The 144,179-nt window shown below is 42.5% G+C and overlaps 4 long non-coding RNA genes and 1 other non-coding gene across 8 annotated transcripts in view; 3 read left to right on the forward strand and 2 right to left on the reverse strand.

Moving 5' to 3' along the window:
- Nucleotides 1-502: 502 nt before the first annotated feature.
- Gm5486 lies at nucleotides 503-44,771 on the reverse strand. Of its 4 annotated transcripts, XR_001781910.2 has the most exons (5): nucleotides 44,391-44,771; nucleotides 33,601-33,722; nucleotides 29,459-31,332; nucleotides 3,890-4,094; nucleotides 503-1,642 (listed from the first exon to the last, which is right to left on the reverse strand). It is a non-coding gene; the product is annotated as a predicted gene 5486 (transcript). The 4 variants fall into 4 exon arrangements; XR_003951931.1 differs by lacking the exon at nucleotides 29,459-31,332; XR_003951933.1 differs by lacking the exons at nucleotides 29,459-31,332; nucleotides 33,601-33,722; nucleotides 44,391-44,771 and adding exons at nucleotides 9,435-9,511; nucleotides 22,737-23,224.
- Gm19723 (predicted gene, 19723) lies at nucleotides 30,412-33,494 on the forward strand. Its single transcript, NR_153658.1, has 2 exons — nucleotides 30,412-30,528; nucleotides 33,102-33,494. It is a non-coding gene; the product is annotated as a predicted gene, 19723 (long non-coding RNA).
- A 10,270-nt stretch (nucleotides 44,772-55,041) lies between the features above and the next one.
- On the forward strand, nucleotides 55,042-72,057 carry Gm6936 (predicted gene 6936). The gene is made up of 4 exons (NR_045001.1): nucleotides 55,042-55,287; nucleotides 64,945-65,100; nucleotides 70,188-70,320; nucleotides 71,161-72,057. It is a non-coding gene; the product is annotated as a predicted gene 6936 (long non-coding RNA).
- Nucleotides 72,058-94,239: 22,182 nt separating this feature from the next.
- Gm4827 (predicted gene 4827) overlaps nucleotides 94,240-144,179 on the reverse strand; it is a 53,195-nt gene continuing 3,255 nt past the window's right edge. Inside the window, exons 2-4 of the long non-coding RNA NR_045935.1 lie at nucleotides 120,348-120,622; nucleotides 101,773-101,819; nucleotides 94,240-94,575 (exon numbers count right to left, since the gene is read on the reverse strand). This is a non-coding gene — a long non-coding RNA (predicted gene 4827). The remainder of the gene's footprint in view (nucleotides 94,576-101,772; nucleotides 101,820-120,347; nucleotides 120,623-144,179) is intronic.
- Gm32101 lies at nucleotides 124,212-126,240 on the forward strand. The gene is made up of 3 exons (XR_001781999.1): nucleotides 124,212-124,328; nucleotides 125,876-125,999; nucleotides 126,053-126,240. It is a non-coding gene; the product is annotated as a predicted gene, 32101 (long non-coding RNA).

Here is a 144,179-nt window from a genome sequence, read left to right on the forward strand (position 1 = left end):
GCCCCTTCACCCAGCCTGCTTTAGCCCAGAGCCATCACCTAAGGAAACCAGGCCTAAGTAAAATTCAAAAGCTTGCTGTCCTGATCACGTAGGAGCAGCTTAAGGGGGCCCAGAGTAGCTTCAGAAAAAAAATGTTAGCAAAGACCCTTCAATGTTCAGAAAGCTGTGTACAAGATGACATGCAAATGGGTTGCAGGCAGGCATGGCTTGATTGTTTGTTTGTTTGTTTTAAATCCTGTATTAAAAGAAGTGAAATGAAAAAAAAAAAACAGCAAAGATCCTGCATTTAAAAAAAACAAACAAACAAACCTAATTTCCAGCTTCTATGAAAAAGAAGGAGAGAGAGAGAGAGAGAGAGAGAGAGAGAGAGAGAGAGAGAGAGAGAGAGAGAGAGAGAGGAAGGAAGGAAGGAAGGAAGGAAGGAAGGAAGGAAGGAAGGAAGGAAGGAAGAAGGAAGGAAAGAAAGAAAGGAAGGAAGGAAGGAAGGGAGAGAGACAGAGACAGAGAGAAGGCAGAAGATGCGGAAGGAGGAGGAAGAGGAGGAGGAAGAGGAGAAGGAGGAGGCAGCAGCTGTACTGGGAACAGCACAGCTGGGGCTGCACAACCTAGGCTCTTTGCTAGGCAAAGCAAAGAGGATCTCCAATTCACAGCTCCTTCCACCATTGCTATTAGAGCATGCATTTCAGTGTTGTGCTTATCGTGCACAGAAGTGTTTCTCTGTGCCTCTGAATCTACGGAATTTGAGAAAACAAAACACATACCCACAGGGGCTTTCCCAGCAAGTGGAAAACGCATCTTTTTGGAAGCAAGGAATAATGTTGATGCTTTCCGCACAAACCCCTAGCACCCCAGGCTCATTTGCATTACCCACTTGGATCTCACTGGTTTTGTTACCACTCTCTGGGAAAGTTGAGGAGTGGCAATGAGCAGACAGTCTGCAACTGTTCATCCAAACCCTTCATAGTTGTTGCTGTTGTAGGCATCGTCCTCCTCTTCTTCCTCCTCCTCTCACTCCTCCTCCTCCAACCCCTCCTCCTCCAGTCATGGGATTACTTTAGTACTAGTGTGGCAGGAGTTCTATAGTCTTCAGCCCTTGCTTGTTTCCTTGCCTGTAGCAAACTTAGCAAATCTCATCCATCAGTCTTCAAAGGGGGTAGGATTTGGGAAGCTAACCTTTAGCTTGTTTGCTTCGAATGTTAAGAGCATGAGTTTCTATTTCTGTCTCTTCTGCCTTTCATAGGCATTAGGAAATACAGGCTCAGACAGGCAAACAACTTGCCCAAAGGGTGGGAATGGGACATCTTGCCCTTGCTACATTTCCTGGGAAGGACAAGGGGATCGTCCCTTGGTTCCCTTCCCTCTTTGACCAGGATGCCTTGTGATATGTGTGCATGAGAGCCCTCCAGTTCTAAGCCCACTAGCTGTTCGCAGGCTTCTCCTTGTCACCCCATCTAGTGGGTGGAGCACGGCAGAGAGAAAGGTCAGGTGTCTGCAGCCTGATGGGATGTCTTCTGTCAACAGGGCATGACCATGAAAGCCAGGTCCTGAAGTCCTGAGGTCACCAGCTGCTTAGGAACAAGGACAGCTAGAAGCTGCCTCTGCTTCTGGCTCCACAATGCCGCCTGGATCTCAGCAGGAAGGTCTAGGGAAGGAAATAAATACCTGTTCTAGAGCTGCAGTGTGACATGGACCCCTTTAGTAAGGTATGACTAGCATGACACATGGAGGGTACACAGTAGCCCCTGTTCACTGTCATCTGAGGTCTCACCTTCCATGATGTTTACTGGTAACTGTAGTTTGAAAATGCTACATGGAAAACTCCAGAGATAACTAAAAATCAAAGGCTTGAAATCCCACTCTTCTGAGTAGCACAATGAAATCTTGCAGCATCCTGCCCATGGTGTGAACGACCCCTTTGTCCAGTGTTTCAAAGAGTTGCCCCATTAGCTGCTATGGTACTGCAGTGTTTTGTTCAATTAACTTTTACGTGGGTGATCTCATTTATGTATGACATTCCCCTCTCCTCATCCTCTCATGTAAGCATTGTAACACATCATCACAAAAGGTGTTATTACTCTATAAGGTATTCAAGAATAATTGCATGACTTTTCTTGTATGTCATAGTTGGTTTATTATTACTTATTAGTCTCTTACTATGCCTGGTTTATAAACTTTATCATAGGTAAGTTTCAATAAAAAGGATACCCATATATGATTTTGTACTATCTATGATTTAGAGCATCTTATGGGGATAAGAATGTAATAGTGTATAAACATCCTCAGAAAAGAGAAAACCTATACAATTGCTATTAGTAGTATAGGCCAAGCCTTGAATTCTGAGATTCTTCTTATCAGTTGCTGTCACTGGGTCTACACGATGAGTGCATACTGTGTATCATGTTCTTAGACAAATGCAGTACTCCTTTCATCCCTATCGATGAATGACTACTATGTATTAGATTCTTAGACAAATGGAGCACTTCTACCATCCCTGTCTATGAGTACCTACTGTGTGTCAGGTTCTCAGATGAATGCAACATCCCTACCATTTATGACAACGTTGGCTACAGAGATGATTCTTTGCTGTGTATGAATCCTATCAGAAGAAAATCCCCAGGAAGTCCTGAGACTTCTGTACCTATAGCTGTAAGTCAGGGTGGAAACAGCCTACTATCAACTGAATGTTTGTGTTCCTCCCCCAAATTCAGATTGAAAGTATAACCACTGCTGTGGTGATGCTGGGTACGTGATCTTTGGGCTATATAATTAGATTGGGTTCATAAGGGTGAAGCCTTTCTGACAGCTGTCAGGAAGAGGAGATAGTCAGAAACAGGAGCTGGTGGACCTGTGTCTTTCCAACATCCAGAACTGTGAGAAATAACTGATCTTCAAGCTACCTCATCTACAGGACACTGATGCAGCAGACCAAGTTAAGCTATGACCCACGGACATTCTTTGGTTACAAACTCACCAATTATACTTCTATAGAATGACCAGTAATCAAAAGTGCCCTTCAGAAATTTGGGACAAAAGTTCTGTCTAGAATATAGATTGATGGATGCTTGCTTCAGGTTCCAGGAAGTAGTCAGTAATAACAACTCAAGCTTCTAAGAACTCCTAGTCCTTTATTAAGCACTTTGAACTTGTTATCATTTCTTTAAATCACACAACACCGGGTGGAAGGTTCTTTTGACACGTTTTATCCATGAAGCAGGTAAGGTTTGGAGAAAAATAAATGTTACCCAAGGTCACCCTGTTGATAGAAGACACTGGCAGGTTTCAAAGCCTCAGTGTTCCCGCACAGTGCCAAGGAGGGCTGCTTGAATTTCAGACCACTGGATCTGTGGGCTTCTGGGTAGCAGTTTATACCAGCTGCAAACATGGTTTCTACAGCTGTCTTCCTGAAGAACATACCAGAGTGAACTTCCTGCAGCCATATCTTCCGGATGACTGACAGGCCTGGTGGCAGTAAGACCAGGTTGACCTATTTCAGTTTGACAGCTACATTCTGACACATTTAAAAGTGAGTACATAAACAGTGAATTTTACTACAGAACCAAACAGAGGAAAGCTGAATCACCATTCTTTCTTGTTTCTAAGGTTCATAGCATCAATATTCTAAACCCAAGATGTACCTTAAAAATCAGTGCATAGGCTTAAATGTGGTAGGTTCTCTCTCTCTCTCTTTCTCTCTCTCTCTCTCTCTCTCTCCTCAAGAAAAGTTATGGATCTTTCAAGTCAGGAGAATTAAAAAGCTGCAATTAAAATAATTGTATATCCTAAAGATCAATGGCATCTTACAAAGAGAGGCTGAAGCAGTGTTTGACCAGAACATCAATACCTAGTAAGCAATATGATTTCAAAATACGCTTGTTAGAAAAACCAATACCTCCGTTAAAAAGATACTGAAGTGTTTCATTAGGAAAACTGTCAGGCAGGTTGTGAAGAACTGAATGGATGCTTTCTGCAGCGCCAGGATCTTCAACACATGAGCTGTCTTGTTTCCTCTTTCCCACACCTTCTCTGACTCAGGGAAATTATGAGGCAAATCCCCTCTGCCGGGGCTTCTCACCAGTAAACGTTTGGTGCTGTGTCTGTTAAAAGACAAGAAACACTTTTTAACAAACATTACAACATTAACACACCACCCTAAAGTCATCACAGTTCCCTAAAATCAATATTAATAAAGTCCTCAATTGCATCATTGATGTATTTTCATTTCCGTTATTCCTTTATTAATAACCTTTACTCGTTTTTTAAAAAATGATTTATTTATTTTATGTCTGTGAGTATGCTGTAGCTATCTTCAGACACACACCAGAAGAGTGCATGTGATCCCATTACAGATGGTTGTGAGCCACCATGTGGTTGCTGGGAATTGAACTCAGGACCTCTGGAAGAGCAGTCAGTGCTCTTAACTGCTGAGCCAGCTCTCCAACCGACCTTTACTCTTTTTAACCTCTTGAAGTTATTTTTCTCAAGATCCAAATAAGTTCCACATCCTTTTTTTTCTGTTTGTTGTTGCTAAGGAAACCAAGTCAAGTCTCAGGGTGTGAGTCGCACACTGTGGCTTCACTTCAGGGATGGGATCGGTACAACACAGTTTCCTCTGTATCCTTTTCTCCCACCATACCTTTACATGGGTATCGGCTGCTGTAAGGACATGCACTCCTGATTTTGCTTTTGGTATGTCTGTAAGGAGGTATGAGATGTTTGGTTGTCTCTAGTTATTATTAGCTATTGATAATGGCTTAGCTTTCAGCATAATCAGCACTTTTAATATCTCTGTCCCACATTCTAAAATCATGCCTCCCCTCCACTCCCCAATCCTTAAAAATGGTGAGTCTGAGATGCTGTGCCTTCTGCTCTGCATTCGGAGCCTTTTATTTTGAGGAAGAATCATGCTTTCTGTTCACCCCTCAGTGTGTTCTGCAGTGACCTAAGCATAGTGGGTAACCGGAAATGAATGGGCAATAGAGACTGCAAGAACTTCTTTTACTTGTTTTGGCTAATATCCACTTATTAGTGAGTACATGCCATGCATGTCCTTTTGGGTCTGAGTTACCTCACTCAGGATGATATTTTCTAGTTCCATCCATTTGCCTGCAAAACTCAAGATGTTCTTGTACTTAATAGATGAGTAGTATTCAACTGTGTAAATGAACTGCATTTTCTGTGTCCATTCTTGTCGTGGGACATCTAGATTGTTTCCAGCTTCTGGCTATCACAAATAAGGCCATTATGAACATAGTAGAATGCCCCTGTGGCATGGTAGGTCATCTATTCCCAAGGGTGGTAGAGCTTTATCTTCAGGTAGATCTATTTCCAATTTTCTGAGGAACCTCCAGATTAATTTCCAGAGTAGTTGTACCAGTTTGCAATCCCACCAGCAATGGAGGCGTGCTTCTCTATACAGTCCACAAGACTCAAAAATCTCAACAAGATGAGTGATGAGTGAGGATGCCTCAATCCCACTTGGGAGAGAGAAGAAAGCAATCACAAGTGGGGAGGGACCTGGGAGGGAAAGTGGATGGAGTTGGGAGGAGGAGTGGGAGGGTGGGGGAAAGGTGTGTGTGGGGGGGGGGGGGGCGGAACCTGACCTGGTATTGGGTGAGGGAAGAAGTCTGAAGCCCTGAGGGCCAGCAGAAAGAATGTAAACAGGAAACCTCCAGAAATAGGAGGTTGGGGGGACCTCCAGAATGTACCAGAGAACTGAGAGATGAGAGACTCCCAGGACTCCCAGGGAGGTACCTTAGATGAAATGCCTGGCAATAGGGAGAGGGTACTTGTAGAGCCCACCTCCGTCAGGAAGACAGGACATCAAGTTGGCATGGGTTGCCATCCCACACTCAAATCTCTGACCGATAATTGTTCCTGTCTGAAAGAATTACAGGGATGGAAATGGAGAGGAGCCTGAGGAAAAGAATGTCCAGTGACAGGCCCAAAGTGGGATCCAGCTCAAGGGGAGGTCTTAAGGCCTGACACTATTACTGGGGCTATGGAGTGCTCACAAAAAGGGATCTATCATGATTTCCCTCCAAAAGACCCAACAAACAACTGAACAAGTCAGATGCACCCAACCATATTTGCACCCAACCAATGGACAGAAGCAGCTGACCCCTGTTGTTGAATTATGGAAGCTGAAAGAAGCTGAGGAGAAGGGCAACCCTGTAGGAGAACAGGTTAATCTGGACCCCCCCCCCAAGATCTTTCAAACACTGGACCATCAAACAGTCAGCATATACAAGCTGATATGAGGCCCCCAACACACATACAGTAGAGGCCTTCCAGGTCTGTGTTCATTCAGAGATGAAGCACCTAACCCTCAAGAGACTGGAGGCCCCAGGGAGTTTAGAGGTCAGGTAGGTTGGGGGGTGGGGGATCCACGTGGAGACCAGGTGGGGTGGGGAAGAGGTGTGGGATGAGGAGCAGTTGCGGGGTTGGATGGGGGGCGGTGTCGGAGAATGGAATATGGAGTGTAAAAAATGAATTAAAAATTAAATTAAATTAAACTAAGCAAATTTCTATTGCAAAACCCTCACTTGCAGTTCTGAGTGTGTCAGACAAACACCTGGACCCATAAAACAAATAAGCAGCACTGGACCGCAAGGAGCGCCCGTTCAGCAGTGGTCCACGAGGCTGTCACTTACATAGCGCATCATCTCCCAGGGTTCCGTTGTCTTTAGCATGATGAAGGACCTGTGGTACAGAAGCACCAGGCTCTCCCAGGCTTTCCTTCTTCCCTGCACCACCTACTTCTGCGTTCACTTTAAGAGACTCCATAGTTGACTAACTACATCCCATTCGATGTATGAAAACTCAAACATCCCATATACATGGAGAGCAAATCGTGTGAACGGCTTCTTCTAGGCATTCAGGGAGAGAGCCATGTCTGTGGGCAGATATAGAAACCTCGGCAGGGTCAGAGGCAGCTATAGAGGCCAGGTTCTATGAGTGTGTTTCTAGATGTCCTCATTTAATCGGTACCCATTGTTTCCTCCCCAGTTTTAGACTAGTTTCATCACATTTGGTTCGTATAGTCCTGCAGGAGATATAGCAGGGCTATGCACACATATGGCAGGGGCTTTCTGATGTTTGCCGCACTGCTAGTTAGTTTTTATTATGTAGATGCAACCTATAAGTGTGTACTTGAATGTATATAAGGGAGCATAGTTAGAAAGGAACACACATATTTTCTTTGCAACTTAGGTTTTAAACACTGTCATTACTAATAGGTGTGACATATTCTGGCACTTTCTTTTCTGTTCTACTTCTTTGTACAAAAAAAACTAAAATAAAAATGCTGGTTGTGACCCACTAAATGTATTTTAAAATGTACAGGTGGGTCGTAACTTTCATCTTGAAAGGCACATCCCACAGTGAAGGCAGAGACTGAAGACATAAAAGCAACGTTCTTGGGTACCAGACGGATTCCAGCTGCAAGTTATTCGCCTAGAAAGAAATGAGCATCGTGCACTGTGGGTGGGGTCAGAAACTGGAACAACACTGTATTTCCCAGATGACAGGACACCCCTGTCTGACCCAGATGATCTGAGAAGCACTTTGTGTATAATTTGTGATCAGGTGATTCTGAGAAGTAAATTAAGATCCCACAGACATCCATCAAGGAGAGAGGAGCCCGCTGGCCCATGGCAATCTGTCTGAAGCCTGTCTTTCCTATTGTGGCCTTGATAGATCTGCACTTCCAAACAATAACTGTTCATCACACCAACCCAGTTCTATTTGTCCAGCTCGGCAGAGCACACTGTGCTCTCTGAAGCCACAAAGGGGAGGAAATATTCCCTCCCACACTCCTGGATGATGAATTTTCCACCTCTACATAAAACTCCCTGTATAGGGCATGGCTTCTGGCTTTTTGACTCCCTACTATATGACAAAAGAACTGGGTTGAAGACCAATAATAATATTGCTGCCACAGTCAACTCCGAATACCAAATATTTTTTCGCCTCTTCACTTATAAAGAGTTTCCAGTTCTAGAGAAGGGGGGAGGGGAGACAAAAAAACAAAAATAAGGGGAAACGAAAATCCACACAATATCAGTAAGTTTACCCTTGGGATCAAGTCACTTTCTCAGATGATGTTTTCACAGCATAAATTTTTTATGCGTTATGCTCAGATTTTAAGTTGTTTGGGCAGAAATAAAAACTTCCCTCCAGCTTTTATTCGGCTCCCACAGAGAGCTTTTCTCTCAACACACACACACACACACACACACACACACATACACACACACACACACACACACACAAGTATCAATACAACTAAAAAGTTGATGTCTCTTACAATTAGGCTCCCATACCAAGACCAGACAACCTCAAGATGCTCATGTTTGAATTTGCTAATATTCTGGGTAACTGTTAGGAACTAATAATCCATGAGTCATGAAAAAATTAAAAAGATTATTCTGATGTTTGTTTATTGTGAGTTAGATTTGCAGGGAAATAAAATCACTCTGGCAGCAAAAACTGCACACACTCACATTCCCTTGTATGAATTAATTATACTTAACTACTTTCTAATGTCCTGATTAATTATTTCCTGTTCCAGTCAGTTGATTGTGCATTTTGATATGAAACCTGCATTGTGATGAGAGTCTTAGACCTATTTTTCATCTTGCTTCAGGCCCCCCACAGAGCTGAACTGAGCAAGTAACTTCAAAGGAAGCCATATCTTCAACAGTACTCCAGGAGGGCTATATCACACACAGGTGGACACACCACATTTTTGGTCCAGGGCATGGAAGTCACCACTTATACACAGGCAACAGTGAACAGGGGATTTAATGCTTTTGCACTATTTGTGACAAATAAGACTCTGTCCAGTAAAAACACTGAGGACTTATCACCCACCAACACAACCTTGGATGTGTACAGTAATCAGTCCTAGAAGTTAGAGTAGACAAAGCTGTGCAGGTCTTGGAAACTAACCGAGAGAGGCTAACAGTAGCTATTTTCCTCCAGTGCAGTCGTAGCATCCCTAAACATGCTATGAGGCAATACAAACACATTACCTGACAGTTCTGTGTTCGGTGTTCTAAAATCAAGATGTCAACTGAGTTGTGTTTTTTTTCCGTAGGCTCCGGTACAGAATCTGTTTTCTTGTCTTTTCCAGCTTCTAAAGGATGTCACACTCCCCGACCCTTTTATGCATCTTCAGAGCCAGCAAACTAGCATCTTTAAATCTTCAACTCATGATCCATACCCTCATCTCTTCCTATTATTGCCTCCTTTCCTTATATGGACTATTGTGATTACACTGGGCCCAGGTAATCCACTCCCCTATTCAAAATCTCTTAACTCAATCACATCCACAAGATGTCTTTATAACATAAGATCACATTTGCAGGTTATAGAGATTAGAATGTGTATGTTTTTGGCTGGTGTGATGGCTTGAATGTCTCCTCCAAACTCACCGTCTTGAAATGTGATGGCCATTGTGATGGTATAGCCTTTGGAGGGACTAGTTGATTATTCAAGGGTAGGTTGGTTCCTGTGATTAAAGAGGTGGGGGATGCATTAGTTCTTTTTCTTGTTGTTAGTTAAAAAAAAATCAGACAAGGGCTGGAGAGAGGTTCAGCAGTTAAGAACACTGACTGATCTTCTAGAGGTCCTGAGTTCAATTCTCAGCAACCACATGGTAGCTCACAGCCATCTGTAATGGGGTGTGATACCTTTCTGGTGTGTCTGAAGACAGTGACAATGTACTCACATACATAAAATAAATATTTTAAAAGAAACCAGACAAAAGCAACTAAAACAAAGAAGAGTTGACTTGGGGTCGTGGTTTGAGGATAGAGTCCATCACTGCAGAAAAGGCATGGTGACAGGAGCATGGGGCAGCTAGCCATATTGCATCCACAGACAGGAAGCAGAGAATGGTGGATCCCAGTGTCCAGATCACTTCATATTTCTGTTGTTGTTGTTGTTCATCTGGGGACTCCAACCCATGGAATGGTTGTGATCACACAAAGGATGAGTCTTCCTACCTCAATTAACCTAATCTAGAAACTCTCTCACAGACACCCCCAAGGTTGTCTCCTAGTGGATTCTAGATCCAATCAAGTTGGGAATCAATATCAATTATCAAAGGAACTGGGTGCTCTTCACCATGTGTATTCTGTCACTATGAGATGCTGTTTGTCACAGCATCAAGGATGTAGCAAGAAAAGTGACAGTGCCAGATATGGCCTCTAGCTCCTGGACTTCTCAACGTCCAGAACAGCAGCTCTCAACCTGTGCATTGTGACCCTTTTGGGTGGGGTTGTCAAACAAATCTCTCATGGGGGGGGTCACATATCATATATCTGGCTTATCAGATATTTACAATATGATTCATACCAGGAGTAAATTTACATTTGTAAAGGAGTAGCAAAAATAATGGTATGGTTGCAGGTCACCACAACATGAGGAACTGTATTTAAGGGTCACAGCACTAGGAAGGTTGAGAACCACTGCTTTGGAGCCATAAAATGAGCACAGTGTTTAAAATTTATCTAGTCTGTGATTTATGTCATAGCAACACAAAATGGACTAAGACTTCATGCTACCACACACTAAGTATGAGACCAAACAGGACTGAGTAAACAGAAGGCCTAGGCGTATGTAGCCAGGTCTATGCAGGTCCTACCAGAGAGGAGCAGGAAGTCTGAAGGTGTGAATTGCTATGTGAAGATGACGATGACGTCAATGATACCCCAGGGTGACTCTTGCCTTTTTCCTGGTTACTGTGGATTTATATTCAGCTTCCCTTATAGTCACTGACAATCCAGGATCTTAGCCTGTTTTGCATTGTTGTAACAAAACATCTGAGAATGGGTAATTTATGAAGAGAGATTTACTTCTTAGAGCTCTAAAGGCTAGAAGCCCGAGGTAGAGGAACCACACCTACTGAGAATCCTCTTGTGACATATGCTGTTAGAACACAGAGGATGAGCTGTCCCCTATGCACGAAGAGGGAAAGTACCCAGACTTGTTCTTTTACTGAGAATCCGCTCTGGCCCCAGCCACCCAACTCCTGCTCGGATAACATTCTTTTATTCCTGAGGGCCGAGCCGTCATGACTTTGCCAGTTCAGTTTAAGTCTCCCCTCTCAACATTGTGCTAGAGACTAAAAGCCCGTGAGTTTTGGGGAACCCCGTCACTAAGGTTTAAAATTAGCTAATACATATGGGGAGGCCTAAAGACAGCAGGAAAGCCACCTGAGAGTGTGAGCAATAGGACTAAACTACTAAATTAACACACTGTTGATTTTATCAAGTCATGTAGTAAACACATTACGCTTGGGGAAAGGAGTGAAGAATCAGGCCAGTTAATGAGCTCAGGAGCATAGAATTGGGGCGTCACCCTGTGCTCCGACGCTGCTCCTTCTCTTGACAAGCCCACTGAGCCTGTCCCCACGAGAGACAAGTACATCTGACACAGAGGCTGAAGTCCATAAGTCTGCGGTCATGTAACTATTTGTTCTTGACTCTGGTTCCAGGCTCACTATGAAGCACTGGGATAATTAAGCTTCCCAGTGAGCCCTCTATACAGAGAGAGGGCAGGCTGTCAATCTCAGGTCTGCTTGACAGACAGACTCTGCTTCTCATAGAAAAAAAATTAGCAAGCCGGCATGCTGGCTTGCATATATTTATGCCTTGGGAATTTACTTAGCATGAGTCAGCACCTCTAGGCTGTCAATCTTTGATCTTCGTGACAGATACTCTAATTTTGCATGAAAATTAACAAACAGATAAGTGGGTTTATATTTATTAATGCCTTATGAGCTCAGTTAGAAGGAGGTAGAATCAATTCTGACCAGCTCACACGTTTCTGCAAGACCTGACTGCAATGAAAATTATACCTTTAGGTTCTCCAGGCTTCGAGTTGTGCAGCTAAAAATCCTGCCCTCCCTTCTCATGGATACCACCCTTATTTGTCATTTATCTGCTCTACCACATATAGTCATCACATTTGCTGTGTTCACTCTTGCACACCGAGCCCTAACACTGTGCCTGGCACAACAATGCTGCCTGCTAAATCTCTGGTGAACAACTGAATGTGTGGCCTTGACCTTCCTCCTGCTACAAGAGAGTATAAAATGGATACTACGATAATGAAAGATTCCAGAGGAGATATTATAAATTAAGGGAAAGGTCACATTCAAGATTAGACAGAGGAGGCTTTGGTGGAGTTAACAGGAAGCTGTCTCCCCAGGAGACAGCCTGTTAGACCAGCCTGTGACAGGACAAAGCTGCAGCCGTGACAGCACGGCCAGGAAGCATCACTAACAAACAGCTGGGCATTTCTATTTGAATTTTGAGACATTATGGCAGGTCAACATGTCCCAAAGCAAGCTCAGCTTGAAAAAAAATCTGTACTCTTAAATATCTCCCAGGATCTTCAGTTTGGCACGATTTCGGATTTCTCTCCCTTTAACGTTCACCCCAGTTAATAAATGAACTACCCACAGGGGATTCTGACATCATTGGTACCTCAGTTCTAAGTCCTGACCTGGAAAACCCCTGGGTATTCACCTGCAGCAGCTTTCCAAGCTGGTTTCCCCGTTGTTCTTTCACTTTTGCTTCCTATCCACCTCTCTCTCTCTCTCTCTCTCTCTCTCTCTCTCTCTCTCTCTCTCCCTTCTTCCCACCTTCCTCCCTCCTTCCGTCCTTGTTTGTTTTTGGATTGGTTTTGTTTGTTGTTTTTCAAGACAACAGGGTGTATCAGTGTGGCCCTGGGCTGTCCTAGATCTCACTCAGCAGACTGGCTAGCCTCAAACTCACTTTCCTCTGCCTCTCAAGCGCTGAGCGTGCACCAGCACCTCCCGTTTTCCTCTTTTACCTTTTCTTATCGTTTTTTGAACAAGTTCCATAAGAGCAATTCAGCTTTTGTTTTGCTTTCCTGTTTTGTGTTTATTTCCTATGTTTTCCTATGGGTCAAACCCAGGACCTTGGCAAAGTCAGGAAAATGTTCTACCAGAAGACACACTCCTCCCAATCCTTAAAAAAGAAAAAGAATGATAATTTAAAAGTTCAGCTCCTCCCTCTCTGACCCCTCTTTTGGAAGTCTTTCCAGGTTCTGCCTTCAACTGGCTGCAGAGAAACCTCTCTAACAGCTGAGGGTACAAACATCCATTCACACACACCCTACTGTTTTATACCAAAGATCCTGCTATCTTCCATTGCAAAGGCAATTCCTCCTCTTCTATGTAGGGAAGCCCACTCCCTTTTCATGTAGATGCCTAGTCTCTTCTGCCCCCTAGTTTGTCAGGCTAGTGAACTGCCTTTCCTTTTCCTGTCTCTGTTGAAGGTCCTTCTCGCTCTATAACCCCATGGGGGTCAAGGTAGGCATGGAATTTTTCTTTGTGGGTGGAACCTAGACATGGAGGTTTGTAGAGAAGAAACTGGTGTTGAAAATTTTTAGACATCAAAGGACATTCTGACGCTAGAGCTTTGGAAACTGAGCCCGAGACAGCCTGACCTTACTCCCTTTCTAAAGCCCTTACTTTTCTTTATTGCTCAACCTGGTAAGTAATCATGGCGTTCCTATCCTGAAGCCCAGGAGAAGCAGGAAGTCTATTTGATGCTTCCACAAGCAACTTCAGCCTCTCTGGTGAGAGACATAAAGGACCTTAGAAAATTTACACAGAGGGAAACTCCAAGAAAGTGAGTCATGCGAGCATAATGAAGAGAAAATAAAGAGAATATAGTTGACCATGGGTATTCCCAGTCACTTCGCAGAGACAGGGTGACTAACTCTCAGTGACTCACCCTAATAGCCTCCAGATGGTCCAGACTAATGTGAAATTTCTGTAGAACTGATAACTCGGGTATCCCTACAACTGGAAAGTGTATTGGCATCAGGAGTATTCTTTGTCAGAAACATAGACACATTTGTGTCTTTAACATAAATATCAGAGATTCCTGAATAGCAATAAATTCACAAATTGTGCTGGTTTCGCAGGTTTCAACTTACCAGGTAATCAATTACTCTAACCCTTGACAGTGTGGCTATCCACAATCATACTTTCTTCTTTTTCAATCTTAATTCCTAACATCAACGCTAAGATCATGTATTCCACCTTGCACACACTATAGAATGGCAGTGCCTTACTGGCTTGGAGAAGTTGGAGAATCAAACCAAATCAGCAGAGACCAAAGGCTGAGGTCTGTGATGGAGACAAAGAACCATTAGTGTAGGCACATGTCCAGGTCTAAGAAGGAGGTCTGATGGATAGATGTTAGAGTGAACTAAGTCAGGCAGTGGGAACTACTAAACTCAAGCAGCAGAGGCAGGAATTCTCTGCCTGTCAGTTCTTTGACCACATACATCACATAGGGTGGTCACATGACAGATTGTTGGTTCCATCTTTATTACAGTTTTATTGCTTTGCTTTCTATTGCTGTGACGAACAGCATGACAAAAAGCAGTTTGGAAAGGAAAGGGTTTATTTCAGCTTGCAGTTTATAGTCAGTTGCTGGTAGAAGCATGGCAGGAACTAGACATGTGGGCCATGGAGGAGCATTGCTGTATTCATTACTTTTCTATTTCTATAAAATATCATGGCCAGGCAATTTATAAAAGAAAGTGTTCAGATGAACTTACAGTTCTAGGGGATTAGAGTTCATGTTGGTACGGTGAGTATATGGCAGTAGAATCAGTGGAGAGGTAGATCTATCTGCAAGCCCTTCCCCATGACACACCTCCTCGAACAAAGCCACACCTCCCAATCCTTCCCATACAGTTCCACCAAACGGAGATGAAGCATTTAAATTTACAAGCCTATGGAGGCATTCTTATTCAAACCATCACAACTTCTTACTGGCTTGACCCTCATGGCTTGCTCAGCCTGCTTTATTATATAACCCAGTACCATCTACCTTGGGTGACATTGCCCACCATGCCTTCCTACATAAATCATTAGTTAAGACAATATTCTGTAGACTTTCCTACAGTCCAATTTTATAGAAGTGTTTTCATAATTAAGATCCCTTCCCCAGATATGTGTAGGTGTGTAAGCAGATGGCAAAACCAACCAGCCCAGCTGTGTGTGCTGGATGTCTTTTCTTTCATGGACTCTTCTTAAGGTTGTTGACCTCTTTGTTGGTCTGGTGTGTTTGGTAAGTTCACATGATTATCTCATGTGGTTTTAATATGTCCATGTATCCATGTGTTTCTGATGTACTTTGTTAAGCTTATAGGCAGTATCCTTTTATTTGCAGGAAGAAGTTATCAGTTATTAGTTCCTTATGGTTGCTGCTGGACAGATGGTGTCCACATGCACAAATGAGATGCACAGTCATTCTCTCTCAACATGAAGCCAAACTCTACTTAATAAGATGGAGTCACTGAGGGCAAGGCACAGTGTTATAGTCATAGTCTCAAACACCTTAGAGAAAGACAGTAACTTGGAGCAGGGCACAGCCTGGTCTGCACAGTTGGGTAGTGACCCTCTCAAAATATACCCTCTTCTAATAGTTGGGACTTGAGGCTATGATAGTTTTTTTGTTTTTGTTTGTTTATTGTTGTTGTTTTGGTTTGTTTGTTTTTTTTTAAAAAAAGGATTGTTGAAGATGTAATTAAGCTAAAACCGTTTGAGGCAAGTATAGAAAACGGCATAGAACACACCTCTCTTATAACAATACCTATAACAACCTGCTGGCAACCTGGTACCTGTACCAGGTTGCACATACCTGCTTTTAAAAATGGAAGTAAGCTATTTCCCTTAGTGATCCCTGGATAGTGCCCATTTCTACACAAACACATCTGGAAACACATCTGGAACCTATAAGCAAGGGGTCAATTCAGACCACTTTTGGATGAATACCAGTAAAGCAAACTGTGTCCTCTGAGTGAACCTTTAGAAAGAATACCTACTTATAATTAGGCATGCATATGATTAAAACCAGATGCATTATTGTTAGCTAATGAAAGAGACAGAGACAGTTCTCTCTAAGGATGTAGCCCCTAGTAAGTTGACCACTCTCTATCTGAAAGCCACACATCTAGGAATATTTGAGCAGCATCAATTGGTGTTGAAGGCTTAAAAATAGATGACACCAGTTTGGGTGAGTAAGGAAGAGCAAACCCATCTGGGAAGAGTTTGGAGGGAGGGGTGAATGTGAGCAAAACACATTCCATGAGACTCTCAAAGAGAAAAAAAAAATAAAGATCTGTTCCCAAAGTGGGGGACAGGGGGAGGACAAGCAGATGCATTATGGGTAGGTCCATGCACAGTAAGCCAAAGTTTACATAATCCAAACATATCAACCAAAACAGAGAACCATTTGTGCTAGTATAATAACCCTTAAAAAAAAAAAAAACAAGCTCTCAGATTTGAATAAGAATGGCTCTTGTAGACTTATATATTTGAATACCTGGCTCCCAAATAGGTGTACCTGTTTGGGAAGAGTTAGGAGCTGTGACCTTGTTGGACAAGGTATGCCATTGGGGGCTGCTTTGATGTCAAAACCCATGCCACCTGCCCATTACACTCTCTGCCTCTTATCTGTGGTTTGAGATGTGAACTCGAAACTGCTGCTTCAGCCACCTGCTGCATGCTTTTTCTGATCCACTGTCCTGCATGGACTATTATCCCTGTGGAATTGTAAGTTCAGAATGAACCTTTCATTTTATAAGTTGCCCTGGTCTTGATTTGAATGGTTTCCTTGGTACTTTGCAATCTTTATGAGTCTTTAGGTCAACTCTTTAGATATGAACCTGGGAATACCAAACTCAGACTCTGACCAAGGGTAATATCTTGAAATGAGATTATCCTCAATTGACCAGAGGTCCCTAAATCCAATGACAAAGATACTTGTAAGGATAGAAAAGATATCAAAGAAGCAAAGATTAGTATCAAGCAACCACTAGCCAAGAGACCTCTGGAGTCATCAGAAGCTGAAAGACACAAAGGAGGATCCTCCCATAGAGCCGTCAGCAGGAGAACAGCCCCGTTGAAACCCTGATTTTGAAGTTCAGACCTCCATAATGGTTCTGAAATTCACTTCAGTTTTTATACTTTGTTATACCAGCTATAGAAAACTAATATAGACACCAAAGTATCCCTTGAAATAAGGTCTAGAATATATATCTGCCCCAGAAATACTGGTAGAGCTACCAAGCAAAAGCAGGTCACTGTCACCCGGTAGGTGTAGCGTTGTGAGTGTTGCTGTGCTGTTGAATGTGCCCAGAGAGACACTTGACCAATCATTACTGGTTCGGAAAGGGAGAAGGAAGACACTCAGAGAAAGAGAATAGAAGAAGAAAATGAAGGAAGGCTGTTGGAAGATGACCCTGAATGGATTCTTGAAGAATGAAGGGTCATTTGGATGAGGAAGACAGAGGTGATGTCTGACTAGCTGGACAGTTCACTGTTAGCCGTAACCAAATGGGAGGTATCGGTGTTAGAGGGTCGGGTGTCCAGGCAGGGGTCAGGTGTGAAAATTGTTGGAGTCTAATGGAAGGACTGATTTCTTTCTTAGAGCAAACTATTAACTGGGTAGAAGTGTAGAGACCCTTTAAGTAAGACAGGTGAAAAGGTCCCCTAGCTAGTCCTGGTAACTTGTCTTTTCTGCTCAGAATCCCAAAGTGTTACACAGAACCATGCCATTTTATAAACCTCCATTTTGGTTGAAATGTGACAGTTACTAGATTCTTACCCACCCACCCATCCCCGCCCTCATAGCTGATTATGCACTACTGTATACTCTACTGTGAGCATGCACTAAAACCTGTTGCATAGAATACCCCTTCTACTGATACCTGTATCAGGAAGGACCCCACACTGTCCACAGAGCCCTCATAATGCCACTGTCTGCTTGTCTGTCTATGGCACTGACAACTCTTCTAATAAATCTCCAATCTAAATGGACTGTCCACCTTAGTATCTCCCTTGAGCCCCCAAACCCAAACTTTTCCATGGCATTTCCATTTCTTCTGTTAGGATCATGAGATACCCCTATTAGTTTTTGTTTGACCAGAGAAATCCATCACAGTTGCACTTCAATTTAGAGGGGGAATCCCCTGTTCTCTTTTTATTTTTTAAGAACTACTAGCAGCTCATGAGAGGCCCCATAAATTTGAACGGCTCATGCTTGATTTTCAGTTACATAGCTTTATATAGAATTCATGAAGACAGGGAACAAATCGCTTGGGTGACCATTGAATCATTAGTAGTCAGCACACTACCATACTACATACAGTAGGCACTCAGGAAGCATTTGATCTTTAAACAGTAGCAGCTTTCACTCCAGTGAAGGAGGGAGATGGGCGTTAGATACCTCACTGCAGCAGGCACTCCCCCGGTGCTCTTTGGAGAAGTCTGCCAATGAGGAGAACAGGTAGCCTGAGAGGCTAGCTGGTGAGATTAGTCTGTTCTGGGAGCAAAAGAAAAGTTGAAAGATCCTTTTGATCTGAACACCAAGTAGCTTTTAGAGCAGGAAGCAGGAAAAGCAGAAGCAATGGTGATTATGTGTCATGATATGAGGTAAGAAGAATGATGTAAGTAGGAGGTTGGAAAAGAAGCATTAGACATTGGGCTCAGCCAACATCAATGTTCAGGACAGGAGGGTTTGCACTCTGAGGTCTGAGGTCTTTAGTGCTCAACACTGCCTTCCCAGTCTGTGGTAGAAATACCGTGAGTGAAATGAAAAGAGCTAAGAATGACCATGGCTCTTCTAGATAAAGAGAGAGCAGATAACATGTTTAACAAAGGCTTGCTGTGATAGACTATGGGGGCTATTGAGCTACAGCACCCATAGAATCATGTGTTTGAATGCTCGACCCATAGGGAGCAGCACTATTAGGAGGCAGAGCCTTGTTGGAAGAAGTTCATCACTGTGGGGGCAGGCTTTGAGGTCTCCTATGCTCAAGCTACACCCAGTGTGTCACCCAGTCCCCTGCTGCTGCTTTCAAATTAAGATGTAGAATTCTCAGATCCTTCTCTAACACCATGTCTGCCTGGATGCTGCATGCTTCCACCATGATGATAATGGACAGAACCTCTGAAACTGTAAGCCAGCCCCAATTAAATGTTTCCCTTTATAAGAGTTGGTGTGGTCGTAGTGTCTCTTCACAGCAATAAAACCCTAACTAAGACACTTAGAAATTCAGGCATAAAAGAGGCAGACAATTTGTGGTAGAAGACATTAAGTCCAATCATTTACTGAGCCAGGAATAGATGACCCCCCATTTTATCTCACAAAACTCTGTGACATTGGAACCTCATAACTAATTTTATAAATGAAAAGGTTCAGGCCCCAAGAGATGAGAAAGCATGCCTTAGACGCAGTAACAGGAGGTAGACCAGGAGACAATCTGGGCAAGGTGACTATCCGTCCTGAACCAGGAGGGGAAGAGCTGGACCTGTGAAGATTTTCTTCTTTTGAAAGATTTATTTATTTTCTATTTTCTGTGTATGAGTCTTTTGCCTAAACGTACGCCACGCATACTATCTTCCTGTGTGCCAGAGGTCAGAAAAGGGTGCCAGGTTCCCTGAGACTGAAATTATAGGTAGCTGTGTGCCACCCACCATTTAAGTACTAGGAAACAAGCCTAGGTCTTCCAAAACAGCAAGAAGCACTCACTTTAAATGTCTGAGCCACCTCTTCAGCCTCCTCTGTTGTTTTTCTTACTCTTTTTAGTTCTAGAGCCCAGACAGAGACAGGCAGATTTCTGAGTTCGAGGCCAGCCTGGTCTACAGAGGGAGTTCCAGGACAGCCAGGGCTGCACAGAGAAACCCTGTCTTGAAAAACAACACACACACATACACACACACACGCACACGCACACACACACACACACACACACACACACTCCAGTACAGCCTATTACACAATTATGCCTGCCCTTTACAGCCCTCCCACCCCCATCTGCCATATGATGCTCATAGCCTGGCCAGCAGTGGATGGATATGCTGAGGTCAGCCTATGACTTTGAGATTAATTACTGCTCGTATTCATTTAACAAAAAGCAGTCCCTGTTGGATGCTATCTATTTGAGTTTTTCAGACTCTCTCTCGTGTGGGGGCTGAGCATGAATTATTGAGACACACTCACCAGTAAGACAGTGACATTCAGAAATGTAGTAAGGAGACAACGAGGCAGCAAAGGGCACAGTAAAGTCAGCGAGTGTAGAATGGGGGTTGAAACAGGGAATGGCTGATATGGCAGGCTTCGTGAGCTCTGGGCTCAAACAAGCTGCAACCGGGATAATTTTTATCTTTGAATTATTAAGAGAGACTGGATTATCGCTTTGTACCAGGCTCTTTGAATCAGAAAGACAAAAGTGACCACTGTGACAATGATTATGACTAAAATAAGAAATACCAAAACTTGATGTTGGGTGTTTGACAGGTTCTATTGCTGTAGAATCTCCAGCTACATCCAGCAAAGAGTCCTGTTCACAGCACTCCCAGACCATTTTACTTCCATTTGTGACTTCTAGCAGCTCCCACTGTCCTTAGGCCAAGGCCCTGTGTGGCCATGAACTGACCTTTTAAATATATCTCTCCTTGTCTCAGAGATGAACGACAGGTTTGCATCCATTCCAGTGAAGAACCTTCCAGAACAGTATTTGCCAACCTTCCTGATGCTAAGACCCTTTAGTTCCTCATGCTGTGGTGACCCACAACCATAAAATTATTTTCATTGCCACTTCGTAACTATGATTTTGCTAGTTATGTGTGATGATGTAAATATCTGATATGCAGGATATCTGATATGCAGGATATCTGATATGCAAGATATCTGATATGTGACCTCCCCTCCAAGGGGTTGTGACCCACAGATTGAGAACCACTGTTCTAGAAGCGCCATCTAAATGTAGTTTGTTGCCAAATGGTTAGAGAGAAGCAACTCTGCTCTGAGATCACCACATGCATTTGGAAAGCTTAAGGCACTTGGAAGTGGGTGAAAGACCAGCCCCTCAGGGGATGTGGTGTCAGAAAGAGTTAGGCATGAGGAAATCAGTGGAGGAAGGAACATGGAAGCTTTCCTGACTACAGTAAAGGAGTTGTCTTTACCGTAGGCCCTTGGCCTTGAGAAATCAACATGATGCTTGAGACCAAGCTGAAGCTGGGCTGTGGAACACAAGGACAGGGCCTTCCTTCTGCCCTTTTATATGGTGGATCTCAGACACCTATTTAAACAAATGCTGAATAAATATTTAAAGGATGATATTCTAAAGGTTACTGAACTGTAGGGCTAGGCAGCATTCAAGTCTAGACTTACTTCCATGGGTTTTTTTTGTTTGCTTGTTTGTTTGGTTGGTTGTTTTGTTTGTTTGTTGTTTCTTTGTTTTTTGGGTTTTTTCTTTTGGAGGCATAATAACAACAGGAACCAGAAAAGTGATTTCCTTTGCCTAGGAGGTATTTTCTTTCTCTCGGTATTTGTGGTCCAGTCAGCTGTAGCCACACTATTAGGATCAGAGGGACAAGAGAGGATTAGAGGAACAGCGGGTACAGTGCACAATAGACTTCACTCTAGGAGGAGTTTCTGTGATTTGAGGAAGGATGAGAAAGAGAAAGTGAGTTCCTTGTACTCCCATGGATCAAGCTTCTCCGAGAAAAGGAAAATCTTCACACTCCTCTCTCCCTCCTCCATTCCCACCAACTGGGCCTGACCTGCATTGCCCAAGGCTGGGGAAGCAGCTCTCTTTATGAGTCCTTCCTATGTGTTGGTTTCTACACACTTTAAGAATTATTATATATATATTTATATAAGTACACTGTTGCTGTTCCTCGGACACACCAGAAGAGGGCATTGGATCCCATTGCAGATGGTTGTAAGCCCCCATGTGGTTGCTGGGAAATGAACTCAGGGTTCTTAAGTGCTGAGTCATCTCTCCAGCCTCTTGCACACACTTTACATTGATTTCTGTGTCTGGTAAAACTAGTGTTATCAACTTCAGAGGAGACAGGATCAAGTGAGACGATTTAGTACCTGACACCACACTTGCATAACACATTTTAATTATTAACATGGTAGTTATCTGACGTTTGACATTATTTTGAGCTGCTCAGACAACTAAACCCTTCATGGAGGTCCCTTATGCTCTTAATCGCCTGCTGAGCATCCCCCACCTGTGTATAACCTCATGCCATCCTTGCCACGACTCCCAATATGCAACCCAGATAAAAACCAGGAGAGCCTTTCAAATTCTGCATCCCAGGCCCCATCAAATATTTTGCATTGCAAACAGACACAGAGTACCTAGTGATAGAATATTCTATTATACTTTCCTGAAAGGCTATTTTAAAATATTCATCTACCCTACTTAGTAAAAGGGAACCAGTTTGTAAAGCAGGTGAACAAGGCTATGAAGCTCTCTCTTGAGCCACAGAGGAGGGTCGGCCTGTGGAAATTTATTGTGCGAAGTTCATGGGGCCGCGAGATCTTGGTGATGGCGGTTAAACATTAGTGAGGACTGTGCTGAAAGCGAAGCTGATGCATGTAGGAATGAGTGAGCCCCTGTATTGTCTTTCTGCTTTTTTCAGAAAAGATCATAGCATATTAATGGGACGTACCTTTGATTCTTCTTAGGTGGCTACCAACTGAGTTTGAACACACTATCCTTCACTCCTCCACACTGGTCTATGTGGCTGGAGTGCAGTGAATTTTAACAGGACCTTTCCCTCCATCCTTCCTTCCCTCTCTCCCTTACTTCCCCCTTTGATTTATTAATTCACTTGAGAATGTTTGTGCTTTTCCACAACAGGTCAGGCTGGTACTTACTTGTGTGAATTTTCTAAGCAGGGAGGACACTGGATGATGGTAAATTAGAAGTCGCCACAGCAGTGAGAAGAGACTAGCCCTTGCCTTGTCTGTGAGGGGCAAAGGCTCCTAAAGGAAGAAATCTTCCCCTAAGAGCCAAATGACTGCTCCAGTCTGCAAGAACTGGACAGGGACAGTGATGTGTGTTTGTCAGGGGCTGTGGAAAGAGTGTGTGAAGCTCTTCTGAGTTAGTGGCAGGCAGGAGGGCCCCATAACCTTCACTATAGCTAGCTGCCTTGTGCCCTTCTGGCAAGGCGTGTCTATCGCATCTGTGCTGAGAATGGCCTGCTCATAGGTAATATCACACTGGCCACCTCCTGTCATGATCAGAGGAGACTTTGTGATGTCATCTGACCTTGATTCTAACCAGTCACCTCCCGTCTGCACAAATAGAGGTCTCAGTTCTGAGAAGCAGAGCAGCTTGACCTAAACTCAGTGCTCTGAAGGGTGGAGTTGGAAGCAAAACCTGGGACTTTCCTTTTCTAAAACACATACTCTTTGTATAATACACAAAAGGTGGCCTTTGGTTCATCATCGGGTCTGAAAATGTGACCATCAAGCAGGTGCCAGAAATTCCTCTAGGGGATAAAGATTCACCTTAGAAAAGGGTGTGATTCTTTTCCTTTGTTTCCACTCTGAGAACAGACATGGGCAAGGTCTGGAATACTGAAAACGCTTAAGACAAAAGCAAGGGAGGGGCAAGACCAACTGCTTCATAAAGTTGTTTTTACTGTTTACATTATGAATACTCTCATATTGTAAGTTCTTAGATTTCCTAAGCAAATATACTGTAAAGAAATACTTTTTTTTTTTTTAAAGTAAAGCTAAGACTCCTTGGAAGGGACAACCTTACTTTGTCAATAACACAAGAATATTTTATTAAAATATTTACTTTCCTTTTAAATTGTTTGTACATGTACATTTCTGGATGGGAGTGTGTGCATATAATACAGGTGTCTATGGAGGCCAGAAGTATTGGATATCATAGAGCTGGAGTTATAAAGGGCTGTGAGTTGCCAGAGTAGATGCTGGAAATCGAACAACGCAGCTCTTTTGGAATAGCCATCTGTGCACTACCCACTAAGCCATCTCTCTAGCCCTTTGTAGGATACTTGTGCTCTGACAAGAGAAACAAAGGAAGTGACCCAAGTCAATGAAGTTAAACATGGAGAGGCAGACACTGAAGCTCAAAATCGACAGCCTTACTTCAGGTTCTCAGAATGGACTGAGTTCACTGTAAAGAGCTACAAGTCTACATTCTTTGAGCCCGACTCACATTTTTGCTGGACACTTGTTCAGAGTTGTGGATTTTTTTTCCTACCCTCTATGACATGCCTTCATGCCCACTGAAGTGAGTTTCACCTCCTTCAAGAAACGTTTGAAATTCCCTTCAGCAGAAAGCACCCAGTCTCTCCTTCTCAGACCTCGTGGTGAGATCTCTGTAAGTAATTACTCATGTCAATCTTGTCCTTTGGGTAATTAGTCTTTCATCTCTTTCTCCTTCAACATCCCCCTCACCCAGCAAATCACAACTTCTCAAGAATTCTAGCTCAGTATGTCGTCTCTCCAGTGGGACCCAGTCTAGTACTCTGTACATAGTAGGAAATTAATAAATGATTAAATGACTAGTATGAAAATGTGTTTTTCCTGACTTAGGAAAATCTTTAGTGGAATTTCACCATAAATAGCCACCATAAGGAGTTCTCTTACTTCAAACTGAGCCTTTGAAGGACTGCTGTGGGCTTGATGAGTTTTCTTTGATAGGAAAAGAAATGTAACCCAAATACTCTCTCCTGCACTGGGAGGCATCGTTTCAAGAGACTGAGTCGTTCGCAGACAAACATTTGAAATTCTGTACTATGTGCTAAGCCAATTAGAGGCAATTGGATTTATGAATTTTTTATTTTTCTGATTGATTTTCTATTTAGTTTTACTGAATAAGTACTTAAATATCTTCCTATAACATTCACCCCCTTTTCTTGATTTCTAGTCCTAGAGAACCAACCGTTCAGCAATTTATGGGCCCTTCATGCATCTTTTCCCCCTTCCACTTCTTTTAAAGTAGTTTATTGAAATACTCTTCAGATAAAAACCTTGAAATCATTAAGCAGATCACTGTTCAGAATCACATTAATTCTTCTATTTTTCTCCTTAAAAAGAGATGACTGGTGGACAGCTTAGAATAGCAATGAGGTAGGGTATTTATCTATAATACCTCTTTCGTGATGAATAGCTAATTTATTCAAAAATCCCATTACTTGGAACATTTCAATCATCGTGAAATGAGGGCTGATCTGGTCCTCCTTCCCTGGGGACATCCAGTGCTGAGGTGTCCAGCTGGTCATGTTTCCTGAGTGTAAGCCCCACAAAGCTAAAAGTGTGAGCAATCACTTTTTAATTCCTAGACTAAAATAGCCTGCAGGAGCTCAGGCCTCAGCCATCATCATTTTTTTTCCCAGAGAGTTCAGCACCTGTAGAACTTCCTTTTCCTACTTAAATACTGATACAGCAGTTTTGGTTGGCTTCCCCCTGGCATTGGTTTATGGCTTTGTGCCACACCATCTTTGCTAGAAGCATATCAGAGATACAGATTCATACTCCACTCCAGAACTACTGGTTCTGGGTTTGCATTTTCATAATACTATGTGTATGGTCTGGCTGTGGTTTGAATATGTTCAACATGGGTTTTTGTGCTCTGATTTTAGCCCAGATGCCATCATGTTGGGAGGTAGTAGAGCCTAATGAGAGGAAACTAGGTGTCCAAGATTGATGGGTATAAAAGGAATGGAAGGAACTAACACTGTTCCATGAACACTGAGTCAGTTCTTGGAAGAGGTTGATGTAACAAAGCAATACTTGCCTCTCCTTGCCCTCTGGCTTTCTGTCTTGCCATGCCATCTCTCCCTCTCTCTATGATACAATGTAGCCAGGAGCTTTCTCACCAGAACTAGTGCAATATTATTTGAACTCCCAGCTATCCACACTGTGAGTTAGAGCAACCTCTCTTTTTTACAAATTACTAAGATTCAGGTGTTTTGTTATCAGAAAAAGGACTAAGTATAGCAGATTCATATACACATTACAGTTGTGAAACACTGCCACAGATTTTAGAGATGGAGAAACTGTCGCAGATCCCTCTGAGTTCACAAGTAGATGAGGCAAGAGAGAAAAAAGAAATCCTTCTTGGGAAACTTGGATAGAGATCAAGAGAAAAGTGATTAAGAGTGATGCTGAGAATGTTAGAAGGGAAGAAAAACTTCATATATTGCACTTTTGCCAAAAAATCGCTCTGGGCACCAGCCTTTCTACTTGGAGCCAAGAGAAACATCATCCAACTGTGTAATTTGAAATAGGAACTGCTGTGTTTTTTCCAACTCTACTGGGGTGGAGGGGTTGAGATCAGGAAGGCCAACCCAGCAAGGCAGGACCTCTATTTCCCTGTTCCTGACACATTGCAGTCCCACACACTCTGTTTTCTATTCAAGAGCTGGCTTGAGGAAGAATAAGCCATTTTCGCTGCTATTTTTCCCTTGATAAAATCAGTGAGTACTGGAATGGCAGCAATCAAGATATGGTGTGTGTGTGTGTGTGTGTGTGTGTGTGTGTGTGTGTGTGTGTGGTGTATTTCAGCTTTGATAGGTCAATGAGTTGGTTTCTGTTGTTGTTTGTTGTTGTTATTTTCTGTTTAATCCTCCTGACCTAACACTAGAGGCATCTGGACATCTGCAGAAGGGGAGTTGGTAAGTATGGTGCTTAGCAAAAGGCTACTGTTTCATTTTCAGAAGATGTGTCATCAGTAACCACAAGATCTGAAAATGAGACTAGACTCTGGCTTGACACGGCTCTTAACACTGTACAGCATGCGGTGCTCCTGATGGATTGCTCATCACAAAAGCTCCAGACAATGACATTGCAGTAGCAGGGACGAAACATACACAGGCGTGACTCTGCTGTGCCTTCTCTGACCCACACTTTGTCCTGAGATGCAATCAGTCAAGTGCGGACATGTAGTTGTACACACATCCTGAGCTCAAACTCTACTCTGGATAAATGCCAGTGCCCAGAGAATATATCTTTGTGATCCAGGAAATCCAGGGACCACAGCCGGACACTGTGCTGAGGTGGCGGAGCTTCCGCTTGGCCAAGCAACTGAAAAAGACAGGGCAGAATTAGAAGGGGAGTCAGGGCACAGCATGTCACTTGCCACTCCCATAGCTCTAGAGACAAGCTGCTATTAATCACTCTGACCACATCTATCAGGCTTCTCTCATTTGGTCACAGCTCACAGTCACAGCAGCACAGCCAGGGTCTCCTAATAAATCATATACAGCAGTTCTATGGTGAGGATGATGCAGGAATGAGTGTGTACCATCTTAGCTATGAATCCCTGCTGTTAAAAATGGAGCAAAGAAATATCTGCTGGTTGCCAACCAGGTTGCAGAGTTTTAATTATGCACATGTGGTCTTCCTAAATTCTCTTTTCCCCCATCTCTCTTCACATTTTCATCTAACACATACCATGGTCCTACATGGAAATTAATAATATTCCTCTTCTCAGACCAAAAGACTGAAACTCAGAGATGCTAGGACATGTACCAAAGACTATACAGGTAATGGTGAAGCTAGTATATTTTGGTTCAGAGAGGACAGAGGAAGATAGATGGTAGAAATTGGGTTAAGGTGGGAGCAAAGATGAAAAAAGAAAGACAAAACTATCACCACCACCAGCAGCAACAACAGCAAAAAAAAGGGGGGGGATGGGATGTATTGATTAGCTTTGGTCAACATCACATAAACTGGAGTCACCTGGGAAACAGGAATATGGATTGAAGAATGATTCCCATCAAAGATATGTCTGTGGCTGTTTCCTTAATTGCTAATTCGTGTGGAAGGACCCAGCCCACTATGGGTGGTGCCATCCCTAGGAAGACTGATCTGAACTGTATATGAAAAGTATCCGTGTAAGCCTTGGATAACAAACCAGTAAGCAGCATTCCTCCAGGGTTTCTGCATCAGTTGGAATCCCTCAATGACAGACTATAACCTGTAAGCTGAAATAAACCTTTCCTTCTGCAAATTTATTTTGGTTAGTACTTGTCACCCCAATGGAGAAGAAACCAAGAGTATGAGGAATAGTCCAAGCATAGAAAGCAAATTACCTTCACGGCTGAGATTCTTATGTTACAACTTTGCCACATTCAGGCTGGTGACTCCATTCCAATCATCTAACCATGGATTCTCAATTTGCAAAGCGAAGGTAGTGATCTCCAGCCAACTGCTTCATGCTTTTCAGTATGAAATGAAAACGGATGCATACAATCTCCGAAGCTGAAGATGCACAAAAAGGAGCTATTCCTAGGAGCAGATCTGGCCAGAGTGGCCAGTGGATGGACAAAGTCACAAAGTCCCTAGGTGTGTCCCTAAGTGGGACAGAAGGCTGAACAGTGAAAACCTATGAGTCTTGTGGAACTAACCACTGAAATATAGGTAACCAGGTATTTCTCAGCGTGGAGACATGAAGCCATCTTTGCGCTGAGATTCCAGAGAGCAGAAATCACTTCTGTCATATCCTGTGTAAAATAGCAACCAGTCATTTTCTACCCCTTCTGGGAGGATATTATCAACTTCAGTGCTGTACCTTAACTTCATATTAATGACTGTCTGGGAAGGAGTGAGGATCACAAATGTGCTGAATAGTCCCATGTTGAGCGGGAGGAAACAGGAGTTTGGCTCAGAATGATCACTGGAGAGATTAACAGTGAGGTAATTCAGAAACAAGGCAATCTGAGGAAATGCTGTTGTGAAATCAACTCCAGGAAGAAAAAAGCCAGAATGGAATGTGGTGTATTTGTGACAAAAGGAAATAGAGCCCATCCGGATGGTTCCTATAAGGGGCGGGGACTGAGCAGGAGTGTTGACAGATTGAGTGTCTGGAAATGAGGTTGGACTGAGCTTAATTTTGTGTAGCTGAGCAGGAAAACAACACTGCCTTTGTAAACACCAAACTTCCTAGTGTGTGCCTAAAAAGAGCTGATTTTCTTTCCCCAGTGATTGTCTACAAAATTGAGAAAATAAATAGATAGGCCCATATCCAAAGACCATCATCACTCTGGTGAGAAGGAAGCAGCCAGCCTTTCTTCTTAGGTTCCCTGGGATGGAAGACTAAAAGGCATCCCAGAAGGCATAACCACATGGAAAGCTCAGGAATTTGTGAGAAGGGTCTTTGCAAGGTGGTTCAAGTTAAAGATCTTGAGAAGAGATGATTCTGGATCAGGCAGGTAAGGCCAGAAACCACCAGAAGTAGCCTTAACAGACAAACAGGAAATTAGATGCATAGAAGATGACGCCAGGTGAAGGAGAAATGCCTAGAGCCACCAGAAAACAGAACATCACCCTCACGTATTGTTGATGATAGCTGGATTACAGACTCCCATTCTCTAGAATTTGAAGAGCAGATAGTTCTGTTTGCAATGCTACCAAATTGAAGGCTATTCACAACAGCAGAAACTGTAAACAGATACAGGTGATAATGATAAAGTCACTTGGTAGCAGAAGTCATGAGAAGTCTCCGATTACTCTCTTTGTATACAGAAAGTGCATTCCTAAGAACCAAGGCGGCAGGGCTTTTGACCTGCATCTACTCTCTAGAGGAAGGTACAGTTTCAGAACCAAAGAGGACTTACAGGACTTGTTCTTGACACAGGAGCCTGGTGAAAATAAGAAGCACTACTGAAGGTTTCAGAGAGGGGACAACCAGAGGTTTCAGTTGTATTCCCGCTGTTGACTTCATCAAGTTCCAGTGGATACTTCCAAATGGTTCCATCGTCACACAGATGACCTCGGTCAGGTTCAGTGGGTCACAAAACAAAGCAAAAAAGACATCAGTATGGATGTGCGACAGAGACACGTGAGGAGAGGTGGGGAAGCGCAGGAGAAAGAGGAGAAGAGAGATGTGAGAGGCAGAATGCTCTATATCCGTTGAGTCAATCGAGTTATCAAAGGACAAATTTAACAAAAGTTACAAAAAAGAAAGAAGAGGAAAAAAAAGTAAGGGAACAGGAGCCAGTGTAGAAGAGTGAACGCGGTATTCCTGAAGATGAAGAACTAAACACAAAAGTGTAGGTGGGCGTCCAGGATCATACTAAAACTCCAGTAGCCCTGGGAATTAAAAATCTGAGCACAGAAGATTAAGATGTGACAGGAGTCCACCAGGCTTGGATTTGGACAGTAGTCCCGCCGATCAGTTGCTCTGTCACTTGTCCAACCTAATGTTTAAAATGCAAATTACAAACCTCCCCTCATGGGCTGGCTGGTGTAAGGTCTAAGGAGCATCACAAAGCATGTGTGTCTTCCTGGGAGGAGCTGGGGAAATGGCTTCTGCTGCTGTTGCCCAAGGACACAAGGATCATAAGACAAGCCTGTGTGAGCTGGGGAGCCAGGCTCCTTCTAGAGGAGAACCTATCTCACCTATGCAAAGCAAAGCACTCATTCTAATTGCTGTTTGAGATTGGGTCTCTGCAGGAAATTGCCTGCTGTGTAGCGGCTACCTTTCTGTGTGTTCTGTGTGGAATCACAAGGGCTAGAAAATTCCATCTCCCAGACTCCTCTGCTACTGGTTCTAGAATAGATCATGCCCAAGGGCTGCCCTCATGGGAAAAGAGTGGGTAATCTACAGCTGGGTAGCAAAAGATCAGATGTTAACTCTGAGGAGCAAATGGACTGATCGTGCCACCAAACAGAAGAACTGGTCAAGGTGAGGAAGCCGAGACCCTGTGAAATGCAGAATTGAGTGCTGGGTGTGGGCCCAGCTCCCTACCAAACTCCACCTACTCTGTAACTATGGGCACCTCACTGAGAGGACCATGACAATCAAAAACTTAGCATAAAAGCCTGGAGTTCTCCTTGCTAATGAGGTATCTAGGTACACCCCCCCCACACACACACACACACACAAGTGTTCAGCCATTGGGCTTCCCTTCCTGGTCATTCCTTCCTACAAAAGGTATTTAATCCCTGGTTCACTCTGAGTAACGTGTGTATTTACATTGGCCATCAAATAAAACAATAAAGCAGTTTGGACAAATGAGGACCATCTGTTAATCAATGATGGTGTTGGGGACTGGGGAAGGTTAGTCATAAAGAGTCATGCCTAAATCTCCCAGACAAGGCCTTCTCTCTCCCAGCCCCTCAGTACTCTCTGCACTCACTTGGAAAGAAACCAAGTTCCACCCCAGTCCCTGGATCTGCCTTCCCCTTCCTGACTGGCATGTGGACGCCATAAGAGGAAACACAATACTGTGGACCCCATTCCCAATTTCCAGCTAGTGGTACCTCAGCAGTGCAGAGTTGACTGGGAATCACAACAATCGTTTCAGATCCCGATGTTTTCCACCTGTGGAAACACAATCTGGAGACCTCCTTTATAGACTGCCCTCTGCCTCTCCTGAGGTCCATAGGTGGTGCTCCAGACACCACAGCGGCACAGACTGGCATAATTCCACAGAGATGGCAATGATAGTCCAGGGCCACGGCCTATGACTGATGGCTTGTGTAACATCTGAGGCAGCAAGGATCAAGAGTCAGAGGCAAGAAGGCTTCTGGAGGGGAAGACTTCAGTACCAGGTGTCCGAGGTGATGGTTGCCCCTACACCTCACATCTAAATTAAATTTTTCTTTATTTAAAATACCTAGAATGACTTTTGCATGACATCAGCTCTTTGAGAAGGCATGGGGAGTCTAGGGGCATAGTTTTAGGGGCTCAAGAAGACCTTCTTCATTAGGAGATTCAGCCTCACATTTAAAATTACAGATAAGCCTCAATGGAAACACAGGGAAGTCCAGAGTGTTGGTTTGTGTAACTACTGAGGATGATCAGTGATTGCAACACAGCTCGGGGTTAGAGGGAGTGCTACAAGGAGAAAGAAGGGAAGGAAAGCATCAGTGGCCAAAGGTCACGTTTACTCAGTGTTCTGGTTAGTTTTTTGTCAACTTCACACAAGCTGTCTGTCATCTGAGAGCAGGCAACCTCAATTGAGAAAATGCCTCTATGAGATCAGGCTGTTATCAAGCCCTAGAACATTTTCTTGATTAGTGATGGGTGGGGAAGGGCCCAGCCCATTGTGGATGGTACCTTCCTGGGAGGATGCTCCTCCGTTCTATAAAAACAGGTCATGAGGAGCAAGCAAGTAAGCAGCACTCCTCCATGGCCTCTGAATCAGCTCTTGCCTCCAGGTTCCCTCCTAGTTTGAATTCCAGCCTTGGCTTCTCCCAGTGGACACAGGGCATGTAAGCCAAAGAAACCCTTTCCTCCACAAGTTATTTTAGGTCGAGATGTTTCATCACAACAATAGCAACTATAACTCAGCAAGTCTTAACTATATCATTTTTTACTGAATTTTTAAAATAGTAGTAAAGGGTACTTAGAGTGAAATGTATGTCAGCATTGGGTGCCGTTCTTCAGGCTCTATTCAGCATGCTTAATGACATAGTCTCTCACTCATCTGAAACTCTTGGACTCAGCTAGGCTGGGTAGCCAGGAAGCCCCGTCCGTATCTGCCTCCCAAGCACTGGAATTGCAGATGCCCATAGCCATTCTTGGCTTTTTTTTTTTTTTACTAGAAAAACAACCTCAGGTCCTCATACATGTATGTATTTCTGGCTGACCTCAATCACATAGTTCTCTTGCCTTAACTCTCCTGGTGCGCCTAACCTCAGAACTTTGTACATTTTTCCAAACTGAAACTTTTTTTTTTACAAGTACATGATAACTAATTGCTCATGGCCTCCTATTCCTAGACCCTGACCACCTCTATCTTGCTCCTTGTCTCTATGAATCTGACCAGACTAAGAACCTAGTATATAGAATTATGCAGTGATTTTCCTTTTGGGTCAAAAATAGTTTCATCTGGAATGATGTTTATCCACGTTGCAACATATGTCAGAATTCATTTAAAGTTGAGGTTTTGAGATGGATGTATCACATTTTACTGATCACTCATCTCTCATCGGGCTTTTGGGCGACTTCCACTTTGTACTACCATGAACAGTGCTACTGGAGCATTAGTGTAAAGGGAGCTGACGCTCAGGGTAACTCTAGGTTTAACTTAGGGGGATCTACCCCACTGTTTTCTACAGCAATGGGTTCCCTCATTTTTCACCCAGCACTGTACAAGAGCTCTGATTTCTCCACATCCTCCCTGCACTTGCTGTTGTCTGGGGTTTCTCACAGAGCTGCCCTAATGAGTGGGGACTGATACCTCATTGTGAGTTTGATTTGCATTTCCCTACTAACCAATGATGCCACACATCCCTTTCAAATGCTTACAGGCTATGTATGTATCTTCTCTGGAGTATGGAGCTCAACTTTGAAAATGAATGAGAAGGAAAACCAAGACACTCAAGTAACTAAAGAGGAAAAAGAAAGTGACGTCTTACCCTAATATGAGTTTATGAAGAAGGAAACTCTTTTCTCATAAAGAAGGTGTGAGACCACATGTCCTATTCATACTGCGTGCAAATGAATGAAGAATGATCTCCCACCCATACATACTGAGTGCAAATGAATGAAGAATACTGGTGCTCTCCCAGTCAACTAAACTCCATCCAGACGCATACACCAATGCAATTTCAAACAAGTTGCCAAATAAGATGCATATAGCGCTCAATGTCTATTGAATGGATGCATAAAACCCTATGAGAATAAAACTTCCCTTATCCTTCAAGTTGTGGCTGAATGATGTGTGCATTTAGGCTCCTGGAGCAGGAAAGAGAGACTGGTGTGAAAGGGAGAGAAAAATCAATGAACTGAATAGAGAGAGCTACTTACTGCTTCTTCTCCACATCACACGGATGCCCACGCAGGGAAACTCAGTAGTGTGCAGGAGAAAGGTCTCTTGCAGGCAGGAGGGACACAGATCACCTGAGATGGGAGCACAGGAAGGAGTCTACCTGGAAACCCAGACACAGGAGTGATCTTCTCAGCTTTCATAGTTCTTCCCCCCCCCCCTCCAACCCCCGCCCTCTGCTTTTCCTGTTTGTAGTTTCAAGTGTATGCAAATTACCGGAGCATCTGAGACCTGACTCATAGTCACTCTCTGCAGCTTCTATTGAGCTGTGTGCCATTCACAAAAGAATAGTAATGAAGTTAATGAATGGCCAAGTTATCTAAAATCTATATTGAATATCATTGCTAGCTAACAAAAAGGGAAAGAGAACAATGTTCTAATGGTAAGCACCAGCGGAGTGACATGCAACAGATGCCTAACATGTATGAATGAACGATGGGTGACCAACTGAAAATCCAAGTGCCCACCATTGTTCTCTCTGAGTCCCTATAGTTGCCCTATAGTTGATGTCCTTACAGCTGGTATACTTGCTGGCTTTCAGGCCATATAATTCTGCCACCTTTGCTTGCTCCTGGCTCGCTCTCCATCTTCCATCCATCTCTAAGGACTATCCTATTGCCTTCCACTGACATCCACACCACTTCTGCTCACTGTCAAGTTCTATTCCATGGTTTAGTTTGCCATCTGTATCCTAACTCTTCTCTTTCCCATACTCTATCTACACTCTTGTAAATCCACTAAAATTCCAACACAGTGACCTTTCTTCCTTATTGAATGGAATAACACCAGGAATACTATATCTAGATGCCTGTGTAAAACATATACCTGAATAATGCAGGTATAAGGTATTAAAAAAATCTGCCTATACAATAATGAAAAATACACAATCTGTCTAGGAAGTGAAATATAATAAAACCATGGGTGAGGATTAGAGAGACATGTATGATGTGACATGGTCTATGATTGGTTTTGCTGCTATACCCTAGAAGGTCTGCATCCCTGGTCCAAGTTACTGACATCATGGTTTACACCTTAGAATAACAGCAGAGAACTTGAAATGGAGGCGTGTCCTCATCATCCCTACCAGATAGAGTGGCACATTATGCCTACTTCTATGAATAATACCGGTTTTTATGTTGGCCATCTGCTTTCCTTCTGGGAGTCTAAAATTTTGATATGTACCAGTCATAGCGAGACTGTCCATGCCATCAACTCCCAATTCAGATACTGAACACTGAGTCTCCAAAGTGTTTTCCCCTGATAGATGACATTCCCCAGGTTATCTTGGAGAATTCAAATGCAGCAGTACCACTGGAAGCTCTACTTGGCTTCTTTTAGGATTTGTGCCATGAACCTATTGTCTTGATGAATCTTGCTCTTATATTTTCATTATAATAAATTGTAGCTGTGAATAAAACTAAATATGGAAGTCCTAGAAATCTGTAGAACCCTGGGAGTGCACATATAAGCTATGTTTACACATGCATGGGAAAAGCCTAGAACTATAAAAACTCTTAATTCTTACAAATAGGTTAATCTTGTCACTTTATTATTGTGTTACATGATAATATTTGTGGGCATATGACTGAGTTTTAATTATGTGTATATTTGGTGATCTGCCTTAGAAAATGATTGCTTATACGAATGGCCCCATATTCGAGGAGTCCCATCGAAGAATATTCTGTTTATGTTCCTAACCATCTCTGGTGACTAGCATTGGGTCTGGCATACCATAGGAGACAGGAATGATGATTCTCATTGAATTTGAAAGGAGGCAAACAGAGATGCATAGCAGTGACTCAGAAATAACCTAAAAGATGTTATTTACATCTAGACTCTTCTTTCTAGTTCCAAACCTTCAATCCCTTTGATTTCTCGGTTTATTTTAATCCTTTTCAATTTTCAACCCTCCCTCCCTGCATTTGCAAGAGAAAAAGAGAAGGCAAAAAGCAAAAGAAGAGGTAGATGCCCATAGATAAATGGCTACAGTTTAAATTTCCTCTCTCTCAGCTCAGCCAGAGGCAAGCATCTGGCCCTTTCATTTGACACAGTTTACCTAAAGGGTATAGTGTGTCTTCCTCCTCAAAGAAATGTCTGCTGGCAACCTGACTGCTGTATCAAAGAAGGCCCTATGCCTGTGCAAGGGAGGGCATGAAGCAAATGTGGAAACTTTAAAAATTCTAAAATTCTCTTCCTTTTGATTATACGCCATTCTGAAAGAGAGATTAAATACATGGTTAACTGTGGGGGTGAGACTAGGTAGAGATAAGCACGGGCTAGTGTTTATTTCTCACCCCAGGCGTTGATAATATAGAGCTGTGAGATTTTAGAAGTTAGCTGGTACATACATATACATTATGGCAACAAATTCTGGGAGTTGTTAGCATGTAGCATTTGAGGGGATCTAAGTAATTCAGGAAATATGCAGGTATACTTACCTAATGGGTCAAGAAGAGGAGGAGTTTGGGATCCTTTAGTCTACCATTCAAGCTGACACCAAGCCTAAGTTCCTAAATGTCTGTCATGCTTAACCCTAGATAAACATACGCTATATAAACAAACAGCTATGAGATGGCACTGAAACGCATGCTTCACATATGCACATGAATTTTGTATCGCCAAGTCTCAGCCAATCTGTGAAATATTCCCACAAGAAATGGAGTACATTCAAGTGGTCAGGCTGGCCCTGCTCAGGTTCTAAGAATAATTTACAGACATCTAGAGCCATAATTTAAATAGCAGCATAGTTCCTTTCTGGGCTACTGCTATGTGGGCTTCCAGCCACAGTCTCAAATAGGTTTTAGTCCTGGGGAAAAAGCAGAGCCTGTTCTCTTTGTGTGCTGTGGCGGCCTGGCAAAAAGGTGAATCTATCGACTCCCGTTACAGAATGTCAGTGTCTGCTTGACATTTTCATTACTAATAGTCATTTTTCAAAGTAAATTCACACTTCAGTTGCTTCTTAGTGGTCATAAATGGTTGTCAGACCTTGCCCAGGGTTCATCTAGATATCCCTTTGAGATATTCTTATTAGCAAGTGGACAGATTTCCTCCACTTGCTATAATCTATAACCTGCCTGAGCCAAATTTAAAAAAAAAAAAAAAGAGGAGCTTCCATGACAATTTCCTCTGGGGTTGTTCCTAGGGATCTTTCACATGATTTTAGCTGATTAATGTGAAAACAAGGACTTAAGGTGATAAAATTGAATTTGGAAGTCAATGTAAAATAACTGAGCACTTATTTGAATAATAGTTTGCGGAACATCACTAGCAGAGAAAGATTTCAGATGCCCTATAGCTTAAGTAGAGCGAGCTAGAGACAGCAGAAGAAGAACTCAAAAAGATGCCCTAGTAGCCAGATTTTATTTCATGTCAGGTGACTCGGAAAGCCCTTGGTAGGAGGTACTGAACAGTGGGAGGAAGTGGTCTGATTTAGCTTTGATTAAGACCAACAGAAGGTGAAACAAAAGAGAAGTGTTAGAGCTGATTGAAGAGATGACAGTGTTTGGACCAGGGTGGTAGAGTTGAGCGGGGTGGGCATGGCCTTACTGCCAGTGGATTCTAAAGGCTAAACCATGAAGATTAGGTGCCTTGTGGGAAGTGATAAATTAAGTGTGCATGAAGGAAAGTTGGCAAGGTGGATGCAAAGGTTGTGACCATAAGAAACTTCAAGTAAGCATCTGGCATACTCAATGTCCTTTAGCTAAACATGTTTTCTAGTATGCTTTTCTACATCAGTGATTCTGGAGGTTGGGGACCCTGCAGACTGACAGCCTTTTTAGCTCCAGTCAGTTTGAAGGCTGTTTCTACAGCATACTTCCACCAAAGTCACCTGTCACGGGGCACCCAGGAGCACGCAGAGACATGGAGGATACTCACATGAAGAAGTGAGTCATTCCAAAGCAAAGGAAGAAAGAGTCTGCATATAGATGGTGCCAGTCATGAGTGAGCTTCTAGTGTAAGCATGTGCAGCCTCTGGCAGGTCCTTCGCTTGGGTCTCTACTGACCTCTGAGTCCCAGGAAGGAAAAGATAATGAGCATCGGAAAGAGAGTGGTTTCCGTTAAAATCACTCAGAGGACATTGTGGGAAAGGAATGAAGGAGGGTTGTGGAAATGCTGTTTTCTGGTTATGATATTGCCAGTGCAATCTTAAAAAAAATCGCAAAAGCTACCTGCACTGGACCTGCCCAAGACTGGTCCTGCCAATGATCGTTCACAGACAGGGAAGAAACTTCCTCATGGTACAGGACTCATCCCTGCTGGAATGTTGGCTACACAACCGTTCTTGGAGACAGGAGTCCTTGTCTCGTGTTGTGGCAGCATCGGGTGAGACCACTGAACTTTTAAGGATAGCTACAAGCCCGTGGTCACCCAGACCACCTCGGTTAAACTCAATGAGTAACAAAACAGTAAAGACATGAGTGAGGAGAAAGGATTTGTAGGAAAGTGGAGTGTTGAAGGGGTAGGAGGCAAGAGTATTTGCCATGCATTTTTATGTACATGAAAATGTAAAAAAAGAAAATTAAAGATTTATTTTTATTATTTTAAAATTACATGTAGATGTGTGTTTGTATGTACATATGGACACCTAAATACAGGTGTCCATGGGGCCAGGGTCTCAGATTCCTATGGAGTGGGAGTCACTTGTGGTTATGTTTGTGAGCTACCGATGTGGGTGCTAGGAACCAAACAGGTCCACTGGGTGATCTTCCCAGCCGCAAATCAATATATTTAATGAATAATTTAAGTAACTTTGCGGGTCCTCCACCCTGAATAGCACCCAGCTGCAACCCCTCCCGCACTGCCCAGGGAGAAGGATAGAGTTAGGAAGACTTCAAAAATATATAGCCTGGGACAGGGCTTCCCCTGCACGGGCTGCAGGAAGTTCCTCGAGCCCCTGGAGATGCTTAAGGATAGGAACTACATGCCTGCACCGAGGCTGGGAATTATAGCCAAGAAGGCATGGACCACAGGAGCTCTTGAGAAAAATGTGGTTTCTCAAGGAGAGACAGGCTGCATGCTAGAAGGAAAACTACAGAGAACCCAACTTGCACACTCAGGGGTCCAAACACAGCAGAGACACCCCCAGGTAGGGCCGGAGTAACAAGCAGCAAGGATAAATTTAGGATGAGTGGGATAGTGGAGAGCTACACTAAGCAGGAGAATCTTGAAAAGGTTAAAATACTGAGATAAGAGGGTTTTTCTCCCCTTAAAGATGTTTAACTGTAGTATTTCCCTTTGAGTGAGGATTAAGTTGCAAAATGAGAGCAGCTATGCTAATCAGGGTGAGATGAGCAGGGGGCCAGCATTTTGCCCTGGGTTTCTGCACACACAGTCTCTGCTGTAGTCCTGTCAGCCCCAAGACACCCTTAGGATTTATGACCTTGGTGTCAAGCCCAAACGCAGCTAAGGCAACGAAGCCAGCAGGGCCCTGATTCCTGCTAACCTTCAAAACGCTCCCACCAGCCTCCAGGGACCTCAAATGCTTCTCATGGAGCGTAGTGGCTTTCTTACTACAAATAGGAAAGGGGGATTTAAAATGCTACCCAACGCACCAGTATGAGAGTATAAATAATGAATGGCTTCCCAACGGTGCTAGATGGATGGTAAATGGGTTAGGCATAGCAGGAGCTTGCAAACCAGGTCTAGCCAGTTCCTGTCTCACTCTCTGATTGCTGCAGATTGCTGGCACACCATTCAACCCACTGTGGTAGGTTTTAGTCCTTTCTGTCCCTTTAAATCATCTATGGAGTAATGTGTGCTGTAGATAAGAAGTAATGTAGATAAGTTGCCGACACTTGGGCCTCAACCAAGACTTGTGAGATCAAGGTCAGTGAGAGAGGAGGGAGGAAGCAGCCATAGCTTTTCCATGGCAGCTCCCCTTAGGAACCCTGAGTTGTTAGGCTCTGCTGCTGGGCAGCTAAAACCTGGGTGATTATATGTCACAACAGCTGATGCACAGACTCTTTAAGTAGGCAGATGACTATGCCTGACTTGGGGTGCTGTTAGAATTCAATGAAATAATATATGAAGCACTGTGCCACATACATTAGTAAATGTTTAATAAATAGAGGGTCTTTTTAAAAACAATTATCATCCTTGTTATTACAGGATGGTCACATTGAAATCCACCAACATCTTGCAGGCAGGACAACGTGTACCTCAAAGATTTTGTGGCTGGGTTGGTGTCACTCCAATGGTAGCATTGCCTGATTACAGAAGACGGTTGGTTCAGACTCCGTCCATATCCCCCACTATATGAAGTCTTAGCTAGGGTTACCCTTAGAGATTCTCGGGAGTTCTCATTGTACTAGGTTTCTACCTCACCCCTGAAATGCTCTCCAGTTCCACTCATCTCTCTTAGTACTCTCTCCTCCCACCTAATCCCTCCTGTTCCCATCCCCACCCAACCCTAGTCTATCTGCAAAATCCATTCTATTTACCCTCCCCAGGAAGAGCCATGCATCCCCGCCTTGAGCTGTCTCTGTTACTTAGTCTCTGTGGGCCTGTACTGTATCACCATTAGCCCTTACTTTACAGCTAATGTCCATTTATAAGTGAGTAAGTACATGTTTGTTTTTCTGGGTCTGAGTTTCACCCTTAGCTCTGGGAAAGGAAGTCCAAAAAGGGAGTAGCCTTTCTGAGTGGGGTTCTCAGAAGCAGAAGGGAAACTTTGAAGGAAAAAAAAAAAAAAAAAACCCCAGCCAACCAAACTACTCATTATTCAGCTTTGCAAATGTGTTGCTGCTCTGGCTGCTGCTGGCACTGTGCTGGAATTAAATTAGAGGAGACAGTTCATTTATAAAACGCCTGTGATGGGCAGGCTCTGCACAGTCCTCTAAAGTGACTGCCGAAAGGGTTATACAAAAGCACAAGAGGACACAGGTCGTGCGGGAGATCCCAGGTCTATGGGGAACCCCTGTCCTTCGCTAAGGAAAGGCAGAGTCAACAGCTGTGGACTTGACCTTCCTCTCTCTCTCTCTCTCATTGGCATGCTGTTTTTACTAAATCAGTCTTCTCTGTGAAATAGGACAGACCTACCACCCACCAGTCATTATCTGTTTGGACAACAGCACACAGCACCTCTCTGACCTTCAGGAACCTCTTTCTCAAATCTAGACTAATATTAAGACCTTTGAAGTCTGCTTCTTCAACGAGGGGCTCATTTAATGTTTGAACTAAAGTCAATAAAATGAGACCAAAGTCCTACGACAGCCCCCATGCCCTCCCCTTAATGGAAACTCCAAAAACACTAGCTTCCAACTGGGACCAGACTTTGAGTCTCTGTTTCCGTGTCAGAGGGATCTGTCAGTGGGGACAACAGTACAGGGGGTTTCATTCCACAAAGCTGTTAAAGAAGAGTCTGCTGGGTTTCCCCTGTAGGTGAAAGCCTGTGGTGTGTATGTTCATGTGTGTAGATGTTTATCCACATGTACACACGTGTGTGCTGAGGCCAGAGGGCAACCTTGATTGTTCCTTCAGTGCCAACAATCTTGGATTGTTCCCTCTCTCTCTCTCTTTCTCTCTTTCTCTCTCTCTCTCTCTCTCTCTCTCTCTCTCTCTCTCTCTCTCTTTCTCTCCCCTTACGTGTGTGTATGGGTGCATGTGTGTGTGTGTGTGTGTGTGTGTGTGTGTGTGTACCTGTGCATTTGATTGTGGAGGCCAGAGACAAATCTCAGAATTTGTCCTTTGCCCATTCTGCACTTTGTGTTTTGAAACAGGATCTCTTGGCTTACCTTACCCACCTTGGGGGTTACATTTGCTCATAGTCTCATAGTCATATTTAGTGGGTGCTGGAGATATGAATCCCGCTCCTCATGCATGCATGACAAGTACTTTAACAACTGAAGCATCACTTCAGGCTCAACTCCCCTCCCCGCACCTTGCTTTTGAGATGGGGTATCTCACTGACTCGGACCACTGGATAGGCCAGGCTGGCTGCCTACCCACTAGGTTCAGGAATCCTTTTACCCATAACTCCCCAGTGCTGGGGTCACAAGTACATGACACGATACTCAGCTGTTTTTTTTTTTTCATAGGTTCTAGAGGATGGAACTCAGGTTCTCATGATTGCAAACACTCCATTAACAGAGCTTTCACCCCCAATACATGAGAGCCTAGAACTCCTCAGTTCCCTAAGGACTATTCAAATAATAGGACGGAAACTGGTTTGGGTTGCTTTTCTGTTGCTGTGTTACAATATTGTAAGCAAGGCAACTTATAAAACACAGCTTTCTTTGGAGGCTTACAGCTTCAGAGGAAGAACTCGTGATCATCGTGCACACAGGAAGCACTTCCTGTAATGGCTGCTCACTAGGCGATTACTAGGAATTAATGCAGCCGAGAAGATAATCAATAGATGGCCCACTGAGAGTGGTCCACTAAAGTAGAGCTGCTCTTCAGGTGCGATAAATAGTGCGTTTAGAGTGTTCAGTACCATAATAAAGGTTGTAATTAAGTGAGTGAACTTGGCATCTTAATAACTACATGCTTGAAAAGATTTAAACTTCAAACTGAGACTCGGGGTAACACTCATAATCCCCCGGATGGGCTTTCTTTCTAGAGGAGAGGATATTATGTTGGCGGACTCTTCTCCTGAGGAGCCGACAGAGCAGATCTCTCCCCAGATCTTTATGATGTTCAAAGGAAGAGGTGACTTTGAGTGCTGCCACCGTGTCTTTTGTTCTCCGTGTTTCCTGCTACCTTAATTAGTATTATATTCCTAGTGGAAGAAGAAGGCAGGAGCAGGAGCTAGAAGAAAAACCAGGGGAACACTAGGCAGGGATCTGATTGCCCCAGTAGTATGCAAATCACTTACCAATATACAAAGAGCTTTGAGAGAATACAGTGGGCCTTCCCATAGCAAATCTTTTCCATGCTGCGACTCGTTATTAGAAATAGAAGGGGTTTCTACAATCATTTGTGCTTCTTCCCTCTCCACCTTTGTATAAGTTACACACACACACACACACACACACACACACACTTAAAATCTAATGTCTTGTTCCCTGTAGATTTTAAACAAGTGCTTTTTTTTTTTTCCATTCCCTAAGTGACCTTCAGATACCTGCTATGATTACAAATCTTCTGTTTGGTAATTTATAAAAGACATATTCTGTTCATTTTTATTCTTTCCTGGTGATGTAGATAAATTGCCAGGCATTGGAAAATGGATGTTGACATGGTCAAATATGCCCCTAAGACTTGGCACTGAGAGTCAAAGATTGAGCAAAGGAAAGACACCCTATTCATTACCATGTTTCTTTGTTTGTGAGCACACTGGCTTTGATCATAATTCGTGGACAGTGTTTATAGAAAAGCCATATTTTAGTTAAACCATAGTTTAGTCCTAGGAAGCATGTATGCCCCAGAGGCATAAAGTGAGCCTGTCAAAAAACAGCTGAAGTCTCTCTGCCACAGGCAGTCACATTGCTAGAGTGACCTCCAACTGTGGCTATTCCTAGTTCTGTATGTTCTCTGAGTTCTCTGGTAGAGGAGATCACAGACTTCAGAATGAAACAAAACACAGTGGAAATCACAGGGGATGTTTCTAAGCTTAAAACTGCCATTAAGGTTTAGCTTCACAGTAAGTGAAGTACCTTGGCTCATATGCTGGTGAGAAGACACACGTGTTTATCCAGTCTGGCTCTCTTCTGTCTGTCAGAGATAGAGTGCAGAGTAAAGATGCAGAAAGCATCGGAGCATCTTTGGAATGTCTTCCACTTTTGCACTACCCCGAATTGATCCATGAAGAAGCAGTAGTAAGGGTGGCTGGGTCTGCTCCTCAAGGCAGACAAACAGCAAATCCACCTCTTTACAGAAGCACTCAGCTCCTCCATTCTTGTATAAATGGATTGGATGTCCAGCATATATGGGCCATTAGCTCTTTAGAATCAAAGAAGAGAAGAGGAAGGCTACAGAAACAGCTTAGTGGGTGAAGGTGTCTGTTGCCAAGCCTGGGGGTGCAAGTTCAATCTGTGGAATCCATATATCAAAGGAAAGAAGAGATTCCCATGTGCGCGCGCACACACACACACACACACACACACACACACACACACACACAGAGAGAAAGAGAGAGAGAGATCAACAAATGTGAAGAGAGGAGTAGAAAATACAGGGAAAAAAAAGAAAAAAGACCAAGAATAAAAAGTCATATATGATGACACACCCCTGTAACTCCTCCACTGAGGAAGCAGAAAGGTCATTAAGTTGGAAACCAGCCTGGACTATTAACTGAGTTCCAGACATACACAGTGAAACCTTGCCTCAAAAAGGGGTGGAAAGCATCTCAGACAAGGAGAAATTAAAGAAACTTGGGGGGAAGGACCAAAAGAATACTTCTGTGATGGCTGCCTTCAGTCAAAATCTTAAAAGTTATTCTCCTGGTCACGGTTTGGACTGACCAACCTTCTTGGTGTTTCTGTTCCTCCTAGGTAAAATTCCACACAAGGGGGTGGGGGGGTGGGGGTGGGCTGAAGACGTGGTTCAGTGGTTCTCTTGCAGGGGCTACACATATGATTCTCAGCATCATCATGGAGGCTCACAACCATTTGTAACCAGTTGCAGGGCATCAGAGGACCTCTTTTGGGCTTCATAGGAATACATGTGATACATATATCTATACACAGCCAGTCAGAGACACAAGTAAAATAAAAATAAAATCAATCTAAACAAAACAACAACAACAACAAAAAGCAAACACTCCACACCAAGAAGGGCTCACCCCAGGTAAGGAGAATAGGATAGGATTCCAGGCACTACTAATACTCACCTGGATGTCTTTGCAGTGGCTTGGACTTGCTGAAGTTGCCTCTGGAAAGCTCCAAGGTCATACCATTCTGAACACACCCTCATTGCCTGTTATCTCAGAATTGGAAGTGAACTAAGCAGGGTCAGGCCTGGTTAGCAGTTGGTTGGCAGAGTTGTAAAGGATCTGGAGCTGCAGGTTGAGGGGGCAGGTTGGAGCACTGGGGGTGGGGGGTGAATTGGTTAATTTCATGCCTGCCCCTACCATGTAGGGGCAGTGAGAGGAACATCTAAACCTTTGGCAGGGCATCGGAAGCACTCTCATGACTGGGCCACCTCAAGCTTCTGTGGTTATAGCAAAGTGTGAAAAAGACATCAGCACTGTCTGCGTAAGAGGTAGTGTCTAGCAAAGGAGATGGCTTTTAAGTAAATACTAATGTAAGAGGGATTTGTCTTCACTTGAGTGGCTGGACTAAGTGCTATGTCATCCTCCTCCAAGAGCTTGGGCAAGCACAAGGGTTCTGGGCAACCTTTCCTTTTAGAGCTCACACTTAGTGTGGAGATGAATGTGTATGCATAGAGTCAGAGGGAGTTGAAAGACCATCTGGTCCCCCTTCCCTTAGCTCAGACAAGTTCACTGACACAGAGCCAGAGCCACGAGGCAACTTGCCATGATCACATGGCTTATGAGCCCACAGATACAACTTGAGGATGTCTACCAGAGCACATACAAGATGCAAATGTGTACCCTAGTACGTTCTAATTATATAACATGCATATGTTTATTAGTGGAAATGAGAAAATGGAGGGATGGAAAGTCTGAAGTCAGAGTGGCAACATTTGTTATTTTGGAAGGCTTTTCTGCACAGCAGATAAACTTGAGCAATCCTGGGAATCCCCTTTAAGCAAGATGATGAAGCTGCATAATAATGGCCTGACTCATGAACTGCCAGGAAGTTGTATGATATTTACACAGTGGCCCTGTGCAATTCTTCTGTGAAGCCTGCACCTTCCTAAGAAAACAGGTTTCTAGGTCTACAAATGGTAGACCTTTGATTTGGCCCAGCTCTATCTTGGATTCATAGAACTCTCATTCAGGCAAAAGAGGCAGGGGAAGGTGTTTTCACTTCATTCAAACTAGAATTAAAATGAGTTAGAGGAAACTGTCTCTGGTGGCTATCCAGGGATTGACTAAAAAAAAACTACCTGGCATACTTTGTGAGGACTCCACCTCCCATCTAAGAGGGATGATGCTCCTCAGGTGACCAGGACCTTTTGGTGGGCTTGGTGCTTGCTTCTAATCAGAAAGGTCATCTTGTTTTAGCTTGAGACTTTCCAGAGGCTGTCCAGGGCCCTGGGAGATCTGTACACACACTGCCTGCTGAGAGTTGATAGGTTTTTATTTGAATATTCTATCAAAACTGTGGTTAAAGTTGGATGATGAATTACACCCAGTGAAACTGATACTGGCAGGGACTATTTGAATATTCAGATTGTCTAACTTTCAAAGTCTGTGAACTAAAACTGAATTTGGAGTCGATGCAAGATCCTAGTTTCTATCCCAGCACCACCCAAACCAAAACCGAGCCCCAACTCTCAGGACCTCAGTTTCCTCATGGTTCTGTCGCCTCTGGCTCTGCCTACTGCAGGCTTCTGACCTCAGAATTCACTCTCTGGAAGCAGGTCCTGATCCCTCTGACTCAGAGCTTCTAATGAAGAAGTGCAAGTGGGTGGTTGGGCTTTGGGTTTCTGTGTCCAGTGTTATCTGGAACCCCTTGCTGTCACTAAGGAAACTAACCCAGTAAGACAACCTTTTCCTAGTTCTCCTGCCCGCCTTCTCCTTAGCCAAATGATTGATGATCTATAGGCTATCACAATATATTTGGAACAAGGTAGCTTCTTCATTAGGTACTTGTGGAGACAAAAAAAATAAAATAAAATAAAAAATATAGAAGGTAGAATTTTTTATGTTTTAACAATCATCTTGATTGCATAGAACCTGACCCCCACGACCTGTGATTCAAACTTTTTAAAGGATAACTCTTAATTGCTCATTATGGTACTTAATTCCAAATGACAAACTTAAAAAGAAAAAAAAAAGGAAGGAAGGAAGAATCAACTAGAAGCAAAATTTATTCATTACTCAACGAAGTAGTGAGATTTCAGCTTATTCAAGCAAATATGGACCCCACACAAATGACATGTGATTTAAGACTAAAGAACACTTTTCTTGACTGTCATAAAAGAACTATTATTCCCAGGGAGGCATGGACAATTGTTCCCTCCCCCTTTTTCTGTGACTTTGCCTTCTAGATTTTTGTTTCTACTGGCAATGTATTCTCTTTAATAAAGTTTTTTTTTTCCCCAGCTTTAATTTTATTTGTAATTCATTTTTACACTCCCTATTCCATTCCCGGCCCCCCATCCACTCTACGACTGCTCCACATCCCACACCTCCTCCCCACTCCACCCCATCTCCATGTGGATGTCCCCACCCTCCACCTTACCTGACCTCTAAACGCCCTGGGGCCTCCAGTCTCTTGAGGGTTAGGTGCATCATCTCTGAATGAACACAGACCTGGAAGTCCTCTACTGTATGTGTGTTGGGGGCCTCATATCAGCTGGTGTATGCTGCCTGTTTAATGGTCCAGTGTTTGAAAGATCTTGGGGGTCCAGATTAAGCAGGTCCTCCTACATGATTGCCCTTCTCCTCAGCTTCTTTCAGTCTTCCCTAATTCAACAACAGGGGTCAGCTGCTTCTGTCCATTGGTTGTGGGCAGATATCTGCATCTGACTCTTTCAGCTGTGTCTTAGTTAGGGTTTTACTGCTCTGAACAGACACCATGACCAAGACAAGTCTTATAAAAAACAACATTTAATTGGGGCCGGCTTACAGGTTCAGAGGTTCAGTCCATTATCATCAAGGTGGGAGCATGGCAGTATCCAGACAGGCATGGCGCAGGAGGAGCTGAGAGTTCTATGTCTTCATCCAAAGGCTGCTAGTGGAAGACTGACTTCCAGGCAACTAGGGTGAGGATCTTATATTCACTCCCACAGTGACACACCCATTCCAACCAAGTCACACCTATTCCAACAAGGCCACACCTTCAGATGGTGCCTCTCCCTGGTCCAAGGATATACAAACCATCACATTCCACTCCCTGGTCCCCAGAGACTATTCAAAAACATGAGTCTATGGGGGACATACTTAAGCATAGCATAATGTAAAATGCATTTAGTCCAACTTTCAAAGTCTTCATAGTCTATAGCAGTAGCAACAATGTTAAAAGTCCAAAGTTCAAGGTCTCTTCGGAGATTCATTCAATTTAAAATTAACTGTAATCCCTAAAGCAAGGCAGGAAACCAGCTGGGCAAACTCCAAACTCTGCATCTCCATGGCTGATGTCAATGCGATCTTCAGATCTCTACTCCTTTTTCATCTTTGTTGACTGCAACAAACTGCTTTCTCCTGGGCTGGTTCCACTCCCTGTTAGCAGCTTTCCTCAGCATGTATCCCATGGCTCTGGCATCTTTAACATCTTTGAGTCTCCAAGGCAATTTCAATGTTACAGCTTCTTGTTTCAGTGTCTGGGATTCCACTTGATCTTTTGAACTCCTCCTAAGGACTGGCATCGCTTTTCCAGCTCTGCCCTCTGTAGCATTCTAAGCTCAGGTTGATCCACTCCACAACGGCTGCTGTTCTTGGTGATCATCCCATGGTACTGAGATCTCCAATACACTGGGGTGTTCCACTCCAACTAGGCTTCACCAATAGCCTCTCATAGGCTCTCTTCAGGGTGCCAAGCCTCAAATCCTTTGCATGACCCCTTCAGTCCTGGGCCATCAACTACAGCTGAGGCTTCACCTTCTCCAATGGCCTTCCCTGGCCTCTCACGGTGCTAAGCCTCAGCTTCTCTCCATGATCCCTTCATTCCTTCACAAGCAGTACCACCTGAGTGACTCTTACACATTACCAAGTCCAGCCGCAGCATGAGGTACAACCTTGGGTATCTCTGGAACACAGCTTCCCAGAAAACAATTTACAGAAGATTTCACCTCAGTGATGCTGGTCTCTTCTTAATCACTGCTAATTCCTTAGCTCCAGCTAACCAGCATCAATTTTTCCATTAGTTCCTTCATTCTTAACTCTAGAGCCAGAGCCACATAGCTGAAGCTGCCGAGTTCTGCTGCTTACAGGAACTAGAACATGATCCCCTTGTACTATTACATTATCACTAGCTTTTTGTTTTCTAAATCCTTCACTGCCTAAGCTTGGCTATCCTGGTTCTTGCTCTGTAGATTGACCTTGAATGAAGAGATCAGCATGCCTGTCTCATGTGATTAAAGTTATGTACCACCATGACTGGTTATAAATTCAGCTGGGTAGGGTCTTGCCACAAGAGCCCACTCCCTTAATCTGTTATTTCCTAGAACACAGGATTTTGCTCCATTTCACTTCCTGGTATGCCTTTAATACTCGAGCCATATATTTTATATTTTGCCTTTCTAAGCTTGCTATGCTTATTCAAACTTCTCTTTGTGAGACTTAACCAGAGTACAAAGTCTCTGCTGGGCTTTTTTAAAACTTCCTTTGTCAATGCAATTAATACAATTAATCCAAGTCTCTTCACCTTAGCCTCAGGCAGACTTTTTCAGACAAGGGCAAAAAGTAACCACATTCTTCACCAAAATACCACAAAAACAGTCTTTATGCCACATACTGAAATTCTTCTCCTTTGAAATCTCTTGGGCCAGGTCAACACAGTTCAAATTACTCCCAGGAACAAAGTCTTCCATATTCCGACTAGGATGACCCATTAAGCCCCATTTAAAGCATCCCACTGAGTTCCAAATCCAAAGTCCAAAAAATCCACATTTTTTCAAATAAAAACATGGTCAGGCCTATCACAGCAATACCCCACTCCCAGTACCAACTTCTGTCTTAGTTGGGGTTTTACTGCTGTGAACAGACACCATGACCAAGACAAGTCTTATAAAAAACAACATTTAATTGGGGCCGGCTTACAGGTTCAGAGGTTCAGTCCATTATCATCAAGGTGGAAGCATGGCAGTATCCAGACAGGCATGGCACAGGAGGAGCTGAGAGTTCTATGTCTTCATCCAAAGGCTGCTAGTGGAAGACTGACTTCCAGGCAACTAGGGTGAGGATCTTATATTCACTCCCACAGTGACACACCCATTCCAACCAAGTCACACCTATTCCAACAAGGCCACACCTTCAGATGGTGCCTCTCCCTGGTCCAAGGATATACAAACCATCACAAGCTGCTTGTTGGGTCATTTGGAGGGCAGTCATGATAGATCCCTTTTTGTGAGCGCCCCATAGCCTCAGTAATAGTGTCAGGCCTTGGGACCTCCCCTTGAGCTGGATCTCACTTTGGGTTTGTTGCTGGACCTTCTTTTCCTCAGGCTCCTCTCCATTTCCATCCCTGTAATTCTTTCAGACAGGAACAATTATGGGTTAGAGGTGTGACTGTAGCAACCCCATCCCTCACTTGATGTCCTGTTTTCCTGATGGAGGTGGGCTCTATAAGTTCCCTCTCCCTATTATCAGGCATTTCATCTAAGGTCCCTTCCTGGGAGTCCTGGGAGTCTCTCATCTCCCAGGTCTCTGGTACATTCTGGGGGTCCCCCAACCTCCTATTTCCTGAGGTTTCTTGTTTCCACTCTTTCTGCAGACCCTGAGGACTTCAGTCACTTTCCCTCACCCAATACCAGATCAAGTTTCCCTTTCCCTACTTCCTACCCCACCCCCACCCCATCCACTTTCCCTCCCAGGTCCCTCCCTCTCTCCCAACATGTGATTGTTTTCTTCTTTCTCCCAAGTGGGACTGAGGCATCCTCACTTGGGCACTTCAGCTTGTTGAATCTATTGAATTCTGTGGGCTGTATCTTGTATATTCTGTATGGTGTTTTGTTTTGTTTTGTTTTGTTTTGTTTTGTTTTGTTTGGCTAATATCCACTTATTAGTGAGTACATACCATGCATGTCCTTTTGCATCAGAGTTACCACACTCAGGATGATATTTTCTAGTTCCATCCATTTCCCTGCAAAACTCAGTAAACTTTCTTACTAAAACTTCTCTATATCCTTTCTGGTGTGGTAAGTATTTTAACCCTTGCGCCTCCAGCTTATCACCATCATTCCTGGCATGACATCGTTCTGTTGCACAAACCAACATTGCTCAGTGGCACAAAGCTACATTGAAGAGGATCATGTAGCTAATCAGGGAAATACAAACTTCCAATAGAAAAGACCTTTAAACTATAAAAAAGGATAACTTACTGAGCATCCTGTTGAGGAGTCATCTCTGTATCGTATCATCTTTGAATCATTTTACAAGTCTGTCACTTCTAGAAACTGATCATAACACAAGGTTCTCTTGTCTATAGCAAGGAAACCATGCATGCAATGAGACTGAACATTGCCCTGTGATATTCATCTCTTCATGTCAACACTCATATCCTTACATGTGTGCTTGCTTTGAATTCTCATTTGAACCCATTAGTCCATCTCACTAGCTTTCTCATTAATGAATGAGTTAGATAAAAATCTTTGACATTTGTTCGGTGGATATTTGTTTGAGTGTCATGATTTAAAGTATCTAAAAATACTAGCCTTTAAAGCAAAAGTAAGCCACGTCTCAGACAATAGAGCTACAGAAGTATTTTTAATATGAATCACAGTGATTGCTAGAGCAGAATGTAAGAACAAGCTGACTTCTGTAAAATGTCTAAGTTGATGGTCCAAAAGGCCATTAGCTAAAATGACATCAAAAAAGGGAGTCTGTGAGATACTGGATTCTGAAACACAAAAGGAGCCAATGAAGCATTGGTGTCAGTGAACTGGGACTTCCATTGGGTGGGTACTTCCGTCGTCACCCCTCATGTCTTGACAACACTCCCCTGGTTCGATATCTACATGTCTAAACACTTCAGCTTAAGGCACCTTATGGGCCACTTCCCATCCCAGTATGATAGGACTGTTCCTTCTTGCCTGCCCACCAGTCCAAATATCTCTTCCTTATGGGGAATTTTTTTTTTAATTCTCACTTTTCATTTTGAATGTTCAAATCTAAGACTGACATTCGTGACACAAATGCAAAGGGGCTATCTAAAAGTGATATCCTTTTTTAAAATTTTTAATATAAGATTGTATTAAATTGTCATAGCAGGTTTAAAAGCCCTATGCTCAAGCAATCTTTTTTCCTTCAACCTCCCAGTAGTTGGCACTATAGGTGTGTACCACTATGCCTGACTTAGGATCCATTTTGATGATGCTAAGTTTGATATATGACAAAAATGAAATGTCTTTGGGGATTTGAGGATTATTTTTAAGAAATTTTATTATTTATTTTTTTAAATTATTTACTTATTTTCCCATAATAAAATTTAATAACCTGAGAAAAAGATCCCCTAAAATGGACTATTTGAATTGAGCCTAAAACTCTGTTGAGGTATATTCTTTACCTACGTGGGCTCCCTCCCTCCTTTTCTTTTCCTTCATTCTTTGTTTCATTAAGAAAAAAAAAGGCAAGGGAATATTGCAACAAATGATATCTGTTCAGTGTTGCTGCTCTGGACCCAACCTTTCTGAGTCATGGGACACACAATCACAGGAATTAGTATACTGAGAAAGCAAACTTCTCAGGATCTGTGTCCCTGGGGAGGGAGTGACCCTATGACTCCACATTAAAAACCATCTCCAGTCTCCCAACCATGATGTAATTCTTTGCAGGCAGTATTTAGCCTTAAAGTTGCTCTGCTCTGGCCATGGAAGGCAGAGATAGCAAAACCTTTTGCATATTGCCAGGTGCCAACCATCAGCACTCAGAGATAGAGACGGGATTCTTTTTCAAATAATGCAAACATTACTAAGATTAAGGGAATGGCCAATTTGACACAGACCAATATCTGAATTGAACATAAGGATTAACAAGATAGAGAATCAGTCCTGATTCTCCTGTGAAAAGATAAGAAAAAAAGACATTTTTAGAAGAATGGGACTGGATTTGAACACTACTTTTATGATAAATGATCTATAACAGAGACTCCAATGGAAGTTAACGTCCTGTGCAAATGTAACTCTTATGATGTCAAGGGTACAAACTTTAAGCAACCATTCACACCGGACAAAGGAGCCTCAAGGGCATGGGAAATGTACTGTCAACTCTGAGGATGAACTCTGAGCCCTGGATCCCTGGATCCCTATAACCCTGAGGCGAACAAAGTTTCCCTATATACACCTCCAAGTCCCCTAGATTCTGTCAAGTTATAGGATAGAGCAATGTGCTCTCCAATTAGGAGCAAAACAACAGAGGAAAGAGGTCATTTACTTAAGCATACAAGTTCAATGGTAGATGCCAAGTTGGCCTAATTAGAATCGGTTCCATAATTTCATAGATGAAGGGCTTGGTAACACAGTACAAATAATAGTCACAGCAGGAATAAGCAACAGGAAAGCATCCACATGCAGCAAATATCACTGCTCTGAGGATGGCGGCCTACCTTGAAAGGGTGTTTTCTGTCTTTCATGTGTCTTTCATGTCAAAGACATGTTTGATAGGAAGAGAGAAAATTGATAACATGTTAGAAGATAATGAGCCTTTTCAGTGAGCTGGGCAGAAGATGAGTCTGCACAGGCTCGTCAGAGACTCTGCACATCAGGACTTCTTCCTCTGGCCAGGGAGATGACGAACAAAAGCCATCTTTGGCAGTAGCATAGTGTATTTCTTCTACACAAGTATGATGGCACAGTAGGTTTGCCCTGGACTCTTTGAGGGCATTAGAGATGGCTTGGGGATTTGGGAATACCGAAGGACCAAGTCAAGTAGTCAAGTAGTTTCTCCTCTTTGGTTTCTCTCAGGAAAGCTGAATTGTGCTGTGCCCTGGAAAAGAGTCCTTTCAACCAGTGGCATGAAGACTTGCTTGGCTTATGATGGTCTTTTGTTGTGATAAACCCATTGTAACAATGGTTCTCAACTTTTTAATTCTGCAACCCTTTAATACAGTTCCTCATGTGGTGGTGACCCCCTAACCATGAAATTATTTTCATTGCTTCTTCATAACTGTGATTCTGCTACTGTTATGAATGGCAATGTAAATAGTTTTAGAGATAGGGGTTTACTAAAGGAGTCCCAATCCACAGGTTAAGAACTGCTGTATTGTAAGGTTTAAAAATATGAAATTTATGAAAGTTAAAGACATTTCTACTTTTTGTCCTGTAATTTCACCTTTAGGAACCCACCTTCAGGGAAATAAAACTAAACACATAATCTAGGCATAAAGATGCTCCTTAGCAAATTATAAAGGTAAAATAAATGACTATCGGTCTTAAGGCACTAACTCTGAAGTTTGAAACAGTGAAAATCTAGGGTATGTTTGCAATGGAATGACTAAGGTTAAGATTATAGGGAGATTTTTGTGTTATCAGGATACATCTATCTATAATATTTTTTTAAAACCCTGCAAGCTAGTAAATTTTAGTGTTCAATAGAAATTCTCAACTCTATAAAAGTGTATATATTATGCATGGAAATGGGAAATCAATGAAAAAATTATCTCTGTGTGATATGATTATGGTTGAATTTGATTTCATTTCCTTTACTTTTTAATACTACAATTTTTCAAAGTTTCTATAATAAGCAAGTAATTAATATAGAACCTAAAAATCAAATCTTCCATGTGCATATCTATTTTTGTAAATACTGGTGCATACCTCCTTGCTTCCGTAAAGCAGCTCAGGCTTAGTTTTTCTGAGAGATGTCCTCACATGTGACAAGCTCACTATTCTGGGGGGTGGGGAGGGTGGAGTGCGCATGTGCAAGCCAGTATGCCTGTGGAAGCCAGAAACTGATGTCTTCCTGTATTGCTCTCCATTAAATTTTTTAAGGTGAGTGTCTCATTGAACCTCACCAATTTGGCAAGAACCAGGCATCCTCCTGCCTCTGTCACCCCCGCATTAAGATTGCATCCCACTCAGGGTTGATTTTATTTCTCCCTGGTTTATTATTGTTTATTACCTTATTATTATTTACATGCTTTGCTCGTTTTATTGTATGTGGATGCTGGTGGTTCCAAATTGCAAGCTCAAAAATCTTATTGCTTTTCTGGCTTGAAGACTAATCATGATATATTCTAATTTTTGTATTTGCTTTCTTTGATTTTAAGAAAGTACACCCCACATACACAACACACACACACACACACACACACACACACACACACACACCCCTCTTGTATAGAGGCCTGAGACCAAATAGAATAACAAGGCATATGTAATTTTCTCTATCAATGCTTTTCTGTTTCTCCCCTCTTCTTTCTCGGTTTTTAGTGTCCTCAATATTAGTTTGCACTGAGGAATGGATGTCTGTGCCATGAAGAGGGAAGTGCGTAGAAGGGAGATGGAGGCGGGGAAGGGAGGCTGGCAGATTTCTTGGCAGGAGCAGAGCAGTGAGCTGAGCTGCTAAGGGGGTTAGGGTAGCTGGAAAAGAGCCTGGGAGGCAGGTTGAAATTGCATGGATAAGAGAAGACAGGCCATTTGGAGCCCCAGTAGGCTTCTCAGCAGGGAGAGCCAACATTCCAGAGAAGGCCGCCTGTAAGGAAGGCCCAGGGCCAAGGCACAGGGCACAGCCTGCTCGCCTGGGTCTCCATGCCAGCTCACAGGAGCAGGGCAAAGCTGTTCTTACTCTTCGGCTGTGGGTTGAGGGGGCCATTTCCTCTCTTGTATTCTGACTTTGGGTAGCGCGGAGGACACCGATTCCAGGCCTCAGGATTCTTCTGTTATGTAAGTGAAGCAGACTGTGTGATGAGATTCCGAGTGACAGACGCTGTGGAGTGCTGGGGACCACGGCAGGCTGAAGTGGGCCGACATAATGGCACGCCAGCACTTTTACCCAGCAGGTATGAGGCCCAGGGTGGCAAATATTCCAGTTTTTCTGAAGAAGTTAAAAATCTGAAGGCGTTTTGAATTCAAAGGAGAAGAAAGGATTCAAAGAAGGGGGTCTAGAGAAAGGGAGGTTTTAGGTTTTAAAGCACTGGCTTGTTTTACTTTTTTTTCCTACTAAACTAAAACTCAGTGTATGCCAAATATAATGTGTCTGCTGGCTGGGTTTAATTTGTAGACCACTGGTTTGAGATGATTTGAAATAAAATCATATAAGATTGCTTCCCCTGAAGTCTGCTTATGCCTATGCCAAATGTAATGGCCCCTAGAAAGACACACACTTAGTGTCTGTCTGTTTCTCACATGGCATTCCTGGAGACACCATAAGGAATCTATGATCAATAGTATGTGATTTTCAGCCTTCTATGAGTTTAGAATATTGCTGAAGCAGTATTCTTCTCAGGAAAGTTAGGTAATGGATCAATATATGATTTGTTATCAAAACAACAGATCTGATCAGACATGCCAAAGCCACCTTAAAGTGAAGGAAGCAGGTACGTGGGAAGATGGTTTGGTTGGCAAAGTGGCTGTCGTACAACCATGAGGACATGAGTTCAAATACCCTACATCCACATTAAAATCACAGAAGGCAGACTGTGCCCATAGCCCAGGACAGAGGGGTGAACACAAGAGAATTCCTCAAACTCCCCTGGCTAGACAGTCTAGCTGAACTATGAACTTCAAGGCCATCTACAGTCCCTGTCTCAAAAAGTAAAGATGGTGAGTGGTTGAGAAGACATGTCAACCCTGGCCCTCCACAAACACATGCATGTATGTGCACGTGCATAGTGTACCCATGCGCTGTGGCTAGACACAACACACACAACACAGAATAAAAATAACTAAAAGGTGGTCTCCTGTAACCAGTGTAAGAGTGAGGGCAGGAGGCAAGTATTTACAGCCTCAGTGCTGGAGAGACAGACATGGATGGATTTCAGGGCTTGCACCCAGGGTTTGGACAAACCCTGCCCCCCCAAAAATAAATAAATAAAAAATAAGGTGGGGAGCAATAGAAGACACCCAGTGTTTGCTTCCTAATGTCAGCACATGGGTAAGTGTACTTGTGCAATTGTGTGCGGGTTTTGACCTTGCATACATGTACACACATGCACACAGCAGCAAAGACCTCTAGGCTTACTAAACTCAAGTGTAGTAAAATCAGGGGTTGTGGAAGTACAGAAGATGCTTCTCACTCTTGTATCCTCAGCACTTGGCACATAGAAAGGATGCTCAACAAAAAATATTCCTTGAATAAAAGGATAAAATTAATGAGCCTGGGGAGGGAAGAAGTCAGTCTCGTGAACTAAGCCAGTGAGGAATTAGGCAAATATTTTCATTATTGGCATGATGATATTCAACAGAGAGACAATGAGTTCAAGGGTCTGAGCATTTGGTCACTAGGTCCCCATTGTTGCTAGGGGATGGGGATGTGTTACCAGTTCTCTCTGTAACCCATATTATAGTTGACAAGCTATTTGCCATCTCTGCTGAAATGTCTGCTGAACCTCCTAATGACCAATTAAGTTTCCTTGACATTTTGACGCAGGAGAAAAGGGACCCAGACACTATGCTCATGTAACAGCCTGTCTCATAATGAGTGTGCTGAGTCCCTCATCAGGGTTCTGGTTGTTTCGTGATTGGCCCATTGTCTCCCTGGGCAAGGTGCCACTCTCAGTTCCTGTGTGTGTGTGTGTGTATGCAGCCAGCCTCCATGGGTTCTGAGTCATTGACCCTCTACTTCTGCAACTGTCACCACAGACTAAGAAACTAAAAGGTCCCTTGCAGGCAGGACGCGTTGCTGTGGATTACAGAAGAAGGCAATGCTGTCTGGGTTATCAAGCGAAGCTCAGAAACTAAAGTAATCAAAGTTAGAAATGTTGGTACATACAAGTAAATCCAGCACTTGGGAGATGGAAGCGGTTCAAAACCAGTCTAGGCTACCTAGAAAATTCTGTTACAGAAGAGCAAGGGCATGGGGTGTAACTCTGTGGAGACTGCCTAGTATACACAAGGCTCCTCAGAATGAAAAAATTTCTCCCTCTCCCTCTCCCTCTCCCTCTCCCTCTCCCTCTCCCTCTCCCTCCCCCTCCCTCTCTCTTTCTCACACACACAGACAGAGAGACAGAGGATAAAGAAGCTCGTAATAAAAATCTCTTTGCTGTATCAAAAAGTTGGTTTTGAAGGAGAGTTAAAGTTTGTTAGGTGAAACAAAATGCCTGACTGAAAAACTTAAACTTTATCTGACATCCCGCTAGAGGGGAAACTGAAGTTCTTCGTGGACTTAGATCATCTGATATGAAGAGAAAGTGCTCTGTTGCAATCTCATTATTGTTCAGAATTAACAAATCAATACTGAAGGACTTTGTGAGAGTCAAACAGGACCCTCCCCAAAGATGTGAGCTGACTGCAAATATCCTATGCTGGATCTCTAGGATTTGAGAACACAGTGTCGCCCCCCCCCCCCCAACACACACACATTAGCAGAATAAGCTCAAACATGAAAACCATAGTGTGAGAAATGCCTCAGTAAAATCAGACTCCATCATGATTAAGAGCCATCTCTGCTGAGCCTGGTAAATCAGTAGCTTAGGATTCTGTTGTCCTTGTGCACATTTCCTGCATAGGCATTTACAATCCCGAAGAAGACCAAGCATGCTAGCATGTAAGTTGTGTCCATGTGATGCTCCCAAATTTAAGAGTAAAAGACAACTTCTGGTCATAACTGGGTCTCCTGGTCACAGTTCCATGACAAGTTGTGGATGATCAGCACAGACAGGTGTTCATAGGGCACCTTGGACCAGCTAGGGGAATTTGTAAGTGTCATTGATGCCTTGAATTGGAGTTTCTAATGTTCTGTGAGCTCTGAACCCATTCTTTAAAGTAAGATGTGTCTAGATTTCTAATTCATGAGGTGGAGTATTCAGACTCTGTCTCATGTATGAGAGAGTTTCTTCTGGTACACTTCTGTGGGAGAGGGTAGGAAAGTTTAGCTTAACAAGGAGCACAAGATTTAGTGAGCCCAAAACTTCTTACAGTATTTGTTACAAAGGAGGAAATAGTAACTTCACAGTGAATATTCAGGTACATACCACCTTGATTAAGTGATGACAGAAGGACATCAACATTGCTGAGGCAGGGACATCATGGCCTTCAGCCATTGATAGGTAATGGATGTTCCCAGACAAATCCATATCTCTAACATAATTATGAGGAATCATTGCACACATCATCTAAGCTGAAGGATGCTCTGCTATGTAACCAGCAAGTAAGGTTTCTAAAAATTATTTATTTTATTTTTTGAAATTATATTTACATCACTTCCCATTCCCTCCAAGTCTTTCAATATACCCCTCCTTGCTCCCTTTCAAATTCATGGCTTCTCTTCACATTAATTATCGGTGTGTGTGTGTGGGGGGCATGGATGGAAATTAAAGAAGACACACACACACACACACTATATATATATATATATATATGGAATAATACATATGGAAGTTAGAGAAGACATAAAGAGGAGATGAAGTACTATTTATTGTAGCATAAACTGTAGACTCATAGAAACTAAATGCAATATCCTGTGTATCCTAAAATGTGTCTGTATTGAGAAGAGATGCCAGCAAAAGTTATCAGTTGCAAGAGTTAATAAAACATGGAACATGGACAGTGATTTATTCAGGTTTGGAAACAATAGAGTATGGACAAAATGTACTGCAAGCTTGTTTTTATGAGATGTGTTTGAAGGGATTCTAAAAATAAACAAACAAAACCTAACAAATTCTAACGGTGAAGCCCATCAAAGTCCAAAATCCTTATACATCCATTTCAGGGAGTTCCGGACTAAGCCACTAGTTAAAGTCAAGGTGTGTTTTGTTTTAGTTCTTAGATCCATAAAGACAGATAGGCCTTTGTCTACATTTTCCATAGCCAATACACCTTCGTCTCTGGGAGCCTGTCATCTCTGTTCAGGCCCCAGGCTCGTCAGAACAATGTGAAAACAGATTGGCTAGACTGTCTGTCTGCAGAAGGAAAACATTGCAAAGCCATGATCCCAAGTAATTATAGCAACTATTGTTTTTGTTGAGACAGTGTTCCATGTGTCCTAGGCTGGCCTTGGATGTGCTAGGTAGTCATAGATGTGACTCTTTTGTTGTATTCCCAACACCTCCTAAGTGGTAGAATTACAAGTGCACACCCCAGTGCCTAGTTGATGCCATGCCATATCTAGAAATCATATCCAGTGTTTCACACCTCCTGCGCTGCATCCCTGGGCCCCACAGTCATAGAGGAGTTACTGTGACAGTCTCGGGTCATATTTGTGTTACACTTAGTCCATGCCAAAATCAAAGCACCTTTTGCTGTACCAATTCATTGAATTTCCATTTTGGCCTGATGAGGTTAGGAGCTGTTATTGTGCCCATTTTACGCTCAAGGAAGCCAAGGCCAGAGGAAATCCAGCATCCTGCCCAAGAGAGTCAGGGTAAAGCCAGACTTTGATCCCAGAAAGATAGATCTAAGAACCATCTCCCAAATAGCTCTGTCCAATTAGTTCTGCCTCATTACCCTGATGATTTATTAACCATGCAGGATTTGTACACACATATCTATCCGAGTTTTCTTCCCCATCCATAAAAAGAGTGGAACAGGCAGAAGAGCCGGTCTGGGCTCATGAGGCTCTGGAACCAAGGCTAGGTTTCTTCTGTCCCTCTTTGCTTTGCAACATAGCAAAACAAACGAGTCCCCTAATAGCATCAGAGAAGCCTGCCCTCCCTGCTCCGTGTTTCTCAGGAGGAGAGGTTGCAGCATTGAAGCCGTGGCTATAAATACCAGAGTTAATGAGGGAGGACTCCTGGAGACCTAAATGTATCCATTTTACGGGTTTGTCATACATCAGGTTAATATGATTCTGACAAATAATTGTATTGAAAACCGGACAGGGACTTGAATGTTGCTGCTCCTTTTGAATCTTACAGCAGAGTCTTCTGGCTAATTAAAAGGTGATGATACTGGCTCGGAAATGCAGAGCAATACTATAACAATTTGTGACATTTAGACAAAGGAGTGTGTGCACACCCCACCTTGGCACATACTATGTGACTGTCATTGTCTAATTTCCTTAACAAGCACAGTGACTCCTTTATACAGACGGTTGAGCAGTGAGACCTGGTGTGGATGCTGAGGAGGAGGCAGGGATAAAGGAGGAATTGGTTTGTGCCTTTTCTTTTCGTTTTAAAACTAGCTTTGGCTATTTCTCCCACTCTCTCATTTCTTGCTTTCCTGTAGTTCTTTATGTAGGGGTGCATCCTCGTGGGCTTTTCGCCATCCGCCTTGGCATGTCAATTGCTAATGTCCTTGTTCGAGACATTTTTAGGCAGTCATGATAGTGAAACTTCATGGGTGTGGTATCACACCAATTGATTTACAAGGTCAACCTTGCAAACATACATAGAAGTAACGTTATACAGACTGAGCAGGATGTGTGTGTGTGTGTGTGTGTGTGTGTGTGTGTGTGTGTGTGTGTGTACATAAATGCCTGTAAGAAGAATTGCTGAAAGGAGGTCACAGAATATATACATATACATACATATATGTATATATATATATATATATATATATATATACACACACACACACACACACACACACACACACACACACATATATATATATGTGGGTTTGAAAGGAGGAAAGGGAATGGAGAAATCATGTAATAGTATTATAAACTAAAAAATAAAAGATATAAAGTTTTTACAAAGTAGCATTAATTTTAAGGGCTTTCACATGAAAAGGACGTATAGATTAGATGAGTCCCTGAAACAAATTTTCAGTAAGAACATGTCAAACCACAATGGTAGCTTCGTCTCTGACCCTAAGGATGACTTATTCCCTCTAGGGTTAATTACAGTGGCCTCTGAGAGGAAAGGACTTCTTACTAGTGAAAAGAGAAAAAAAAAGACACTCTGAAGCTGTGACATTTGCCGTCATGTAATTGGGATGCCCTGAAATCCTGGAGAGCAAGCACTTCTGGGAAAAACTGACCTGGGAGGTGACATGCAAGTCCACGGGCCTCTCTTCACACTCAAGGACACCTCTACAGGACTACAGGCTGTTTGCCACACAAGGGCATCACACAGAGTGGAAATAAAGGCTCCACAATTCAGTCCTTTCTATATTCATAAGCCCTACCTGGGGGTCAGGTCTGTCTGGGTTAGCAAATCTCCGTTCATGCACCTGGTTAGACCACAGAGGAGCCTGGCATCCTAGAGTACCTTAAAGGTACCACTTTCCTGTGCTTTCTATCGTCTTACCAAGCATCTGCTATCCTCTTTCACACGCTCCTACACAGCCATGCCCCATCTCCTGTGCAGCATAAAAGGGAAGGAGACACACCCATAGTTGTACTAATCACCGTGTCCTTGACTCTGTTGGCACTGTTCCCCTTCATCAGGAACTTCACTCCCTTCACTGTACTTCCTCTTCTGACCATCACCCCTCAAGAGATATCCGGCCGTTAGCTACAGTGACATACTCCATCAGATATCCATACCACATCCATATTCTTGTAACTGAATCCAGGCTAGACCTTGTGCAAAGTGAAACTTAATGTCAAATGTTCTTTTCCCACCAATAATTAACCCACCACCCATTAAATTAAAAGTCTTGATCTCAATAGGGGTTTTTCTTTTCAGTGTGTGTGTGTGTGTGTGTGTGTGTGTGTATGTGTGTGTGTGTGTTTGGTGCATATTTGTGTGTGTGTGGTTGGTATGTATGGTATGTGTGTGGTGTATATATGCATATGTGTGATGTGTATATGTGTATGTGTGGTGTTTGTATATGTAGTATGTATGTATGTGGTGTGTGTTGTTGTGGTGTGTGTACATGTATGTGGTGTGTATGTATGTGTATGTGTGTGTATATGTGTGGTGTTTATGATACATGTATGTATGGTGTGTGCAGGTGTGTGTGAAACTGAATGTACCTATTCAAATGTTTTCTCACTAATAATCACCCATTAAATGTCCTGATTTCAAAAGGTTTTTTTTTCCTTTTCATTGTGTGTATGTGGTGTATAAGTGTGTATATGTATGTGTATGCATGCTGTCTGTGTGTGGTATGTGGTATTCGTGTATGTGCTGTGTTTATGTATATGTGTATGTGTGTGATGTATGTATATATGTGTGCTGTGTGTGTGTGTGTGTGTGTGTGTGTGTGTGTGTGTAGTGTGGTGTGTGTGTGTGTGTGTATGTAGTGTGTGTGTCTGTGTGGTGTGTGTGTCTATGTGGTATATGTGTATGTCTGTGTGTGTGTTTGTGTGTATGTTTGTGTGACTCAGTGTTGGAGAGGGAAGCCAGAGGTCAACACCAAGTGTCTTCCTAAATTGCTTTCCTTCTTATTTTTTGAGACAGAGTCTCTCACAGAACCTGGTGCTCATCAGATAATTTAGATTAGCTGAACTCCAAAAGCTCCATCTCTACACTCCAAGTGCTGAGGCTACAAGTGGGCATAACCATGCCCCACCTTTACATTTTATTACTTCTTTGAGAATTTTATGCAATTTAGTTTAATCATATGTACCCCTCACTCCTCCCCCAACTCCTTCCAGATCCACCCCAACAACTTCATCTTTCTTTTTTTTTTTTTTTCATGACCCAGTTTGTGCTGCCCTCATAGGTGTGGGTGCGGGATCATCCACTGGGGCATTTAGGGTTCACATCACTAAAGAAAACAGATTTTCCATCCCCTCAGATTATTCATCCATCTGTATCCTTTCAGTTAGGAGTGGGGGCTCACGAGTCCCTTTCCACTCCATGCAAACATGCTGGCTAGTTTGATTGTGTGCAGATCATGGGAGCGTAGCCATAACTGCTTTCAACTAGTGATTGGAGCCATCCTGCCATGTCCAGAAGACACTTCTTCTCTGGCCCTCCCCTTCCTCTAACTATTACAATCTTTCTGCCCCTCTTGAGGAATGGTTCCTAAGACTCAGAGGAGGGGTTGATGTCCCATTTGTGGGTGAGCACTCCAGTGACAGGTGCTACACTGTGGTCATTTGTGAGTTTCTGTGAATATCACCATCCACTGCATGAAGAAACTTCTCTGAAGCGGCCTGACAGTTGCATTACTAGATGGTATTGAGGTACACATTTAAAGAGCAGTTAATGTAGCGAAAGAGTAGTAAGTAGGGGGCCTCTGAGCTCCTCCAAACATTGGTTCTTGATTAGCTTCAAAGAACCGGCCATGTGATTCCTTCTGCAGAGTGGGCCTTTAAACCAATCATAAAAGCAGGTCCCATAACCTTCATGTCACTTCTTCACCCATGGGTATATCTTGTCATGCTAGTCATTACTATAGTTCACAGGGTTCACAGCTGGGAAACAGTGTTGATGACTTTTCTCCTAGCAGCCTACATATAGCACCTTCTGCTACTATGAAATCCCAGGGAGACGCTTCTTGACCAACACCAGTTTGATTTTCCCATGTCTTGTGAACAACATGTGAAGTGTCTTCAACAACAGGGTCTTAACCATTAAGTTGTTGTGGGAAAGCAAGGGCAGTTATGCCCAGCCTTTCACATGTGTTTTGGGGTTCCAAACTCAGATCCTCATGGCTTGTACTACTATAGACATTTTCCAACTAAACCATCTCCATAGTCTCAGCATTTGCTTTAGAAAGACCTCTGAAGCCACACCATGTCAGGCTATTAAGATAAGTGCCATGACTTCGAGACGCTAAGGCATCACCAGGAGAAATGGCCTCAGTTCTTAGAGACAGCTGCTGTTTCTTCCATTCTAAAAGTTACTGGTGGTGAAGGATCCTTCACAGGTAGCTTAGCACTGGCCCAGAGACCCTCTGTCTGGTCCAGAATCATCTCACCATGTCTTCTCGCTATCGATTAGTACATGCAGGAAGCCCCTGACTGTAGGAGATCAGAAAGAAAATAGAGAAAACCCCCAACAGAAGCTAGGCTCTCAACCCAGTCTTTGGGGAACATGTTTTCCTTTAAAACAGACAAGCAAACAAACGTCTTTGCGTTCTCTCTCTGTGTCTCTGTGTCTCTGTTTCTGTGTCTGTCTCTGTCTGTCTCTCTGTCTCTCTGTCTCTGTCTCTGTCTCTGTCTCTCTCTCTCTCTCTCTCTCTCTCTCTCTCTCTGTGTGTGTGTGTGTGTGTGTGCTGAATGCATGTAGGTTCACATGGCACAATATATATGTGGAGGTCTAAGGACAACCTGTGAAAATTGACTCTCTGTTCCTACAATTGGGCTCTGGGTATATAGCTTGCCAGTAAGTGCCTTCACCCATAAAGCTATCTCACCAGCCCAGAAAAATGCTTTTCTTTTTGACCCACCAATCTCAAGAGAGGATAATGTCTTACATTCCAAAAAGCAAATAGATGGAACGAGATGATATCCATTGTTCCAACTGAACCTCTTGTTCAGCTCCCCATCCAACTTTCTGTAACTCATAAAATCAGCACACTTGCCACTCATCCCCCAAGATCCGAGTGGTTGCATGGCTCTGGACAAATGGGCAGGTGGCTCCACACAATGGGGCCTGGATGAGCTCTTCCCTCCTTCCCGGACATAAGGAGAAGGATTAACTCAATTTCTTTCCTGTTAGCAAATGGCAACACAAACGACTGGGAAGTCACTATGAATTTCATCCCAGAGGAAGCTGTGGATGTGCTTGCTAGAAGAGATTTGATGTCTCCCTTCTATCAAGTTTGGATCTTCCATCCTGACTACTATCCCATGCATGTCTGTGCTGCTACAAGAAGTGAGCAACTGTAAATATGTAGAGGTGGGAAAGAGTGCATGGTCAGAGAGAGCAAGAATGCAGAGAATGGTGGCAGGCCAGAGTCCTGCAAGGCAGTACTCATTTTCAGCTTTGTTTTATTTTAATACTAAAAACCAAGAGAGGCTCCAATGAATTAGGACTAAATAAATGGGATGCAGATAAACTGGTCTAGATTTTCTAAGGTCAGGGAGCCTAAATTCCTGGATTAGATTGGATCTATTTGAGCACTAAGAGCTGTTGGAACCTGGGGAATGTTCTAGGTGAGGAGAGAAGGAAACGGGTTGTCAATAGTTAAGTATTTGTGTACAGGCACTTTTCTGTTAGCTCTTAGTCCAGCTAACAGGTGGCCATGTAGTGACAATTCCTCTTCAGTGAAGCCAAGCCTTGGCATTTGCAGACCCTGAAGCGCAACCTCAAACTGGATGAGGAACAAAAGTTTCTGAAGGTTGCTCTGCAGGTCTGTGCCATCCTGTGCACAGGCTCCCAGAAGCAGCAATGGCTGGCCAGTCAGGGTCATTATGGCCATAAGGGAGGTGTCTTATCCTAAAGTTCAGGACTTGCAATTTCTGAAATTTAATGATGGCTTTGGGACTTATTAACATGTGAGAGCATACTTTGGAGCCAATGATTATCTGTTGGGTGACCTTGACTATGAGGCAACCATCTGTAACTTTCCTTGTAGAGTACACTAGAAATAGTACTGGCCTTGGAATGACATGATCCATCCTAAATTACTCTAGAAATCTGTACACTATTTTCTGAGAAACAGGTTGTGGATGGTGGGCCAGGATAATCCTTCTAGAAAGAGGTGGTTTTACTTAGAAGGGATCTACATATAAAACTGCTAAGTTAGAATTTGTAAAATATCTAAGTTTTTTTTTCACTTACTTAAAAGTAAGTTAGCTAGTCACGTTTATGTATGTATATGTATATATGCACTGATGCATGTTTTATTCATATATGAATATATGTGCATATGTATGCAGAAATATGTATATGGTTTTCGTTTTTTATGTGTAAATACACATACATCCCATACATACATGCACACATAATATTTGAGACCTTTGGGTCAGAGGCAAAGCCCAGTGATGACTTTTCAGCAGGAATTCAAGACAAGGCTGTGTAGGTCAGGGTACCAGGCATACAGTTGAGAACGTAATTGGAGAGCCCAGTTAATTAGGAAACTCTGATCTATATGGACCTGGGAGAAATCTGCACATCTTCCCCACAGAGTAAAACATTATCTTTACTCTGAAATTTCATCTAATCTGTCTGTAAAGGAAAAGAAGGTTTTTATCTTTACTACTTTGAAGCATCTCCAGGGAGAGAGATGTCTTGAAGCTTTACTAACCTGAACATCTCCTTATGCAAACAGTTTAAATTCAGCAGTGTAAATGTTTTCGCTTAGGAGATCTTGACTGTGAAGCAATGTAAGCTATTCATGGAGAATGGACTTCCTCAAAATACCTGTATGTAAAATACAAATGTCTATCTTTCAACACAGGTCCCTTTGGATATACACAAACCCTCAGCAGGATTTTTATACAATTATAATACCCTATACTGTAGCGTTTTGGAGACTAGAAGAATAGACTAGGGTAGTATGGCCAACTCTCATATTTAATCCCTCTACTTCTGGTGGCATATAGGAATTGGTATTCTTTTTAAGGGGCACTGGGGCTCAGGTGTTTAGGGCCATGGTGATCAGTAACATGTGTGGTGGGATAAGGAATACCTTAATGTTCTAACAAGGAAAACATCAGGGGAAAAACATCTGCCTGGTGGATTTCTCAAAGGTATGAGGACACTCTCGAACTTGTCCACAAGAATAGGACTCTTGATTCAGAGGAGTATTACACTTGTAGCACAAGGATGTGCTTGTTCACTCTAAAGTGTAATTGGCTGGTTGAGTTCTTTTTGACCTAGAGAGGGAGGCAGAACCATTCTAAAAGAATTAAACCCAGAAGCCAGGTGTCTTGGTTAGGATTTCTATTGCTGTGAAGGGACACCATGGCCACAGCAACTCTTATAAGAAAACATTTAATTGGGGTTGGCTTACAGTTCAGAGATTTAGTCCATTATCATCATGGTGGGAAGCATGGAGATAAACAAACATGGTGCTGGAGAAGAAGCTAAGAGTTCTACATTTGGACCAGTAGGCAACAGGGAGATAGTGAGGTGCTGGGCCTGGCTTGAGCATCTAAAACGTCAAATCCCACCTCCCAGTGACATACTTCCTCCAACAAGGCCATTCCTCCAATAATGACACTCCCTATGAGTCTATGTGGGCTAGTTTCATTCAGACTACCACAATAGGGATAGCAGCTCAGAACTGTAATCCTAGCACTCAGGAAGCTGAGACAGGAGGATTAGCCTGAGTTTCTGGCCCACCTAGCTTCCAAGATAGCCTTTGTTACAAGGCAGGGACCTGTTTCAAACAAAACAAAACAAGATGAAACAGGTCCTGAAGAATTTTGACTTTCATCCACCTTCTTTGGATCCAAATCCCTTTGACTTATTTGTATAGTGTCCCTTTGTTAACAGTTATCTCCCTTGGCATTCTCAAAAGGAGACAAAAGCATTTGCTTCTCTTTGATGTGTGAGATCTGACACCAGCAGTAAAGTCCTCAGCAGTTGTGTGGCAGACAAATTTTTTCAGAGGCCATTTATCTTGGATAACCCTGTCAAGGCCCTCTTGTTTTCTGCTTCAGCCCCAGTCTCCTTACCTTGTCTAAGCAGGAAGTGTACTGCCTCAGTCTCTACTCCGGGAGGTAAAAAAGAATACTGTGAATAGACAAGGCTGCTCTTAGTTAGATGTTTAATGTCAGTCAAAGATCAGGCAAATGGTGGTTATTTCATGGCCACCTGATGGTTCTTCCCACCAAGGCGGTAATGTGGGATCCATTTTTCAAGTTCATTTGCTTCCACATAGCCCATGGTGTCTATTGTACATATAGATGATCCTTAAACATGGACCTCCATCTCCAGCCTCCCTCCAGACCCAGCTGTAACAAATGGCACAATCTAATGTGTCCTCAATGAATTCACCCTTTCTTTCATGGACCTTCTCCTTCCATAATCCTTACAGTGAAATCCCACTTCTTCCCCAAATTCCAAGAGACACAGAGACCATTTCCAGGTCCTTTTTTCTCAATATCCGACTTCCAGAGCAAAGACACATTAAATCAAATTTCCAAAACTGTGTCTGAACTGTTCCCTGTTCCCCTCTTGGCCCTTCCAACCTCTCATCATTTCTTCCTTGCTCTTAATGAGCTCCACACAGTTTCCTTCACTTTAATTGTCTCACCTCTCCAAAACTTACAGAATCTATCAACTCGACAATCATTACTGAAACCCAAACATGATTAAACTGTCTTCCCATGCCTTCTGCTGTTCTTAGAATAAATCCCTAAGCCCTATGACTCACAAAACTTGTCTCATGATTCTCAAAGCACCTTTAGGTTTGAGCTTACAAGGGATCATGAGGTTGCTCACATCCGGGTATGTGAGTCAGAGATGCCGAAAATTCTGAACTGAGAGATGGGGTTATGTCCAGGAAGAATCAGGCCGTTCAGAAAACCAACAGATATGGAATTGGAAACCACTAGTTGGATGCTCATCACTGTTCCAGACTAATTTCCAGTTATTGAAACTATTTCACCTTGTGTTCAATCCATCTCAAACTTTGTGGTTCCTGGGAATATTTGTGCATCTGCCTTTTCCTCCCTCCCTTCTCTGATCAGCCCCACACTCTTAAGTTCCTAATTTGCTAACATCTCCCTATTCATCCTTGTAGATTTGGCTTTAAGATTACTATTGTCCCTTCTGTAGCCTGTGTCCGTAGACAGAGCTTTAAAAGCATCCTATATTTACTCTCTGTAGGTGTGTTTTTAGTGTTTTTCACTGCCAAGAATCTCTTGTAGCACAGTGACACATAGACAGGAAGGACAAGACAGCTTATATCAAATGCTTAATGTGTTTTAAAAGCTATTGAAAATCTAATATTTGTTCTAATTTTCTTTTTAAAAAACATTCAAAGCAACAACAACAACATTGTTTGACTATGTCACCAAGGCTGGTCTCATTAAATTGTGCTCCACCTATTTCAACTTCCTAACTACCTGAGATTATAGATGTGGGTTACTGTGATATATCTGTCTCGTGTAAAGTTCAGATCAGGTAATAAGAGATACTACATAGCATACTGGAGTTGGAATGAAGACTACTTCTAAAGGGTCCAAATGTGCATTCAGCTCTACATCTGTATACAGACATAATAACCAAGATGCCTTTGCCTTGTGTACTCTACATGGGGAACTCAACCCTCATCTCTGCCTACTAGCTGTGTGACCTTGGGGCAAATTGTTTAACATCTCTGTAGCTCAGGTTATAGAAAGCAAGCAAAGAAACACACAAAAAAAGTTTACACAATGGTAAATTAAAATCTGCCACATATGGTTTTGGGAGGTTAAATGAGATGACATATAGCAAGTGCTTAAAAGAGATTATATAGTCATTGATTAATATTATTAATTAATTAATAATATTATGATTCATGGAGAGAGTGCTGCAAAGGAGCATATATTAAAGACATTAGTTCTTCATATCTGTTGTACCCATTATTAATATTTCTTGCCATGGTATTCCTCAGGAAATGTTATATACCCACTCCAATAATAGATTTATAGGTTTTGAAAGGAAGGTGTAAATGTCTTGCATTTTAGCCAAAAATGGCCCAGAGAAGCTGTGTATTAGTGCATGAAGGTCTAACTCCTTCTATTGTGGCTTCAATGTACATTGGTTTCATGATTTTATTTAATAGTGTTATCATTTGGAGCCAGCCTTTACCTCCCCATAGACAATCACTGCTGTTCACCATTGCACTCAAAGGTTTTGTTGAATTTGTCACATAATGTTCGCTTGCCATGAGTAGAAGGATACCTCACCCTACCCTCCAATCCTACAGCTTTAAGTCTTTAGACTTCTTTAGGCATTCCCTACATTGATGATACTTGGAGCCATCTTGTTGCTACCCTGATTCTCTCTCGAAAACTCTTCCCTAGGACTACACCCTGGGTTAAAGGCAACATCATCATTTGCCTGTACGGGCTGAGTTCTCATCAGTAAATATTTCATGTACCTGATTACTCCAGAGGGAGCAACAACGTGAAAACCTAATCTTGGAGATGGCTACAGGTAGGCAGTGGGGGTGGGGGGCTTATTTTCATCTTTCCAGAAGGGGAAATGATTTATAACTGTCAGAAATCTGATAAGAAGTTGACAAGTATATGAAATTGGTTATATAAATTATAAAACATAAGTCATGATTCTATTTGCTTTGTGACAAGAAAAACTGAGTAATTTTTCATGAAGATATAAACTAAATACAAATGGCTACAATATCCGAGCAGCTGTTTGCACTCCCTTCCTGAAAGCATCATGTGTTTGTTCCCTGTGCTGATGGATGGGTGCAGAGTTTGGACGCAGAGGAGGCAGGGTTGGGAGTGGAACGAAAGGTCCAGAGAGAAGCTGCCTAGAAACATCAAAGAGGAATTTCCCTTGTGTCCCAGATTGCTTGAAGCTGCATCTGCTTGGAGTGCTACAAGAGAAGCTTCTAGACAGAGGCCAGAGAGAAAAATCTCTCTGTAAGCCTTTTAAGCCATAGACAAGGCTGAAAACTGATTGTGGGTCTTCTCAAATGTGCAGCCCACAAGCTAATCATCACAAAAGCTGAGGTGGTAGCCCCACATGACCAAAGGTTCTAGGATACAGGGTTTCTTTTAAGTGATAAAACTGCTTGAAATCATAAAATTCCCTTCTGGATAATTTGATCACGGTAGCCCTGTATTTTCCTGTCAATTGACGAAGCAAAGGCAGATGCTGGCACTAAGTTTTTCAGTTCTTATCTGTAGGGATATGGAACAGTCACCCTCCATTTGCCTTAAGAACACCTCGTTGGTCCACTATATTTTGTGTATAACCTGCTATTTTTCAGATTTTTCTACCTCTGTTCATCTCTATCATCCTTCCTTTCAGGGTCAGAAGATCCAGCCTGTTCATCTCTGTCTCTGTACATTTTCAAGCCTAGAACACATTTTACGGAATCTGACTGAGCCACCACCCTGATAGTTTTGCCCATGACGTGAGTCAGGTGCTCCACCAACCCGTCAGACTAGGAGTGGTCTGTGTCTTTCATTGGACCTTGAAGGCAGACACTTTCCCACCAGTGTCTCTGCTTACACTAAGCCCTTCTGGAGCAGCCAACAGAATAGTATTTGCTGGCAGTCTCTTGCAGCCTTCCCTATAGCTCTCTCTGTGACTTCGTTTCTGGTCGTTTGCATTTTGCATGTAAGCTATTATCATTAACATTTATTACTGACCAAAGGCCACCAACTTGGAGATGCTGTTATTGCCCTGGTCCCCTGTGGTTCATAGTGAGCCACAGATCAGCAGCTCCTGCATCATTCAGCAGCTTGTTAGAAAGGTTGTATTCAGGCCAAGACCCACTGGATCAGAATGCGCTTGTTAGCAAGAAAGCCTAGATTGCGTCTACATACATGTGTATCGAGGCACTGCCATCTAGTCTGGCATGTCCCCACTCCTTGAAAGGCCCCTCCTGACCTCTATGCTCTATTCCAAAGAACAGTGACTCCTAGTGTCTTCCATGTGGTGAACATTTTCCTACAACTCAAACCCAGGCATGCGGCCAAACCAAATGTGAATTCACTTAGTGGGAATCATGGGACAGAATATTGGACATTGAGTTTTGTCGTTACTATATTTAACTCCTATTTCATAACCATTTTGCTCTCTCTGAGAAGGGTGGAGAATTATTTTAAAATGGTTCATCGCTCCATCCAATTTTATCTTAGTTACAGGGGCTACCTCGTTGTGATTTAAAAAAATGTTTCTGCTAGAACATTTCTTTTCCTTAAAAAAAAAAAAAAGATTTGTTTACTTTTTCATTTTATATATGGGTGTTTTTCTGCATGTACATATGTGTACCACATGTATGCAAGAGCCTGTGGAGGCCAGAAGAGCTTCAAATCCTCTGGAACTGGAATTACAGACAGTCGTGAGCCACCTTGGAAGCACTGGAAACTGACCCTTCTAGTCTTGACTACTGGCTGTCTTTCCAGATTCCCAAACATTGCATTTTCAGGGCAAAAGGTCCCATCACAGTTAGCCTTTGGAGATCTTCCTGCCTTCTTCCTCTGCTTTTTTTAGATTAATTTCTGCTCTGATATGGGCCAGGCCACGTAGCAAACCAGCCTTAGCCCTCAGTAGCTCTTGCAATCCCTGCCATTCTAGTACACCCCTCTTTCAGCGGCATATGTTGGATACTAGACCATCTGTAAGAACCATTTTTGAACATAACCTATACTAAACACTTGTTAAAAAGTGCCATCCTCTTCAGACCCAATTTGATTTGATGCAGAGACAGCGGCTAAAGCCTCAGCTTCCTGGTTCTTATCCTCTGGTTAAGATTCTGTGATTCCATGGAGAGCCAGTTTGGAAATCTCAATGCCTCTTGAACTGTGACCTCTGACCTCTGGATATTGTGTAGAGAATGTTCCAGGTCATATTTGTCTGTGATGATTTTCTGTTCTTTCAATGTTCTCTTCTAGAATTCATATGAGCCGCCTGCGAGGATCTCTCAGCAAGGGAGACCACCATGAAGGATTTTTGATGGGCAGCTATCTACTACATGGGCTTCCTGGGAATTACTCTCAAGTGGGAATCAATGAAGATTCTCACCGTGGGTTTTAGCAGTTCTCAGTGGGGTTTGGTCATTTAGAAAAACCATTAAGACAGGCTCAGGTTGAGTAACTGAGAAACATGCTGGGTATCTATCAAGTAGGAGAAAAAGTTGCATCACTCAGGATTTGGGAACTTTCATGGGGGTCTTAGTGCTTCCAAGAATTTTTCTTCAAGTATGTGTGTTTGGGTGTGTATGCATATGTGTATATATGTTTGTGTGTGTGTATGTATGTATGTGTGTGTTTGGCATGTGTGTTTATGTGTGTTTGTGTGTTTTTGTATCTGTGTGTGTTTGTGTGTGTGTGTGTATTTGTGTGTGTGTGTGTGTGTGTGTGTATGTTTGGGGTATGTGTCTGTGTGTGTTTGTGTGTGTGTGTATATTTGGAGTGAGTGTGTTTGGGGTATGTGTGTTTGTATTTGCATGTGTGTGAGTGTGTATTATATCCATATATCTACCCCCACATACCTTCCTCCACACCTGCATATTTAAGTGTACTGGACGAGGATGAACACTTGGTCAGTATACTGATTTCCATTGTATCACCAGAGAGGGCACCTGTCTGTATCCCTTGGCCTCCGTTTCTCCTTTGTCATCCTAACTGCTAAGCTCCTGGACTGGCGGCTTGCTTTATATTTCCAACAGTGTTTTATTGGAATTTATTTAAAAACTTTCAAGGTTGCAAACATGCAAGCAAAGAAAGGAGAAGGCTAAACCACAGGGTTGTTCATTGCCCGAAAAGCCTGAAATATTTATTCTGTGGCCCTTTATGGAATTGTTAGCTGACTCCTGAAAGACAGCTTCCTCACATCCTCCAGCAGAAAGGTGCCAGGGAGACATAACTACCCTTAAGGCCATCAAGTGGCAGAAGATAAGAGAACTCCAACCGGTTTGACATCTGTGAACCCTCTCAATACCTAGGGCAGTACTTTTTTTTTCCCTAAGAAAAGGTAGGTTATAGTTACAAAACAAGAGCGGCGGTTAGGCAACCCCAGTAAGGACCCTGCAAGAAACAGATGCCAGGGCTGGAGAGGCAGCTCAGTGGGTCAAGTGCTTGATGTGCAAGGGTGAAGACCTGTGTTCGGATCTCCAGCGCTCACATAAGAGACTGGGTGTGGTGGTGTCTGTTGCTAACTGCAGACCCTGAGAAGGCCCAGGGAGCGTAGAGCTAAGGTGGATCCTGAGGGCTCACTGCAACCTCCAGGTTCAGGGCACATCCTGTCTCAGAAAATAAAGACAGAGAATAATGAAGATAACAGTCGAGGACTTGTGGCCTCCATACATCCCTGCGCCACAAGCATAGATGCACACACGTGAATGCACATTCATTAGCACCACCAGCACCAGGACCTCATACACACAAAGCAAAAAAGAAAGCAACCATAAAATTAAAAAACAATTTTATATGGGTCACTTTAAAGAAATATGGTCAGTAGAAAATAGACCGGCAAGTTAGCCTGAGGCTGGTCAGGGGGAAACCCAGAACTAATCTGCAGGAGCCTTGCCTGTCAGCTTCCTTGTCAGCAGAAAAAGAGGGAATCACACAGATTATCAACCACAGACTGTGGGAGGGAGCTCACCGCCCCCACCTCCCGCTAACCTCCTGCAAAGACATCCCTTCCCCTTAACTAAACCAGAGGGAGAGTCCACGAGATCACTCTCAGGCACAAATCAGATCGAATCACAGTGAGAGGTGCTGAGAGTAGATCAGAAGTAAATGTTGACAAGACAGAAAGAAGGCACAAGGAGCAAGGCTAACTCCTCAGGATGGCATCATTGTCACGGGAGCTGAATGTGGTCTAATGCTCTGTTGTCAGCATCTTGGGACTAGTGTGTGTGTTTGTGTGTCTGTGTGTTTGTGAGTCTGTGTATGTGTGCTTGAGTGTCTGTGTGTCTGTGTATGTGTGCTTATGTGTGTCTATACACCTGTATGTTCGTGTCTGTGTGTGTATATATCTGTGTTTGTGTGTATGTGTGTGTCTCTGTGTGTGTATGTGTTTGTGTGTATGTGTATATGTGTGTCTGTGTGTGTGAATATATGTGTGTGTGTGTGTATGTAGGGGAGGTATTGGGGATTGAACCCAAGGATTCACACATACTCTCCCATTCAGATGCACTATCATTGAGCTATATCCCCTGCACTGTTTTAAAAAAATTTTTTTTAAAATTGTTTTAAATCTATTTATTTTGTTATTGTACATGTACACCTGGAAGTATGTCTGTGTATCATGTGTGTGTTTGGTGTCCATAGATGTTTATAAACAGGTGTTAGACCACTTGGGACTGGAGTTACAGGTGATTTTGAGCTGCCATGTAGATTCTGGGAAGTAAACCCAGGTCCTGTGCAAGAGCAGGAAGTGCTCTTAACCTCTGAACCCCCGCCATGCCCGTATCAGAATCCTTAATAAGATATGGAGAAAGGTCTCCGGTCTTTCTGTTTAACTTGGCCCTGCAATTTATGCACCATTCCTAACTTTATTCTTCAAATTGCCCTTAGCCAGTAAGTCTATCAGTTTTGATATTCACTCTTCTTATGTGTAAATTAAATTTAATAGTATTTTCCTCTAAGTTTTGAAGAGCACATGACGCTCATATGCTAAAGGCTGGCTTTTCAAAGACATCTTCCTTCCTTGCCCTGACACCACCCCCTTCCTGTGCTCCTTCTCTTTTAGGAGATGACTTCCTGTAGCCACCAGAGGAAATAAAATCAGTAGCCAAGTGACCCGGCTGAGCAGGACATGGACGGATTATAAGGGATGTTTCACAGGGGAGGAGTGCCAATTGGTCACTGGCTTGAACTGTGAGAAAGGAATTTAAATCTCACATTGTTCCCTTGTTTGCTTTATTAGGCACATGCAGTCCATAAATGCCCAAATTCTTGTCCGAGACCATCAGCTCAGTGAGTGTCAGAACTCTCCTTCCACGCAGGAGCTCCAGGATGAAGTCCGGTGGATTCAGACAGCCTTCCCAGGTTCTCATCTTGAGCATGGGCAGACTCAAATGCGAGGCTTGGAAATTATTATCATTCTATTATAGCACAACCTGACCCTTTTCAATTTGCTTTTCTTTCTCTGTTCTTTTTTTTTTAATCCCTTTATTCTTTCTTCTTCTGCAGGTTGAATGCAAACAGTCAGGATTTTGCTCTCTTAGTAGGGCAGACTAGCATCAGGCTAGCTGCGGGCTTTAGCAGAAGGATCTAAAGCCATTGCCTCTGGTAGAGATGCCCTAATAAAATCCAGCACCTAAGAGACTGTGAATGGAGATTCCATTTTCTCTACGTAATGACAATAGTTTGAGAAGCTCGGTTCTGCAAGAAGGTGAAATAATTCCATTCTTGTTGACCAAAGATTTTCCGCCTGCATAAAAACCTAAAGGCTTTCTGCAATGCTCACTGGGATTCTCTTTATATTTTTTTTAAGGTGCAAAATTGTCTTATATACTACAGAATGCTTTAATGCTTTAATCCAGTGAGGACGGTCTGTTTCTCTTGGCAACACAGAGGCCCCAAGATGAACAAGGGTCAGCTGGGTAGACTGAAGAGAAGCCTTGGAAATCGGTTAAACAAAGCTAGGAATTCTCTGAAGAGTGTTTAGTAAAGAGAGTACAGTTTGAAGTGAATAGAAATGGTTTTGTTCACAGGCTCTGCCTTACTGTTGGATTCAAAGAGTGTTCAGCCCCAGAAAAGAACATCAATGTCTTTTTTGAAAATTAAACACACAAGAACTTGCACACACACATGCACACACACACACACACACACACACACACACACACACACACACACACACTATCCTTTTCTGCCTACCTCTGAGCACTACTTAACCGTGGAAAAGCTCATAACTCTAGAAGAAATGTACTTTGATCTAAAGTGAGTGCTTTATAGGAATAAAGACATCACATTGTCTGTCATTGGTGAAATGAATTACCAAGGACTTGGCTTCAGAAAGCTAACAAAAAGACCCTAGATGACTTTGCTGAGTGAGGTCTCCAAGTCTGGGAGGGGGTTGGATGGCAGGGGTCCTGCAGGAGGTCTCCTCTTAGCTTTGTCACCAGCCAGTTCCTGTCACCTTAGGGGAGACACTTAAGCTCTTTGTACTTTTGAAAACTCTGGGATAATGCTTGCTGTCCACTTAACCTCAAAGGGATATGTGAAGATTAGCCAATTAAAGTTTGCCAGTGCCTGGAAATCAATGGAGGAAGGCATCTTTATAAATGTAAAGCATTTCTGCCATGCCCTCTTCCTCCCGCTCTGTCTCCTTCTCCCTCTCCTCTGTTCCTCTTGCCTCTGTTCCCCTTCCAAAGGGTGGTTGTCCCAGAAGACTTGGTGAGGTCTCTTTGTGGTTTCTCTTCTGGTGTCTATTGTGAAAATGCCTGGGTATCTTCTCCTACTAAATGACGTACTTGAAATAGCTCCTTTCTATACCACAAGGGGCAGTTTCCAAATCAAACAGTTCTATGCTGTCAATGAGGCCCACCGGGCATGTTTTCCTTTGTGTTCATGGTTAACATCCTGGAAAATGGAGAAACCCATTGTAATAGCATAGTAAGTATAATTCAGAAATATTTGCCTATTAGGGACTCAAAGCTAATGAGGTTTTAAGATAAAATCAATTCAGAGACCTTGTTATAATCCTTAAAGGAATTCTCCTTTTAACCAACACTACAATGGTATTTATAGTTAATAAACATTGTCTCTCTGCTGGTCATAACCACCTGTAAAATATATATTGTGTAATCCCCTCATTTGATAGCACTATTCCAGTTGAGAAATTTGAGCTTTGGAGATGTTAATTGATTTGCTCAGCCTAATTTAGCTAATGAGTGGTAAAGACAGGACTGATTCCACAGTTCTTGGTTCCAAGAGAGTGAATTGCCCAGTGTACCTTGCTGCTGTCTATGCCTGCGACCCAAACGGTGTCTAAGTCCGACTCCTGTGGCCTTCGTGTCCTGGCCCTCACTTCACAGGCCATTTGGATTTGGACAACATAATTAATCTTATTCAAGACCTGCCCCCCCTTGGTGAGTCTATAGCAGAATGCTCTCTAAAAAGGTCACTGGCAGTATGTCTTGCTCTATCTCTTCTTTCTGGCCTTTATGATGTAAACTGCTCTACTCTACCTTGATGGACTGACCCGTCAGAAAACATTGCTAAAATAATTCCTCCCTTAGTATTTTTTTTAATTGGGTATTTATTTCATTTACATTTCCAATGCTATCCCAAAAGTCCCCCACACGCTCCCCCACCCACTCCCCTACCCACTCACTCCCACTTCTTGGCCCTGGCATTCCCCTGTACTGAGGCATATAAAGTTTGCACAACCAATGGGCCTCTCTTTCCACTGATGGCCGACTAGGCCATCTTCTGATTCATATGCAGCTAGAGACACGAGCTCCTGGTTCATATTGTTGTTCCACCTATAGGATTGCAGATCCCTTCAGCTCCTTGGGTACTTTCTCTAGCTCCTCCATTGGGGGCCCTGTGATACATCCAATAGCTGACTGTGAGCATCCACTTATGTGTTTGCCAGGCCCTGGCATAGTCTCACAAGAGACAGCCATATCTGGGTCCTTTCAGCAAAATCTTGCTAGTGTATGCAATGGTGTCAGCGTTTGGAAGCTGATTATGGGATGGATCCCCGGATATGGCAGTCTCTAGATGGTCCATCCTTTCGTTTCAGCTCCAAACTTTGTCTCTGTAACTCCTTCCATGGTTGTTTTGTTCCCAATTCTAAGAAGGGGCAAAGTGTCCACACTTTGGTCTTTGTTCTTCTTGAGTTTCATGTGTTTAGCAAATTGTATCTTATATCTTGGGTATACTAAGTGACTGGGCTAATATCCACTTATCCGTGAGTACATGTTGTGCAAGTTCTTTTGTGATTGGGTTACCTCACTCAGGATGATGCCCTCCAGGTCCAACCATTTGCCTAGAAATTTCATAAATTCATTCTTTTTAATAGCTGAGTAGTACTCCATTGTGTAAATGTACCTCATTTTCTGTATCCATTCCTCTGTTGAGGGGCATCTGGGTTCTTTCCAGCTTCTGGCTATTATAAATAAGTCTGCTATGAACATAGTGGAGCATGTGTCCTTCTTACTGGTTGGAACATCTTCTGGATATATGCCCAGGAGAGGTATTGCAGGATCCTCCGGTAGTCCTATGTCCAATTTTTTTGAGGAACTGCCAGACTGTTTTCCAGAGTGGTTGTACAAGCTTGCAATCCCACCAACAATCCTCCCTTAGTATTGATGAAACTAATATACAGCACCACCCTCTGACCCAGAAGAAGGGAGAAGGGTTAAAGGTTAGTTACCAATAAATTCATAATTGATTTGTACCAGGAAGCATTGTTCACAAGCCCCAAAAGACCAACCAGGAGCCAACTCCAGTGTAATCGCATTAGGTTCTCCTTATTTATAAGCTCACTCCTGGGTTTACTTACCTACAACCCTCAGGATGATTTGGTAAAGCAGCTCTGAACTCTAATGGGCACAGCCAGCATGTGCTATCACTTGAGTTTTTGATCTTAGCCATTCTGATAGGTATAAGGTGGAATCTCAGGAAGAAATCACCAGCAAGGAGTGGAGATTATTAGCCTGTCAAGCGTCGAACTGGAGGGGTGGGTATTGTGGCCTTTAACATAATTGGCTGGTGCTGGGAGCCAAAGCAAAAAGTTAACTTCTGCTTTTCTTCTGATTGGTGGTTGTGAGAACGTGAAGGGTCAGGGGTAGGCTTGTAATGTAGAGGTGCAGATTTGTTGGTAAATAACCTGGAAACTGGTGCTAGTACAGGCCTGTTAGTTAACTAGAATTTAACCTTAAGCCAGGTTCTCTAAGATGGAGGCTGAGCCCAAAGGATCAGGTTTCTCAGACTCTCTTGTGCCTTTTGTAATGAGGCCTCTATCCATCCGAGTGACTGAGCACATTTAATTTTCTGGAGGATGAAGTGCTGAGAGTATTAGAACCTCTGGACCCATCTCAGGTATCTCTTATTTCTTCCATCTATCGCTTCCTGTTTACTTATACTCATTCTAATAAACTGATAAAAACAAGAGTTTTCCCAGTGTGGTGAGGTGGTCTAAACCCAGAGAGTGCTACTTATGATCTGTGCCAAAACTATGACTCTGGGATTTGAAGTTAGCTTCTGCAGCCACCGCAACTGGGCTGTCAACTCGTGGTTCTCTGTTGGCTGCTGAGTGAAAGACTGGGAAGATCACATTGATTGAGTTGGCATTCTCCTACATTGATTTGGCGTTCTCCTCTGCATGCAGTCATTTACTTGGGTTGAGATCAATGTAGTGTATATTTATGATCTGTCCAAAAGCTGGGATAACTCTTGCTTCTCAAAAATATAGTGACTCTACTTTCCATTTCTGTCAACTGTGTGTGTATGTCTCCTTTTCTGGGCAAGAAGTAACAAGTATTTCAGACACATTGAAATAGACTGTGAAGTCTAAAGGATGAAAGGTACATCTGATGAACTTTCAAAAGCTACCATATCATAACCACTACAGTCACCACAATTATCATCACCACCATCACCACCACCACCACCACCATCACCACCATTTCTTTTTCTCTTTCTTCCTAGTCTTACAACCTTTCCAGATACTTTATCCACAAAACCCCTCTTGTGTAAAATAAAGCTCAGCTCCATTAATTTCAGCTGGAGAGACAAGATAGGTGTAACAAGATCGCTGTGTTTCTTCAACATGTGACAGAGGATACTGTAAATGCCAACCTCCTTTCAAGGACAGTGATATGGATCAATTAAAATAAGAAAAGTAAAACGTAGGACTTTACAAAGAAGAGATCTTGCATTTCTTTAATATGTATCGCTGTGTGTTTGTGTGTGAGTACATACCACATGTATGTGTAGGCCCCTTGGAGATAAGAAGAGGGCATTAAATCCCCAGGAACTGGAATTATGGGCAGTTGTGAGCCACTGATGTGGATGTTGGGAACTGAGCTCAGATCCTCTAGAAGAACAAGTGATCTTAATCACTGCACCGTCTCTCCAGCAACATGATGCATTTTAAATAGGATAGTGACAAAAATGGAGCAGAGACTGAAGGAAAGGAGGTCCAGTTACCTGCCCAACTTGGGATCCATTTCATGGGGCAGAGAACACCAAGGCCTGATACTATTACTGATGCTATGGTATTCTCACAGGCAGGAGCCTGGCATGGCTGCTGTCTGAGAAGACTTACCAGCAGCTGACTGAGACCGACACAGACACTTACTCCCAACAATTGGACTGAAATCAGGAACCACTATGGTTGAATTAAGGGAAGGATTGAAGAAGCTGAAGGGGACCAGCAGTCTCAACTAACCCAGACCCCAGCGAGCTCCCAGAGACTGAGCTACCAACGAGGCAGCCTACTCGTCTGAGGCCTCAGCACACATATAGCAGAGGACTGCCTGGTCTGGCCTCAGTGGGAGAGGATGTGCCTAATCCTCTAGAAACTTAAGGTCCCAGGGAAGAGGGAGGCCTGGTGGGTAGGGGAAGCACCATCTCAGAGGCAAAGAAAAGGAGGAATGGGATGAGAAACTGTGGGAGGAGGGACAGAGAGGGCAGACAGTGGTTGGAATGTAAATAAATAAAATAATTTTAAAAAAAATCAATTTTAAAATAGGATAGGAAATTTAGTGGCGGGATGTAGTTGTTTGAGAATGCCTTGGCATTGCATTTATGGTAAAGGACAAAGACTTTGCCAGCTGGTGGTGGTCCGTGCCTTTAATCCCAGCACTCAGTAGGCAGAGGCAAGCAGATCTCTGTGAGTTTGAGGCCAGCCTGGTCTATAGAGTAAGTGCCAGGACAACCAGGACTACACAAAGAAACCCTGTCTTTAAAAAAAGTTTAATTACCTTTCTGACCACCAAGAAGCACAGTATAGGTCTCTTTAGTTGCTACTTAGCATATTATATACTTGGTAATAGTGTTCTTTATTGCTATGCTGAAATTATACCTTAAAGGCCTAGGAAGATCTCTCAAAGTGTTCACTGAGCATGCATCCCCATAGCCTATTTAAACGGTCATGTAAATCTACACATGTCTATAATACCTGTGCCGGGGAGATGGAAGATCCTTGGGCCTCAATGGCAAGTGTGTCTAGCCTAATGTGTGAGCTGCATCCCTGTGAGGCCCCCAACTCAAAAGAAGTAAACAAATAAATAAAAAGGTGGAGAGTGGTTGAGGAAAATAGGGGATGTTGACTGCTGACCTCATTTGGGAAAGTCTAGTGTGAGCATCTTATGTGTTTATAGCCAGGAGCTGGATGTAGGTTAGAAAGAGCTGGAGAAGCAAAGAGGGGTGAAGACTCAGAGATATGAAGACTCTTCCTCCTCTCGCTTCTTGTCACTGACACCATCATGTCTTCTACCTCTAGTTTCAGAGCCTTTCCACATCCCTGTTAAGTTGGGTATCCTCACAACACGGCAGTGATGTTCCAAAAGCAACCATGCCCTCAGAAGGCTGGTTGAAAGCTATATATGTAAAATGAAAGAAGAAAAATCTAGACTATGAGATCTGGACTTTTCAGGATGACAATCCTAATTAGCCCCAAAATAAACATAAAATTCCTCGTTCTCTACCTTGATAATTTTAAATTTAGACAAGGCATTTCAGACAAACTCCTGGATGCGAAGCATAATCTCGTTCATGTTAGCAAAGGGCTGTGAGGGAAAACTAGACTGAAGACAGGAAGAGCAAGCTGCCCCTGAGCTGCAGGCAGGACTGGTGTCTGTCCATCATGGTGTCTCTCTGCTTCTCTCTCATCTGTGAGACCTCTTCTTCCTCTTTCATTCTCTTCTCCCCACTCCTTCCCCATGCCTCACTATCTCTATGTCCTTTCTCAATCGCTTCCACTGGCTCCATTCTTCTTCTGTCTGATAACTTGAGTTGACATCCTGGCCTTCCCTTGTCTCAGAATCTAAGTATATGAAGACATTTCGACATCAGCCTTTGCTTTGCCTTAGTCTTCAGGAATTTCCTGATTTAAATTCCCAGGAAACACAGTTTGCTGGGAAAAAAAAAGAGTTATCTGTGTTTAGGTCACAGACTCTTTTAAAATTATTTATTTCTATTTAACAATCACTCTTTTAAAGCAAACGAATAGACAACCAAACAACAAGCTCAGACCCCAGCAATTCAAGCCCAAAAGAAAAGGCAGTTCAGCAAGGCGGGGCATTCGCCTGCATATTCTAGTGTAAATGTCAACCTTTCCTAAAGGATCAATTAAAATCAGAAAACTGAGAGTACCGTAGGAGATGGAATGCTCTAAGAAGAAAGTGGAATATTATATTTAAATCCACATTCAAACATATCCACAAAGCCATTTCTCTCCAAATCAATATATCAACATCTTCGATAATTCCTCTAGCAGACTACTATTTCCAGGTGGGTGCCTTATTTCTATAATACTTTTTTCAACCTCTGCTACTGTTGAGCTACAAGCTGGCTGTCTCAGGACCTCTAGGAGTTGAGCCTGAACCAAATTTCAAGCAATTGGGCACCCTAACAAAAGTGGTGCTGTTTTCTATCTTAACACTGTATTGTTATGGAGTTGTGTGGGTTTTTTTTTTTTCTGCATCTTTTTAAAAGTGGGAAGACTCAGGAATTATTCTTTGTTCAATAATAAAGGCTTAGGAATATATCTGTTTCTGTGGTCAGTGCCTACTGCAATCTGCATTGGAAAAATCGGGCTGTGCATGCTCTGTGGGGTTCTGAACCCTACTTATTGTCAGTTTCTCACCAAGTCACATTTTTCATTGATTCTTATTTTTTTTAACACATTCTCCACTGCCGCCAAGTTATTAACTAATTTTTTTTATAACTTAGAATGAAAAGGGGGGGGGGAGACCCAAATAAGCAAACAGACAAACAAGACTGAAGCTCCAAAAGCCTTCTGTACCTAATCCGAAGCCAGTAGGCTAAGACGATGCCTCTGGCATGGTCTCAGCTGGCAGATCTGGCATGTTGGTGAAACTTGGATTTTTCAAGATTCTGTAGATTTTTGAGAGAGGGACCCACCTTGGAAATGACCCCTGAACTCACCAGGTAAGTCAGACTAGCCTCAAACTTGCAATCCTTCTACCTCAGTCACCTGACCTCTTGGATTTACAGGCATGTGTCATTATAGCAGGCTCTAGTGGAAACGTTTTAATTCAAGATCTTAAGGAATCTAAGGTGAACTTTCTCTTGTCTTTAAGATGCCAGCAAATACCAATTACGAGCGAGATTTAATTTCCCTTTGGGTGTATGACACAACAATTATCTCTGTGAGTTTGAAAAAAAAAATCCTAACCCAGAACTCTCTGGGTTCATACCAGATAAAGCCCTCAGGAAAAGTTGCCATGGCTGGCATCATGCCCTGACATTCATGCATGATTCAGCACCTCTAGACGACGATTTGGGGCAATCTGTTTTTCCACCCAAGCCAGACTCTTATCTTGCTAGAAGCTGCGGGGATCAGAATCCCAGCTCTCACAGATGGCTGCTTCCTGTGCCACCCATCACCTAGAGACATCCAGAGGCTGCTGCTGCTGGTGCTTCTCAGCCTTCCAGGGGCGTTGGAGGATGGGACGGATCCGGGTGATTGATGCCTGCTTTCTTGCTGATAGAGCCTCTGTTTATAGGTGGGATTAGACTGAGAATTCCTGGGTCAACCACCCACAGATTGTATCAAAAAATAATCAATCCCGTTTGACTGTCTTAACATTTTGGCTATTTTAGTTGTTAAGGCAACCAGATCTGATGAAGTGTTCACTCATCAATTTGATGTTCTGCAATTGTCTGTCATGATTCTGGAGTTGCGGGGATGGGACTGGGGGGAGGTAAAAAAATCAACTGTCAAAATAGTCAATCCAAAACAGTCAATTCTGTCACGAATTTCTCCCTGACACCAGAGATCAACGCTTCTTCCTCCCACGACTTCTTTTTTTCCACCTCCTCCCTTTGGATGCATCCCTCCCACAAGCAGCTTCTCTGCGGTCCTGATGTTGGTAAGCAGGGCAGAGCTGAGGTATTTTAGGTTTGCCATGGCTTACATTTTCCTAAAAGGGTTCCCCTTCCTTTGCTTTGATGCTGATTTTGTTTTTACTAGTGAGCAGCCCTAAAAACATGGGTATATTGTAGATACAAAATATGTTTCTATTAAAGGGGGAATTCAAAAAGACATGTCCTTCATTTTTCTCTTTCAAGATGCATTTTGCTTTCAGGGTGCATGGTTCCAAAGCCAGGGAGAAGCGGCTGGCTTACACAATCCCTTCCTGTCCCTGAGCCTGCTCCAACATCCTTGGAACAGAAGGGCTCTGAATCTGGCCTTGGTGTGAGATGTGGCTGGCTTTCCAAGTTGAGAAATGCGTTCGTAATTACTTTTTATTGCTCTCTCCATTGACTTTGCAGACTCACCAGAACTGGATTGTATTCTACCACACAGTGACCCCCCATCTCAGCCTGACTGCTAATTTAACCCTGGCTTTCTTTCTCCAGAAACATTTGACCTTGTGCAAGAATTTGGCATGGTCTGCTCTCCTCCCACGTCCCAGTAAGAGCAGCATTGGTCTGAGATCATTAGCATGAGTAGGCAGCACTGCAGACTGCCGCCCGCCAGCATAGGGCTCCAGCTGGTACAACAGTACCCCCTTTTCTGGGCAAAAGGGCAGTGGCCACTGTTTGCCAGGAGACCTTGTCCAACATTTTGCTTCAAGATGGTGCTGCCAGCAATGTAGACTGAGCCAATTTGCTCCTTCCTTTGATAAAATGTATAGAAAAAAAATGTAGACTCAGTGAATCATCCTTGGTTTATATACCGAAGCCTGTATTTCAAACACTTCTGCTGATTTTTTTTCCCCAATGAAGAAGGATACACTGTGTTAATTAAGAATCTGGAAAGGGTCACTAGGAAACTAGGAGTTCCTTAACCCACTTAAGAGAACAATCTTTGCAATCATTTAAGACGCCCATGTCTTCCTTCCGTTCATAAGCTGATTACATGCCACTTTTATCTCCCCATTAATTAAGCAGCCAAGGACAAATACTGGATAAGATTTCATAAGGGAAATATTGTCATACAAGTTCTTAAAAATAGTACTTCTTCAGGTCTTCAGGAAGGAATTCATAGTTTCGTGTTTTCTTTCACTCAGCTCCCTGAATGATTCAGGTTTCACATAAGCCTGGGAATATACATACCTAGAGCTTATAAGCTATGTCTTCATAAAATGCATTTGTTGACAGGGATTTGGTACAGACCTAGAAATGCATTAGGTTGAGATGGTAACATAAACAGTGGCCAGAAACCTCAACTCTAGGCATATACAGTACATTCAATGCAACTCAGTACACAAAAGGAGATATATATATGTATACATATGTGTATATATATGTAGATAGATAGATAGATAGATAGATAGATAGATAGATAGATAGATAGATAGATACATAGATAGATACATAGATAGATACATAGATAGATACATAGATAGATACATAGATAGATACATAGATAATCCTTTCCATTACTCTCTTTATTGGGAAAGGGAGAGAAAACATTTATATGGGTAGCAACTGTATAAGCTAAAGGTCTAAGGCCTTCACTTGAGTTACTTTGTGGTCAGAGTGACAATGCACCAACAAGAAGTCCCTTAAGAAAGGAGGGGTTTGCTGAGGTTCATCGTTTCAGTGAGATTTAGAACCATTTTTGTCAGACTGCATAGCAGTGAGCTCCACTGCCCATGGCAGCCCGAGCATGCAGCAGGGCTGCTTACCTCTTGACAGATCAAGAGGCAGAGAGGAAGAGGCCTGAATCAAGCGTAGGTAGGACTTTCAAAGACCCACCTCGTAAAGGTCTGTAAAGCCTTCAGAATAGTACTGTTGGGTGAGAACAAAACATGTGCCTAGGAGAGGGGGCATTTCCAGTGCAAATGATAGATAGTGTCCCCTAAGTGTTAGAGGAGACAGATCTAGAGCCAGGGCTCCTCTCCCTCGCCCCCATCTTTTCTTATTATTATATGAATTAGAAACCAGAACAACTTTTCTAGTAGTGAGATATCCCGCCCCCCCCCCCCCCCGCCAGCCCTCTTGCCCTATTTTGGAGGACTTCAAAACTTAAGGACTTTCCTTAGCTTAGCAAAGATATTCAGTACTAAAGCATATGACTGTAGCCAAGAGTAGATGGCATGGGGCGAGCGCTTGCCTTATCTTTAGAATTGTTGTGATTTTTCTTAAGATTTGGAGAAAATCATTGCATCTCACTGAATCCTTCCCTGGAATCTCACTGAATCTCATAACTGGGGATGACAATGCCAATCCTACCAGTTGCTGTCACATCCATATCAAACTATGCAACTGCAGCGTTCCCTAAAGTACCTCAAAACAGTGATCCCGTTCAGTCTTCACCCTCAACTCCATGGTGTCTCCCATTTTACCAAGCAGATCTCTTTCCACCTATGCTTCTCCATGTTAGCAAAATCATGATAATTGGTGGTTATGTTAATGGCTCTGAGGTTCCCCAGAGGTTCTGTGTCATTACAGAGAAAGCTACATGCTTTTCACAGAACCAATGTTATGTGTAACCAATTATAGTTTCCTTCTTCAAAGATCTATTATCCGTGAACCTTGGGTTGGGTAAAAACAAAATATCCAGTTAACAAAAGCAATATTTTCCAGGTTATTAAGCATAAAAGAAAATTTGAGGAAAGGCTTTACTTAAACTACTAACTGGAACCCAGAAGATTTTCATAAATGCCCTCCTAGGCCTTCTTTCTATTTTGGACTTTGATAATAAGTAGAAAAAGAGACTAAGAATTGTTAATATGTAGAAAACTGAAATCCATATATGATAGCTCTCAGGGAAAAAAGAATTGTAATTAAGTCTTAAAATTAATGACTACAATATGGTCTTTTTTAAGTGTAGCTATGTGCAATATCAAAAACATAGGAAATAATAAAATTAACTTCTAAACTGTGTTATCAGGCTTTCAATGCTGTGATAGAATATATGATACAAACAAATTAAGAGAGACTGTTTTGTTTTGTTTTGTTTTGTTTTGTTTTGTTTTGTTTTGTTTTGTTTTGTTTTGCTCTGTGATTTCTGAGACTTTGCCTATTGAATACAGGAACGATCTGACATAGTAGAAAAACTTGCATCTTGGTGGCCAGGAGGCAGAGAGAGAGGAGCCTGTGCTGTTTGGCTTTCTCCTTTCCCCTTTTATCCCATCTGGCCCCACCCTGTCCATTCAGCTCATATTCAGGGCAAGTTTTTCTTTTAGTTAATCTTCCCTAGAGATGTCCTCATGGATGCAGCCGATATTCGCTTTACTAGTCTCCCAAGTGCTTCTCGGCACAGCCAAGTTGATAGTCGCAATGCACCATCACAAGTACCTTCCATGTAGATTTTAAAATGTATTCACATTTTGTTGTATTTTGTGTGTGCTTGTGTGCTTTTTAAGAAAAAGGGAAAGTCAAATTTCTATGCCTATCCTCTATTCCCTTCATCCTTAAACCACCACCCCCCCACAGGGCCACTCTTAAGTTGATCATAATCCTTGTGATGGTGTAGACACCCATGATAATGTATAGGATAATTAGGTGAGGGTTCACGCTTTAGCCGGGGGATATCACGTGTACCCCACTTAACTTATCTGCTTCACCCAACATTTTGCAATCCAAAAAGTAATTATCAGCACACAATTTACTCAATTCATTCTTCATCCCTATGGGAATCACAGATTTCCTAGATGAGAGGAAACCACATGTTCCAGTTTGGTAGATATTGCTAGTCACTTCCAAACTGACTGCATTGAATTATGTGCCTAGCATCATGTATATTTTCATGTGATAATAGCCATGGTCTTGCCTTTCTGATATGCTGGCTGTTTCTAATGTAGGCCCATTTTTATATAATGATTTGTAAGTAATAAACATTATATATGTAATACCATGATAGTTATATGCATAGAACATTTTTCCCCAGTATTTAGGTTGTAGGTTTGATTAGTTCATACATGCTGATCTCCTTTAGCTTGAATGTGGTTGGTTTTCCTTTGTAGACAGCCATGGCTTTAGAGCCAGAATGCACGTACTAATGGCCTCACCAGGCCTCTGTCTTTTATGAGGGCTGTAATGATTAATGCCTCATAGACTTTTCATGAGAGTCATCTGAGTTAGTATAACTTATGCACGCAGAACATCACAAAATGTATAGGATAGCACAATAAATATTGGCTTAATATTCTTATTATGATGCTATTTTACAGCTTGTTCTTTCCCTGCCTTATGAAAGGAGTATTTCTTTCCCCTCTTATAAAAATATTCTCTTAAACTTTCTATGGCACATTTCAAATTTCAGTTCCTGCATGAAATTCATCTAGAATTATTTCTAAGCGTGGTATGTGTAGGAAGTTTATTTTTTTCTCACATGAACTGTCACTTTTAGCAGCATTCATTAATAGCGTATGCTTGCCATACAATGTGCCTCTGCCGTTGAGTCAGTGGCTTCCAGTGGTCTGTTTGTCAACACCACATTGCCTTTTCATGACAGTGGCTTTTTAAATGAATCTACAGATATGATAATTAAAAGTCTAAAAATATTGTTTCCATACGGGTCCATATGGGATTTATTTCTAAATGTGTTATGTATAGAAAAACTATTTTTTTCTTCACACAGATAGCCATTTTAGCAGTATTTATTGGAATCTGGCTTTCCTTCACAGTATATGTATCTCTGTCATGACTTTGGTCAGCTCTGAACTCTATCCCAGGGGCTTGTCATCACCACATTGCTTCACTGACTGTGGCTTTCTATTGCCTCTATTGATGTACTGATTGGAGTCTTCCCTGGTTGCTATTTTGTTCTTCAGATTTTTTTTTTTTATCTTTCCATTTAGGATCAGGTTGTTACATTTGGTGGAAAATCCTGTTAGTTCATTTTAGACTTTAGAAAGGTTTGATAAGGTGCCTGGAGTTCAACTCAGAAAGTTTTATTTCCTCCAGATGTTGAGCAATATGTTATGCAGTAAGAATTCTGGGATGAGATTGGAAGATCTGGGCTAAAATACTAATGTGATCTGTCTTAGACAAGCCAATTCATGGCTGTGGGCTTTCGCTTTCACCATCTGTAGAGTAGGTGAGGCCACGACTTTTACAGTAACACATCCAGAGAAGTATAGGGACGCCCTCTGAGAGATGCTTCCTCATCCGGCCCTGTCTGGGGGTTCTCTATAATTGGAAATTAGACTCTGAATCTCTGAGAAAAAAAGTCATAAGTCTGTTTAACAAGGAATGCAAGGGACCCAGGTGCTTGGTGTGATGGCTAACTGAATGTGTCAACTTGGCACTGAAAAGCAGACACATGCCCAGATAGTTGGTCAAATGTTTCCCTAGAGAGCTCTTTGATGGAATTGTGTTTTAAAAGAAAAGATGAGCTGTTTTTTATTTTATTTTTAAAGACTTGCTTTTATTGACTTTACATTATATCTATGCATGCGTGTGAGTGTCCATGTATGACCACGTGTGTCCATGTGTGCACAACTGAAAGTGCCTGCAGAGTCCCTAAGAAAGTGACAGATTCCCTGGAGGTAGAATTACAAGTAGACCTAAAACACCCAACCTGGATGCCGGCAACTGGACTCAGATCCTCTTGCAAGAGCAATGCAGGCTCTGAACTGTTAAGCCATCTCTCCAGTTTAAATCCATCAATTTCAAGAAAAGTAGTTTAGTCTCTATAATGGGGGTGATTTCAGCCACTCAGTGAAGACTTGACTGAAGAGAAAGAGCAGTGTCTCCTGGGCGAGAGGGACTCTGTCAGCCACAACTTTGGAGCTGAGCTGCAGATTGGCCCTGGTCTCCAGGTCACAGTGCAGATTTCAGAGTCACCATTCCCCAGAACCACACAGGCCAATTCCAATTCATTAAAATAAATCTCTTGATAGATGATAAGCTGAAATATAAGTAGGTAAATAGAGACATAGAGATCCTGGCAATTCTACTTCTTTAGAGAACCTTGTCTACTACAGGAGACAACGTCTGCATGCTCACTGTCCTATATTCCTAACAACACTTCTGTCATGTATGACTTACTGAGATGTACCTGTATGTAGAAAAGTGATGTCTATAGTTTAGTTCACAAAATGTCCACCTTGAAATGTTTTTCTACTTAGAAAAACATACAATAAAGAAAAACTGTTTTTTTTTTTTTTATTGAGTGGAAGAGTTAAGGAGAGCGGAAGTGTTCACAATGACTTCAGTTAAGTGTTCATTTTAAATAAGGAGTTCACCTGCTGATTTGTTTGTAAATTTCTATATATTTGACAGCACAGGTGTTGGCAGGAGACTGAAATGTTAGTGCTAAATACCCATTAAAGCTGAATCAGAAATGAAAAAAAAATTATCTCTGAAATAAAAATGTCAGAAAAACACAAGCTCCCTTTAGCTAATATTTAATTTACCTATATAATTTTAAAGATTTTATTGGCAAAGTAGGGCCAGAGCCCCAAGTATAGATATAAGCCCTGTTTTCTCATTGACTTGAAGCCTGAGAGAGAGATGGGGCACAGAGAATGAGGGATTAGTTTAAAAGATTAATTCATTTCTGAAAGTTCTCTTATGTCCTTCTAAGGGCTGAGAAATCCCATCATGTACCATCTGCAAGCAAGAGAATCAGAGACTTGAGTCTGATGGTGGGAGGAGGTAGGAAGTGCTGATATACACCCAAGACCTTCTGCTGTCCCCCGAACAGAAGATTAACAACCCAGTTCAAGAAAAATTTGAGACTTTGTCCCTCTTCTGCCATTTAGAACCATTCTGGCCCCCATGGGGTGTAGGGTACAGAGTGGTGAGTGTGGCCTGGTTTTAGTCCTTCTACTGATTCGAGGTTGATTTCTTCAGGAAACGTTCCCATGGACACATCCAAAAACATTGTTTTACATGGTGTCTGTGCATCCAATATCCCCAGCAAGTAGACATGGGAAATTAGCAAGCACATTCATATCTGAAGAAGAAGGAAGAAGACGTGACTCTGCTTTCATGAGCAAACAACTATTCAGGATGTGATAAGTCAGAACAGGGGAGTATGGTTCTAGCATAGGATGTAGGTCTGCCCTGTGAGCATCTTGAGACAATAAAATGTACTGTGTGCAACTTGGGCCTAAATCTCCACACTGCAACCCAGTGTCTACTGCAGTGTGTATCAGGTCTCACCGTATTTGTTTTCAAGTGTACAAACTGACTATCACCAGTGGGATTTTGCCGACTTGGACTCAATAGCTGATATGCCTTAGCCAGTGACTGATAGACTTGGAAAGGGAGCAGGGGAGCATCTCTCTAATCAACAGATCCATTTCCTCGCTGTGTGAAGCACAAAACACACAAAACCAAGCCTGCTTGTAACAACTAGGAGAGTTGGCCCAGAGAAAGCTAATCTTCTCACGTGAAGTATAAGCTTGAACACACAGACACTTAACAACCTTTTATCTTGTCTGAAAAGTCTTTGGTGTTTTCAAATGGCTTTGGGATATCTGAGGCAGAACCTGAACCTTCTGAGAAATTTCGCAGCTCCACTGGTGCCGAGTCTCCTTTGAGGTTGAGGAGTCTGTACTGAGTCCTTGGGGGACTCACAGGAAACGTGACAGGAATATTTATCACGGAGAAAGCACTGGAAGAGCTTGAAGAACTTCTGTCCCTGGCTATCTACAGACAAAAGAATTATCTGAGGGACATTGGTGCTATAATTAGCAATTATATTTTGAGCTTCTGATATTCTAAATTTAATTTTCTTCACTTTTATTTAAGAATACATTGAATGTTGAGCATGTATCTCCCCACTCTTCTCATACCCCTTCCCCTTCTCTTTAGTCCTTTTGGTCCTACTAGACAATTTTACTTCTACTTCTGTGTGATACATACATACATTATTTTATGATTGTACATAAACACTTCAGGTCTACAAATTACATATTTGTCTCTCTAAGACTGGCCTAATTTGCTTAATAATATTGTTTCCATGTCTGCCATTTATTTATTTATTTGTTTATTTGTTTATTTTGGCAAATGCTATACAGTTGGCTGTATTGTAGGGGTGCCTCTCTTTCCAATATCTTTTTTTTTTTTAGTATGTAGTTTTATTCATGTAAATTTTTTAATTGAATATTTTCTTTATTTACATTTCAAAAGTTATCTCCTTTCCCAGTTTCCTTCCCTCCCAGAAAACCCCATCACATGCTCCCTCACCCTGCTTCTATGAGTGTGTTCCTCCACCTACCCACTCACTCCCACCTCCCTGCCCTCGATTCCCCTAAACTGGGGCATCTATTGAGCCTTCATAGGACCAAGGACTTCTTCTCCTACTGATGCCTGACAAGGCCATCACCTGCTGCATATGCAGCTGGAGCCATGTGTACTCCATTGTTGATGGCTTAGTCCCTGGGAGCTCTGGGGGATCTGGTTGGTTGATATTGTTGTTCTTCCTATGAGGTTGCAAACCCCTTCAAGTCCTTCAGTCCTTTCTCTAAATCCTCTATTGGGGACTCTGCACTCAATCCAATGGTTGGCTGTGAGTATCTGTCTCTGTATTAGTAAGGCTCTGGCAGGGCCTCTCAGGAGACATCGATATCAGGCTCCTTTCAGTAAGCACTTGTTGGCATCCACAATAGTGTCTGGGTTTGGTAACTGTATATGGGATGAATCCCCAGGTGGGACAGTCTCTGGATGGCCTTTCCTTTAGTCTCTGCTCCACACTTTATCTCCATATTTGCTCCTGTGAGTATTTTGTTCTCCTTCTAAGAAGGACCAAAACACCCACACTTGTTCTTCCTTCTTATCTTTATTTTGCATATATGTATTGTGCATGATGCATACATACATGCATGTGTGAATGTGTGTGTGGCCGTGTGTGTTTGGAGACCATAAGTTTCATATGTCTTGCTCAATTATTGTCTACTTTATTTATGAGTCAGGGTCTCTCACTGAACTCAGAGCTGGCCATATGCTTGACCCAGGGATCCCTTTTCTTGTTTCCTAAGAGATGGGTAGTCAGCCAGTATGCCTGTCTGGTTTTTAATATGGGAGTTGGAGCTCTCAACTTGAGTTCAGTTTCTATGTTTTCGGAAAAGTATTTGATCTGAAGCACTACCTCAACACCTTCTTCCAGAATCTAGACAGGAAATTTCAGATATGTAGCCCCTAGCCCCTTGCCTTAATACTGTGTATTTTAGGAATCCCATGGGAGGGGGCAGGACTTAGTCTTAGACCCTGCTCTCAGCTTCCCACATGAGCCAGCTTGTTTCTGAAATGCATATGCTGTCATTAAAATAGCCCCCATTCTCCCAGAGAGCCTCCCACAAAAGCATTTTTAATTCTTTAACCAAAATGTAGTTCAGCCTTTATTCTACAAAGCCAATTTGTTTGTGTTTCCAGGCTCAATCACTATCTATTTGTAAAACCTATTTAGAACCGGAGTCACATAGCCAGAAATGATCATGTTCTAATTTCCTTATTAGAAACTTCTCGCAGCTGGCAGCACTGCTGATTGCTCTGCTCCCAGGTCCACGCTCCAGCACCAAGTTCTTTATCTCCTTTCCAGATTTTGTTGTTCATTTTTCCCCTCTTCCTCCAAACATACAGATGTCAACTCAGAGAGAAACAAATCCCGACACTCTTGCCAAGATGAAGGTGAAAGAAGAGACTGCCACCTTTACACCTGTCAGTGAGAGAACGAAATTGGACTGTTCATAATGCCAGCAGGTAAAGAAGGTGACGTTCACAAAACACACAACGACAAAAAGGATGTCTTAGAACCCAGATTAAAAAAAAATCACTGATTCCAAACGACTTGGAGAAATGATGTTTTCTAGATATTGGATCAGGAAGAAACAGAAAGCCAATGCAGCATACAAGAAAACTTATTTCACCACCATTTTCTGGAGCATTTTTCTTTATAACGTAGGTAAGCCAGTCTTTATGACATAATAAGATATGTCTTTTCAAGATAATTTAAGCATTCTCTGATGGCGCAGGGTCTTGAAGTATTTCAGTGTCTGCGTCAGTTGAAGTCTTATCCTTCCAGGCTGGTGCAAATGATTTTTTATGAAGCTTCTCTCAGAGTTGCGCCAGCTTCTGATATAACACGGCCATTTGTTTTATAGAGTATTATAGATTTCACAGCTACAAGCAGAGGCTGCTGTGAAAACTGGGAAGATGTTCCCTTTTCCCTTTAATGGTGGTTAAAGTAATGCTATATCAAAAGGGTCACCTCCATAATAGATTTTTCAATTGCCCAGAGACCTTGCCGACCATCTCTCTCCAATTAAACTGAATTGAGAAACAACTTGGTCCACTGATAAGGGAAAGTCAAATAAAACTGTAGTCTTTGTCACTCAGCTCTGCTCTTGTCTTTGTCACTCAGCTCTGCTCTTGTCCCCTCAAAGAGTCTGGGGGGGGGGAGGATTGTGCAGAATGGCATGTTTCAGACCTCAAAGACGGAACATTAATTTGAGCCGGGCAATCCTACCCTCCCTTAAAACCATATGAAAGTTGTTATGGTCATCTAATCTAGTAAAACTCTTTAGTCGTGCTTCCAAACTTCTTGGGAGTTCCTCGGTGAACTCTCATACAGCTCCCCCCTTCATCCCACCATTCAAATGCAGCTCCTCAAAGATCCCCTTTAGGATATGCATCGTGTTTGTAATCTGGTGTTGAGGATTATGCTGGTTTAGTAAATTAGTAGTTGTAGATTCTTCTTCGTTAATCACAGTTTCACTATCACTGACTAGTTAGCCAGGGTTACAGTTCCAGGCATGGTATCCCTCTTGTTGAGCAAATTTTAAGTAAAATGAGAGAGATGCTACTTACCACCAAGGTATATATGCCACGACTGGAAGCATAGGGTTATTGTGCCATGCTGGTCATTGATGTGATTCCTAGGTGTCATAGCCAGATAGGACTGTGAGTTGTCACAGTTTCCTGGCACCATCTGGTGTCATTAAAACTATTTTTCTATGAGATTGTGTCTCCTGATGACATCAGGAGCTATACCTGTAAAAGTCTTACCCACATGACCATCTTGACCTTCTAAATGTGAGCTGAACAAGAATGATGCCAATAACATGCTAAAGTGGACCAAAAAAGACTCATAGGGCCTCAAACCTATGCTAAAACCACAGGTAACTGAGTAAAAGTGGGAGTCGGAGAGGGGGTCCTTCCATGGAAGAGGAAAACAATGGTTGTACAGTGCCAAACAACTCCAAAAGCATACAAGTAACATTATATGAACTCAACAGGTTATTTTTAGGGATATCTTTCTATATGTATATGTGTATATGTATATATGCATATATATAAATACATATGTGCATGTAATAACAACTGAGGAAAAAAGAGGCCATGAACTTGGAGGAGAACAGAGAGGGGTTTGTGGGAGGGCTTAGAGGAAAGAAAGGGAGAAAGGTAATTACATTAGAATCTCAGAAATAAGAAAATGTTTTGGAATAAAAGAATATGGAAAACATTGGGGGAAAGATACATATCATGAAATGTCCACTCAATCATTGTCTACCCAGTATTTACCTACCACCCTGATTATTTCTTATCAGTTTATTCAAAGCTCAGGTGTCCAATTTAAAATAGCTTTCAGGGACAGGGATGTAGCTCAGTCGGTAGAATACCTTCCTAGGCCAAAGCCCTAGAGTTGACTCCCAGAAATATGTGAACTGGACTTGTGGTCTTACTGCTTAGGTGGTAGAGACAGGCAACTCATGAGTTCAAGGTCATCTTCTGACATCTGTTGATCCCCAAATTGGGCTACATGAAACTGTTCCAAAAAATACAGTAAAACAAAAACTTATTTTAAAAATGTTTTCCCATACAATCAAGAAATGGAATTATAGTATATAATGTCTTTACTTTAGAGGGAACTTGTCTACCGAATGATTTGGATTCTTAATCTTGGTCTTTACCTTCTGTTTTATGTTGTTTAGGACTTAAACTTGGCATTTGAAAGTGTAGCAGAAATTTTACAATGTTAAGGAACTATGAGTCTGGGATGATAAATTAGTAAGATTAAAAGACTCTGGGCTCTAGTGTCATGACTGGCTTACCTCAACAGCAAGAGACTGCCTAACTCTGACCTTCTATGAACACATTCCCTACTTGAGGCATCATCTGTTGTGTTTCACTGCCCACAGCTGTAAGTAAATCATTAACAGTACTTCTTTTTAGCCAATGAGGAGACTCATAGACAGTAAACTTGTCTGGAATATTTCCTGTCCAAATGTACAATTCTAACAACTTATTTGACTTTCCACCTGGGTTAGACAGGGGTGCCCCCAGAGAAATGAAGCAAGAACAATAACAACACACACACTTAAAAAAATTGTTAATAATTTCATGTATGAGTAGTGTATTTATATGATTTCTATCTACCCCTTTCCTCTCTTCTGTCCAACTAACTTCTTTTCTGTTCCTTCCTGGCTCCCTCTCAAATTCAATACCTTTTATTTAATTATCATTATATATGTGTGTATCCACACAAAAATATACCAAGAGTCTTCTGGGTCTTTCTGGTTTTGCTCACATGTATATGTTTCAGGCCGACTTAAAGGCTGGGATCAATAACCTATCAGAAGGTTCATCCCTGAAGACGACTGGGTTCATCCCTGAAGACGACTGATTCTCTTAGAAGCTGTTAATTGCCTATAGCTCTGAACCAGTAGGGTCTTATGAAATTTTCCCAGTTCATATTGGCATGTCAGTTGGTACTTCCATTATACAGGTTTTGTTCAGGAGACCACATTTTGGAGATTACCTTAATGCAGATCTGTAAATGTAACCTTTATTCACCTGATGTAACTGCCACCTCACAGGCTTACTGCTGAATAAACTCACCATTTCTGGTTATTTTTGAATTCTGTCTGGCTGATTCAACTCATCTGCTCTGGCCCAAACTCCTCTCCAAGCTGATTGATGCAAACTGGCTTCTCTTAGCTTCTGGCTGAATTTCGCTGCTTGGCCTGAAACTAACTCTAGCAATTTGTTCTAATCTTCTGGCTCCTTTTCATTCTCTGGCTCATTCTGTTTTCACCTGCAACCTGTCTCTGTAAAATTGACCCAGCAATACTGCCTTCCCTCCCTCTCTCTCTGCATTGCTCTCTTAAGTCACCTCTCCTTTCTGCACTGTTCTCCTGAGTGTTGAGTGTGTCCTATCTCTGACTCATTCTGTCAAATCTTTCTCTGATTCATCACTTTGTCTGCCCTCAACTAGATGGCCGTATCCAACATGCTGCTTCCTTCTACAAACTAACTTTACCTACATTGTTAGGGATTAAAAGTGTGTATGAAGGGCATGTCTATATTCCAACCAGAGCAGCCATGTTGCTAGATTAAAATTCCTCTCTACAGATTCTCTGTCATATATAGGAGACATTTTCTCACAACAGATGTACTATTCCACTGGCTCTTATAATCTTTCTACTCCCTCTTTCATCATGTCCCATGAACCTTAGAAGTTGTTATAGATGTGTCATTTGGGGATGGGTGCCCCATAGCTAGCTGTTTTGACTAGCTATGGCTTTCTGTAATGGTGTCTGTCTGCTGTAAAAGGAACTTTCTTTCATGAGGGTAAGAGCTACATTCTCCTGTGGGCATAAGGATAAGCATTTGTGCAGTTAAAATAATACTTTCAGAAAGTGACAGTAGTTGGTTTCCTCTAGGGTCCATGACCTTACCAACTATAAGGAGTTGGCTAGATTTATAGTACTAGGCATGCGTTCCCTCTGGGTGAGTAGACCATAAGTCATAGACAGAGAGCTGTTGGTTGCCCTCAAGATATAAACACTATTATTGCACCCCTGGGGATATCTTGCCATACTGTTGTGGTGGTTCACAAGCTTTATATTTAGTAAGGATTATTGATTGCTTCTCTCCCTTGGCAGCTTGTGTAGCATCTTCAGATACTGTGAAAGCTACTCTTCAAGGAGGAGATACCCAGGTCAGCTCTCCCTTGATTCTTCCAGGTTACACCAGTAACTTTTAAAGGAATTGTTTCATTCCATCGTAAATGCTGAAAAGTACCAAGATCTGCCATCAAACCTCTGTAGACCTGGGAGAGCCAATGGCGCATTCCAGTCCAAGTCAGAAGGAGTGAGAGCCTGAAGAGCAATGGTGCAAGTCCAAAAACAACAAAAGAGTAATGTTTCAGATCAACTGGAAGGAATTCTCTCTTAGCATTTTTGTACTATTCCAGTCTTCAAACGTTTGGATGGACCCCCCCCCCCACACACACACACACAGGTCAGGACCATTCATAAGAGTCTACCAGTTCAGATGTTAAGATTATAAAAAATATCCTCACAGACATCTGGTTTGGTGTGTATTTGAAATGTCTCCTAAAGATTCAGGTTGATGGCTCGCTCTTCTATGAATCAGTGATAAGCCAATGATAAATTTGTATTTTTAATGGGCTATTGGAAGGTGGTAGAACTTCATATGGTGGGGCCTGACAGGATAAAGCAAGTCACTGAGGGTAAGGTCTTAAAAGATATACTTTGTTCCTGGCCTGTTCCTTGCTTGTTCTTTGCTCTCCGTCCGCCATGAGAAAGAGTTTTTCTCCACAGTGTCCTCCCTGTCATGATGTTCTGTCTCAACAGTAGTAGGGTCAAGTAATCATAGGGCAAAGCCCTGAAACCATCAGCCAAAAAAACTTTCCTTTCTTCAGTGGTTTCTCTTGGGTTTCTTACCACAGTGATACCCAAAACACATTTGGTCAAATGTCTGCCCATAACATGGCCCCAGATGACCTAAAATGAACTTTTAGCACCATGCATATCTTCCCTTAAACTCCTATTTGATGGACAAAGCAGAAAGGAAAGCATCATGCTTAGAAATGTAATAGAAGATAAGGAAAAGCAATGAGTTTCCTGAAGAGTTTATAGTGTTTTATACCTATGCTCTGGAAGAGATTGAACTAGGGGTTGGGTATTCTGGGAATAAAAAGTACACTATATCATTAAAAGGCTAATTATTATTCCTATCTTTTTAGAATGACTTAAGGTGAACCTGCCTTTCTCTGGGTGGCCCATTGGCTACAGGATTGATAGGGTTAGTGATTGACTCAGGCCAGAGATTTTATTCTTTTGACATTAGGAGTTTTCCCTTAATGTGCCTTTAGTGATGTTCTATATCACTTTAGTGATATTCACCATCTTGGGCTGCTTTATGTCTGAGTGCTTGCCTATGGGATCTTGACCCTTGTATATCCAACTTACTTGTTCTGGTCTGTCTTAAAAGTACTTGTAGTACAATTTTGTCTAAGGTAAATCCAAATAGACATAAGAAGCAATTTGATAGTTATCTATTAATCTACCAGTAAAAATGATCTATATTGATATATAATATAAACTATATATAATATATTACATTATAATAATATATAATGTGTTATAAAAATAAAATATGTTATATAAACTATCTATCTACCTACATATATACACACACATATATATGTATGTGTATATATATGCGTGTGTGTGTATGTATATATATATATATTTGTATATTTATATACATATATATATGTGTGTGTGTGTGTGTATGTATGTATATATACAGAGAGAGAGAGAGATTAGAGAAATATTATTGACTTCCACCTGGTTTTTAATATCTAATCCCCGCAAGTCAGTATCTCAATAAGAAAGCTGCAGATCTAATGCTATGTCTAAATATGTACATTCTGTGCATGTATGCCTTCACACACACACACACACACACACACACACACACACACACACACACAGAGCAGTTGATGGCTTTCATAGCCTTAAATTTTTATCTACCTGAGTGAGTGTTATCTGTGCCAGTTTTTAAGCTCTAGGATGACAGGCAGCAATTTTATTGAGTTCACTTGACACCCCAGCTTACTCATCAGCTGAGCTTAAACAGTCCTCTCCACTGGTATTAACTCCCTGTATATTTTTACCCTTTAAGTAAGGTCTGAGAGACCAGAAGCACAGGCATAGCCAAGGAGCTTGTTAGAAATGCAAATCAGAAAACTTTCCTCAGAACTACTGAGTGTAAATCTGCATTTTAATAAGGTCCCAAGTGCATCTCTTATGCACATGCAAGTTTTGGAAGCCCTGATAGAGAGCAATGGTTTCAAACTTTATTGAGCATCCAAATTTCACTGTTGGAAGCCTTTTGGAAAAAAAAAAAAATATTCCTAGGTCCCACCCTCCAATTTTCAGTTCTGCATTACCGAGGTGGAGCCTGAAAATTTGCATGTCTAACAAGTTCTGAAATGATGCTGGTACTGCTGTGTTCTGAGCTACACTTTGGAGAACTTCTCACTTTAAAAATTTAAAAAGCACAATGGATAAAACCTCTGTGGCTTAGTAACCAGAAGTCTGGAAATTACCCTTCCACTCCTTGTGACCTTGAGAAGGTCTTCTCTGCTGCCTCCTGTCCTCATAGGTAAATAAAAGGAAGTGAGAAATCAGCCCAGCACAGCACTCACCTCCCCAGCATCTGTTTGCGCGTCCCCCTCCCCCATCCCACAGTGCCTGGAAACCAGGCATCTCATTTTAATTATCCTTCCATCCCCAGTGAGACTCTAGAAGTCTCTTGGCTGAATGAGTGAATAAATGAGCAAATAAAGAAGTGAATCTAAACTTGGGTTAATGGTTATGAAAATATCTTCAAGTGAAAGGTATTTTTTATTATCCTTGTCTAGGAGAAGGAAAAATAAGAAATCTATTTGTGTAGAGTGTGGACAAGCTGCGTTACTCTTGTTTCAAGGACACTAATAACAACACCTATAGCTAACATGCCTGTGGTGACAATATTGGACTAGATGCAAAATGCAATAATAGTAAAGAAACCATACTCAAAATATTTAATCTATACTCACAGAACTTGTGACAGTGGGAGGCCGGGTTTTATCAGTCTGGAGGATTGCTGTAAGAAAACAGATCCAAGATCAATCAAATTTTCCAGGAAACTGCCAACTGACATCTGTTTGCTGGGGCGATGTTGTCTGGGTGAGTCAGAGGGCTTCAGAAGAAAGAATGTTGTAAGTTTAAGCTTGGTACTTGAGCCTCCCCCCCTCCCCCCCACTGGTGATTGTGTGTATACTTGACACAAGCTGGAGTTATCACAGAGACTCCATTGAGGAAATGTCTCCATGAGAATCCATCTGTAAGGCATTTTCTCAATTAGTGATCAAGGGTGGGAGGGCCCATTGTGGGTGGTGCATTCCTGGGCTGGTAGTCCTGGGTTCTATAAGAAAGCAAGCTGAGCAAGCCAGGGGAAGCAAGCCAGTAAGTAACATCTCTCCATGGCCTCTATAGCAGCTCCTGCTTCCTGACCTGCCTGAGTTTCAGTCCTGACTTCCTTTGGTGATAAACAGGAATGTGGAAGTGTAAGCTGAATAAACCCTTTCCTCCCCAACTTTCTTGTTGGTCATGATGTTTGTGCAGGAATAGAAACCCTGACTAAAACAAACACTCATTCTCATTCTCTCTCTCTCTCTCTCTCTCTCTCTCTCTCTCTCTCTCTCTCTCTCTCTCACACACACACACACACACACACACACACACACACACACAAGTGGAGGCCAGAGGACAACCTCAGGTGTTCTACCTTAGGACTCATCCTGTTTTTTGAGACAGTATCTCTTACTGACCTGGTGCTTGCCAAGTACCTTACAATGGCTAGGAAACAAGTCCCAGGTTGTAAGTTTGTCTTTGTTGTGCCAACATGGAGATGACTAAACACAAGCTAGATGCAGCAATTGAGCTACCTTTTGAGGAAAAAGGTCTCAGAAAGCCAAGAAGTATTGGCAGAGACAGGGAGAGAACACTTGTGCCTGTATCCCAGCCCCCTGTGCATGGCACTTCCCTTGCTTCTTCACACGACCCTGCGGCACAACTCCAAGCTTTCTGGAAGCCAGGCCTGAGCTTTGCAATACCTGTCAATGCAAAATCAGAGTTTCCACCACAAAGGAACTAAGAGATAAATTATTCTGAAGCCAAATATGAATGACCATGGCCCAGGAATAGAGATTTAGGTCACCTCAAATGTCTCGTTTCAACATAGAAGCAGTTTAAGGACATTCTTGTAGTAATAGAACAAGGTAAGCATTAATCAAGACACTCTGTAAACACATTGGCAGAAACATTATGTGGGCAGGGTTGAAACAAACTGGAAAAAACTTCTACTACAGACCTCAGCTGCTCCCTGAGAGCAGTCTTACCTTTCTGGTTCATTGGAAAACTAGGACTCTGGACATTCCAAATGAGGGTTGCAAAGCTGTTAGCTCAGGAACAGAAGACAGAGGAATATATCAAGAGACCTAAAGACAACCCAAGATAACTTAGCTCTAGACTTGCAACATTCCAAATTATCCACGGTCACTGAAGTCCTCATCAGTTACTGAGCCTTCTAGAAGTTTCAACTCAATGGATAAGCTTTGATCTGAGAACTTTCATTCATATTCATTCCTCAGATCCCATTACTTCTAGGAGGCCCAACCTGGTTCATTCTCAGAGACCAAATGTACAAGGAAGCAGTCTGGGAACACGCCCAACATCTCTGTCACCTTGAAACACTTTCCTATAGACCACAGCCTTACCATGACCATGGTGATAAAGAGAAGAAGCAAACGACTCTATCAGAGCCAAGGAGTGGATCTTGTGGAAAGATGTTGATGTTATTAACAGCTCTATATGGAAGAACAAGAACAACAGAATGGGATGGCGAGCTGAGAAGACTATTTCACTGAAAAAGAGTTGATGCTCTTGCCAGGCAGTGGTGGTGCTCGCCTTTAATCCCAGAATTTGAGAGGCAGAGGCAGGCTGATCACTGAGTCTGAGGCCAGCCTGGTCTACAGAGTGAGTTCCAAGACAGCCAGGGCTACACAGAGAAACCCTGTCTCAGGAAAAAAAAAAAAAAAAAAAGTAAAAAAACTCTTTTGAGTTGATGCTCTTAGTACTTACAAACACAAGTCTGTGTCTTTAAATTTTCATTTTCCTCTGCCTTGTACATCTGCTACCTGCTTGATTACATTTTTAGGTTTTTCTTTTGAAGAAAAACATCAGCTTACAACTGGTCTACAATGCAGTGGGGTTTAATTAATGTTTAGGAAGAAGTTTGAGTTTCTCTGATGAAAGACGTTGGCTGCCACTCAGAATCTTTCAGCTTTTCTAGTGTTTGTTGAGGTTGAAAAGTGAGATAAAATTCAGTCAATCTGAATCACTGTTGATGGGTAAATTTTCACTTCATATGTTAAAGAAAATAGCCATTACGATCAGAAGGGTACTCAAGTGTGTCTGTAATATTGTTAAAGTATAATCCAAAATACCTGAAGAACGAGGAGGAAAAGGCTATAATCGCAGAAAAGTGGATATCAGATTACAACCAACAAATAATTTTGAGGGACAGTTGTGCATTCCTGAGAGATGAGCCAATAAAATCACCAGGAATTGGTAAATACTAGCTTTTAGGTATTGTATCTGGAAGAGATGAGTACAGCGTCTCCTTGAATTTGCATTTAAGATCAGTAGCTCTAAGGAGCAGAAAGTTAAGCAGAGTCCATCCTGGGTGTGGCACATTAAACACCCATATCCTTGCATATGCAAATTAGTGTAAACATTTGATTGACTGTGGGAGGCTTAAGTGAATGTGTAAAGAATAGATGTCCTCAGTGAATGTCAAAATCAAGGCCTAAGACCTATGGGCAATTGGCAATGCCATACTCCTCCTCCTCTTCTTCCTCTTCCTCCTCCTCTTCCTCCTCCTCTCCCTCCTCCTCTTCCTCCTCCTCCTTTCCCTCTCCTTTTATTTATTTTGAAACAGGGTCTTGCTATATAGCCCGGGCTGCCCTTGGATTTACAGAGATCCTCCTGGCTCACATCTCATTTTTTAAATTAGGAAAGTAAGTACCAGAGAGGTGAAGTCTAAATGCTAAGTATCAGCAGTATAGGAAGTTTAGTGAAAGAAGAGAAAAATAATGCTGTACCTGGTCCATATGGAGCCTGTCATATCTGCCATTGTTTCACATCCTCAGAGAGTTCGGGGTCAGCAAGATGGCTCAGCCAGGAAAGCATCTGCACCTAAGCCTCTTTGCCTGAGGATGACCCTAAAATCCACAGGGTAGATGAGAGAGCAACTTCTGCAAGCTGTTCTCTGACCTACACACACACACACACACACACACACACACAGTGTAGTACAGGGTAGATGAGAGAGCAACTTCTGCAAGCTGTTCTCTGACCTACACACACACACACACACACACACACACACACAGTGTAGTACAGGGTAGATGAGAGAGCAACTTCTGCAAGCTGTTCTCTGACCTACACACACACACACACACACACACACACACACACACACACAGTGTAGTACAGGGTAGATGAGAGAGCAACTTCTGCAAGCTGTTCTCTGACCTACACACACACACACACACACACACACACACACACACACACACACACACACACACAGAGTGTAGTACGCGCTCCCTTTCCCAAATAAGTGAATAATTGTGTTTATTTTAAGTTCTGTGGGTGCTGGGAAGATGACTCAGTAGGTAGAGTGCCCATTAAAAAAAGCATAAAGACCTGCATTTAGCTTCTTAGAACACAAATAAAAAGTCAGGTGTGGTAGCATGTCACCTGTGACCCAGAGCCTGGAGCTGTGACAGAAACAAGTATCCAAGGAGCTCACTGGCCAACCCATTTGACCAAACAGCAAGCTTCAGATTCACTCAGAGACTGTTTTAAAAGGAAAACTGTAAAATAATCGAGGAAGACACCTGTTTCCTGTTATAGGATATTTGAACATGTTTCTAGTTAGGGTGTGGCTCAGCCTCTCATGGAGAGCAGAACAGTAGATTTGGGGGTTGGGGGGGAGGAGGAGACAGCTTTACCAGGAGAGTTTTACAGAGGCAGACTAAAGAGAACAAGCTGGACACAGGTGAAGACAGAACGAGCCAGGGAATGAGAAGGGACCAGAAGATTAGAACAGACTGCCAGAGATAGTATGAGGCCAAGTAGAGCAATTCAGAAGAGGCCAAAAGAGAGAAGCCAGATTGAGTCACTCAGCCTGGAGAGGAGTATGAGACAGAACAGCTGAGTTGAACCAGTCAGACAGAGTTCAGAAAGAACAAGAAAAGGTGAGTCTATATTCAGCGCAAGTCTCAGAGGACGAAAACATTCTGGGCCTAGATTAGATTGTACAGAGATTAGAAGCTTCCAGGGCTCGGTCTAGGTTAGCAGATGCAGGCAGTAAGCTTCCTGGACAACAATTATATCAGGCAGGTAAAAGATACTCTTACACTGTTTGCCCCCTGGTCTCAACATATGCACATATGCATACACACATCCACGTATCCACATGAACATAAAAACATATAATACAACATGTTATATTATTATGTTTTATGGGAGAGAAAAGCTCATAAGACTTCTATATATGTGCAGATAGATGGATGGATAGATGATAGATAGATAGATAGATAGATAGATAGATAGATAGATAGATAGATAGATAGGCAGATGGATGATAGAGATAGAAATATGATGCCACACAGTACACATTGGAACTGGGATGTGCAGTGAGATCTATCTGAGCCACATTCATTCCTCTTTGTCACTCTGTGTCCATGGCAGAAATCAGACTCTTATTTCCTGTATTACCTGCACTTCATATTGGATATAGGAGTTATTATAACAAATCAGAATATTCCAGAGCTATTATTACAGGAGAGATTTAATTATATCATAGAGGTAACCATGGGACATTCACATTTCAACTGAGATTCCAATATTAAAATGTTTCCTTGTAGCAAAGGCAGGGAGATATGGCTCTTTTCACAGCCACGATGTAGCAGAGAATGCTAATAGAGGAGAGAATCGCAAACAGGCCAGACAGGGCAGAGTTCTAAGCAGACAGAGCCGAAGTGTCATGTAAACAAACCCAGAGAGAGGCATTGCTTGGCAATTAGAAGCAGGTATTTTGCAGAAAGTGTTGGGGGGAGCCAGTCACCATAGAAATCGGCAGGAAAGGAATGGATTTAAAGAGAAACACAAGAAATTTCATGAACTGAGGTAGAGAATAATCTCCATATTGCAAGCAGGGTGCACAGCATCCATCGTTCTGGCATAGGCTGCCCCTGGCAAAAAAACAGTATGACATCCACAGCGAGGGGCAACAGATCTGACACAGAGAAGTCCCAACCCCATGGAAGCAGCAATTATTCCTTTAATCGCAGAAGGATCTCGGGTTTCACGGGCCCATATCCATCATGTGTTCCTTGCTGTCTACAACATCCATGCTGAGGTTGTGCTTCATTGCATGGATTTGAAATGAGACAACTGGGTTTGCATCCCCATCTCCTCTGTTGCCAGCAGGGCCACCTTTGGAGAGTTCCCTAATCTCTCTGTGAGCTTCAGTTTCTTTCTATGTAAAGTCAGATAAAAACTTACAGACACATCGCCTGCCTGGTGAGTTAACTACATCGGTGCTTGTATGAGTACTTGGCTTAGTTATGGTTTTACTGCTGGGAAGAGACACCATGACCACTACAACTCTAATACAGAAAAACATTTAATTGGGGCTGGCTTACAGTTCAGAGGTTTAGTCCATTGTTGTCATGGAGTGAAGCATGGTGGCTGGCAGGCAGACATGATGTTGGAGAGCTAGCTGAGTTTTACAACCCTGCAGGCAGCAGAAAGAGAAACCCCAGAGCCCACCCTCAGTGAGACACTTCCTCCAATAAGGCCACACCTACTCCCTCAAGGCCACACTTTCCAATAGTGCCACTCCCTATGGGCCTATAGGAGTCATTTTCATTCAAACCAAACACAGTACTGTTCTCATCACTGTGGCAAAATATCCGACAGAAGTAACTTAAACATTTTACTGTGATTCATAGTTCAGAGGATCAGGTTCACTGTGACAAGAAGGGTGGCCAGGGCTGCTCCTTCATGAGGCTCCATGCTACTGCACCTTGTAGTGTAACCTGTTAGCATCTGAGAGGATCAGAAAACAGGAAGCCACATGGAACCAGATGCAGGCATCATCTTTGTAACCCTATCTCCAGCATCCTAGTTCTTTCAGTCCCAGGGCTCTACAGCCTCCAAAAGTGCTACCAGCTCACACATTTTAACACACAAAACCACTTTCACAGCCAAGCCATAGATAGTAACAGTATTGGATGGAGCTGGAATTAGTATTTGTATATAATGAGAGCTTGATAAAACTGAGTTTGACTTATGACCTCACAAGGGTGATATTAGGTAGGATTAATGTCTGGCATTGTTTCATACTTGAAGTATTTTTCATTCACTGTCGAAGCAGAAATTTATTTATCAAGTCCTAGGTTAGCCCAGGCTTGTACTGTATAACTCATCAGGTAAATGCAACCTGATTTTTAAAAATTACATTTTATTGTGTCAGTGTTTATCTGCATGTAGGTCTTTGCAATATGTGTGTGCCTTGATGCCCTTAGAAGCCATAAAAGTGTGTCAGGTCTCCTAGAACTAAAGTTACAGGTTGTGTGAGCTGCCATGTAAGTGCTGGGAACTGAACCCAGGTCCTCTGCAATAGCAGCCAGTGCTCTTAACCACTGAGCTCCACAACCTGATCTTTGCCATCAAGATTCTATCACACAGGACAGGCAAGGAAAAGACTGTTCCCACCCCACACACCAGTCGGAAAGCTATCCTAAAAAGACTTTTCTCTGATGTTTCCAATAGAATTCACAGTATGAGATATTGTTATATTCTCTTCTGATGTCACTCATGATTGTAGGGAACCAATCACAAAGCTAGACTCAACATCTTCATCTGAGAAATCGCTTGGCTTAAAAGCCACCATGGTGTCTATATGACACTCCATCTGTGCTCCTTGACCTCCTTCTGAAAGTCCCCCTGCAGTAAGTCCACACTGTCTAGGAGACAGATTCTCTAAGAGTACCAACCCCCCCACCAAAGAGACTTTAAAAAATAATCAGAAGTAATACAAATAGGTGAAGTCCCCGAGAGAAAGAATGGAAGAAAGAGTGGGTAGACAGTCTGACCATGTGCACAGTCAGTTATGATTCGGAGTGAGTTTGCCCACTGGCAACCTTCTGACAGGTAATTTACATGGTCTGCATTAAGTAATAAAGCAGCCGCAGGCAAAGAAACCCTCACTAACAGAAATGTGCTGCCGCCACTGCCATTGTGGGGTAAAGAATGCGAGGTCCAAAGGAATCCCCAGGAAAACGTGGATGGGGACCAGGAGGAGAGCCAGGTTAACCAGCTCCATCTTCACCCTGGAGATACTGAAATGATTATGAGACAAAGAGAGAGTTGGCACCCTGAGTTCCATGATAAATAAAACAATATGCAACCTGTCGGGTGGCAGGTGAAATACCAGCAGAGAGTGTGGCGTTTCCAGCCTTCTCCATAAGCTCAGCATGGACTCATCAACCCAGAGGCAAAGTAGCCAGGATAAGGGCCAGTGAGAAGGTTCAATGGGTAAAAGCACTTGCTGCCAACCCTGAGGGTCTCATTCAACCCCCAGGATCCACAGTGTGGAAGAACAACTAACCTGAGCGAGTTGTTCTCTGACCCCAAACATACACAAAGCCACCACCCCAACCCCCAAACACTTTGGCATATGTGCTTTTCAAAGCCAGTACTAAATAACCCAGAGTGAAGCTTGCTGTCATTTCCCTTCCAGAGATGCACCAATTTCTCTCCCGCCATGTTTGTACGCTTGTGCAGTTGCTTTGGTGATCTTGAGTGACACAGAGCAGAAATGTAAGCGAACCAAATCAAATAGGAAGTCTCCTCGGTCAAACCTAACTCAGAACCATTATCACACAGGTAGAGATAGCAGCGTGGCCAGCCAGCCTGTCACTCAGAAGGAGTTTCTGTCACTCAGCCAGACTCAGTCCCTAGAGAAGATTTTGAAAGGTGCTGTCTGGCTCCAGTGAAAACCCAATTTAAAGTACTTACCAGATGACCAGGCTTCAGCCCCTTGACTTCTCCCAGATGCAAAGAACCTGATGACTCTAAGACTTGATTCTGACATGACTATCAACTATGTTCATTATTCCCAGCAGGACACACAGAAGGGAAATGTATGCGTGTCCTCCTTCAGACATAATGAAACATTCCATGAACTGAAAACCTTGGAACCCAATTATAAAAACCAAATTGCTATTTTACTCACAAAGATAAAATAGCTGTGGTCTCATCAACTTTGCCCTTTGTAATTTACCTTATCTCGTGGATTCCTCAAAATGAGGAACACATTTGTCCTATTTGGGGATTTGTTGGTCACAGGTAACAGAAACTCAATTTAGTCCAAGAAAACAGGGCAGAATGGGGTGAGGGGTTACTGTAAGGTTATAACATGGGCTCCCTGGGATTATGCCCAGGAGAGACAAAACTGATATAGCAATAGTATCTCTCACTCTCTGTTTTTAATCTCCCCTCCCTTGGGTCTTAAGCCCACCCTAGTCTGAGCATTCTCCATATCATATGACTAGATAACAGAAGTGCTCAGTTATTAAGGACTAAAGTGAGGGACAGATTGCTTGATATGAAGTACAAGCAAGGTGTCAACCCCAAACAGTATGGGATGTCCAAGTCTGGGGTTCTGCAGTCCACTTGTCACATGGGGAGATTGAGATGCAGTTAGAAGAATTTAGCAAGAGGCTGCATGGCTTCAGAGAGCTCAGCATTCCATACAGTCACATTCAGCTTTGCATCGCAAAGCTCACTTGCAGTTGGATCACTGGCAGAGTATTTAATCTTTGTGCTTCAATTTCCTCCCCATCAGAACAGGCTCTCATGTCAAAGGTTTGTTTTTAGGATTAAATCGAATGAGTTCCTTTATTTGAGTCATCTAATTCAGTGCCTGGGAGATAGCAGCACACACAAAGCTAATAGCCTCTATCTGACCTTAGAAACCATGCCTTCACCTGCATCTCAGTTTCATCGCTGAGTTACGCAGAGTCTTCTGGGGTTCAGCCCTGTGTCAGTAAGCAGCCACTCCCAGACTGCCAGCTCCGAGGGGACTCTTGTCTCATTTCTTTTGCATCCTACCCTGGGCTGGCCAAACACATTGGTAGTCTCTTCAGGTTCCTGCGGAATTAAACCGGCTGAATGAGTTCACATGTCACTTCTCGTCCCAGCAAATCCCCTAGGATCATGCACCATTTCTTGTTTCATTGTATCTTTCCCTGGCTGGTTCTCTGGGGGAACAAACCTATTTTGCTTTCCTTGGTCTCCATTCTCTCTCTCTCTCTCTCTCTCTCTCTCTCTCTCTCTCTCTCTCTCTCTCTCTCTCTCTCTCTCTCATGCAGCTCCACCTGGAGGCGAGTGGCTTGAGCTTGTCAAAGCAATCAAATCCATCCTAGCAGAAAAAGATGACCCAGTCTAGAAGAGCCCTTTAATTCCAGATGACTCCAATTGAAGGGACCGAAGCAGAACTCTTGAGTCTCCGATATCTTGAGTGTGTCATCATGAAATCTCTTTGATACGGGTGGGAGATGGTATGGAGATCTGAACATCATTACATCAAACAGGAAAACTACTTAGTTCATCGTCTCACAATCCTTCCAAAGTTAGGACGAAGTCTGCATGTCAAACCAAGGCATTCAGAATTCTCTTAGACACATTGCCAACTCTGAAGACAGATCCAGCACCTCATGCATGAATGACAGGAAAGGATGCAGAAGGGAATTCGTATCTGACAAATGCTATCAGCTGTCTGCATTGAGCAGGGCACTTTACATTATGGAATCTCATTTCCCCAGCAACTTTGCAAGGCTGCTAATATTATTCCAGTTTTATAGATGAAAATTACCAAAGTTAATTGACTCTGGATATGCAATTAGAAAGGTGATGTACTGGAAACCAACAGAGGAGCCGCTATAGATACCAGATGAGTGTTACTTTACCAAACTACTGTTTTCCAAATTTTACAAAATGCAGTCTAACTACCCATTGACTGAAAGAAAAGACTGGCCACCAAAGCATCTAGCTGAGAAAGAAGAAAGGTAAGTCTTGGTTACAAGCCAGGCAACTGGGTTAACCATCACTGATATAGAAACTTTTGTACTCTTTGAAGACGCTGAAGGATCATTCTAGCATGCTTAAATTAATTGATACTGGGCTCTACCTGTTGAGTGACCATTGACAAATTATTCAAACTTGATAATTTCCTCACCTACTAAAAAGATGGATACCATATGCTGTTACCTCCCAATATGATAAAGATGAAATAAAATGGCTTTTGTGAAGTGTCCCTTGCTTAGGATTGTGCCTGGCTCCTCATACTATGCAAGCTATCATCAATAGTTGATATTTTTAAAGAAATGGGAACGTTTTTAATCACTGGAATTGCTGTATGATGGCCAGTAGGCAGCCTCTCTCAAAAAAGAGATGCGATTCATTTAGAAATAGCAGTGCATGTGCATGCAGACAATAATGCAATAATATCTTTAAATACAGCTTGTTCGCCTAAGAATATAAGAACAGACTGCTTCCCATTGGCTCTGAGCACCTCTCTTGCTTGTTTATGTTGTTAAATTGCTTAGCAACCTCTCCTCCAGGCTTGAGCAGAGACATAAAATTTCAGTCAAGAACAGAAAGGTATAGAACACCACAAAATCTTATAGAAATCAATCATATTGAAGATTAAACACAAAAATACTTTTTGCATACAGTATCTTCTCATGATTTCCCTTTTATTTGAATTCAATTCCTTTTCCTACCTCTCTCGAGAGATCGGAGCTGTCCGCAGTAACAGGGTGTGCTGATGGGAGTGGAAGGGACTTTGCAGGAAGGTGTCACTCATCAGTGATCTTATATTTTCTTCTCCTTCCCTTTTCCCCGCTGGACCAGTTTAGTAATCATGAGCAGGAAGACTTGACAGTGATAAACTCCATATAGGAAAGGGTAAAACATTCACTTTTATGTTTTCAAGGAACAAGGGCCCAGCTCTTGCTTCCGTTAGTCTGTAATTCATAAGCCTACAATTCTCCTGGTCCTGGAACTCCATCAGCTATAAATATTCCTCTGCCCAGGGTCATAATCTTCTATGTCTGATAGTTTCCCTACCTTCTACATTCTACCCTATATACCTCATCCGTAACAGTCTCCACACTAGGTCTTATCGTTGGCGATGCATTTTAAATCCTGTTTTCAAACAAGGTGGAGGCAGGCAAATGTTTAATAGTTGACTGGGAACTCAGCCTTCTTTTTCTACAGGAATCTTCGAAGGCAGGGCCCCTAGACTGCCGCAGCAAGGACTCCAGAATTTCTGCCTGCCTCCTGCATAGGACAAGTTCTTTCCATACTGCGTTGTTCTCTCTTTCTGTCCCTGACTCTTCCTTTTCTCCTCTTGAAAAGTGTGACATGGATCAGACCCACCTCATGGATGATCTCAGGCTTACTAGTTTTGAGCCTTGAATATCTCACTATGTCAAAGCTATATTTGCCTGTTTGCCCAAGGAAGTACATGTGCTATGGAAATGCCAAAATCTGCTTCAACTGTAAAAAATGTCTGATCCTTACAATACAGCTGAAAGGGACATTCTGTCCTGCTTAGAGTGTAGGTGGACGTAGGCTGCTAACATATACTTTACAGAAAAGGAGAAGAAAAAGGGGGGGGGGGAGGTAAATTGCAAACATCACGAGAGACACAAAAGACCTGAACTCAAATCAGAAGGTCAGAAGCATCAACTAGCTGCTTTCCAGAGAGCGCTTGCTTATTTAGAGACCAAAGATTAGATTCAGGCCAAGAAGAAGGACAGACCAGAAAAAAAGATTTGCTCAAGGCAGGGAAGTGGCATAATGAACTAGCAAATGAAAAAGTGCAGATCCTCTGCCTCCCCTCCCCCTCCCCCTCCACGTTCAGAGTGGAGGAAAGCTTGACTAGGCTGATCTGAAAAGACAGAGTGACATCTTCTGTAATCTGTAGTGCTTAAAAATGAAGTCCCACCAGGAATATGGGTTTCAAATATAAGTGCAAAACAATTCTCCTTGAACCATGCACCACACTGTGAGCTGGTGAAGAATACAGAAGCTTGAAATGCCTAAAGAGCAGAACTTTGAGGGCTGAGGGTCTTGCTAGATTTCCCATGAAAAGTCCCAAAGTGACCTTGACAAAGCCAGAGTTAGCTCAGAGGTACATTCAGACGTGCCCCAAACTTCAAGCCAACCTCAGACCTAACATAGCTTCTGTCTGTCTGTCCTCCAGAGGAAAGGAAAAGGCCTGGCTAATGAGACTTCATCTAGACATTTCTACAGTTGTTTGTTTGGTTAGCTGGTCCATTTGGTTTGGATTTCCACCCTGATACCTGTAACAGGACTCAGATTTATTGGCATGAGATGAGAAGCAAAGATGGAACCCACAGTCAAATGTTTAAAAGCAGACGATAGAGCACTTGCTGGTTTTCTAGGATGATCCTGGCCCAATCTCCAGCACCCATGTGCAGGCTCACAACCATCTGTGACTCCAGATCCAGGGGCTCTGATGCCATCTTCTGGTAGGCACCAAGCATCCACTTGTTGCACAGACATACGTGCTGGCAAAACATTCATACATATTAAAATGAACTAAATAGGTTTTAAAAGTAATAAACTAAAAGCAAACAATCGAGGGTAAGGAAGTAACTCCGTGGGTAGATGTGCTTGCTCTTAAAATGAAAAGACATGAATTCAAATCCCAACACCCATGCAGTAGTTGGGCCTGGCTGTATCCCTTTAATCTCAGTGTTGTGGGGTGGAGACAGGTGGATTCCAGGAGCTCACTGGCAAGCCAGACTAGCCAAAATGTTAACTTGTGACATCTTTATGAGTGTGCATAAGTGCATACACTTGCACATGCAGAATAAACTACATGCACGTACACATGTGCGCGCGCACACACACACATACACACACACACACACACCCCAGAGAGAGAGAGAGAGAGAGAGAGAGAGAGAGAGAGAGAGAGAGTCCTAACAATAGTAGTAGGCTCACTTACATCTCAAAAAACAACTTTAAAATAATTAATGTTTCCTATTAAAGAAAAAAGAGGGAGAAGTAAATGTAGGTTAAAAGATTAAGAATTTCAAATAAGAATGCAAGTGGGTAAAAACTAAAATCTGCTTTAAATCACAAATTCTAACAACAAGAACTCATCAAATGAGCTTAATGGCTTGTGAAATGTGGCATATTTAACTCAGAGGAAAAGACAAGATCAGATTGCATTTTGTTTTGAGACAGGATTTCACTATGTAACCCAAGCTGCTATCTAACTCACAATCTTTCTGCTTTAGCACTGGGGAGGGAGAGGCAAGAGGATCAGGTGTTCAGAGGTATCCTGGGGTACACAGTGATGTTGAGGTCAGCCTGGGCTACCCAAGACATTATTAAGTAGGGAGAGGATAGAATAAATTTAACACAATTTATTTTTAATCATTCCTCGATTATTTATGAGGCAACTATTTTGAGCTTTGAAATTGTTATCTAGAAGGCAATAGGGCATTAGCTTTGGAGAAGAAGTACCTTGGATGTGAATTTTTAATTTCTAAGCATTAATTGTTAGAACTTAGGATCTTGGCATATTCTCCTGTGTCTTAGTTTCTTCGTCTCTAACAGAAAAAGCAGTTATACTCCTCTGATCGAGTTAGTGTGAGAATAAAATAGACTGAAAGAAAACTACAGGGCAAGGACTGGTGGACCCACAATAAATGGTGGTTCTTATTACCACTTGCTAACCCACTCCCCACCCAGCCCCTCCCAGGAGCTTCTCTACCCCTGGGGCAGCAGCTTAGGTGTAGAGTGGAATTGGGTTTTAACTCCAACTCTGTCCATTGTGAATCCACAACTTTGAGTATGATCTTTAAATTCTCTATGCCCCACTTCTCCCGTCTGTAAAAAGGGCACACTTCAGAATTGTGAAGATGCTTACGTTAATGCCCAGAACACAATGAGGAAACTCTCCCACATTCCCAGAGACTATAAATACGTAAGTGGGAAGATGCTAGCCCTTCTCTCAAAGGCCTCTGATGACTCCTCATTTCTCTGGAAGAAATATCCAAGTACTTCAGAATCGTCTGTAAGACGCTGCAGACCCACTAGGGTCTTGGTATCACAACCTGATCATTACTGTCTGGCATGCTGTTACTCTAGTCACCGTGGGCTATACATCTTCTTGAGTACATCGCCATGTAATGCCATGGTAGTCACAGAGTCGTCCTGGTAGAAGCCTCCTTCCAAGGAACTCTTCGCTCTGTAGTCACCCACTCTCACCCCATGTTCCTTTACCACTTAGGGCCTGGTGTGTAATTTGGAGGACATTCAAGTTCTCTGTAATTTCTCGTTACCCCACAAGAACCCATTTCTTCTCTCCCTTCTTTGGCTTATTTTTCTCCACAATAAAAATAACAATTTAACACTCTTTGCTATTTTAATCTTGTGTAAGTTTCTTGCACCCCTTATCCCACCAGAAAGTAAGCCCCTAAAGTCGTGAATTTCTGTTTATAACCACTGTTACAATGCTTACCATCTAGACAACTACCCAAACACATATTAAATATTCAAAACTTTATTGGAAAGTTGGCCACTATGGCTATTTAGTTATTCCATCATTTCCTCCTTGTTCTGGATTTTTACTAATCATTAGAGTCTTGACCCATGTTCGAACTCAATATACATAGTAGTTTACTTATTAGTTATTAAGGAAATTAACCTCTGTAGATTCTGAACTAAGCCAATTTCTTATTTTACGCTCTCATTGCATAGAAGAAGCCTGTTGGGTGATCCTTTGTTTCAAGTCGACATTTCTACTCCAGCCAAATCAGTAGATAGTCACTCTATTTTTGCTTGCCTCTCTATTCCCAAACTTAGTACAATGCTTGGGATGTAAAACACACTTAACAAGTCAATGCGCAAATGAATGAATGATTCAAATGGGTTTCTAATTTGTTTTGTCTATAGCGAAACTAATTTTGTGCATCACTCGTCCTCCCTGGCTGTGTGCTATGATTGCTGCTTTGTTAAAACTGACAAGATCTGGCTCTGGGTGTGCTAGCTCCTCTCTCACACAGCCCTGGATGATGATTCAGAGCTAAGAGGTACTAAGTCTTCACCAGTGTATGTTGAACATACTCAGTAGTGCATATTCAGAGTAAAGATTAAAAGAGCAATCAGTTGTAAGTGAACAACAACCCATTTTAATATGGCTCAGCTCTGTGAACATATCTAATTAATATTACACACTAAAATTATACCATTAGGGGGATCTGAAAGGTCAGTCTAGCCTGGGAAAATATGACGTGTCTATAGAAGCACTTTATGGGGATGGTTTGATGAAAAGGAACAACTGTTGTGTAACTAAAAGGAAGGAAGGGCCATTTATTGGGAGCCTGGAATGTGTTAGACCTGACTGAAGATGTTTTGAATTTAGGATTCCATTTGAACCACAAATATGGTTGAGGAAGGAAGCTATTCACAAATGCTGGTATGCAAGTATATGAAATTAGCATCCTGTAGCCCTGTCTGCTTCATTTTAGCTGGGTAAGCTTGAGCAGGTCAGTTAATACCCCGAGCCTCTGTTCCTAGATACCAGCTGGCATGAAGATCAAATAAAATAACAAAGATGAGGATATCCTTTGAAAATACAGCAAACAAGTGTGCGAGGAGGAGAGAGGGATCAAAGTGGCAATCTATCCCTTTGGGCATCAGTATTCATCTCGTCTTCTCTGGTGAAAGGTTAGACCTGGGACAAGGTCGAATTGAGTCAATGTATTATCCTTTCCCTTATGGCAATTTTTACCCAACAAATATATTAAACACCTGTAATGTGCCAGACTCCATAAGGCTGTAGAAAATGAAATGAACTAAATGCGATCCCACCTCATGGAGTTCACACTTGAGAAGAGGAAGCATATGGGCATACAAATAAATTTAAAATTCAAAGGCGAATACTCAGAATATTACAAGTAGCATTTAGAAGCCAGTGACTAGGAAATCACAACCAATAATCCGTTTAACAAATACTCGTTGAATGCCATGTATAAGCCAGGCATTATCCTAGAACCCAAAGAGAAGGTCGAGAACAGGGAAGACATGGGGCTTGTACTGTAATGTGTGAGAACAAACTAAATTGCAATGGTAGATCATTGCTATGTTTTAAACAAATAAAAGCTAGTCTGAGGAGGTAGCTCATTTTGTAAAGGCACTTGTCCCCAAACCTGGACAATTGAATTCGATCCATGGGATTCACATAGTGGAAAGAGAAAAAGAAATCCCTCACACACATTGCCCTTGGACCTACACATGTGTACTAACACACACACACATATACACACACACACTACACACACACACAGAGTCAGTCAGTCAATCCATCTACATAAAATAAAGCATTGTGAGATAAAACAAAACAAAACAATGTGGTTAAATTTTGGAGAGGCAGAAGGGCCCTACTCTATGAGCTCAGAGTAGAATGATATGAAGCGCTTTTGAGACTGTCTGATATCCAAGGTCATTTACAGAAAGGGAAAAGCCAGGGCTGGAACTGGAGAAAGGAGGAGCTGAAAGGTTCGAGCCCCATGGAGAAATGATGAAAATGTGCTGTGGTGGAGCCGGATTCCAGCGCTGTCTGAGATACAGCAGGGTAGGCAGCAACCGGAGGGCACATGTGTTCATTGCTTCTCTTGTGTCTATGAGCAGATACAAAGACAACTTAAGGAAGTAGTCATTGTAGTTGATCACTGTTTGAAGGAGGGTATGGGAAAGTATGGCCCAGGGAGTGTAGGGGTCTAGACACCCATATATGAATGTATGAATAATACTGTGTCCTTCATCAGAAAACAGAGAGTGTGCATGCTCATTATTTAAATTACGTGTATGGGAGTGTCTGTGTGTGCCTATGTATTCATTAGACTTAAGTGCCAGTGGCATCAGAGTTACAGGAGATTGTTAGGTCCCACAGCATGGGTGCTGGGAACTGTGCCAGTTTCTCTGCAAGAACAGGAAGCCCTCTTAACTGCCCAGCCATTTCTTCAGCCTCCCTTGATTATTCAGCCAGAGACCTCAACCCATGGAATGATACCACCTGCCTTCATGACACACCTCAGCTCCTCCTTGGTTAAACCTCTCTGGAAGCAGACACATCCAAGGGACACACAACTCCCAGGTCATTCCAAGCCCAGTCAAAATGACCCTGAAGATAAACCCCAGCAGACTACATTCTGGCTATGGGAAAGAACATCATCTAACCAAGGCAGGACAGCCAGGGCTACACAGAGAAACCCTGTCTCGAAAAGAAAAAAAAAAAGGAATATCTGATTTACATTTTAAAAGACCAATCTGGTTGCTACAGTGGCAAGTGAAGCCCCTCTTTGGGGAAAGGTGGCAGTAAGAAACTGCCGACAAGATATTTTGGGTATCCAGGTGAAAGCTGATGAATGGTGGCTTGTCCCCGAGAGGAGCTGCAAAGATGGCGAGGAAGCGACAGATGCAGACTATTTTGGAGGTAAGCCAACAAGAATTGGAAGGGGATGGAAGATACTATTTCTAAATAAAGAATACAACAGTTCCTATCTTTAGTTCAAAAGCCTTTTATGTCAAATGATATAGCAGCTAATAGATCCACTCTAAAAATATACTTAATGTACATTTATGCTAATATTAAAGTTCTTTAGGCCTTTAAAGTTTTTCTATCATAAAAATAGTGCATGCTTATGAAAGAAAAATTCCAGATACAGAAAAACAAAAGTTAGAATATTATATATATATATATATATATATATGATACAAGTTTTTTTTTCTGAAAAATTATGGTTTGATCTTGCATTGTGAGGGCGCCAAATCAAATTCCTTTCTCTTTCTCTGTCCCTGTCCCTCCTCTCCCTCTGTCTGTCTGTGTGTGTCTCTCTCTGTCTCTGTCTCTCTCTGTCTCTGTCTCTCTGTCTCTCTGTCTCTCTCTGTCTCTCCCCCCCCTTCTGTCTCTGTTTTTTTTTTCTCTCTCTCTCTCTCTCTCATTTGAAAAACTGCAGTTTAACCACAGCAACACAATAGCTTCCTGTAGATCTATTTTGTGTATCAGAGATACCTTCCCGGGGGGCAGACTGGGGCTAGTGGAGTTCCACCTCTCCCAGACCTTAACTTAAGAACTTCACTGGCCTGCTACACAAATCTATATCTATTCCTGTTTTGATGGGGAGGAGGAGGAGGAGGAGGAGGAGGAGGAGGAGGAGGAGGAGGAGGAGGAGGAGGAGGAGGAACCCCAGTTATTGACAGCAACATTTGCCTGAGCAAGGATGAATAATTCAGGTCAGTGGGGGAGCTAGTTGGAAAACCTTTTAAAAGGGCAGTCAAGCCTGTGTTTAGAATCCAGCTGATGTGTGGCCTGTTTCTGTAGGAGGGCCCTTGAGTTCTGTTATTTTTAATGCATTTGCCCTATACCCCTCCGCAAACTCACCCATGCACTAGGTTCCCTATTTGACCTTGTCAATTTAAAACTTAGGATGCGGTCGATTGCTGCACGGGATTGGCGAGAGTGAGTGGTTAGGGGACACAGCAGGGGCACGGGACCCTAAGGTCCTGCGCAGAGAGAAGAGCCGAAGGCTAGGCTGGTCTTTCAGCAGCGTCCCATCCCAGGCTGGTGAGGTAGCGCGAGCCAGTGAGCTGTAAAGTGGCAGGAACCTCCGCGCAGCATCCTCTCCCCTGCCGCGCGCAGTAATGGATCTCTGCGTCCTAAAAGAGGAAGATAATACCGGGTTTAGCTTATAAATAGATGGTTGTATGCTCTCCCTGCGAAGCATTGATTGAGACAGCCAAGCTGACTATTGATCTAATTTTAACTTACATTTTAGCCCTCACGCTCCCGCCTTCCTGTCAGTGCTCCGGTGAGTGACCGGCATTAGCCAGTGAAACCGCTAGAGGGCGAGCCGCTTGCCTCCTGGGCTCTATGGGTCTGGCCTCTATTTATGCAGACTAAACAATGCTAGCCTTCATCGAATCTGAAAGATAGGAGTTTGCTTTTCTCGCGCTGGGATGACCTCATCACTGATGAAAGTCAGAGAAAAGCATAGAATTGGACGACTGGCAGCAGAGAGAGATAAAGCTTGCAGTTAACCTCCTCCCACTCCACCACTTCCACAGAACACCAGGCATGTGCTTCCTACCCAAACCTGGTGAAACAGTGAGGGCAGACGAAGGGAATGAGAAGTTCTCGCAGTTGTCACTCCTGTGAAACAATCACGGTGTAAAAAGTTCATACTGCCTATGCCCTGCCTTTACTGAGATGTCACTAAATGCCAGTACGAGGCCGACCTCCAGGCAAGTGACTTAATTTAAAAATATATTATTTCAGGCCAGCCTAGGCTAGAAACTGAGACCCTGTCTCAAAACAGCCAAAACAAACAAAACACTATATATGTGTGTGTATTCATTATTTCTAAACATAATTCATATTGTCAAGGTTTAATGAATACCAGCAATTTCATACTAGTGGTTTATGTAGCTCAAATCTTGTGGTATTAATAGGGTTGGGAATTGAAGCCCACCACTTTCTCGTTCATTACCTTTTGAATCATGGAGTATTGGATACAATGTGTGGGGGTGCCAGCTATGATCAGGTTAGGCTGATCTAGATCAGGCTAGCCTATGGGCATGCCTGGAGGGGCTTTTTTCCTACTTAGGTTAAATGGAAAGACCCAGCTCGGTGTACACAGTACTATTCTCTGGCATTTGGGTCCTAGGCTGTATTAAGTAAAGCAAGGAAAAAACCCCACCAGAAACAGAATGCATACCTCTCCAGACGTTCCCACCTCGCCCTGAGCTTCCTCAGCATTTAGACCTGCCTTTCCTGATTGAATAAAACATTATTCGTAAGAGCTAGTGGCTGCCAAGCATCTGTTTCAGGTCAGGCATTGTGCTTGCCATTATAATTACATTCATTACCTCATTAAATCCTCAAGAAAACCTATCAGATTCTATTATTAACTCATTTTAGAGCTTAAGAAGCAGGCTACAGTCTTTGCCTAAAGTGGAGTACCTAGAAAGGGACAGAATCCTTGTTGATTCTGTGAGGGATTGCCTAGATCAGGCTAGCCTGTGGGCATGCCTAGGAGGGGCTTTTTTCTTTCTTAGATTAATTGGTGTGGAAAGACCCAGCCAACCGGCCCGCTGTATGCAGTGTCTCTGGGGTTGAGTCCTGGGCTGTATTAGAGTAAAGCAAGCAAGCACAGGTGAATTTATTTCTCTCTGCTCTAGACTGCGGATGTGCTCCGACTAGTTGCTTCAAGCTCCTGCCAGTGTGACTTCCCCCCAAAATAATGGACTATAAGCTGGAATTGTGAGCTAAAATAGGCCCTTTCTCCCATAAGTTGTTTTTTTATATCGGGATATTTTATCCCAGCACCAGAAACGGAAGTAGGACAACCATCATGTTGCTAGGTAGCCGGTTAGATATTAGCAGGATGAGAGGACATTCAGGCTGGGCTACCTTCTCAGAATCAGCAACGTGGAAAAGCAAAGAACTGGAGCTTCCTCACCACATCTCTGGCCCTGGTGCGATGCTCTGAAATGCCAGGATATGATTAATGGGTAACCGTGAAAACCTGGCTCAGGAACTCTAAACCTTATAAGGTTACTGTATAGCAGGAAACCTTCTGATAAAGAGCAAGTCGCCACATAAACAGTCACAGAGGCACACACCTATGATCCAGTTCTCAAGAAGAGACAGCAAGAGGACCGGAAGTTTAAGGTCATCCTCAGCTACATAACGAATTCCAGATTGAAGCCAGACAGAATGCATGAGACCTCGTCTAAATGAACAGGAACAAGGGTGCACTAATACCCGCTCCTGTCAGAGTTGATCCAAGGATCATCAAAGAACACACCCAGGAACAAAAGTAGCTTGTCATCTGGTTCTGTCAACTAAGCTTTATCAAAACACACACACACACACACACACACACACACACGCACGTGTTGATCCAAATGAGCCTGTCAATCACCTGGAAAGAAAAAGATGTCTCTTAGGAAAGCTGACTGTTCCAGGGGCTTAAAGTTTGTGCACTTGTCTCTTTGGTTACTGTACTATTAGCATTTCTCTGGAATAAACTGTATCATCTTCTACCCTAAACTGTGGGTCACCTTTGAATTCTCTCCATGGACATCACAAGAGAAGTCCCCGATGAGATCCTGATGGTGTTGTCAGGTATATTAAGAAACATGCCTACCTGTCAAAACTCTGCATGCCTAAGCGGAAGGGTAGTGTGTGAGAAGGAAAGATGGAGACCTTGTAGTTAGAGTTGCCAAGCCCAGACCCAAACCTGGGAAAACTTCAAAGAAAAAGACTTCAGCACACATTATCATTGCAGCAGCATCCGTGGAAATAGCTGGACAATGTAGAAATATTGTCATTGAAAGGGAAGATCTTTCTCAGTTCTCTGTTCAACCAAGAGATGCTTACAGTGAACTGGCCAGTTTGGTGGAAAGAGGAATACTTTACTAAGTTAGAGTGTCTTATCTCCTCAGAGAACCTCATGAGGGAAAGAGGTTATAAATAAGAGGGGGGGGAACCCCATTCACCGTTATAATTTGTGATGAAAAGAAAAGGTTTGGCAGAAGGAGCCAAAAGAGGCTAGTCTGAGGCACTGACATTCAAACAGGGAGCTGAACATGTGTAGGAGATACCTGGTCAGGCTGGGAGCTAACCTTGGGAAAGAAACAGTGTTGGGAGAATGTGATTGGATGAGAGAGGAGGATGGACAACTCAGGGTTTGTTTGTTTGTTTGTTTGTTTGTTTGTTTGTTTGTTTAAAAAAACCAGGGTGAAATAAACATCTTCAATGCAGTAAGAAATCTTTAAAAAAAAAAAAAGATGTAGACAACAGACACAGTAAGTGATTTATGATTTAGGAAAGTTGCTTTTTCTGAAGCCAGGAGAACATTTAGGAAGTGGGACCTGGAGAGACATTCAAGAAGTTAATACAGTCACTGTTCCATGTGAGGTGATGGGGACTGGACCAAGAGGCATGCAGATGGAGAAAAGTGAGTGGACTGTCGTCAGTATCTAGTGGTGTGTCAGTGTGACTGATGGGCAGATAGGGCTCAGGTGCTCTCTGTTTCTGGCTCGAGGCATTGGGTTGAGTGACATACCATATTTTAATCTAAACAGCAGAGAGAGAGAGAGAATAACTAAAACGAACCACATTCTCATTTGAAGACAGAAGGCAGCTAACCACCCAGACACTTCAAACATAAATGTAGAGTAGTTTGACACTTTCTTGATCATTCTGTTTCATTATATCAACAGGGAAGTAAGGAATGTACTTGTGTTGCTTAAGAAAACCTTGAGACTGTGGAGGAACCTGACGCTCTTCTAGCTATAACTCTCTGTCTTTGGGCAGAGCTCACCTTCAGCTGTACTGAGGCTGCATCCTACATTTAAGGTAAATCACAGTATTAGAGTCGGAAAGGGTGGCATTGCACTGATGACCAAACTATCACTCGGAGGGATGGAGGGACTTGCCCAGAGTCACTCAGTGAGTTGTAAATAAAGGGAGGGAAGAACCAGGCCTCTGTGTCTTGCTTCCTCTTAAGGACTAAACCATCTCTCTTAAACACAGAAGCCTTCTTCAGAAGGACAGGCTGCCAGGCTGCTATGACATGTGGACAACTAGGGGATAATAGGGATTTTTTTGTCATCCATATACTGAGACACAACAAAATGGTGCTTTGCTGAATTCTTCCCTAGGTAGGTGCTGGCCCTGGACAGGGGTATTAATTTTGAGCTGGTCTTTTTTGGGATGGGACTAGTGTATGGTTTGTCACTATGACAGCCAATGAAGGAAGCATCCACTGAGATTCATTCACTTAATTAGCAGTGACATCAACAAGCAAGAACATTCCCTTCCTAGGGTGTCAGTAGTAACAAAGGAGAGGGACATTAGCAGACCATCCCCGACTCACTGAGGGAAAGGATAGCAGTTGCTTTATGGAAGCTGGAAGCAGATGAATTATTAAGAATGCTTCCATTTTTATGCTTTTCAGCCTGCTTATCTGCCTTTAGCAAGCTGTTCATCAATGGGAAAACATTTCTTTAATGATGAAGATTTTTTTAGGACAGCCCCTTCTTTTCCTGGCTATCTCAGTAGCCTTGGACATGCTGGGTACTTGCCATCCCTGGATGGACACAAATGGCTCATCTTTTATTGCTGTTGTTGTGGGCTGAGTCTGAATTTAGCTCCTCTGTACTCATTAGGGGAAGAAGACGAATGGAACATCTGTGTTGGAGCAAACAGACCTTTTCCTACTGTTCGGATTAATGTGGTTTCCTTCCAGTTTCCCCCTTCAGGTTGGAGTTGTTTCCCCTTGCTTTTCCTGCAGACACTCACACATGTACCAGCCTCCTGCTCTCCTGCTACAGAGCAAGAGGGGCTATGGGTTATTGCAAGCTCTGGTCTAATGAAGCACAACACTAACTCGTAAGCTTCCTTAAAACATATGAGGGATTCATTGTGATTTATTTTTTTGGTAATCTGATTGTGTGGTTCTTGAGCATAAGCTTTGTGCACATCAATGCTCTATTGTGCTGTCAAAAAATTGGATATCCCCAGCTTTTACCCCATCCTGGGTTTGACTCGGAAGGCACAGTGAATGGTTGCAACCTTACGACAAGGACAAATCCATATCCACTCCAAGTGACATGAAAAATGCCATTCATAAACTTCAGAACATTGCCATTTATGAATGGTTTTTGAGACAAGGTCTCACACTATGTAGCCCTGGCTGACATGAAATTCATTATGTAGACCAGGCTCGTCTTGAACTCACAGACATCCACCTGCCTCTGCCTCCCATGTGCTGGGAATAAAGACCTGCTTCCTTTGCCACACTTGGCAACAAATTGTTTTTGACAAACCCCATAACTAATTAGGACTGCATGTCATAACATTGCACTTAGGATTTACAACTGTTCTTTGTTCTTGTTTTCAAGATCGAACAGACTCTGCCACATGGGCCTCCCCACCGCTCAGGTCTACTGCTTCATATTCAAAGCACAGGATCCACTGTGAGTTGGCAGTTAATATGTGTAAGAGCAAACTAACTCAAGCCTTTAGGTGATTTAAATGGAATACAATATGCAGAAATGCTAAAAATACAGGCTGGGGAGGTGATTTTGCAGTTAAATCACTTGCCACATGAGCAGGAAGAGACAAGTTAGAATCCCCAGGCCACCCTGAAGTGCCAGTAGGCAAAGCATCGCACCTGTACATCCAGCCTTGGAAGGCAGAGATAAGGCATCTCTGCAGGAAGGTGGCTAGCACACCAGCCACGTTCTCAACAGCCACATTGATAACATCTGGGTTTGATTGAGTCCCCCTACCTCAATGAATTAGAGTAAAAGAGGAGTCAAGGGTGATTCCCAATATCAAATATGTGCTCACAGGCACCCACGTGCCCTTGCATACCTGTAAAAACATATGTACTCATGCACACTTGTATGTAAAAGAATATGAAAAAAAAAGAAATGCTAAAATAATCCAGGTTATGATGATACCATTAATAACATTAAGAAGACTACATTTATCAGTGTATGTATAACTTTGTGACTCAGTTTTCTCTGCTTTAAAATGGGGGAGGGGCAGAATTTTAAAGGATTATTAGTATCTGAAAAGCAATGAGAGTGCTGGTGGATACACTGTCTCTTCATAAAGGCTGGCCCACTATTACTACCATAACTATGTGGACATGGTCATTTTCATGGCTAAACCAAGATTAAGCTTCAATCTTGTTAGTAATGACAATTTAGTTATCTCCAAATTCATCTCAATGTAATGATCATTCCTTTAGCTCATGGCTAAGCTGGAATAGAGGTATGAATAAATGGAAAATTATCCTTTAAAGACTGTTGATTTCTAGCTGATGTGTAAATTGGTACACACCTTGTAAATGGTGTTAAAAACCTAAAACAGAAGCACCCTCTGCTCCAGTGACTTCCTACCTGTGAATTTATTTTATGAGAACGTTCAGGATGGTGTGAAGAGACATATGTGGAAGACTTTTCATCAAATTTATTTATAATATGGGAGACAGAGACTTAATGTTTGGCAATGAAGTACTAGTTATGTAAAATATAGACATTCCTGTGATGGAATATTGCACAGACATTAAATATTGTGCTATAGAAAAATATATCTTGATGGACAAATGTACACAGTATTCAGCCCAGTAAAAATCCACCACAAAACACAGTAAGCGCATAAATAAAGCAGTTGGGGTGTGATACATCAATGCAAAAACTTTAATTGTGTCTGACTGTCTGTCTGTCTGTCTCTGTGTGTGTGTGTGTGTGTGTGTGCGTGCGTGTGTATGTGTGTGTGTGTGTGCGCGCACTCGCGCATGTGTGTGTGTGTGTAGGTAGGAGCTCACAGAGGCCAGAAGTGAGCATCAGATTCCCTAGAGCTGGGCACACCGGTAGCTGTGAGAAGGCAGGTATAGGGAATAGAACTCAGGTCCTCTAGAAGAGCAGTTAGTGCTCTTAACTGCTGAAACATCTCTGCAGCCCCCATCCATGCAAACATTTTTAAATGAAACTTACTATACTCTCAAAACTTCTTTGAACCTAATCTACTCAGAGCATGCATCTTAAATCAACCATATTTCTAAGTCATAGTCTGGTCCAGTGATTCTTTTGGTAATTCAATGTTGGTTATTAAAGTTCCATCTCTCTGCTGAACGTTCTGTCAAAATACACAGTTATTACATTCGTCACAGTTCATAGTTCCGCGCTTTCCCAAACCAACACTGTCTATGCACCTTGGCTCATTCTCGCTGTAACAAGGAGGAGTGTGAATCCTCCCTATCAGAGAAAATGAGTGGTGGGGAGCAGGCCTTCTCTTCTTCCATGCCACCTTTATGGTTTCTGTTGCTGGTCAACTGTACAGCTGTGTGTGTGTGTGTGTGTGTGTGTGTGTGTGTGTGTGTGTGTGCATGCTCGTGTGTGTGTCTGTTTGTCTGTGTGTCTGTGATTTCCAGAGCCTAGCCTGGCTTCACAAGACAGTTCCCACTGAGCACCTTTTTCCTGTAGAGGAGCATCTGTGCATCTTGGTGGCACCCTCCTTAGATGCTGTATTCCACTCTTGTGCCCTGTTAGTCATAGAAAACCAAGGCAAGTATGTCTGTCCCCTGGTCTCCTCCCCAGGCATGCTGTAGGATCACTTAGAAATCCGCTGGCATGAATGATTACACCAAAACTTTTGTCTTCTTAAATAACCTGAGGCGGCATCTATGAAACAGGGCAGAGACACTCGTCAAGGAGCCAGAGGGCAAGGGAGGAAATGGGATAGGATGGAGTGGGATGGTATGAGACAGATGGCGTGGAGGAAAGGCTATGGAGTAGAGGAAAACAAGTTGGTCATTCTTGAGGCATCTCAAAAAGCCAACTTTAGAACCCTTAAGGACTCCTTCCTGTAAGAAGAATCAATTTCACTAAAATGCATTTACATAATATAAAATACACCATTATAAATATTTCTTTGGATGGTAGTAATACATTCATTTAGTGACATAATCATCACACTCCAGAAAATGCTTCCTTGGTCCAAAGTGTCCCCTCTGGCCCCTTTGATGTAAATAGCTTCTCCCCATAGTAGCCGCTCCCCTGAGTGGGCACTGCTGCTCCGCCTTCTGTCCCATAAAATGCAGTGGGTGTTTGCTAACATTTCCTTTAAGTGCTGTGATGAAGTGTGTGCTGTCTTCTGTCTGGCTAAGCACGTCCTGAGATTCATTCACAGGGTTGCCCTTTATTTCCTCCCACTAGTAAGCAGTACTCACTGTGTTGTGTGAGCACGCCCACTTCCACAGGTCCTTGTCCTGGTGTATATTGATGGACACTTGCGTTGTCTTTTTATCTTTAGGAGGGTTAGTTATTAAAAAGAAATCTTCCATAAACATTCATGTACACTCCCTTATGTGAAAGTATGTTCTGCTGTCTTCTTGAATAAATATGTAGGAATAGAATATCGGGGTCTTATGAGATTATACGTAGGATTTCATGAAATGACTGAGTTATTAATCACCATGAAATTCTACTGGTTTCCATGTTCACAGGAAGGTATAAAAATCCCAGCTATACATCCTCACTATCAGTCTATATTGTTAGTGTTTCTAGGGAGTTTGGAGTATCCTGTGATAGCTTTAACTTGCATTTTCCTGAGGATTAATGATGTCAACCTCTTTTCATATGTTTATTAGGTTCTCTAGACATAATTTTGATTAATAAACCAGTCGAGACTGCAAAGAGTTCATATATACTATATATGTCTCCAATTTATCAGAGCTAATAAGCTGATGTTGACGTAAAGTAAAGTTCGTGCTACATTCTAATTTTCATTTTTTAAACATAATAATATTCCCTACTCTGCATCCTCCAGGGCCCCATCTGCAGTATCACAATAAATATACTTACTACATTTCTTTCAAGTCCCTTAGACTGCATTGAGCTACTCACAGTCTACCTTCTTCTGATGGCTTCAGACTTGAGAAACACTCATCAGACATTTTATAGACTAGTTCACTAGAGGTCAGCTGATGTCTTTCATGTGGCTGGTCTAGGATTGGTGGCTTTGGGAAAGAAGAGCTTAATAGTGAAAGGCTATCCCTGTCACTCGCTTCTAGGGCACATGCTGCCATCAGGACTTCTTACTGTGGCTGTTGACCTTGATTTCATGGATATGTTGGCAGTGTCTCTCTACTCAAAAATCACTCTTGTTTTCTCATTTCTCATCTCGCACTCTTTGGAAGAAAACTACTACCACCTAAAGGATGAGGATTCTCAAGACAAACTAGCCAAATAAATTACTTTAAATACTCATGTATGCTAGATTGGTCTATTCGTCCCATTTATTTATTTAATAATTTTTTGAGATAATTTTGAACAGTAAATACTGATCATTTTGTAGTTTGAAGTATAAAACAATTCTTCATTATATATTTTGTTCCTTAATTTCGTTTATCTCTCACTACTGTGAGTTCTTTCTGGTTAGCTTCTGTGTTCATCTAACATATGCTCAACTCTGGGTGTATGGGATGTGTGTGTGTGTGTGTGTGTGTGTGTGTACGTGTACTTTATTTCATATAGAAGATGAGTCAGGCTCAAGTAAAATAATCTTCACCCCACTGCTAAAACAAGCTGTTTCTATGAGGAGTCTCAGTCCCAGTTCTTTTCATGGGATAACATTAGAAAAACCCAAAATGTAGGCTCTGGGTGTCCATGGTGTGCCCGAGCATTCTGTTACCTCTTTTTAAAATAAGTCATTTGTCTCCCCATAGTGATTTATAAGAAGTGTTTTACTTTAATTCTACTTTTAGACACATGTTCTCTAAAAAATATGTAAGAGTGGAGATTGGCTCCTCCTGCTTGGGTAGAGCTAATCAGAGCATTCAATACAGAAGACTTGTGCTGGCCATTGCATCCCTTGGCTTCCCGATGCTCGCACTGTTTCTTTGGTGGGAAGCTCTGCCTCTATTCACACTGCTCTTGAAGGAGAAAAGTAGCTCCCAGCCACTTGCTGTTTCTCCACAGATGAGCAACAGTGTGGGAAGAATGGCTTGGAGAGATGCTTAGGGAAATGCTGGCTTGGAAAGTGAGACCACAGAAGATGTCAGCGCACAGTGACGGCAATAAAACATGCAATGAAGAGAGTGTGATTATTTTCCATGACATTGAAAAAAAATCCAATGTCAAGTATGGCTGCTGCTTTTAGGCTAAAAGCAAAAAAAAAAAAAAAAAAAAAAAAAGAGCTCATAATATTTGAGATAGGTGTGTAGCCACCCACAGCCTGGAGCAGGATGAATGTTGATATTAAAGCCCTGGCGCTTTTAAGTTCCTCTGATGGCTGAAATTTTAGTTGCATTTTCTTGAAATATAGCAGTAAGCCAAAATACTTATTTCCACACCAACCGTTGTCTACTGTGTGCAGGCAAAGAAGTATGGGAAGAAAAAAGAGGATGAAAATGTAATCTCCTTGCTCTATAAGCTCATGGTTTGGTACAATAAGCCTGAGATTTTTAATTATGCATCTATATTAGTGAATCTTCTCATGGCAATATACGCAATATGCATATTCTTAATGTTGATACGTGTTTCAACCATGCTTTAAATTTCACAGACACCCTCTCTGAGAGCAGAAATTGTAAGGCAGCATATAAATAGCAGTTCTAATATTTTTCTTTCTGTAATCCAGTGGATCGTCCTGGTTTCAGCTTGGGATATTGGCATGCCTAGGCTGAACTGGCAGTAAAGGAAAGTTTATGCTGCAAAAAAGTGCTTATTAAATGGAAACTAGAAGGGATCAAAATGAGACCCTCATCTCCAGTTTTTTTTTGGGGGGGGGGCGGGAGGTGTTGTTTTAGTTTTAAATAAGAACAGTATGTTTAGGACTGAAATTCGGGAAAAAGTTGAGACTTTAATTCTTCCAAGGTCACTGCCACCATTTTCATAACCATCTTATTCCCAGGAGATTAAAGTACCTCCAAGTTTGTTGCCAGGTTCTTACCATACTGTTTGAGACCACAGTTTGAGAACCACTGACCAATGGCCATGGATTACCATTCTGCTTTATATATCAGTATCTTGGTGTGGTCTGAAATTTGAGTCATCCCAAAATCTACACCCTCAATCCCAATCCCAATGCAGTGGTGTCAAGAGTCGGAGTCTTTGTGGGGCATGCAATAAGATCATAAGGCCCTGTCCTCATGAATGTGATAAGTGCACTTACAAATAGCTCTTGGGACTGGACTACCTTCCTATCATGTAGAGGACATGGCTACAAAGCAATAACTTTGAAGCAGAGAGCCAGCCCTCACCAGTTACCAAATCTATGGCTTGGTTTTGGACTTCAACACCTCCAGATTTGTGAGCATAAATTTATAAATCATACGGTCTAGGCTGTTTTGTTACAATACTCCCAACGGGTTAAATCAAACTCCCTGGAATAGAGAACCCGTTGACCTGGGTGGGCTTTGAGCACCTGTGTTTATTAAAAGCTTCCAGGAAACAGCAGTCTGTGGTCAGAGTAGTGGTGTTCCTTCTTCACTTGTAGCTTTCCCCATGGGTATGACAGTTAGCCCTCGACTGCTTCTCAAAGCCTCCAGCTAATTACAAGATAAAGTCCTGTCCTTCCCTGAATGCAACTGGCATCTGTTACTCCACAAAGAACTCTGAAAGGGTTCTGTTACCCAGTATTTCCAAAGCAACAACAAGAGAAGACAGCCTTGTCTCTCTTTCAGCTCCTGCAACTCCCACAACGAGCTAAGGATACAACATGAAGCAGGCTGTGACCTAATTTTACAGAGTAAATTGAATGAAAAATCAGCGTGAACTAGAATCAGCTAATTAACAGTATCACTTCACTATAATTATTTTGCAAACTCAGCTTTATGGGGGGAAAAAAAGTCAGATAAGATTTTTTAAAATGAGTGGATTTAGAATTTATTTCTTAAAAACTTACCATGATTGTCAGCACGCTTTCACTAAAAAGCCCCGCGCAGTACAAGCAATATGGATTTCTCTCTATGCTGTGCCTCTGTTCCAAAGTACCTTCCTGAACATGCTCCCACACATGTCAATTTTTCTCTTTTACTAAGGCAAGCAAGCTTGAGACCAGACATGTTCCAGATCCGTGCTGGTTTATATTTTAGAAAGGCAACGTCATGTGTGAGCAGGTCCTCCCAGACCCGTGGAAGATCCTCAGTCAAACTCATTAATACCCATAAGTGAACGTGTGAATACAAATGATATGCAGAGGAGCTATAAATAACTTATGTCAAACCAGTTCATTTTTGCCACCAAAAGAGTTTGGCACAAAATGATTTTTTAATGGAACTTTTTTTCCCAGGGATTTGGGGAGTTGGAAATTGCAGGAAAAGGCCTTTTCAAATGGGGTTATGCTTAAAACTAGTTTTTAACAAGAGGATTTAACTAAAAGCAGTTTTAAATCATCTATATATGAATGAAAACACCCTGTTTACCTGAAAGATAATGGTTTGCGGCAGGTCCTTCCATGATTGGACAAAATGGACATCTGCCACCATTCAGAGCCAGATAGTTCGGTGTGTACCTTTCACATACATCTTTATAGCAAATATTCTCAAAAATGCATGCATTTGATTATCTTACAGAGGACTGGTTATCCATAATGAATGAATGATAAAATGAAAACATGTAATTTGAAAATTATTTACTGTCTCCATAAGACTAAATGAACTTTAATATACAAAAACATCCATTATTTTGTTATCATCATTTATGCATGCTTAATGGTAATTGGCTAATGAGCTAAACATATTAATATTTATTTATAAAAGTGTTACTTCAGATAATAATGATTTTTTTCACATTTTCAAAAGTACATATTTTCTTTCTGAAATATGTTGGGAAATCTCTATTAAAATGTAGAGGCTATGAATTATCTAATAGACAACACATTGTAAGTAAACCTGTCTATGAAATGAAAATCAAATAAATACATTTATAATAAGTTGCTAACATCTTTTTCTTTCTTAATTTTATGCATGTATGTATGCATGTCTTTTGGTGGATCCTTGGGCCACTGGTTACATGTCTTTTCTTCAAAACAAGTTCAAGCCCCAGGGATATATTTCTCTGCAGGTCTTATCCTACATGGTGCATGCACGGATGTGCAGGCCAGAGAACAACTTCTGGTATCACACTCAGACCCGCTGTATTCTCATTTGAGACAGAGTTTGTCATTAGCCTGAAACTGACCAATTAAGCTAGACTGAGCCCCAGGGAGCTTCCTGTCTGCACATCCCCAGAGCTGGGCCCACAAGCCCAGGACATCATGCCCAGCATTGTTATATGAGAACTGGTACCTGAACTCGGGACCTTTTCCTTGCAAGTTAAGTGCTTCACCAACTTTGCTATCCCTCTAGCCCAAAGATCCACAATTTAATATGCAAATAAATAGCTAACTACCAATGTGAAGAACCAGTATCATAATTTTTGCATGTTGTGTCTAGCTCTACATATGGACAGTTTTACATATGTACACATTTAAGTACCACTAGAACTATTCAACATTGCAAAGTGCTTCTTAGCTACCATGTGCAAATACTGTCGCTGCCATGGTATTCATGAGCCCTTCTGGTTGGTAAATTAGATGGAGCACAGAGGAAAGCAGGAGAATAGAAATTCAGCCCTACTGGGAAGGATTCTTTGTTGCAAAAATCTATTGCATTTTTGCTATTTGGGAAAGAAATTGAATGGTCAATTAATTTCCATTTTCTCCTATCAATATTGTAAGACTCGGATCCTCCCACTCTCTGTGCCCATAGCTCCTCATGGCTTTCTGATGTACTTTTGATATAGGACAAGACCTGCAGAGAAATATATCTCTAGGGTTTGAATTTGTTCTGAAGATAAGAAAGGTTCGTGCTCAGTTAAGGGTAAGATTCAGTGTGCCAAAGACAGCAATGTAACTGTCAGGACGATAAATTATTTACGGGGTTCAGAGATGTCTAATGCAAAAGTGAACCAATAATTAAAATGTAGAAATTGGTGTGTATAAGACAACCCAAGGAAGCAACCGCCCATTTAGATTTTCAAAAACCTTAAGGATGGAGAATATAAATGTTTTGGTTGGGGTTTCTATTGCTGCGGTAAAATACCATGACCAAGAAGCAAGTTGGGAAGAAAGGGTTTATTCACCTTATACTTCCACATTGATGTTCATCACCAAAAAAGTCAGGACTGGAACTCAAACAGGGCAGGGACCTGGAGACAGGAGCTGATGCAGAGGCCAAGGAGGTGTGCTGCTTACTGGCTTGCTCTTCATAGCTTGTTTGGCCTATGTACTTATAGGATTCAGAACCATCAGCCCAGGACTGGCACCACCCACAATAGGACCACAATGAGCCCTCTCTCCCTAGTTGATCACTAGTTGAGAAAATGCCTTACAACTGGAGTTCATGGTGGCATTTCCTCAATTGATGCTCCTTCCTCTCTTGTGACTCTAGCTTGTGCCAATTTGACACACAAAACCAACTAGTACAATCAATCAATACGTTATTCCAATACTTAGATGACATTTTGCCCTAAATGCTTACTATGGCTTGGTTGTGACTTGAGTTTGCATCCACAGCCTTGGCTGTCAGTGTACTGGTGCTAAGTGGTTCTTAAGCTCTTTGCCTAAGAGATAGAGCTATGTAGGATGTCTTTAAGAACCGTATCCTCTAGGAATTGAGTTAGTTTTTGTGAGATCCCAGTTAACTCTTGAGAGAAGATCATTTTGTAGACAGGTTCCTCATCAATCTCTGCTCACATCCCAACAAGTGATTGCTCACCCATCCAGAGGCCTCGTCACTGTCACTGGGAAAGCATTCACGACGAGGTCTTCATCAGAGTTAAATCAAGGCCAGTGTCATGCTCTCGAATCTCCAAAACTAAATAACCTTTCTAAAAAATACTTTGTCCAGCCTCTGGTGCTTTGTTTCACCAGTAGAAAACTGACTAATGTACAGTGATCAGCAAACAATAGCCACACAGTGAATTCAACCTGATGACATAGGATGCCGATTTGCTTTGTTGTTTTTGTCTTTTCATTTTGGTATTCGAGCGTAGGTGTGTGCGTGGGTGCATGCATGAATGAGTGTGTGTTCTTGTATTATGTGGGGAGGTCAGAGGACAACTTGTAATAGTCAGTTCTTCCTGTCTATCACATAATCCTAGGGATCAAACTCATGTTGTCAGACTTGGAGGCAGGTGTCGTCACAGGCCAAGCCATCTAGCCAAAGCTGTCAGGTTTTCTGCAGCACAGCCACTTTTTGATTTATATGTTATCTATGCTACTCCATGCTAAAATGGCAGAGCTGAGGCTCTGTGGAGGCAGAAGTATATATTCTCTTATCCTCTGTAAAAAGAAAAAAAGTTGCTCTTTATCGTACCTATCTAAAATTGTACACAAGTTCCTTCGTTTATAGCCTCAGGGGAGTTAGAAACCTACTGGCCAGTGTGGTCTCTACAAACAACTCTTAAAATGAAAAAACACAGCCAAGGAGGTAGCTCAGTTGCTAGTGTGCTTATATAACACACACAAAGGCCTGGGTTCAATTCCTAGCACCACATAAAACAGGTGTGTGGTGGTGGACACCTGTAATCCCAGCACTCAGGATACGGAGGCAGGAGAACCAGAAGTTCAAGGCCAAGGCCATCCTTGGTTATGTAGAGTGTTTGAGGGGATGGATGATGAAACAAACGAATAGATACAGTCATGTAGATATTTAGTAATCCAGTGGGGAGTAATAGTTCGGTGGTAGAACACAAGGCAAAGTGTGACGTCATGAATTCAATTTGCAGAACTGGAAAAAAAAATGAAATAACTCTTTCTCTCTAATCCCCTTGGCTTAATCTCTCCCTTATCTGGGATTAAAATTTACAATTCCCACATATGCTTAGTTGCTAAACAGGCTCACAGCTCAGGAATGCATATGCAAAAGTCTAAACTGTTGATCACATGCTATTAGGAAATTCTGGGGCATTCCAACTGTTCTCCCTAACCAAGATCCTTAGACGCTACAGAAAAAGTGTTTCCAGTACTTCCTTCCTCCTTAGAATGGGGAACAAAATACCCATGGAGGGAGTTACAGGGACAGAATTTGGAGCTGAGACAAAAAGAAGGACCATCCAGAGACAGCCCCACCCAGGAATCCATCCCATAAACAGCCACCAAACCCAGACACTATTGCATATGCCAGCAAGACTTTGCTGACAAGACCCTGACATAGCTGTCTCTTGTGAGGCTATGCCAGTGCCTGGCAAATACAGAAGTGGATGCTCACAGTCATCTATTGGATGGAACATGGGACCCCCAATGGAGGAGCTAGAGAAAGTAACCAAGGAGTTAAAGGGGTCTGCACCCCTATAGGAGGATCAGCAGTATGAACTAACCAGTACCTCCAGAGCTGAGTCTCTAGTTGCATAGGTAGCAAAGGATGGCCTAGTCGGCCATCTTTAGGAGGAGAAGCCGTTGGTCTTGTGAAGATTATATGTCCCAGTACAGGGGAATGCCAGAGCCAGGAAGCAGGAGTAGGCGGGCTGGGGAGCAGGGTGGGGAGAGGGTATAGGGGGGTATAGGGGAATAGCATTTGAAATGTAAATGAAGAAAATATCTAATAATTTTTTTTAAAAAAGAAAAGAAAAAGAATGAATCAACACATAAAAATCAATTTAAAAAGAAAAAGTGCTTCCAGGTTCCTCAGGAGGTTTTGATCAGTTTTACTGTCCTAACCCCATAAATTCTGAACACTGTTGATCTTCAGAAATGCCCGGGCATACCAAGTGTCAAGGACACTGTAGGTATATTGAAGGCTTTCAATAAAATACAAATCGGGCTTTAATGAAGTGTAGCCTTCGCAAAGCCATGGAACAATCAGAACAATTTGTTCTTTCTGCTTGACCTAGGAGAGCTTTCATTTCCTTATCTTCTATGACCAAATTTCTCAACAGAAATGCAGAGGCAGCAGGGAATGGCTGTGAGAACGCCCCTAGCCCAAGATGACTATCTCAAGGGTAATGTGGACTACTGGAGAATTTGGTCGCTCAAGGCTAGCTAAAAACATTCTTTCTTGCCTTTATGGGCAAGTGGTGAGGTCTAATGGAAAGGTGGTCATGTCTGACCTTGCTTGCTGGATTAACCACCCGCAGCTTCATAAATTTAAGCACATTCTGTTCTCTCTCTAAATCTAATCTAAAGAATGAAGACTGCGTGCCTTTGCAGAGTTACTGTGAGGATCTATGGAGAGGGCCTACAGTGTACAACAGTTGATAAATGATATGGCAATAGATTCTATGAGTAGGAGGATCAGAGAGTGGAGAGCGATGCCAGACATGAGCACTCTGAAACAGTCAATGTGGGTTCCATTCCTTAACTCCCTCTATTGAGGAGTTACACTACCACCTACACCCCACTCTGCTTTCTTCGTCTGCATAGAGGGGATGGGGACTAAAAATAAACTCTAGACACTGTTGGAAGAATTTTGACCATAAAACAGTGAAGACTTGGACCACTAGGCATCCACAGGCTTGTAGCACCATGGCTGGACTCTGTCCTGAGTCAAAAAGTCCATTTCCCATGGCTTCACAAAAACAAAGGATTTAGAAATCAAGTCAGGTTGTTTTTGTTTTTGGTTTTGGTTTTTTTTTCCCCCAATTTCTTCTCTGATTTCTTGTAAACTGAGCATCCTTTGTTTTAGTGTTTGAAGACAGGGCCTCAAAATGGGGTACATGCTGTTTAACTTTCTCTGACTCATCAGAAAGAAACCCAAAGCCATGGATGTCATGCTTCGCAGGAGACCGGGTGAGCATAAGCAGAGGGAAGAAGAAGAATGTGATGCGCTGACTCACACCAAAGCTGATGTCTGGCAGGCCTGTGAGAGGTGGCTCTGCCCTCTGTGACATGGGAGAGAAGTGAGGACAGGATGAGGGAGTTCCTTAGTCTGCTAGCAGAGCCCTAACTGCCTCACAAACTAGGCAGCTTAAGATAAGAGGGGTGCATCATCTCCCAGACCTGGAGGCTAAAGGACCAAAAGTCCCTGCAGCATCACAGTGCTCCGAAGCCTGCGGGGAGGACTTGCCTGGCCTGTTCTGGTTTGGCTGCACTCGTACCTCACTCATGTGCTTCCTCTGATGGAGAACATACGGCAGCCTCCCCATGGTCTTCACATCGTCTGCCTCGTGTCTCTCCTCTTAGCAGGATACCTATCATACTGGATAAGGGTTCACTCAATTCCAGTATGACCTCTCTTTGACTTCATTATGCTTGCACTGACTCTATTTCCAAATAAAAGCACATCCATGGGTTCTAGCAGTTAGGATATTAATGTATATTTTTGGAGGTGGTAATTTAAACAATGATAAGTAACCAGAGAAGGGGGGATGGTGGATGGTGAGAGGTTGTATTTCATTCCTTTCATCAGCTCTTCTAATCCTCTACCCCCTATCCTCTACTTCCCTACTCTCCCACTCACCTATCCCCTATTCCCCCACCTCCCACTCCCTACTCACCCAAGCCTTCTCCCCGACTTCCCTATTTTCCCACCTCCACTCCATCACTCCTCTATCTCCCTCTCCCTCACTTCCCTATTCCCCCAGCCCCTCTTTCCCACCCCCACTTTCCCCTTCTCCCATCATCCTTCCCTCTTTAATGCTTTATACACCTCCAAGACATAAACTGGCCCCCTTAGTCATCATCATTTCCCAGCAAGACCAAGTTCCTTGATACGGAATATGAAAGTGGGTTAAATTGACCCAAAACATCTTCCCATGCAGAGTAGAGACAGATACATGCCGTAACTCACTAGGAAGAAGCATTGGAGTGTTCCACTTAGTGTTGGGGAATAGATGCTGCTGCTGTGTCTGCACATTCTGGTTGGTTGTTATTTTTGCAGTGCTGCACACCAAAACCAGGTCCTGTGCACACTAAGCAAGCACTCTATCGATCAACCGCTGATTCTCATTCCCAGTCATTTCTCTATACGATTTTTAGCTCTAGAACTGGTGAAAGGCAGGAGTAAGCAAAAGGTGATCTTCTCATCCCAGGTGATGCTCCTTTATGACAACCAAGCATGCACTGTGACTTGGAAGTCAATGAACAGAGCAAAGCCAGTGTGATAAGATTAATTGTTCACAATTTACCAAGTTGTAAGACATAGAATGCACTCCTTCGTGTATTCAAGATCTGGTTAATAAGACCTTGGCTTTCCACATGTTTGAAGGATCCTTAGGTCTATCTTCTGTGCAGTTTAAATCCTGATTAAGAATTTAATCCTCCTTCTTTAAGGCTGGTGGTTGTTGGGTAGCAGAGAAATACAAAGTCTTGAAGTTGAGCAAAATGGAGCTATTCCAGGAAGAGCAATAGAAAGACAGAGGAGACCCTGCATTGCCTGAAGATTAACACTAAAGTTCCCAGTATATGGACACTGAGACTCCACTTAGGAAAGAGCCACAGAAGAAACCAGCACAGGGCTTCTCTGTGCTTCGTGCACAGTGTGAGTTAATGCATGCAGACCAAAGCATCACCCATTCCTCCTGAAGTTTTAGATTTATATGGTTAAGTCATTTTCTTCCACTACATTCCTGTACATTGACAAACATTTTCCCTAGGAATGGTAGCTCCCTGGCAACAGCCTCAGAGTTTATTACATCCTCTCTTGATAGATTGACAGCAAGTCCCGAGGGTTTCAGATTGGACTGTGGATACAAATATGATACACTAAGAAGAAAAATTCTTCTATCCAGCAGCTCTGTGTGCCCCTGAAGCAAGCGGCAGTAGAGCTGACTCTGGGCATTGTCACAGTACTGGGGCATGGCAGTATTGGGCTTTCCCAAAGGGTGAAGAAGGATGGATCCAAGAGAAAAATCAACTTGTTGGCAAAGAGCTATCTATGAAACACACTGTTTGCATTTGGTTTTAACTTCTAAAAGGCAGGCTTTCTGTTTTAAGGACTTTCTATTCATTTACAGTGTGGAAGAACACATTTTCACGATGAGTTTGTGCCAAGGATGATGTCACTGGGGATCTTAAAGTTGGTTCACAAGCAATGCCTTAAAAAGGTTTGAGCAAGTTCCTCTGTCTGCTTAAGAATTTCTGAAGCAGGTCTGTTCTCAGGGCTTGTGGTGTCCTTTCTTGCTAGGAGTTAATTCTTTTCACCATCCTTTTCTGTTCTGCCTCCTAATACTCCCAGGCCTTGCAGCTCTCTTCCCGCTGCACAGAGCTCCTCTAGATGGCTTGCTCTCTGTATCCTTCCTATTAAGACTCCATTCCACCCTCAATCCTATCACCATGCTTTGTTGCTGTTGTTGTTGAGACAAGGTCTCATGTATCTCAGGTTGACCTCAAACTCACTGGGTAGTGAATCTTGAACTTGCTGTCTCCTGCTTCCAGGTCTATAGTGTTGGGATTAGGGCATTTATGCTACCCACTCCTGGTATATGTGATTCCAGGACTCAAATACAGAGATTTGTGTATGGTAGGCTGCTGAGGTTTTGTCTTATCCTAGCTATTGTAGTGCTAAGTGTGGGCCCCAAGATCTGCACATAACCCCTGTGACCCTGCCCCCAAGTTATTTCTCATTGGTGAATAAAGATGCCAATAGCCAATAGCTGGACAGAAGAGACATAGGTGGAGTTTAGGTTTCCTGGGTTTGGGGTCTGAGAGGACCACTAGGGAAGAAGGTGCAGGAAGGAGGAAGGAGAAGTGTTGCATCCACTCCGACTAGCAGGAAAGATGCAACACCACGTTGTCCTCTTTCAAGCAGGTTTATTCAGAAACACTTTGCATTGCAATGCAGGAACGGGAATCCCCCCCCCCCCCCAAACAACCCGGGCGTGCCTTAAATACCCTACTGACTCCTCCCAATTACCCCAGTCATGTAACGGCAGTCCATTGGTTCACAGCAAGTGACGACACCTCAGGTGAGCTGACAAGGCATGGCGTCTGCGCAGTACAGGCAGCTGGGATGTGGCTAAGTCTGAGGTAATGAGGAAGTCAGGTGCAGGTCATAAGACCTGGCAGCCATCCCGGGCACCATCTTGGGGTGGCGGCCGCAAGCTGCTGTGAGTTAGGTGAACCACAAGATCATGGACTTGTGTCTTAGTTAAGGTTTTACTGCTGTGAACAGACACCATGACCAAGGCAACTCTTATAAAGACAACATTTATTTGAGACTAGCTAGCAGGGCAGTGGCAGCACACGCTTTTAATCCCAGCACTTGGGAGGCAGAGGCAGGTGGATTTCTGAGTTCGAACCCAGCCTGGTCTACAGAGTGAGTTCCAGGGCTACACAGAGAAACCCTGTCTGGAAAAACCAGAGTGGGGGTGGGGGTGGGGAGAGAGAGAGAGAGAGAGAGAGAGAGAGACTAGCTTACAGGTTCAGAGGTTCAATCCATTATCATCAAGGCAGGGAGCATGGCAGTGTGCAAGCAGGCATGGTACAGGAGGAGCTGAGAGTTCTACATCTTGTTCCTATAGCAAACAGGAGAAGACTGGCTTCCACGGAGCTAGAGTGAGGGTCTTCAAGCTCACACCCACAATGGCACACTTACTCCAACAAGGCCATACCTACCCCAACAAGGTCACACCTCCAAATAGTGCCACTCCCTGGGCCAATCATATTCAAACCATCACAGGTGGCCAATTGGAGTTAAGAGCAACCCAGATGAAGCATAGTATATAGTAAGTGATAGCTCAGGGTTATAGATAGGAAAGGAGAGAGAGAGAAAAAAAAAAGGAAAGGAGACACTTAACAGCACAGAGGGTAGGCAGCTGTCCAGCTCTTGTGTTGTTTAAGGCTTATTGTAAATATAAAGTCTGTGAGTATGTTCTTTATTCAAGAGCTCAGTAACCAAAGGCAGGGTAGAAACTCCTGGCCAAGATTTAAATATTTACTATAACAGTAGACTAGTACTCCCTCAGCTGAGCTACACCCTCTGGCCTCTGTATGTATTCCAGAGTCCAATTCAATGATAATGGAGCTAAGAAAAAAAGGAGGTAGTTTATAGGGCTAGTGTGAAATACATATAAAATGAAATTATTAAGCACAGCAGTTTATTCATACAGGTTTTTCAGAGATCTGCTTAGAAGTAACTGAAAGATCTCTTCTCCTTTTCTTTTTAAAAGATTACAAGGGGAGGAGGAAGGATGGAATAAGGGGTTTGCAGAGGGGAAACCAGGAAGGGGGATAACATTTGAAATGTAAATAAATAAAATAACCAATAAAAAGGCAGACAAAAGTCTTTACCAATGCTACTGGCAACCTCCAGGACCTGATGGTGAAACCCTATTGCTGTAGACACCACATACATAGTATAGAACATGGAGAAATCAACCTGGTATTCACCTCGATGCTTCATTCCTATTGGATGCTAGAAGGTCCTCTACAGGCAGCTGGATGAGGAAGGTAACCATCAGTCTCACCTCTCTGTGAATCGTGTGAACCACAATAATAACAGCCTGACAGGACATGCCCACTGATGCACTAGTGGCATGACGTCATGGGAAACCAACCACTTTCTCCTCGGATGTAAGTCCCACTCCACAAGATGAAACCTATAAGTGGTGCCATTACTGTTCCAAGTGCCTTTAGCTAGATGGGTCACTGGCCTAGGGGAGAACTTACTACTAATATACTCCTAAATAGATATAGTATTAATCCAACTTCTAAAGACTTCTAATACCTATAGATACTTGTAAAGTATTTAAACTTTTTAAAGACTCTGGGACTCTCAAAGTTGTACTGTATTTTATATCATGATATTAATATGAGATCTTGGAGATAAATAAAGGAAAGGTGTTGTGTTTATGTATCAAGCTGCCAAGGTGTGAAGTCTCCTAGCTTCAGCTGTTAAAAAAAGAAAAGTCACAAGGCATAACGGAGAGATACAGATTTTGTCCTCAGTCGTGAATTTGAACAGACTCCATCTTCTTACTGTAAGTGTGGCTAGGCATTTGGGCGTCTCCTGAGCTACACTCTCATTTGAGGTGGATTGAAATCATAAAGCTGTACCATTCCTGTAAGGAAGTGACATCAAATCACTAGCAATGGATCACAGTCAGCCAAGGTCCTGTAGATGCCTTGTATTCCTGTGGATAAGAGCAACTGAAGGTCTAAGCTGTGAGGAAGAGAAGCAGAGAGAAAGGGAGCAATGTTGATCGGGAAAAAGAGAGCACATGAAAAGCAAAGTTGCATTCATTCTCACTTTTCATCAAGGCCCCAACTTTCATGAACAGGCATCAACCATTGAAAAAAGGAGCAAAGTCACAGGGCATACACTAGGAGAAAAGGAAACTTGCAGAGCATAGATCAGGAAGAAAGGGGGCGGGGCGCTGTCCAACAGCTACAGCACAGCAGAATGGCTAACAGGACATGCTATCAGCACAAAGGCATGGAAGCAGGAAGTTGTTGGGGGAGGGGCACTTGTGGCTTCAAGGTTTTTCAGCTAGTAATATTTACATGTTTGCCTGATTATAGACGGAGTACAGGATCACATCAGAAATTTAAAACCCACAGAAAGACAGAACTCTCAGATGAAAGTAATTTGTAGCACGGAAGTTTATTCTCTGTTATTGGGGTTAGCCCTGGTGGTGTTGCACATATATATTTGTCTTTCTTGTAGCATTTGGGTTTATTTTATAAACACAGCATGCCTACTATTTCATGTAGCACCACTCTCCCGCTTACCCTTCAGGTGTTTCCTCTTTTACAAGGTTAAAATTTTCAGCA

Source organism: Mus musculus, chromosome 16 (assembly GCF_000001635.26).
Source record: "Mus musculus strain C57BL/6J chromosome 16, GRCm38.p6 C57BL/6J".
Classification (NCBI taxonomy): domain Eukaryota; kingdom Metazoa; phylum Chordata; class Mammalia; order Rodentia; family Muridae; genus Mus; species Mus musculus.